Source organism: Erpetoichthys calabaricus, chromosome 5 (assembly GCF_900747795.2).
Source record: "Erpetoichthys calabaricus chromosome 5, fErpCal1.3, whole genome shotgun sequence".
Taxonomy (NCBI): Eukaryota; Metazoa; Chordata; class Cladistia; order Polypteriformes; family Polypteridae; genus Erpetoichthys; species Erpetoichthys calabaricus.
Window position 1 is genome coordinate 251,703,259 of NC_041398.2, and position 141,345 is coordinate 251,844,603.

A 141,345-nucleotide genomic window follows, 5' to 3' on the forward strand; every position below is an offset into this window, starting at 1 on the left:
AACCTGCATGTCTTTGGACTGTGGGAGGAAATAATAATAATAATAATAATAATAATAATAATAATTTGAATGACGTTCTTCGTCGTCTTCTTCGCACTTATCGGTCTGGAGGGGGTCAGGTGGTCCCTGTCGCTGCGCGCCCCGCCACATTTGCTCGCGTTTCCCCAGCCAGGCGCGGCTCTCCGATGGGCCACATAGCTGAGCGCTGACGCGCGGCCACGGCCGGCCTGCTTAGCGATAAAAACGAAAGCCGACCGGCAAGACGACAGCGAAAACAGCTGTTACCAGAAAGGACGTGGAGCCAACAGGCAAACGCCAGGCCGGGGGAGGGGGTCTGCCAGGGTCCGTCGCGCTTTGATAGCCGTGATGTATGGCCGAGGAAGGAGGCCAAGGCAAACAGCGATGGCGTCTCGGAGTGGCTGGCCCGTGTAGAGGTGGATTAGCCAAAGGAGTGCAGACGGTAGTTGTTGGGGGATTTCAGGAAACAATTAAACAAACAGAGGCGCCCCCCCCCCCCCCAGCGAGTGTTTCTGGATTACATAGCAGATTATGAATGGAGACACCGCGAGTGACAGCGCAGTCTAAACAGCGGCCGCGCGCCCCGCCCGCTCGCGCACACAACGCGCATTGTTCACTCCCCGCCCCCCCGTAGACCCCGCCCACTCTGGTCACCCGGCTGCAGCACGCGCGTCCGCGACGCCAACATCACGAGCACCAACCCGGCGGCCGTTTTAAGTTCACTTCAGGCGCGCCCGCCATCTGCCCATGGGTGTCACCTGACGGTTTAATGTTTGCCATTTTATAAGCCATTTAAAGGGCACTTTGATGTGCTGCCCGAGATGAGGCTTCTCTGCTCCTTCTTTATGTTCTTTCTTGAAGCTTTCTAATCACGTCGGCCTCGCGAGGAAATTAAAATGGGAGTCGTGGGGGGGGAGCCTTCGGAAAGAAATAAGTCCGTCAATCAATCAATCAATCAATCAATCAGAAGGAGCGGCGCATCGCCCGGGCTTACCTGCGACGGCCTTTATAGCGCCCCGCACCTCAAAGTTCGGGATTTGGGGGAGGACAGAAGTCAAATCAGCACAAGCGGCCATCATGTCACACCATGATATTATACAGTATTATATTATATTATGTTTTATTATACTGCGGTGGGCTGGCGCCCTGCGCGGGGTTTGTTTCCTGCCTTGCGCCCTGTGTTGGCTGGGATTGGCTCCAGCAGACCCCCGTGACCCTGTAGTCAGGATATAGCGGGTTGGATGATAGATGGATGAATATGATATTATTATATTATATTATATTAAATCTCGCATCATCCTTTTAGTGAAGCCACTTCCTCCAATCGCGGATTAAAATGGTTCTTAACAAGAAAGGCTCCAGAGTGGCACCTGAGTGGGCTGTGTGGCCCCTCGCTTGACAGACGACACGCATTTCATTCCCGGACGGGCCCTAAAGCCCCCCCAATATGAGGACAGACTGGACATTTGTAATGTGCAGTAAGCGACACACCAGAAAACGCGAACTGAGCCCGTGGTGTGGTGGGCTGCGCGAGGAGTCAATTAAAAAAGAAAGAAAACGGCATCAGGGTGAAGGGCCCGCTTTGTTCTCAGAGTGTGTGTGTGTGTGTGTGTGTGTGAAGAGAAAGGTAGTCGTTTCCAGGGCGATGAAAAGAAAAGAAGGCGGAGTGGTGGCTCTGAGGCTAGGGATCTGCACTAGCAATCGGAAGGTTGCCGGTTCGAATCCCGTAAATGCCAATAGGGACTCTGCTCTGTTGGGCCCTTCCGCAAGGTCCTTAACCTGCAATTACTGAGCGCTTTGAGTAGTGAGAAAAGCGCTATATAAATGCAAAGAATTATTATTAAGAAGGTTGAGGACCCCGCGTGACGTTTCGTCTTCATCGGGTGTGCAAATGAAAAAGAAAAGCAGGTGACATAAACACGGAGGGGAAAGGGGGGCTTCACAACAGGAGATGAAGGGAGACCCCCGAGGAGCGGAGCGCCTTTTGCGTTTCTGCCCGCCGTTACCCGAAGACTCGGACAGCTTTACGTTTTTGTTTGTTTCCCTTAGAAACTTTAATGATAAAAGAGTAACGCGAACGTTAAACGTTCTTCAAACGTGTGGACCCCTGAAACGGTCATCAGTGGGTTAAAAACCAACAAAAACTGAAAACAGAAAGACGTAGAAGAAAAAAAATGTAACTAAACGAAAGTGCGCGTGTATCTCAATTAAAAAGAGCAAACAAACAAATAAATACATAAATAAATAAATACATAAATAAATAAATAAATAAATACATAAATAAGTGTCCTCGGACGTCTTCATTGACAAAACACCGGAGCCTCGTAAAGCGCCATCCGGACGGACACTTGGCGGACTAACAACCGCGCCTCTCAGTCCGAAAAAAAGAAAGAAAAGCGGGGGTCCCGTATGACGTGACACGCACAATAAAAAGCAGTTCGTTATATGGCGCCTTCCACTCTCTCTATTTCTTTCTCTCTCTCTCTATCATATAGCGCCTTTCACATCTCTGTCTGTCCCTCTGTCACTTGATCAGAGTCGCCCACCCGTCTACACCTTCATCTCTCTACCTGTTATATGGCGCCTTTCACAGATGTCCACCAATTCCTCCTTCACTTCCTACTTTTTCAAGTATGGCGCCTTTCACGTACCCAGCGCCTTTCGCGGCTGCCCCTCTATGCCATAGCCACCCCCTACTTCTCTATAGTGCCTTTCACATATCTGTTTATCTATCACTCCGCCCCTCGAGTCGCTCGAGTGCCCTATCTGGCGCTTGTCACGTGGTGGGCGGTGCCGTACCCGTCAATCAATGCTGCGTGACTGCGCCTGCGCGGAGCTCCCCCTGCTGGCCTGCCCCGGTGCTGCACAGCGGCCACCTGTCGCTTCTCCTCGGTCACCACCCCTGCCGTGACCCAAAAGAGGGGCTCGTGGTCATCCTTCAAGGTGCCCCCCCTCCCCAGTTGGCACGATGCACTTCATTAAAGGTTCACCTTCTCTTTCAGTCATTCGAGCTCTCAGAAGGTTCAGAAGCCCCCTGACATCCCCCAATGCCAGCTTTATGACATTGATGAGTGCGAGGTGACCATCGGGCGCACCAACACGTGGATCACAGTGTCCCACCCTTTTATCATCTTGACTGGACAATGACCATGTGACAGAGGAGGCCAGCACATTCACCTGGTCCTCCCATGAGTGTTGGTGATGCCAGTGCCTCATGCCAGCCACACATTCTCACGTAACACTGTCTGGGGTGGCACAGCATGACATATCTCATAGTGTGCCATGCTGCGAGGGTGTGTGCCCTGCAGGGGCCTGGCACAACATACAGAGCCTTGCTCCTAATACTTCTGAAAACAGATAGGTGGCTCAAACTCACGTCATGCCATACTGACGATGATGGCACAGGTCACGGACTCTTCAGACCACTCCCATCTGCCCCAAGTTGTGCTGCTCCTTGGTGCCCACTGGCACTGGCTGCTTCCATCCACTGGCCTGTGTTGGGATTGCCCATTCCCAGGACACGTGGGTCATTGTCCCCACAGGTGGCTTGTCTTGAGTGGGGCGCCCCCTGATGGCCACCCCTCTTAATGCTCCAAAGTGATTTATGAAATCCCCAAACACGATCAAAAATCATCAGCATGAAGACTGGCATCCATTAGGCAGTGGTGTGGTGGACAAACGGCAGGGGACCAACTCCGCGGGCCACGGTCACTCCAGGAGGTGAGCAGGACGACAGCCACCGCTCACTGGTGGGCATGGCAGTGTGACAAGTCAGCTTGGGGACTCCAGTGTTGTCTTCACACTCACATTGTGCTCAAGCAGCTGGCATGCCAGGGCACTGGGGGCACCGAGACTCGCATTTAAGATAAGCAATTTCTGGGGGGCTCAGCCAACACTCGGGGAGACCATCAAGACTTGAACGCGGACCCCCCCCTGGAGTTAAAGCAGCCCTGCCCCTTACCTCGTAGATACAATCACAAGGAGCCACTTTGGGGGGGGCACATGACGCCCCTCTCAGGCCGGACTCCCCCATTGCACCCTGAATGACAGAAGGGCCTGCCTGCCCCCTTTAAATCAAGTTGAATGCAGAGCACAGTAGAGGGCAGCCCACCAGGCCAGAGATGGGCACTGGCCTCAAGACCGGGCAGCAGGTACCCACACAACTGCAGCCCATTGAGGCAGAAGTCCTGGGGGTCCTTGGGCAGTCGCCCACCTGGTGTCGCCTTCTCAGGGAGCTCTGGAGTCGACTGGATAGGCACTGACCTTTGACCCCCGAGTCACACCTGATAAGGGGCATCCCATCAATCCCATCTCTGACTTACATGGAGTAGCTGTTGCCAAGCCACGGACTCAACGGGCACAACGCTTGGACTCGGCCCCCTGCACCCTGCCACTCATGCGCACAGGGGGCCACAGAGATGAGATGCCCGTGTGGTCAGCTCAGTAAAGGTGGCCAGTTCCGGTCTGAGCCCAGACAGTCACTCACCATGGGCATGGTAATGCCAGCCACTGTGCCACCCACGAGGGGACAGGCGGAGGTCTTCATGTTTGGGTTCTGTTGACCTTTCCAGAACTTCCTCCAGCTTTTCTGCTTGCTGCCCATTGGAATGGATGGCATGTCAGTCACACATTGAACCAGGGGGAGATGGGGTGCCAGGCCAGGGTACACGGGCAATTTCAACTCCATAATGAATGTGGCCCTCGGGTGTCAGGCATGTTGGTGAGTTGCCAGGACTGGCAGGACGACTCCATGCCCATCTGGGAAATGCTGAAGCTTCCCTGCTAAGGTCGGGCAGAGCGACGGCGGGCGATTGAGAGGGCAGAGGCGGTGTGAGAATAGCAAAGCTTTAGTTAAAATCCTTCACAATAAAATCACTATTTACATGGCCTGTGCCCTCCTCACCCGCCTCTACGCGGCCACATGGCCGACCAGGTAGATGTTGTCGTACAGGTGGCCCACGAAGTCCTCGCTGATGTTGTGGGCAGCGCGCCGCGTGTTGCGGATGAACTCCCTCTTGGACATTTTGTTCTTGACGTGCGGGCTGGAGAGGTCGATGGACAGCAGGATCAGCGAGTAGCAAAGCACGTAGACGGCATCTGCAGGGTGGGCACAGACAGACAGACAGACAGGCGTTAATGGCGAAGAGCGCACTCTAAATGCCAAGGTTAGGAAAGGCAGAAGTGAACTTGGCGCCCGCCAGGGTCAAAGGGTCCACAGCCACAGGTGCCACCCTACTTGAGACAAACTCGACACCTATGGTCCAAAAACTGAGCAGAGTCAGACCTGCAACGGTGCCAGCCTGCCAGGTGAGTGCCCCCCAGATTGTTAAACAGACTGTGGAGCCCCCTAGCGGGGGGCCAGTGGAACTAAAACACCGCCGTGGCAAGCAGGCCTCACGGGGGCTCTGAATCAAGTGGGCCAAATGGGTGCCATCCTGGTGGCAAGATGTGATGGGCCGAGCAGCCCAGGTGCAAATGCCAGTCCTCAGGGTCCACACAGGGCTAAAGTAAAGCTGCTGATCGGCCCCCGTGGCACAAGAGGAAGAGCACAGGTGGCACCTGAGGGTGGGAGACAGCAATGCCAACCACTGTTGCACACCACAAGCAAACTCCCGCGTGCCAAGCGCTGGCTTACCTGGGCTCAGGTGGAGCTCCCTCACCAGCGTCGGGTTGCAGATGCAGAACCTGTGTGAGAATTTGGTGATGAGCGTCTCGAGGTACTCGCCACGCTCCTCGGGGGCATGGATGTGGCGGAAAAACTCGCGTAGAGCATTGGGCAGGAACTGGTCGCTGAAGTTGTGAAGGGTCACCAGCTCGTCCAGCACGTCCCTCCTGGACAAAAGGACAAGAGAGATGAGGTCACACGACGCTACCTGAGTGCAGCCCCGATGCCAGGTAACCACCCACCGCTGCTGCCCGGACGGCCCATTCTGTCAACATGTCACTCACCTGGGTGATCAGCCACTCCCAAGGTGGTCTTACCGACATGGGGAGGCCAATGAGATTGGAGGGTGGCAGTCGCCATCGTCCAAACCCTGTCATTCAGATGACCACTGGCCAGGCCAGGGAGAGGGGGGAGGCCCCCCCGCATTGGGGCACAGATGGCTGGACAGCCACAAGAAGTGGGCGATCTGGCAGATGGCCCATCACAATTGCCAAGGCTGGCATGGCCTGGGTTCACTAGTGTCCAAGAGCCCTGGCAGACACTGCCCAGAGACACGCTGGCACCTGCTGTAAGAACCCCAATGAACCAGGTGACCAAGCAGAATTGGCATCACCGCTATGGCACAGCCAGTCCTCCTCACCTGTCCCTGCCCTGATGTGGATGTGAGGGCATCCACTGCTGTGGGCACCTCGATCCCCTTGTCAATTTCCTCAACCTTCGTGGTGGCTTCCACAGATCTTGGCAACTGTGGGCAGCAACGCTGTGATGAAAGGGTGGCACATGGCAGGCACAAGGCCTAGCATTGCTGGGAAAGAAGAGATAATGCTCGAGTGGCACTAGGAGTGTTGATTCTGATGCCAGCACAAGATGAGGGCACTGCTAGGGGGCAGGGTTTACCCACGTATGTGGGAGGTACATTAGAAGGACAACTTGAAATGTTCCCCAAGGCCACCTGCTGATGCCAGGGATCCCCAGCCCCTTACAGTGAAATCAAGGGGCATCATTTAAAGTTGGCAGTGCTCTATAGGCCAGTACAGGGTGCCAGGTGAATGCAGGAATTGCTTTGCCCTTTTAGAGGTGTGCACTGGCAGGATGCCATGCATCTCCTAGCAACTCCCGAATGGTAGGGGCTTGAAGGATGGCACTGAAGGGTTATTGAAGCATCTGTGTGGAGCCAACAGGGGGCACTGGAGCTGGCAGCGCGAGTGGTACGGGAGACCCTCACAATAACAAAAGTCCCTCGACACCCCCATACTGCAGACCTGGACGGCTGCCACGTGCCAGCAGGGGGCTCTTGTTCCCAGCGTGCACTGGTGGCACTCATTAAGGTGCTTTACCGGTCATCCAGATAAATGCGCAGCATCTTCCAGTGTAGTGTCCTGGTGTAGAAAATGAACTTGGCCATCTCCTTAGGGTGGTCCATCAGGATGCCCCTCGACACCAAGTAGTCCATTCCCTGGAAGAGCAACGAGAAGTCAGACTCAGGTGGGCACTCACGTTCAGGCAGAGAGCCGCGGTGGGTGAGGTGGCACTTGCCTCGTGTGGGTTGGCATTAAAGGTCAAGCTGCCTTCATCGAGCTGCATGTAGAGCCTCCTGTAGGAGAAGCCCGGTGGAGACCACCTGTTGTAGATGGAGCAGTGGCCCCAGGTGGACTTGCACAAGCTGAAAACACAAAAGGCAAAGACGTGGGGCACAGCGCTGGCACAGGGCACGAGGCAGGCGCTTACAAATTTAAAGGGTGGGTCTCTAAAAGCCCCTCCGTGGTGGTCTGCCTGAAGAGCAGTGGGCACTGTCGGGCAGCTGTGCCCAGGCGACTGCCTGCTTGGTCATCCCCACCAGACCCCCTTTCTGTCCCTCTGCTTCATCAACTACTGACACGTCTCGCTTACCCTTGCCAGAGGTATTCGTCATTGCCCAGGTCCTGCCACACACATGATGCCAGGCAAAGATCGGTGGCATTCAGGTAGGACAAGATGGTGATGCTCAGCTCGGGTGGCAGCCTCTCCAAGTCGATGAAGCTTTGCTCCTCCTTGGCCTTCCTGGCCTTTAGCAGCTGGTAGAGGTCGATCCCGACGGGTGCAGGCCTGCGGGGGTGCATGGCATCGGCCTGGCAGGTGCTCCTCCTGCCATGCTCCCGCACCAAGTAGCCCTGCTCGGCAAACTCCTGCTGCAGCTGCTGGTTCCTGGCCACCCGCCACAGTAGCTGACCCATCTGAAGACCTGCGATAGAAAAAGAAAGAAAGAAAGAAAGAAAGAGAGAAAGAAAGAGAGGACAAGTTGAGGGGCAGGTGCCAGGCTGAGACCCTCTGCCCTTCTCAGAAGGGGTTACAGATATGTCATGCCAGGTGGGCACACGGCAGGAAAGGCAAAGCCGGACAGGAGATGTGAAGAGCACAACCGCCAATTACGCAGGGAGAGACCACCTTTACACGGCCACCCAGGCACCCACAAAGGGCCCATGCCAGGCGCTCTTCTAAAGGGCACTCACCATATGAGGCAGTGAGCCACACAGTACGAGAACCACATAGACCCAGCAGGGCATGATGGGCAGCCAGCAGATTGTCCTTCTAGTGAAGTGCCAAGCCAGAAAAGCTTGTCACCTGGGGGACGCGAGGGGACATTCCGGTCCTGGCGGTCACCACAACACAAAGACGCAGGGGCAGCAGTTCAAGGTTTGTGTCGTGGCCACACTGTCCCACCCTGAGGACACTTCTGAGATTTGGCTGCGTTTTGCATTTTTATTTGAAGTCGTCACCTGCTCAGGGCTTGACACGTCACTGAAACAGCGGCGTCCCCTTAGCGCTCGGTGCCCGCGTCCTCCCCTTGCCATTTGGAGTTCAGGCTCTAAAATGGAAAACAGACCACTGTTTGTGGAGGAGAAAGTGTCACTTAAGGAACACGAGGGCAAGAAACAGGGCAGCTTAGTTCAAAATAAATGAGCCCACCTGGAGGACCACCACAACAGCACACCAAATCAAGACGGGGGTCCAAAGGACATCAAGAGCTGGTTGGAACACAAATATAAAGCCACTGGCCAGCCTACTCGGACCCTCCACATGGTGGCGTGCCAAGCCCCCCTGCTGTGCCCCCTCTTCACCCGACACAGCTTCAAATCCGCTATGGGTGACAAGAGGCCTACCTGCTGGCATTGGCGGTACCATAGAGTGCCATGTCTTTACAGATGATGATGATGATTTCCCAGAGCTATCTGTCACCTTGGCGCTGTGTGCTGAACTGGCGCCAGCTCTCCAAAGGCAGACTTTGAGGACTTGTGCCCCACCTGCTCCTCTGCCAGTTCTGTGCCCTCTCAAACATCTCAACATCAACTGGCTACCCAAGTGGGTATTTCTCAGTCAGTCCTCACCAAGTTGCAGCTTGCCAACTGTATAGGATGGCATTACCCGCTTGTCATCCAGACTTCCTTACCCTGCGGTTGAACAGGCAATCATCAAATACCAATTCGCAGCGCCGTCCGCTTCGCCAAATGTGATGTGAGCACTCGACTGGCATCTTCAGAGACTGTGCTGCTCTGTGTGCCACACTGTGCCAGCAGGCAGCGTATTTACTCTGCCACCCAATTGTGGCTGGCCCACTCCTGAAGGGACCCCGACCCGCCAAATCAGGCAGTGTCACCACTGGGCTTGAATGAACAAACAGGTCAGCAGACGTCGTTGTGACATTTAAACAAATCCGTGTCATTTGTGCTCAGTGCCACACGGCAGGGCACTGGCCACGTCTCTCACAACATTGCCGATGGCCAGACACTCAGCCAGTGGTTCTTTTATCGGAGGTGACTACGACGTTCACATGTGGCCCAAATACTTCCACACATTCTCACAGCTGAAGCACAGACCTGGCATGGGAGCTGCTTGGCACCGCATGGCGTGGCAGCACTCCACACTCCCAGTGCCCAGAGGTGACCACACTGCTCCTCTCTCTTACCTGTGTGTAGGACAGTTGAGCCCCAACAGCTAGTTAAAGGGAGCAGAGCAGCGGGCACAAAGCATATAAGGAACGCAGGGTCCAGAGAAGCCACAGAGGCGATGCCAAGAAGAAGTTGGTGCAGTCAGGCAGGCAGGCACCATGCTCCACCGTGTGCCAGTCCTCAGGGTTGTACACAATGTAGTATGGCTGTAGCGGCCAGTGCCATGTGAAGCCATCACAGGTGTCAAATCCAGCACGGGGGGACAATGAGCACAGAAAGCCAACTGATGTACCCACCTGTGTGACTGAACAAGTGCCCGTCTGTGTGTGTGCTCTGCTTTAGGTTGGCACCCTGTAACTACACGCAGACAGGTGCCCAGCTGTGCATAAAAGCTGCAGCTCCACATCTCGATATTGGCCTTGGGCAGCAAGTTGGCGCAATAAATTTACCAGCCTACAAATCCTGAATCTTAGTTTAAAACTCAACACGCTCAATAAAGGCCGTTCAAATATGTGCCACTCCATGGCTGGTCACCTGAATTATGACGACAATGGGGGCAGCGGACGGCCTTGACCGGCACACCTGTTCAGTGAGCTCATCTTCTTCGAAGATGCGTCCTGCACTCCGCCTAACAGAGGGGGCAGCTTGGCCGTGAGAGCCCCCCAGCCTCTAACGGGATGTCATAGGGCACTGCCACCATTCCAGACACCCTGAGATAACAGGAGAGCTGAAGACGTCGAGCCTTCAATCAAACTCGGGGCTCGGGCAGCTCCAGACAACAGTGACCACCTCTCGCCTCACCTCACCTCTGAAAGCGCCAGCCTGGCCAACACCCCGAGTGCCAAGCAACTCGACACTCTGTCAGGGTGCTTGGCAGAACCGCACTTTTAATGGCAGGTCTGCTCAGAACACGGACGAGAACAACGACGGGACGGCACAAAAATCAAAATTAGAAAACACACACCTAGAAGGCTGAAATCTGACGGCACCTGTGCTTTATCAGGGGGGTCCCAGGGTGCCACTTGGCACTCGTGTGCACAGTCATTTGCCATGGTGGCTTCAGGCCTCCTGTGGAACGTTTTTAGTGACCGCACCTGCACTTTAGTCCACCCTGTGCCCCTCAGCTGGCTTATTAGAAGTGTGTGTGTGTGTCCCCAAATCAAGCAGTGCCAGTGTCAGCGCTCCTGTGCCCCCTGGTAACAAAGTGACGGTGCAGGATGGCCGAGCTCTGTCATCATCCTGTGGAGGCGTGTGGTTCGTGTCCCAAACACAGAACTGCAAGGTGCCAGTCATATTCTGTGCCACCTTTTGCCAGTGCTTTTCCGTCTTGAGCCGAGCAGGTGCCACACCAGGACGTCACAGCTTTGTTCAGGTGAGCCTTCTTGACCAGCGACACGACGTCTTCTGCCCGCTCCAGTCCATCAGTGACGGGGACCACAGGAGCTGCTCATCCTCTCCACAGCATCACTGATGTGGACTTGGCGTTTCTGTTCACCTCCTTTGTATGTCGCTTTGGATAAAAGTGTCAGCTAACCAAATACACGTAAATGTAAAGCTGCATCTCCTCTCAAGTCAATGGCAGGGAGGTCCGAGTTTTGCCTCCTCAAGTTTCGGCGGGCACTGCGGTCAGACTGCTGTCCTGGCACCACAGGGTAAGCAGGAAGGGAACTTGACATTTCCGTTTGCTCGGCCAATAAAATCGTCCTCTTGATGGGAATACCACTGGTGTCCCCCGGGGCCGCTGCCATTGTTCGTTCAACTTTAAGCCGAACAGATGCCCTTCACAATAAGAACGCAAATTAATGCCAAGCACTGCCGAGTTATCACTGAGGGAGCCTGCTTACTCCGTCTTTACATTCAGCCCCAAACTTGTGTCACTGGAGACCATGAACAAACTGTCACCGAGGACAGTCCCGGAGTGAAAAGCGACACTTGGGACAATCCTCCCTCCGCTCCACCACGAACAAACCCAAACTTCCGGCCTTCATTCGCTCCCCAAACCGGACTGGCCTACGCCGCTGCCGGCTAGCAGCGATAGGCCCGCACGGAGTGACAATCAGGCCGGTTCTCGTTTCGCACCACCTACCGCTTCAGCGCTGTAGTTCTTTCACCGCCGCCGCGACGATTCAGTGTCGGGTGTTAACAAAAAGCTCCTCGCACGAAGGTCTCTCGCCGGCTCGGCCACTTCTCGTAGCGCTCACATCAAAGCTGACAGCCGCCCGCCACTTTGGTCAGCAACAGTGGAGCAAAACTAGCAGGTGGGCGGGGCAGTAAACAAAGCGCGTTTAACGCCCCTAGCCCCGCCCTCTCCCGTCACTTCCTCTGCCACCCGCCGAGCAGAGCGTCTCATTCTCGAACGTCTTAAGAGATGACGTTGTCGCCACCAGCTTCGCGCGCATGCGTGCGCAGATCGGGTAACTAAACAGGCACGACCCGCAATTGAAGGATATAGAATTCGTTCCCCCGTTTTCTTCTTAGATAACTCATCCAGCTAGTAATACTCACTAAAAAAATTCAAATAATATTTGGTCGGATTCAGTTATGATACTGAATTGAATTTCATAAATACATTGCAACCTAAACTGAGTTTTTTTTTCTTCAGCCGTGTCGAATGTGCGGAAGGCGAAACCCGCGCCATTTCTAACGCCCACTTCACCAATTAGCGGCAACCGAGCAGTTAAGCCGGCAAAAACAAACCGAAAAAGCAAAGCTCGAGGGACGAGAAGCCCGAAGAAGGAGTCCGACTGCAGCAAGGCGCGGGTATGTAGGCTGGGGCTTTACTAGGACTACGAGACAGTTATCTGCAACAGAGTTTGTGTGTATGTTGTTGTTTCGGTAATGTTTAACTCTTTAATGTCGTCACTTGGACAGAAACCGTGCGGTTTGAACTTCACGACCTGTTTTTACTAATCCGCCAAAAACTTCGTAGGCTTTAAGTGTTGACTGTCAGGAAGAATGTCGGTGACTGAGAGCCAGCGGTGTAATTCGTCACATTGCATCCCGTCTGCCCTCTTTGTCTTTTAATGTACCGTGGATACAAACCGTTAGCCCGACCGTTCGTTCTGCTCGTCAGCTGGGCTATTAACCCCACTGACTCGGGACCCCAGGCAGGGCATTGGCCCCGGGAGGAGTCTGCCGAGTCCTGCCTCTGTGCTGCGGGTGTGTGTGAGAAGTTAACGGGGTGTCTTTAAACAAGACGTTGGTATGGATGGTTCATACGGCACTGCAGGGATACTGCGGGAAATCCTCCAAAAACAAGTTCACAGTACAGCCGACCGTACTTCACAATGATGTACATTCAAGTAGAGTAACACATATAAGTAAGTAAATAAATGGGGAGTTGAATCTAGTGAGCATATTGAATTGAATTTGAAACTAAACACATTGGGCCTAATGAAGTACACAAACTGCACAGACTGACTGCTTTGGGGGGACTGAGCGCCTCCGCTAATGTCGTCCTTTACAAGTCTCCGTGTGCGTCTTCCATTTTTCTTTTTGTCATTCAGAAGGGCATACATGCTGTCAGTTATGTTTGTGTCTAAGTGTATGTTGGAAATAAATAAATGATGTATTTCAAAACGAGACTCCCAGTTCAGTTTAACCATTTCTAGGCCTGTTATTGTTGGACATGTGTGTCCAGTGCTTTTTGAAGGCTATTTAGATAAGGACTGGAGGCCTGTAACAAGACCCACATTGTGCAGCTTGTTTGTTTGTTAAAGAGCGGTCAGTTTTTCAGACGTTCTGTTTGAACTTACTTCTTCACAGACACCCAACCAAAATCCTCTCCTTTTGCTATTTTGGTCACCTTAACATCACCTGATAGTCTGGCGATGGGGTCAGCACTTTTCTATCAATCACATGGAAGCAAATGAAAACTGAGCTGGTGTGGTAAGATGGGCGCTTTTCTGCTCGTCAGTCGTAGTTTGTTTGACTCTGCGGGTATTCAGGTGGAGCTTCTTGTGTCCAGCATTCTGTATTTTGTATAGCGCCTTGTTGCTAGACCGTCAAGACGATACGGCTGACACCAAAGGCTGTTTTTCCTTCCTTTCTGTTCCTACGTTTACTGAACAGAATGAATCCATTGGGCATGGGGTGCCAGTTTACAACTTGTATACTCACACTTGCCAGTTTAGAGCTGCGAGGTAATCCAGTGCTTGTGAGACAGAAACACAAGTACTTGAACTGGATTACTGTGCAGCAGACGGTGATAATCTTCAGGAGGTGGGTGCCGATACCTCACTGTGGTTTGTGTACTTGGTAGTGGTGTGCCTAGTTAAGGCTGGTATATTTAATACATGAAGGTTTATTCAAACCTGTACAATGGCCTCTGCTTGAGGATCACATGCAGTATGTTTGCCAGCTGTTGTATTTGCGTGTTTTCTTTTGACAGATCGCAGGCCCACTTGGCACCTTTCCTGGCTGACCCACTGGTTGTACCGATGGCTACAGGGGACCTGAAAGGCTGTCTGCGCAAACTCGATCAGCTGCTGCGCTCCATTAACTATTCTAGAGAGGTGGACTACCCTGGGTAAGAGAGAACACACTTGAACTGTTTGGTGGTGGTGTCGCTGATTACGGAGGAACGTATTTTAATCGGGGCGCATGACTGAAGGATGACAAGGTACAAAGGTGGGAGAATCATTTCCATCATCACCACTGGTTTAATGGTCATTTTCCCAGTTTGCCCTGGTTAGCCATTTGTCCTCCACTCTGTGCAGCCCCAGGTATTGTCTGAGGTGAGGCCTGCTCTCTTCATATCATTTGATATGCCCTCCACCTGCGTTGTCATTGGCATCCTCTTCACCTCCTCCATCTTGGTGTACCTTTTCATCTGATCATCCTCTGCCTTTCTGGCTGCACCTCCATCACTTTTTCTCCTCCCCACAAAGACTTTCTCGTCATTTCTCCTTCTCTCCCACTTTGTGACACACACACACACACTCAACTTCTGTTCTTTGTAGATTTGCTTCGTGTGCCCTTTTCATCAGTGAGCTCTCATTCCCTTACTACTCCTCACACAGAGAATGGGTGGCAGCCCCCTGAAATTCCCACCATACCCCTCTGACTTTTGCTAACAGTTCTGGGCCTGCAGCTCGGTTTGCACTCAGCATGTCACCCAAGTAGCAGAACTTTCCTGCTTTCCTCAAAACAAATCTGCTGCCAGCATCTTAATTTCCTCCTCCTCCTCCTCCTCCAGCGTTCTGCTCCCCTTTCACACACTTTGTAGACTCCATCGTTGAACTTGCTTCCTGCAGACTCGTTTTTCCCATCACCTCCTCTCTTATGCACACAGACTACGTGTTGGATTGATTTCCCCGCATCATGACCTTTAACACCCAACACACGGCCAGGCACCTTTCTCTTCCACACCTACTACCCCGTCACCTCGCCTTGGTCCTTCCTGAATTCACCTTTTACTTTTTAATCTCCATACTAGTTTGCCCATTTCCATGACCTTCTGCCTTAATTCACTTCACTTTTTGGAATGAAAACAAGTCATCGGCCTACGAGAACTCCTGACCGTGACGATGGCGTCTGTTATTCATGAACTTCATTTCACGGACGTTCACTTGACCCCTGGTTCTTCACCACCTTAGTGTTCTGTTTACCCCAAGACAAACGAGCCAGAAACTGAAAACCTTGTGTGGCAGAGGCTTGTAAAAGAACACCATACCATAATCACAGTAGGGCCAGCATGGCAAGCATCCTCTGCCGCACTGATGCCGTTTTAGTACTTGAGCTTTGTGTGTGCGTTTTAAAACTCTCGCCAACTTCCATAGTCGCTCTTCAAGCAGATGTGGAAAGATTTTTTTTTTTTCCCCCCTGTTCCTTGCCCATGACGGGTTAGAAATTCAGTGCCTGAGCCCCACAGTTGTATTTTCTGTACTTGGCATCCCACTTGGTCCCCCTACTGTAGGATATCGAGCTCTAGATGTACCAGAGGCTGCGTCACACAGCATATAGAAAACCTGATACTGAAGTGGACCCCTTTGGATGTGATGGACGTATCGATGCCAGCCTTCTCTTGTAAGCCCCGAGACTTTCGCCACTACTTATATCACGATTGGGAACATGCAGTCGTGGCCCAGAGTTTGAAGAATGACCCAAGTGTTGGTGTTCACCAAGTCTGCTGCCTCAGTGTTCTTAGGTCTTTGTGTCAGATGTTTCTGTGGTCCACTGAAGTAGAATGACAAGCAGTTCAGAAGTTTCAAAGACTTTCATGGACAATGACATGACGTTTATGTGGCGCAGAGTCCGTATTTGCAGTGTTGGCCCTTCCTTCTTTTTCAAGACCTCTTTAATCCGCCCTGGCATGCTATCTGGCAATCAACTTCTGGGCCCAATCCTGACTGATGGCAGCCACCCATTCTTACATAATCAGAACTGGTGGGTTTTTGTTTGTCCCCCCGCGTTCTCAATGGCATTAAGGTCTGGGGAGTTTCCTGGCCGTGGACCCCAAATGTTGATGTTTTGTTCCCCAAGCCTCGTAGTTCTCACTTTTGCCTTATGGCCCGGTGCTCCGTCATTTGGGTCACCAAACTGTTCTTGGGTGGTTGGCAGATGTTGCTCTCGGAGGATGTTCTGAAAAGAATGATACAAAACATATATGTAGGTTTTACACTCCCAAAATTTTACTAAATCTTAATTAGGAGTTGTATGTTTGCAATGCTGATGGACAGGCTGACAGACGAGATCAGACAGGAGTCACCGTGGACTGTGATGTCTGCTGATGACATTGTGATCTGCAGGTGGTGGAGATATGAGAGGAGAGGAATGAAGGTCAGTAGGACCACCAAGACAGAATACATGTGTGTGAATGAGAGGGAGGTCAGTAGAATGGGGAGGAGAGCTGGTGATGGTGGAGGAGTTTAAATACTTGGGATCAACAGTACAGAGTAATGGGGAGTGTGGAAGAGAAGTGAAGAAGAGAGTGCAGGCAGGGTGGAGTGGGTGGAGAAGAGTGTCAGGAGTGATTTGTGACAGACAGGTATCAGCAAGAGTGACAGGGAAGGTCTACAGGACAGTAGTGAGACCAGCTGTGTTATATGGGTTGGAGATGGTGGCACAGGAGACAGAGCTGGAGGTGACAGAGTTAAAGATGCTAAGATCTGCACCGAGTGTGACGAGGATGGACAGGATTAGAAATGAGGACATTAGAGGGTCCGCTCAAGTTGATCGGTTGGGAGACAAAGTCAGAGAGGTGAGATGGTGTTGGTTTGGACCTGTGCAGAGGAGAGATGAGGGGTATATTGGGAAAAAGATGCTAAGGATAGAGCTGCCAGGGAAGAGGAAGGCCTAAGAGAAGGTTTATGGATGTGGTGAGAGAGGACATGCAGGTGATGGGTGTGACAGAACAAGATGATGAGGACAGAACGATATTTCAGAGGATGATCCGCTGTGGTGACCCCTAACAGGAGCAGCCGAAAGAAGAAGAGCTATATAGATAGATAGAGATATATAGGTATATAGAGATGTAGATATAAATGTTTAGTCACTGCCAAGGCCATTAACCCATCGTGTACTTTGGTGGGATGTCCTCTCCTTTTAGGTTCGTTCTTTATTCACAACCCATAAACTTGAGTTCATCAGTACTGCAGGTTAAGATGGGCGGCCAAAATAAAAAGCGTTTGGGATGAAAAACTTGTTGTGCAGGGCACCTCAGAAGAAGTGTCAGATTTATGGTGGGGTTGTCACAGCCCATAAGGCGCATCATGGAGTCAGCATGTTGAGGACATTACACTGGCTGAGTGCTTGTCAATCAAGTTGAACCTTAATTTGTCCAAAGTTCCGTTTCCCTTTATCTGTATCTTAATTCTTTGTGTTTTGCCCATAAAGGGCAGACCTGCCCAGATAGGTCGACAGAAACCTGGCAGTAAGTCGGATGCCCGGTGAGCTCAGAGCTGCACTCGTATTCCTTCCCAGAGGCTCCGGTGATGTCCTGTCGACCAGTCCTAGTGTGTACTTGAGCCAGCAGTGCAGTAACCAGGAGGTCAGTTATGCCACTCATGTCAATACGCCAAAGCACCCACTCGCATAGTCGTTTGTTTCCTAAATATGCTAGAAGTTGAAAGTTGTTTCTGTGACGCCATACAGCTTTTATTGCGAGTGTCTGTCGGCTAAAGTCCAGCATTTGGTGTGTAATTTGATGCTGTTGGGTTATCACAGTAGGCTGGCAAACACAAGTTCTGAGGCCAAGGCTGCTAGACTTGTTAATGATGGCACCAGAGAACGGTGACGTGTGACATTTGCACTTGCATATCAGACTTTGAATGTACTCTGTGCATGGCACAATGTGCAGCCTGTAAACGTATTTTACTGAGGCAGAGGAAAGGTGCATGCTGGGAATTGGAGTCCTGACTACTGCACTCTTGGTGTGAATGAGTGTCCAGCAGGCAGTGCAAGGCCCACCACGTGACAAGCGACTTCATGAAATTTGGAGTTCCACGTTAAATGTCAATGTAGAATTTCTTTAGCTGTTTGTTTCAGTTTCATGGGAGTGCCTTTTCTTTTTTTGTATATACATCCGGTTTTTATTATCTGATTTTACTTCTGATTCGTGCCTCCTGGTTCACCGTTCATAAATGCTGTTGGTCTAATTTGTTTTGCAGGTTGGCAAGAGGAGATCCGGTGTCCGTTCTGCCCATCATCAGCTATGCTTTCAATTCCTTTTCTTTGCTCTTGGCTGAGCATTTTGTGGCGTGTGGAGTCGAACTCACCGGAAAAAATGACCTGCGCTTGCTTGAGGGCGTCTATAAGGTAAGCCGCTGTGATTTGTTTTACAGAACGTGAGCGCCACTTCCTTGTGATGTCACACACGTGTGCAGTCTCGTTGTTGTTGGACTGCTTATGCGGGTTTTCTTGCAGTTAAAATATGAAATCCGTGCAAGATAAGCATAAAGCAGAGAGAAATGGCTGATCACAGCAGTCTTCTTGCAATGTTAGCTTCCCTAAATATGTGGAAAACCATTGAGTTATTGCTGTTTATGAGGTGAACGTAAGCTTTTATACTTCACGGGGATGGCGTCCTTTGAGTAGTACATCATCAGACTCCAGTTTAGGCCGTCGCTCTAAGCCTGCCTGGCAGGTTAAACGGGGTGACTGGCACCTCACGTTGAATGAACAGGAGGAGGAGCACAGGGTGAAGTGCGAGGGCTCATTCACAGAAGTCCAGCGTGCAGCACGAAAGCTGAAAGGCCGTCTCTCTGACTGTTTGTTGTGGACGTGCTCAGAATCGGCCGCACCCCAGTCAGTTGAACTCTGAGGCTCTGCAGGAGGAGCGATTGCCCTCGAGATACGTTGGAGTTTTTCTTGGTGAGGTATGAAGTGCGGGATTTCTGACCGTTGGGCATTTTCTTTTACAAGTGCAGTGGTATGGCAGTTTGAAGGAAGACCAATCTGCAAATAAATGAATTGTGTTCATTTGAGCACAAAGGTAGAGTAGAACTGTTTACACACATACAGTACCTCGACAGGCTCAGAGTGGCACCGTGAGTCCGTGGTGGGCATTGAACCCAACAAGCTTGTCATGTGCAGCCCATGGCTGGGCACTGCAGTGTTTGACAGCTGAAGAAAAATAAATAAATGTGAAGACGAGAGAATGCAAGTTGGGGATGAAGAGCGGGCTAAGCGTCTCATTTATTAAAGGGGCTTCTCGGCAGTCAATGGCCAAGGGTGTCATGTGGGCACATGGAGGGCGTTATTTGTCAGCTGAGAAGACAGACGGCCTTCACCGTTTAGATTTGTCCGTGACATTGCGATAAAGTGCAACTTCTAATGAACTCCTGCAATCACAAATATGACGGCCTGGTAACGTCTGCCTTTGAATTCCCTTTAATTAAAAATGTCAACCAAAGCCTCCTCGCAGGTCGACTGTCACGAGTGTCTACTTGTGCTGGACAAACATTAAGGAGTTTGTGTTTGACACCCGAGTGTTCACCTGGACCTTGGGCGTCTTTAGTGTGACCCTCGGTGCGTCTTAACGCCTGGGCACACTGGGCACCTGCTAATCTATGCATGTTGTGTAGGGTAGGGGCCCAGGAGCCTATAGTGCTGTTAAGACGGCCCTGCTTATCAGGTGATGATCAGTGAAGGACGCCGATGTGAAACTTCAAACTGGAGGATTGTGGGTGCGTTTTATAACCACTGCAGTGGTGGGTTTGTGTAGTTGTCATGGGGCTCATGCCATCTGCGGTCTCCTTCCTTGGCCACCCTACAAAGCTGCTGCTCCTTTCATGCGTCTCTTCATCTGCGTTGTTCACTTCCTGGACATTTCACGTCACCGGCTGCACCCCACACCTCACTACCCCAAGTTCTGTGAGCTGATTGGAGACTCGCCAATGACCGCACTGCCAGGCTGATGGGCCTCCGCACAGGAGACGCGCCTCTGAAGTGCTTGCAGGTAACTGTTGTCTGTCCGCCCGCTCTCACTGCCTTCACCCAAGTGCCAACCCCAATGATTCTGCTGCAGGCCTTTTCTTTTCTCACACTCCTACCATCTTTGTAATGAACAATGTTAGTTTATTACGGTATTGCTTTACATTTTTGTGGCCCACTGGATGTTTTATAAACCAGTTTTAGTATAATTCCAGTACACATGTGATAAGGTCCCGTCTAAGGAGCGCACAGCCGGCGAGTGCCCTGTGTGAGGATGTTGGCCGATGACATTTGTGGCTGCGCATATCGCTGTGTGTGGTTCTGCTCTTTTCATGGTGCGCCCACCTGAACACACACTAGTGCAGGTGTAATCTGGGGCACACGTGGAGTGTCAGCTTTAATACACAATTGCACTTTGTTACACTTTTAGTGTTTCCTTAACGTCCTCTTTTCTCGAAATTCACTTGGGCTGAGCCTCACTTCGGTTTACTACACGTAGTGCTCGGCTCCTAAATAGGCTCTGATCGTCCATCTTTCTCTCCGCCACATCACATTCCTGCCACTGCTCACTTGGGGTCAGAGACGTCACTGTCTGCACTCGTCTGTATGACCGATGCCATCCTCTGCCCAGTTCATGATCAGTGGTAGCTGGGCTCTGTCTCAACACCGTCAGTTCACCTCCTCAACTGAAGCAGAATTGAACCTTGAACACTGCTGTGCCAGTTCGTGGGTACCAGTTCATGGCGGTCGTAAAGTTAGTTTGGGTTTACATGCAGCTTTTGACATGGCTTATCGTGGGACATCTGATTGATTATTTGGAAATCAAGCAGATAATAACAGTGCCATGTAGAGATTTGTTTGAAGGTGGGCATGGCGTCCCCCAGGACTCATTGCTGAAACCAGTTCTGTTTTCTCTGGATGTCCTACAAGATGTAGGGGGACAGTCGGATTTATTTATTTATTTTTCATTTTATTTTGTTTTGCGTGATGCCACGTGAGATGGGCACTTAGGAATGAGTGGTTATGGAGTTTGGGTTCTGCCTTGGATTTGTAAATACAAAAGGATTTGACCATGCACTTGTCACGCCTAATGGTTCACTGAATTGTGACTTTTTTTCTCTTCAGGTGCTACGGGACCACTTTCACTATAAACCAGTTTTATCAAAGCAGCAGTTTCTCCAGAGCGGATACGCAGAAAGGAAAATCACGATAACCTGTGACATCATCACCTACCTGATCAATAAGCACAAGGAATTAGTAAGTGTGAACGTAGAGTCCTGCATTAAGCGATGTGACACTGAGCTGGAAATCCACATAAAGATGCCAGCAGCTGCTGCCCTGCTGTCTGGAGGTGGCAGGTTGGTAGGTAGGGTTGCCATACCCAAAGGTCACAGTATGACGTGCACCTCACTGTACCGTTTGTTTTCCTGTCGTTGTTCCCAAACAGAATATGAGCCCAGTTTTGATCTGGATTACTCTGTCTTGGGCCTCATCTGTCCTCTTGACATTTCTGACTGTTTTACTAGGCAGTGAAGCCTGCAATCGGCCTTAAAGAAAAGGCATCAGGTATGACCTGATGGCCTCGGAGTACAAAGAGCAGGAACTCTAAAGAGGAGTTGCACACAAAACGTAAATCGGTGTGTCTGGTGAAGGTGGGTACTGAGTGAGCGCAAAGAATGGTCAGCCCGCCTAACTGGACGTTTGTATACTGATCAGCAGAAGTGACCGTAATCCTCTCGTCATTAAAGGCAGGGAAGGGAGATCATCAGGAAGACCAAAGATCGAACACCAAAACGCTTCTCAAATTCAAGAAACCGACACGTAAAGGTTTGTCTTTATTCGGTAAATGAGACTAGCAGCACACAAGTCATTTTAGTGACAGTCCAGAATCTTGGAATCGTTGCCTTTACTGCGTCGCCCGTCACCTTGATGATGTCATCTGACATGACGTCTGGTAACTGGCACTCCATAATGTCGGAGCCTGTAGCAAAAGTAACATGGCATCATGGGTGAACTTTAACAGTCAGTAGTTACATTTAAACTTCATATTAAATTATGTCACAGTAAATGAAAGTTCTACAATTTAATGAAATGTGTGGCGTAGGCAAAAATTAATGATTTATGTGGGGGTGGGGGAGTTGTTCCTAATTTCAGTTTGTGCCAGTTTGATAATATCGAGAAGGTGGGACCATTAATCAGATTGTATTTGTGTTAGTGAAATCTGCCGTTTCTCCAGTAGCTCATTTTCGAGGTTTGTGATTGGCTCGAGTGCAGTGCCATTCCTCCTCGCTTGTCCTAATCGGGTGCTATGAACAGCCCAGCAGGTGCAGTTGGCCAGTGCACACAATGCAAGGAACTCGGACACTTGGACGGGCCTTGCCTTCCTCTGACTGTCTAAATTAAAACGAGTCCTCCTTCTCCTCCACTGAACACTCCAGCCAAACTAACATCACCGTGGACCTGATGTCCGTGTCCATTCATTTATTAGCAGAGGGTAGGGATGTGCAGAAGTCCGCTCCTCGAGTCTGTGGAGGTCACATGCCTGTGCCACACAGAACAGATTCAGTTGGGTGCCCGAGTGCCGATTACTCCCAGCACGTGTGACTTTGTCTTCAGTCCTCTGCACCACTGCCTGAGGTAACCGAACCAAAGAGGTTTCATCGCGTCATCCTGCTGGGTTCTTGCCTGCCAGTGCTCCTCACCAGTCGAGCCCCAGTCCGTGAGTAATTCCACTCCAGCTGCAGACCTCTCGCCCCTGTCTGAAGTCGTCGTCTTTCATTAACCCTTTGCTGTCCATGGTGATTTCTTGCCACCCTTGTATTTTGTAAGACTTCACAGTGCATGCATGGCCTATTAGGTAACACTTTAGACCAGGGGTGCCCACACTTTTTCGTCTTGCTTTTAAAATGACCAGGTCGAAATGATCTACCTACATTAAAAATTAGTTTATAAAATGTTTTTGAATGCAACACGATCTACGTACCTGCACTACCTTTCCGATCAACCGGTGGATCACGATTGACGTATTGGACACCCCTGCTTTAGACAGATGAGACCTTCTTCCACATCTCAACTCAATAAAGTACTAAGCTCAATCTCTCGTATGCCTGTTGAGCACCAATGTGGCGAGTAACGTGCAGATAAACTTGGGGGGGGGGGGGGGGGGTGGGGACTCCATTGATGCTTGGTGTAATGGATTCTGGGGAGCTCCGTGCGTTTGAGACCCTACGAATACCCGCCGCACCCCTTGAGTAGGCTGCAGATCAGAAGACACTGGTCTAAATGATTTGTGTGTATGTGTACTTTACTTTTCAGAGTGACACTTTACACAAATGTGCTGTGCCTCCCATCCACCAAACCGCTGGCTGATGCTCCGCTTCTCCAAGGTGCTCGACAGCACGATTTCACCTCTCCATCTTCTACGTCAGCCGCGCACACCACCGCTGAGCGAAGGGCACAAGAAACTCGGCTCTTCCTGCCCTCCTGTTCTTTGAAATCGGCAACTTTAGACCTGCACATGTTATCTGCTGCAGTGAGTCATGGGGTGGGAGCCAGCGTCGAGTCGTCCATGATGTCGGTGAGCCTCACAGCCTCTGGGTAATACGAGGCATCCTCGCTTATTGCACACAATTGACCTGCCAGTCCATACGCAGACATTCACTTCAAGAAAAACATAAGCAGAAAATCACACTGCGGGTTTCCTTTTGCTGGCGCAGGTTTGCTTTTTTGATGGCACTTGTTTCATGTTGGCGTATGTCAGTAAGTGTTGGTGCTGATTTTTAGCATGTGGGTGAAACGTCCTTTACACCTGATCAACTGGTTTATTACCCAGCCCTAATATCTGAATTGTGTGTCTGTGCGTAGAAGTGCCAGTCCTACAGGGTCAGAAACACAAAATGGGAAAAAAGACCCCACGGTGACAAGTGGAGAAGTCCTTCATTGAAGTGGGTGTGCCAGTAAAGCAGAGCTGGTGGTCTTGTGCAGCGTGGACAGAGTAGCCCTTTAGATGCCTGGCCTGCGATATTCTCATTTTAGGCTGAGTTTGTAACATATGGTGCCCTCAGGGCCTTCTGATGACACTCTGACCCCAGATTTGATTTAAGTCGCGTCTTTTTGATGTGTATCTGTTTGAAAGTATGTTGAAGACCCCCGGGGTGACAGGTAATTGAGTTATTAAATGGTGAGAGCAGTTGCTCAAAGCCTCTGCTAAATGATAACATCATCCTGTCGTGTTACTTGCGCAGGACCCAATTTTCTATAAATAGAGAATCATCATCATCAAGATCTGCTGAAGGTGGCTGGATGGACCGACACAAGATGATTGGCTAACGTCAGTCGAGCGCGAGTCAAGCGGTCACAATTCTGACCCCAAAATGTGAGCCTAGCTGGAAGAACACGGGGCTGCTCTCCTGTGCGGTGCATTTAGTTGGGAGATTTGAGGTTTTTCTCATTTTGTTTTTGGTTCAGAAGTGGGTTCTCGTTGTCCCAGTCAGGTTAACACTAAGGGTCTCGCTGAGCTACATTAAGAGGGGAGCAACCTCGAGGTGTCTGTTCTGCTACTACCGGCCGGCCTGAGGGTTGACATAGTGGCTGAACGAGGGGCAGGAACTCGTCAAACACACAAGTGACGAGGTGCTACCTTTAGAGTTCGTGACGGTGAGCATACGTTACAGCACTGACCGATGAAGAGGAGCTACATGACCGCTCTGTGTCTCTGCTGTCATTTAGATGTAATGAGCCCAACCTCTTATTTAACAGATGTGGCCATGGAGGGCCTGGTCTGTTTGGAGCTGGACTGGCACGCTCTGTTTAATGGCCTGCTCTCGTCTTTATCCCTAACTTGTGTGTTCTACCATTCTGGACCTTGGGAGTGAGGCTGACGCAAAACTCCTTTACATGTGGAAAAAGGGCATTCTGTGCTCTGATTTTATAGCACCTTTAAGTAATATGGTGGGGGGGGTTCGTCTGAGTCCGAGCCAAGGCAGCCCTACCTGCATGTAGTTGTAGTTTTCAGGCCTTCACCTGCTGCTCTGGCTGCCTGACTGGAGGACATGTTCTTGTTGGGCCGTTGGCTGAAGTGTCATCCTGTCACCTGAAACGTTGAGCTGCCTGCCCTGGTGACTGAGGCGTGCTCTCTTCTCGTTACGTGTTTTATGTGATCGGTACTGGTGACCAGCAACACAGGAGGCGTCCACCCAGTTACTAACACAAATCGTCCATCTTTGTCTGTGGTGTGTGTAACGCTTGGCCATCTCAGGCCACACTTGCTTGTTAACTGAATTTGCTTATCTTTAGGGGTATCTGGAGTCCCTGATGCAGACGTCCAAACTCTGGACTACAAAAATATGAAGCCTCGACTCGGGGGGGCTGAGGCAGCCCCTTCAAAATCACCTGCAGTTTATCCTGTTAGGAATCTCCTCTTCATTAAAATAGTGTGGCTAAGTCTCATCAAGAGGTGTCAGGCTGTGTGCCAGTCAAGGGAGCATCATCATCACAGAGGAGACTCTCTTAGCCATAAGCGACTTTCTACTTTTTCAAAAACACTTTCCTTCTTTGAAACGCAGTCCCGTTCATCTGTGACACCCTTTACATTTCAACACAGACTTGTTAAATTCGTCTTGTCGGACTGTCTTGACGCTTGTGGTGTTAAACCTGCGCTCTCTGCACACTGTGCACCGTGACGTCCACCGTCAGTGGTGGGGCAGGAATTGTAATGGGAGTCAAAGGCCTTCCTCTACCTGCTGTGTCTCTCAAACTCCAGTGTATTCATATAGCGACACCTACTGGTGTGTAATGGAACTGCAAAAAAACTCGAGCTGACATTCCAATGGAGAAGAAAAGAGATAGATAGATAGATGAAAGGCACTATATAACAGATAGATACTTTATTAATCCCAAGGGGAAATTCACATACTCCAGCAGCAGCATACTGATAAAGAACAATATTAAATTAAAGAGTGATAACAATGCAGGTATACAGACAGACAATAACTTTGTATAATGTTAATGTTTACCCCCCTGGTGGAATTGAAGTGTCGCATAGTGTGGGGGAGGAACGATCTCCTCAGAAAGCCATGAAAGCTGGCAGTTCAGGGCCTGCTCTTCACCGCCAATGTCACAGAGCTGTATTTTATTAATGGCCCCTCATTGACCGATCTCGGGGGTCTGTAGTGTTTTTGTTTTGCACTTTGCAGGTCTCTTCATAAACCGTTTAGCTTATTAATGGCATTTGGCACCCAATTAGCTGCTGATTTCTGAAACAAAAGCAGTTATTTAAATGATTGTGCGTCAAGCAATGAGAACGGGCAGTCAGCAGGGATTTTAAATGGGGACCCTATGTTTGACTTGAATGGTGGAACTGTGTTTGGAAGAAACAAAAGCAGATCATCAGGAGGCGCAGATGAGATTATGGTTGAATTTTCAGAAAGCTTTGGCTAAGGCCCAGCGTGAGAGGCTTGTGATCAAACTAGAAGTTCAGGTGGGTGCAAATGTTGCTTAAGCACTGCGAGCAAAGGATTATGGGAGGAATGTGGTCGGAATTCCATCAGGGCCAGTGCTGGGGCCGCAAACACATAATTTAAAAAAAAAAAAAAATGAGCTGGCCACGTGAGGTAGAATGGCAAATGATAAAGAATAGGAGGCTCCTGGATGGAATAAGGCCTTGGGTGGGCTAGTGGATGATGAAATATGAAGTGTTAATGTAGGAAATGTGAATGTGAGACGTCAAAATACAACTTCTGAAAAGCAGCTGAGAGTCCTAATGGACATCCAGAGAGTGCGCAGGAGCCATTGCTGTCTAGCACCCCTGATGTATGGAGCACACGTCACTTGTGGAGGTCCTCCTTAAGCTGGTGAGCACCTACAGTGAGGCCTCCTCTGGAGTTGTGTGTGCAGTTTGGGGCTCGCATTACGAAAAGGACATAACAGCACTAGAGGAGAAGGTCTGGGGTTGAACGAGTGGGCCGAGTCCAGGACTACTGGGGGTGCTATGATGAAAGTCTGAAGGAGATGAGCTTTTAAGAGGTCACCTGACTGAAGTGTGTGACATTAGGAAGGGAATTAAGATGGTGGGTCGAAGCTGTCACTTTACAATGAAATCTTCATCCAAAACACAAGGACACCGCCAGGAAGACCTTAAGGGCAGGTTTGGCTTCAATGGGAGAAGATCTCCTTTTATAACACACACACACAGAGTGAGTGACCAAGTAGTGTGATGGACAGCAGGACTTTGGAGACCATTAAACTCGAGTTGGTGTAGACAAGCGAGGTAAGTAGGACTGGTAGGCTAGTTGGACTCCATGGCCTGCTCTCACCTGACTGCTCTTCAGCAGGGGCCGCACACACACACAGATTATGTCTTCCTAAGCTCTTGTATCGTCTTTGTTCAACAATCCAGCACAAGTCACTTTGTGAGGTCTCCTGTTCGGGAGTCCGTCATTTCATTACAGCTCATTTTGAAAGGGCCCTTGGATTCCAAGTCGTTTTGCTCACTCACTGGATCCCACCCTAACCCTAACCCTCTCACTGATATCCATGGATGTTCTAGTAGCTTTTGTCTGTCATTAAGGCTCTTGCACTTTTTTTTAAGGAAATTTTAGTATTTGTTGTGTAGGAAGACAATTTGATGTTAGGGTCGCTAAACTTTAACAGATGGCGTTCAGCTTAAGGTGTGTGTGTGCGTGTGTGTGTGTGCTGCACGTTCTGAATCTCCTTTTAACGTTTGTTTTTTTTTTTTTTTTTTTTTTTTTTTAAATGTATTTTACAGTCCAAATCCCAGCCGAAGAAGAGACTTCCAAGTGTGCCCAGCAGTGCCCCATCACAAGGTGGGCATGAGAGGCTCTTCCCTGACCTCCCTTACAAGGTAATCGCCATCTTTATTCCTTCTCCTCACGTGTTGTGCTGCTGTTTGAACCACCAAAGTGTAATCTTTGTGATCTTACTGATTTAAACTTCACAGAGCCCCTGATGATTTGAGCGTCGGGGTCGCGTGCGGCTCCTTGTCATTCGCTCTTTTAGACTTTGTGAGTTGGCATGTCAAGTCCTTCACGGCCGCATTGCCCCCTCACCCCGTGGCTGGTTGTGTCTCAAACTAAAGCCCTGGCTGTCTGCTACCTTTGCCGCCTTTTGTTTTTCATTTGCAGGCCAAACCTTTAGTGGAAAAACATGTGGTTGGTTTTGTAGACAGTCGCCCCTGTTCACCTTCATCACATTCTGACAGCGAGTTTATAGAAGACGACGACGATGATGATTCCTTACAGCCGAAACAGACTAAAGCTCCGTGCGTCCAGGATGTAAGTGTGTGCCACCCTGTGCTGCGATCTCGGCCTCCGGGGACCGATGGCATTGAACGCCCTGCTGGATGCTTTACCTCATCGGTTGGATCTTCACACCCGACTCTACCTCAGCCCTGTGTTGGTGAAGTGAACGTGAGTTAGTTTTTAAAATATTCTTGTAATACAAACCTTCTCTTATTGATATCCTGAACTAAGGGCTCCTGTAAATCAGTGCAGTGTTCCTCCAGCCTCAGCTCTGCTCAGATCCCAGTCCATAGTTGTGACAAGCCAAAGACTTTGCTGTGTGCCCATCATGGGTGGGCTACTGGGCCCCTGGGCTAATGCTAGGAGCAGGACGGGGGGAGGGGTGGGGCACTCCTCCCTAAAGTCACCGGAGCCGCAAATCCCAGTCTGTGGATGGCCGCCGCGGTGTTTAGTAAAACAGCCAGGCCTGGAGCTGGAGAAGCAAACGTAAGGCGGCTCTCCCCATTGTGCACGTCTCTCAATCCGACAGTCCCCAGGTACCGCGGGCCTGCCTGGATATTAGCGCCGTCTGCCCTGCCATTAAAGTGATATACAGCTGTCATTGCGACTTCACAGAGCTGATTGTGTTTGACAGGCGATGGCTGAAGATACGCAGCTCCGGGATTTGCGACAGCAGCTCTCTGAGTGTCAAGAGAAGATACAGAAGTTGTCTGTGATGGAGGAAAGGCTACGAGTCGTCGAGGAAGAGATGAAAGGAAAAGTGATAATAGACAGGCTGGAGTGGGACAACCTGGTGAGCCGACTTGTGCTCCTGGAAACCGAGTGGATTCTCAGCTCCACCAAGGTACATCTGCCCAGCTGGGACTTTGGGGGGGGGGGGGGGGGGTGCAAGTGTGTATGTGTGTATATGTATATATACTGTATAATATATAAAAAAATATGTGTCTGCTGTGAAAGACTAAGTAAACTGAAGAGTGAATGTGTCATTTTGAAACCTGAAGCCTGAGCTCACCATTTGTTGAGAGAATTATATATTAAAAAAAAAAAAAAGGGACGCCCACCTACCAAACTAGCCCCCCTAGTTGGTGCTCTGTTCAGGTACCACTTGGACCCCCCCAGCCCAAACACACACACTTGTCACTTTTTCCACAAACAGATTTGCTATATTTTTTTTACTTCCTTTCATTTACAGAACGATTCGTCCCTAAACAGAGTGACAGGAAGTCCCACCTTACCTCCTGAAGATGAACTGGACCAGGCCACTTTGGGTACGTCTTTCTTCAGGGGGCAGCTTGAGCCTGCTTGACATTTCTGTACAAGCTAATGACTTTGTTCTCTGCAGTTCTTTGAATGGCTGTTGTAGTTTTAGTAATTCAGGTTCCCCAGTTGTGGAGTTACGCCTGACAGACACCGACGTGTCACCACTGTGAGGTCCCTTATCAAGGTGCATTGGAGAGCAGCTGTGTCCCTGTCTGGTGCTCTGTGGTGAATTGGTGTTGCTCAGTTTAGAGAACAGATTGATGGAACAATTCAAACAGAAAAGCCAAGTCGTCATACCCGAGGTTCTGTTCAGCTCCTTCCTTCACCTGTGTGTGTGTGTGTGTGTGTGTGTATATTCATATTCACATGAGCTCTGACACTTGTAGTGCCCTTATCTGTATCCTGCATATTAGAATCCGGCTGACGTCGGGTACGTTGGTATTGTAGCCTGGCAGACCATGGCATTTACTTCAGTGGCATACCCAGTGTGTGGCTTAAAGTGCTTTACAAACAGATGATCAAGTGACAAAAAATACTCCTCCTAATATGCATACAAACAAACATCAATACACAGTAAAGATTTTTCTAAATAATCAAAGTAGAAGAGGCCTTTGCTCGTATTTACTGAAGTTCCTGTCTCTGAGTCCAGCGCTCTGCTCAGACGAGAATCAAACCTGCGAGGGCTCAGACACCAAAAGAGCAGCTGACCAAACAGAAATGTGCCAAGGGTGTCCGCCACTACTGCTGCACTGCCATGGTTAGCACCACAGACTTTCTTGACCCTTCTGTTGTGCTGACTGACTGACTGTAGGTGGCACTGCGCTTCTTCAGCATCTCCAAAAGGTCCGCCGTGCCCGCGCATTTGTTTGTAAACTTTTAGCAAAAGTCAAAGGAAAAACATTTTACACAAAATGAACCGAAACATCATCTTCTGACGCTTCTCATCGCTTTGTGCGTTTGTCTGCCATGGTGGGTGCTGTGTTTCTGCGCTTAGATGCCTGTGCACCTCCATAGCTTCTCGTTTGTAGGCAGATCACCTCTTTATGTCTGAGCTTATTCCATAGAATGTCCTGAATGTTCCACTGACATGTTGGCTCCCATTATCGGTGTCATTGTGTTCTAAACAAAGGCTTATTTGAATTTAGCGTTCACTTTATAGGCCTGGCTGTTCCACCAGTGCTATTCGATTAGACACAGTAAGTGTGATTAATGCTAAGGAGATCTTCACATGCGTCCAGCAGCAGAAAAACCTAAAAACGAGGACAGGACAAATAACTTTGCCAACACATCAATCGATATGGAAATATAAATGAATTAATGTGTAAGCGCTATATAAATGTAATGAATTATTATTATTATTGTTCAGATATTACAAAGTAAACTTGAGTGCCCTGAGAGGAAGCATTGAAATGCCTGACAGCAACAGGCAGCAAAGACCCCCAGAGGCACTCCTTAGCCCACTGTGGCTGAAAGTGCTTCACGAGAGCGCCCCCTGGAGGGGATTTTCCATAATGGCATCGATTTTTTTTTTTTTTGCCGCCATCCTCTCTTCTACCACAGCTTCGTGTGCCCAGGGTTTGTCCTGTGAGGTTGCAGTCTTCCCCAGGAGACCACACCGCAGAGCACCACACTGGCTACTATGGACTGGTAGAACTCTCATCACGAGGGCTGAGTCTCCTTGGCAAGTACGGCCTACAAGCGCTCTGTGATAAAGGTGTGTGTGTGGTATTAAAAAGTAACTTCTTGGCGCCAATTCTCCCACTCGGCCTCATCCTGTTTTTTAATGTAAGAAACTGCATCCTCTTGACTTACAAGAAGCAGGCCTCACACTGCCAGCCAAGCTGCCATGGAGGCTCGAATGTTGGCCTTTACAGCCCAGCCCAGTCCTGCACCTGTGCTCCAGGTCTTTACTGGTAATCCCGTGGCATTGGTGGGTTACAAGCAGGGCACCATACCCTACTGCACGGGTCCACACACTCTACAGGCCTTCTCGTCAGTACGAGTCCCACAGATGAAGCAGCATTTGGCAACCAGGTGGGCACATCGTGATGGCTGCTGTACTGTGTGGTCATTGCTGTTTAGTCCTGGTGATCCCCAGTGGCTGAGGGTGTTTGTTTCCCTCTCCTTATTCATTTTAATTGACCTTGTGCTTTAGTGCGCTGCCCCCTTTAATGCGTTGACGTCCTTATTCTGAGACACAGATTTGCATTTTCTCCCGTTCTTTAAGTTTTTCTTGAAAACACAAAAAGGTAAGCGTTTAAAACTCGGGCAAAGAAAACAAGAATTGGTGTGCAGGCCAAGATGACCAGACAATGGAAGGAGGAAATGTTTGGAATAAAAACCTTAGGGGTCCTCGGCCACTCCAGGCTCCTCCTTTTGGGGACACCAAAGGCGCCTCACGAAGGCAGTTGAGTCGGATGAATCCGTCTGACTTTATATAGCGCCTTTCAGTGAGCACATCGTGTGCGTGAGTTTATATTTAATGTGATTTTCCTCACTGCCATGAAGTGAAGGCCAAAGACGAATGTACAGTACGGGGGCACAGAGACACAGTAGGGCACCTGAGTAGTGGGTATAAGGTGGTGCTGCCACTGAGGAGAAGGTGGCACTAGGATGCCAATGTTCACAGAACAGAGTGCCTAAGCTGCTTTCATTTTTCTATTTGGGGTAAAAGCGAGTGATCGGACGTCTCGGTGCCCCAGGTTGGCCGTATTCCAGGGGCAGGTGCAGCCTTGCTGACTGACGTGTCCTCCGTTAAAGCACAAAGTCGTGGCGTCGGCCTAAACGCGAATCCCTGAATTGTGTGTCAGTGCCGTTGCAGGCAATAAGAAGATGTCAATAACTCGATAGAGGCGATGGCTCTTATTTCTTCTTTTATTTTCTCTCTCCCTCTCCCCAATTCAGACTCGAGATCCAAGACGCCAGAGAGCCGTCTTCATAACTCAAGTGGATACGACTCAATCCTCTCCACAGACGCATCTCCGAGCGCGGCTGACATCAATTCTCTTGTTTTGACAGAAGTTTCAAAGGTGAGTGTAACTGGCAGCCGCAGAGCTACATTCCAGCGCGGGGTCAAAGGAACAAGCTGCCATGTCTGATATACACCGCCGGGCAGGCGGGCGCGCGGCTCCCACTGATTTGCCGTCGTCTTCCGCAGGCCTGGGCCAAAGAGCCGCTTTCTCACAGCTCTTCACGTGGAGCCTCGGCCTCCCTGTCTCTGGTGCAGAGCCACGCCAGGGAGCGGCTACAGAGGATCGGACATCTGTGAGTACAGAGGAGAGTTGGGGGGGGGGGGAGACCAGGGGGTCTTGGGGAAGGGCACCAGGGCCGGCTCTTTTAAAGTGGGCTTCTCATTTCAGGATGAAGGAGACTGCAGAGCTGCTGAAGTGTGCCGAGGAGCCGTCTTAGGGAGCGCAAGGATCAAACAAACGGCTGTCCTCCTCAGTTTGTGCAATTAAAATACTCGCTGGTGCAAAGTGCCCGCTGGTCCTGTGTGCCAGTGTCCATATTCAGGGTCCTGATGCTCACCATGTGGATTGGACTGCTGTAGTTTTCAGGCAGTGGTCGCCGTGTGGTACAGATGCACAGGGCATTTCATTTCTCACCAGCTCGGGGGTCTACCAGGTTGGCACGGAGTGAATTTTTATTGAGACACCAAAGCCATCTCCTCGGAGAGCCTGCTGTTGCATACTGAACCAGTGCCAAGTGGGGGGCAGCAGAGGGCACCTTACAGGTATCTGGACCCTCAGCACAGTCCATTTGAGCCCATAGGCCTCTTGCCATAATGGGGAGTCAAAGACCTGAAAGCACAAGAGAGCGACTGGCGCAGGAAGTCACATTTGGGATTGAGGTTTGGGGGCTCGTTTTCTGTGGTTGAAGTGTAGCAGCAGCTCAGATACGGGATGGCCGTGTCACCTTCAGTGTGTCACAGATATGGGGAGGTTTTCAGGGGACTTTATTGATGACCTCATTGAACTTGAAAGGAAATCTCAAGCAGATGGAGACACAGGACAGTAGGTCTGCCCACCAGCTTGTGTGTCCCATCTGAGTACCCTGGATGCGTGTGTTCTGTGTCTCCGTCCAGATGCTCTTTCATTCCAACAGATGGCGCATCACAGCTGTTCACCCTCCTTTAGGAATCTCTCAGCCCATGGTGTGTAACGGAGAGTCGCGCGCTGCCCCCTTAGACTTCACCGTTTGTGACTGCGCTCCCTGTTTGCGTTTTATTTCTGTGTGACGAGAAGCCGAAGGGTGGTGGGTTCAGTGCTCAAGTGGTCCGCTCTTCCCAGGTGTTCTTGAATGACTTCTGCCAGTTCACCTCCTTGGTGGTCAGTGGTCATGTAGCGGCCACACGGGAGGGTCATATGACACTCTGTTTTTCCAGCTTAACTTGTCCCACCGTAGGCTCATGGTGGGTGCTGCATTGGGTGCAAGGGAGGGACAAACCCTGAACATGGTGCAAGTCCTTCACCGGGTAACCAAACACGCACTTGGGCCGATTTTAGTGCCATAGTTCACCTGCCCTGTCCGTCTGTGGATGGTGGGAGATAGCCAAGGGTGGGTTTGTGCAAGAAAACCGGAGACCCTCAGGTCTCCACCCACTCCCAAGTCTCCAGATGCCTCCCTGTTGTCACGTGTTGTGGTGTGGCCTTCTGCTAAAGCGGCTTCATTTGACAATGACAGAATTGCAAACTGAACTGTCTCATTGGCACAAGGATTCGGACCCTTTACTCAGTCCTGTGTGGTGGCTGGGGTCTTGGTAGGTTTGATGTGACGTGGAGTGGGGGTCTTGTGCAGATCCACCCTAGGTGGGCCGCTGCTGTCGTGTCTCCCACTCAAGGACACCCCCAGCGTTCCCCGTGTTGTCTTTGCTTTGTGACCCTTTGGCCCAGTGGGTGGTCCAGAGCGCACCAAGCAGATTTTCATTAAGGGTGGCTCTGGTTCAGCATTAGCCTTGAGCCCACCACCGTCCAGCTTTCGTCAGACCACTGAACTAGTTTCTCACAGTCCGAAGGTCCTTTAGGTGCCTGTCTGCCCACTCCAAGTGGGGGGTCATCCAGCCTCGCTGCTCTGGCGTCTCCCCCTGATGATTGTCTCATTTTTCCCAATCAGGTTCCCTGGAGCACAGCCAGATTGTTGGTTGCTTCTCTTCCTAAAGCCCTGAGGGTCCGCTCAGCTCTTGGGGGGTCCACAGCTGTTGGATTTAAGATTTAGGGAGAACCTCCAATTCTGTGCCCTGCCTCAATGCCATCTCTGAGCTCAGCAGGGTGGTCGGCTGGCCCACCTGCTGCAGATGGCTCTGTGCCCCTCGTTATTTCACGTTAAGCCACCGCTGTGCCCGTGGCAGTGGGATCTTTCAATTTGTTATTTTAATAAATTGTCAAAGATCCCTAAACTCCTGGAGGTCCTTTGTCATTCTGGGGGCTCGGGTGTCACCTGGCGTCGGTTCAAGGCTGGAGCCCAACGATGTGAAGTACTGAGGACCCCCAGCCACCCACGGGAGTGAAGCTTCTTCAGATGAAGCTCTGGCGCCCTCTGATGGCTCATCTGGACATCTCTGGTGCTGCCTTCAAATTGGAGGCCTGCTGAGATGGGTGAAGGTTTTGGATGGCATTTTGGAAATTCTTGGTGTGGCACTTTTAGATGCCACTTTAATGACCATTAGCCTTACCCGTTCTCTGAAGATGATTTTGGTCAAGTGCCACGTGCTCTCAGCCCCGGGTCAGTCACTCCATTTGGTGCCATAGGTGGCCACCCGATGGCTGCTGTTATGGAGGTTAAGGGACACACAGGAAAGTGAGGGGGTGCCATTTCTGTGCCCTAGACTTACACCTCCTCATCCCAAAGTACCACTCCATGCCATGGACACCAAGAGGTGCTCTTTTGGTAACTCAACTTCAGACGCATAGGGATAGGGGGTCCAGCCCTCCATGTGGTGCTGGAAGTAAACAAAGCGAGACACCTGACGCAGCAGCGGGTGTGTGGGGCGGCCCACGGCTGGTGCTGCTCCACGATGTTGGCAGGAGGTCTGTGCCTCTGGCAGGTTGGTGGTGGTATCTTGCTATGTGGGGACAGGTCACTAGCTGTCCTGCCCACTGCAGCCCCTGTCTTGACTGAGTACTGGTGCAGTACCAGAGACATCCACAGGGTGGCACCTCCTGTCACTTTGTTTTTTTATATAGTGCCTTTCACATCAAGTGTAATTTCCAAGCACTTTACAATGTGACCCAATTTAAATCCACAACATGTGGGGGGTTTGAAATAATCTGCTGTGCCAGTCGTCGGGGTTTGACGCCAAATAGAAAAGGGGGCTGCAGCCGGACTAATTAATGAAAAAAATACAAGGGCAAACGAAACTTATGCCAATTTCAGGTGGGCAGAGGTGAAAATGGGGGAGGCTGTGCCCGTAGATGGCTGGTGCCACACAATTTATGTAAAATGAGAACCAACACTCAACCCTTCCATGCTGGGCACAGGGCCTGGAGTTAGCCTGGCATTTGAACCCCTGCCTCTCTCTTAGCACCTCATTACCTGTAGACGTTGGTGGGTTCACAATCCAGGCTGCTCAAGGAGATGGGCTGGTGTAGTTGGCAGGATTGAAGGATAAGATCATCTCAGGCTTGTGGCTGTGTAGAAGAAACAAGGGTGGGCAGCCACCAAATATGGGCGTCATTACCACAGATGGTGAACTTGTGTGTGACCGCTGACTGGCTAGGGTGGTGGTAGCTCAAGGAATGCAATCTGTGACAATGGGATGGGGCACTTTGGGTGTCCTGGGTGGTCTGTCTGAGGTGGTCAGCAGGGTCAAAGCCCCAGGTGAGCTCCAAATCCACAGAGAATGGAGATGGGATTGTGCCGTCGTGTTTGGCTGTTAAAGGGTCCGAGTGGTCCAAGCCCGGCTCTACGGCTGAAGGTCCACCTTAGTCGCCTTGGCAGCTGGAGTGGTGGAAATGGAGTCTGTGTGGATGGTGAGAGCAGGTGCCCATCACCACGTTGGGTGAGTAAAGCTGGGCAAGTGGGCAGCCTGGCCTCTGCAATATGCCTGGAAAAAATGAACAACAAGCATATGAGTTGTGTGCCACTGGGGCGTCCTTATTAAATCTGAGCAATGGGCCCTCGGTGAAAGGTGCCATATATGCCATGACGTGAATGCCACTGTAGCTGATAATCGCTGATCAGTTTCAAAGATCCTTTAGTAGGAAGGTAAGCTAATAAGACAGCTGGCTCAGATGTTGAAGTGTTAAGGCGCTATATCGTATGAAAGAACAATGCAATCCTGAAGCAGGGCAGCCTTGTAAAGCACCCCGTGATGACGCGTGGCCTAAAAGGCGCTATATAAAGTAACGGCCCACCAGATCCCAGTGCTAAGCGTCCTTTCCAGCCTCAGCCATCGTTTTATTCCCATCATCTGAAGTGTAAGGTGCCATATAAAACCAACACTTGACTGGCAGACTGCCTTGTGTTGGTGTGCACCATGAAGGGCACAATATAAAGTAAAGCCAAGTCACCCCCTCTGCTTCTCTCAGCGGCGTCACTGGGTGGCCACCTGCTCTGGTGGCAGCTCCTCGTCACAATCTGGCATCTGCTTCTCCCACAGCAATCATCTGGCAGAGGCCAGGACTGCCAAGGAGCACCATGTTGGTGCCTGACCAAAGCGATGACACCCAGTGCCCCCCGCATCTTCAGCCCTGTCCCTGGCCGCTGCACACCACTCAGCCTTCACCAACTCTGCCAATCGGTCCCCACCCTGCAGGCTATAAAGACGCACAGTGCCAGCAGCATTTGAGACTGTGCTGCCCAAGCTGGCATCTTCACTGTGCTATTCAGCCTAAAAAAGGTTGAGCTCAGCTGTGTTAATATGCCTGGCCAGACAGCGCCACCTTCTGGGCACCAGAGCCTACACAAGAGCAATTTCAATTTGTGTAAAGGGAGTGCATGTGAAGTGAGCAGTGCCATGGTGGGCATAGCAGCTCGATGTGAATACAGCGCCCCCCGGTGTTGAGGCAGATCTGCACACCTTCACATGTCCTAAATGAACTGAGCCCACCAGAAGAGTGTGGCAGGCAGGAAACGGAGCCCCTTTAGTGAGTGACTCTAAACCGGCACTGCCAGGCTGCCATATTCAGACCCTTACTTGTGCCCAGTATTCTCTCATTTCTCAGGGGGGGGCACTGTCAGTTGGAGGGACTCCAGCTGGCCCTGGTCAAGAGGGGCTTCATCGAGGATCACACCCATCCACCTGTACTGCCTACTTCACAGAGCAGTGGCACCACTCATGAAGGTGCTGCCCACTGCAGTTGGGTTGGGTATGGTGACATTACTTTAAATGTGGAGGAGTTTGTCACAGATTTGGTGTGGGGAGGGGGGGGGTAGCGCCCAAATCCAGTGGTCTTTGACGTAATCACTGCCAAACCAGCGTGGGTTGAGCTGGGGGTTTCGTGGGGACAGTGACAGAGCAGAGGAGCAGGGGGCCGCTCTACAGCCAATCAGAATAAGAATCCCTCTGTTCTGTCCAATCAGAGCACACGGCTTAATGTGTCGACCAGCAGGACCTAACTTTGTGAAACTGAGTGCCATCCAGTAGGGGGCGCTCTTCTGCTGTGCTGTTGGTGGTCTACACAGCACTGAGCAAGCCCACCACAGCCCCTCTTGGCCTTTTATATTCCTGGCATGGTATGAAAGACGACGTGGGCCGCGCCATTAGGCTCACCAGCCGAGCTTTTTGAAGTCGGGCACAAGTGCTGCGTCTGCCGCCTTTTAGCTTTGGCTGCTCGCCGTTTTTTATTTTCTCCTTAAGTGGAAATTAATGAAAAATTCCAAAGTGAGTCTCTGAAGGACCTCCAAGCGGCGTAATGAAAAGCAGCAGCGGGTGCGCCACACGGGCATAGCAGCCCTCCACGCAGGGTGACAACTCCCAAAATACAAACTGACAAAGGTGGCATGCTGAGATCTCAGAGCGCTGTTAACACAAGCAAATCGCTGTGCCACAGCCAAGTGCCCTGACAACGAGAATCACGAGTGCCCCAGCAGAATATGCCACCAAATCGCTGATGAGTTGCACTCCCACCATGACAGTCCAGTCAGAGTCCTGAGGACCACTCTGTACCAAGCTAGTGGGCCCCCAGGGGTGGGCACATGAGTGGCAGGAGGAGGGACCTGCCCACCTGAACATGACTGGGTCACCTGGGGCTCAGTGGGCGTGTCTTGTGGACAGTGACTCAGAAATGCTTAGTGATCAGAGGGGTGGGGCTTACTAGGTGGCGCCGGGACCAAGGCTGATGTGAAGGCTTACTGGGCGTGGCGCATGGACTGGGATTGGTTGGAGGGTCTGAGGGGGCGGGGCTCGCTGTCCATCTTGTAATCTCGTGCTCGGCTCAATCATCTAAGGTGGTCCACGTGTGCCCATCATGCTGGGTTTGTTTCTTTTAGTGCCATCTCTTACATTACTGTGTGTTGAGGTGAGGGTGTCGGGTATCCTGGCAGTACCACTCCTACTGTAGATTTCCACTCAGGATGACTTGCCTGCCCAGTGTGACCACAGTGGCACTGATTGGCTTTCTTCCTCTGTTTTGCCATCACAGCTCCTTGAAGTGGGGCATCAGTAGGGTGGCACAGCATGCAGGGTTTTGGGCACATTGTTTTGTGTTCATTTGGGCCCCGCCACAGAGACACAGCTGAGGTGAGGGTGTGTGTGGGCAGCCAGTGCCCCCTACAGGTGGACAATCCCACAGGGGTCTTTTAGTGAAGAAATAATGGACAGACCACCAGCATGTGGAATATGAAGGCACCTGAAAGGACAGACTGGCGCCCCCTGCAGGGTCACCAAAAAACCTTGGTGTGGCCTTTGACACAACAATAAAGCTCAGGTGGGCTTAGAAGGGCATCAGGGGGGTCCGAGGAGATGTTGGAGGTCGCCAGTCCTGCCTGGCCCCCAGGGCTCCTGATGGGCACCTCTGTTGTTTGATCTCTTGGACATGAAGATTGTGGGCCATCATTGGACAGGATGTGACCTGGACAACCGCCACCAGTGTGCCAATGCCCATCAGAGTGATTGCCACCCTTCTCCCTTTGCCAGTCACACACATTCTGTACCAATCTGCCCACTGCTGAACCCACTTAGTCCACTTCACTGGCTGAAGCCTGCCAATCAGTGGGCACAGTTAAAAGTTCACAACTGCACACTGCCAATGGGCACATGGGCAACAGAACCAATGTGACAGTGACTGGGGTCTAGTGCACCTGTATAAGACTGCCAGGGGGTGAGGGCCTGGCACAGCAGCATCAGATACGTGGGATGAGGTGCCCACTTGTTGAAGTGCCCAGGCCTAATGGTGTGTATAGCGCCTTTCTACTGTGTCAAGTACAAGTGGAGGACCTATGGGGCAGAGAAAGCTCAGAGGAGAGCAAGTGACCAAGCAGGGGACCAGGGAGAATGCAGCGGGCACCAGAGAGATGTCTAGCGTGGCTTTAAAATGAGGGACTCTGAGGAGGGCACTGGAGCCCCCGGTCACTGGGGGTCTCGGCCGCTGTCCACTTTGCTCCAGGCCTGCATTGCCACTGCTGCCCTCTGGCAGTCACTGGTGGAATGACATGGCTGTCCCGACGTCCCTCCACTCCTTCCAGATTGTGATTTATCTGAGTTACTGTCCACTAGGCTGCAAGGCGCTATACTTCAGTCTGCACAGACACACAAAGAAGCAAACACTAGAGATGTGGGCAACGTCGGGGTCACCTCTGGCCAGGCGTTTAGCTGTGACAAATAGCAGGGGGCGCCAACAGGTGGGCGAGGAGCTTCACAAAGCCCTAAGGGAGATCAGGCAGGGTGGCACCACCTGGAGCTCAGCAGCAGTGGGCAGTGGGGCCACCAGAGGGCTCCCCATGTCCATCTGGTTAAGGAAAGGCGAAGCGCGAGAGTGAAGGCAGACGGTGGGCACGTGGAGCTGCCACCCGCTCATTCGCGCTTCTTTTCTTCTTTCTCTTTTGTCATCAGGGTTTGGAGACGACTCTTGAGCGCCCCCCTCAGTCCACACCAGCCTTTATTTTTTTGGTCTGCAGACCTCATTTATGTATGTTTATAAGAAGGGGTGATGCCAACTGCCTCTCAGCAGTGATGGGAAGGTTGCTGGTGCCCACACAGTTGCTGCCCATCTCGCCTCTTCAGATGGGCACCCATCACTTTACAGTTCCAGAATGGTGTCTCCTTTCCCGACCCGTGGTGATCTGGACTAAACTGAGACCACTCACTACGGGTTAGTCTGAGCCCCCAGATCCAGGCGTTACTGTGACATGGCAGAGGATGGGGAATGGGCACTTGTTAACCCTGCCCACTGCCATGTGAGAGAATGCCGATTGGCTGTCACCCTCTTGTCCTCAGTCAGCCCTCAGGTGGGTCACTTTGTGCTTTTGGTCTGCTGACCACGCCCACCATGCGCCATTAGGCCACACCCACACCCTGCTCCTTTCCTGATTGGCTTCTAAGCTGTTTGCACTGACGTTGGATGTGTGGGACCCTCGTGCCCACTTTCTGGCTCTGTCTGAGGCTTGAGGGGGTGCCAGTTTGAACCCCGTAAATGCCAGCAATGTCCTTGTCCTGGGTATGACGTTAACCTGCATCCAACTTAAGGGGGGGGACTTGGGGGTTGGTGGCAGGACTGGCATGCCAGCCACTATAAAGAAGCTCACACTGTCCCTCCCAGTGTGGTGCTGAGGTGTCACCCGCTGCACTCGGGTGCCAATCAAGGTGGTTCGTGGTGTAATCGGCACCTTCTCCCAAATCCCCTCTCTTACAGGGTGGGCCCGTGGTGACACTGTGTTCTCACTTTGTGACTCTTGAGCCCCTTCACCCTTACCACTATGTTCCTCGATGTGTGCCCACCTCTTGATGTTCTTTGGTGCCCAATGTGTTTTTTTCTAACCGATGTTGTTTCTGTGCCCCCTTCTGTCACTGTAGTCCCATTAGGATTACTCCACCTGGCAGTGCCAGCTCTAGTGGTTGCATGAAGAGTTGCAGCTGGTGGTGATGCCACCATTGTGAAGTGGCACCTGCTCCGGGGTCATCGTAGTGGTGCCCTTTCTCCAGTCTTGCCACCGATTGTCATTTTTCAGCCCCCTCACACATTTGGCTTTAAGACAAACTCCCCTCAACCAGCAGGTCACAGTGGGCACAGCCCTGAAGGGGGCACCAGTGCACAACTGCTCACTCCTAACAGCCATCAGCTCAATGCCAACCAACTGGGCAAACAACAGAGAGAAACGCCAGTGTAGCAGGTGCCCATCAGATGCCCCTTTTATTCAAATCCAAAAGTGAACACAATAAGTTAACAAAATCCGAGTTTAAATATGAAAAATCACAAATTGGCACAGGCGGGCATCAAGCTGACATGGGCTCATCATTCTGGAAGTGAATCCCCTTGGATGCCGTGATTTTCATGACTGCGCCATTCAGGCTGCCATCCTTGATGATCATCATCATACCATCAGCGATGAGCGAGGGGCTGCGAGGAGACAAAGACAAGATGTGAGGAAGAGGCACGGGTGCCAGTCAGTCACCGGGCATGGTTGCCCCCAACAATCGCCTGTTAGAATGTGGATAGTATGAGGGGCTAGGGGGCCATGGCAGTTTTCTGTGCCTGTCCAGTTCAGGATGGTTGGAGCTAATGGTGCCAGGCATGAGCCCACCCTGGATGTGGCACCATTGGGGGGGCACTCACTCCGTGGGTAGACTCCACACAGGCAGTGATGAGGCTGACTTTTGAATTGAGGATGGACTCTGCAGTGGCACCATCTAGCAGTCAGGGCATTACAAACCACTAAATTCAGTCATGCCAGTCAAGCTGGCTGATGGTACCCAGGATGCCACACACCTTTAGTGCCACCTAAACCCCAGTGTAACTCTGGGCCATCAATTGGCTTGACTGGAGAACCCTTACCAACCTTGAATGGCATACGTATTGCCATCTTTACCTGCTGCACCACCATGCCACTTCATCTGGGTGACCCCCAGCCCTTTATGACCAGATTTGTGTCTCTGCCAAAGGAAGGCTGAAAAGCCCCCGATGGACTCGACGGTGCAAGTGGTGGCACGAGCGGCTCGCCAATGCCTCCTAAGCAGCCCCAGGAGTGTCTCAGCGCTGGCACAGCCTGGCAGGTGCCCCTTGCCCCAGACTTACTCCAAGATGCCGTAGGTGTGCATGCTCTGCCTCAGCTCCTCCTTGTACTTGAAGTAGCGCCCCATTTTGTCCTCTTCATCGATGGTCTGCAGGAGTGGCGTGTCCACATACGCCGGGCACAGCACGTTGATCCTTACACCGAAGTTGCCAACCGCAGAAGCCTCCTGGAACACAAAGGTCAGCAAGTTGAGCTTCAGCACTCACTGCCTGGCATGGAAAGTGGCGCCACACATCTCAGCTGACCAACTCAACTTACTGACTGGCACACTGTGCAAATATTCACAGCATCATGCAAGATGGCATAATGGGCCACACCTGACTAATCAACTTACTGCCTGGCATAGCAAAAGATCCTTTATCACAACTCACCACCGTGGCACAGTGGTGGCAACATTTAATGTCTCAGCATGTCAACTGGCACAGCAGCCTGCTCCTGACACCTCGACTCAGGGCACAGTGGGAGACGTCTCTTATGTCAAGAGGTCAACTGGCACAACAGGTCCCTTTCATGCCCATTAACTGGCACCGTGGGCCATTTCTCACCACTTGACTCACTAACCAGCACAGCGGGCACTCTTGAGAGCTCAGCTCATTGACTGGCACACTGCATGACTTCTCATACCTCAACAAGCCCACTGGTACAGTGGACCACACCTGACACCATGCTGGGTGCCCTCTCACATCTCAACTTGTTAAAGGGCAGAGGCTTCAACTGACCAATGGGCACAGCAGGCCACATCAACACGTGACAAGTCTGCGCACTTGTGCCAGCAGCCCGTAGCACCTCCAGCAGGCTATGGACGCTCATGGCATCTCATAAAAGTGGCTCCTCGGGTGGCACTGATTTCTGTAAAGTCTCTGGCCGCCAGTCATGGTCAGAAGGCCCGCCTTCACTGTCAGACAGCCAATCGCACATCTCTGTGGCGCTCGTTCAGGTGACACGACTTCCTGATGTGCGTCCAGTCCTGTGGTCACCAGTCTGGAGCTTCCCTCGGTGCCCAGTTTAAATGGCTCTCTGACGGGGTTCACCCAGCTGAGGGCACCAGCTCTTGACAGCTCACCCTGCATGTTCCTCGAGGTGAGCGCCCACACACACACACACATATAATGACGCACATTGTGACATGCCACTTACCGCCATGGCTTTGGTGAATCCCAGCACGCCATACTTGGTGGCCGTGTAGACTGGCATGTGAGGGGAATGCATGAAGGCTGAAAGGGAAGAAGACAAGAAACGGAGGCTTACACGGCAACCCAGCACCTCCAGAGAACCAGTGCTGAACAGGGCACTGGGGGTGGCACGTTGGCATTTTGCATAAACAAAGAAGCGACAAAAAAAGAGACGCCTGTCGTGTCAGTACCACCGCTCACCAGCAGATGGCAGTGCAGCCCAAGGCTCAGCTGCAGGTGAACGCGCGGTGTGGCTGCGGACGCGCGGCCGAGGAGCTCAACGGCCGTCTCGTGCGCTGACGAACCGCTCATGCGTGCAGCAAGCCGGCGACACGGGGTGGCCGTTTGTGACTGTCGCCTTATTGTTATTATTATTATTATTGTTTTTTAACAGGAAATCCATGAAACTCGGAAAGCCGGGAGCTTCAGCCGCTAACACAGGCGGGACGCCGGACTGGTCAGTTCCGGTCAGTTTGCTTCCTTTAAGTCTGCCATGGGACTGTAAGGTAGGGGGCGCTGTCGCTCCCACTCCTCTCACAGCAGTTTAATCTAAGTCAGGGTCTCCAGCAGCATCGGGCACAAGCCGGGCAGCAGTCACACTGGCCAGTGGGCACACTGCTACTGGGCCACCAACTCACCATGAATTAACAAGGGGGCAGCTGGCTGTACCAACATCGTGCTCCATTTGGTGCTCAGTTTGTGTAGTGCCAGTCTAGAGCTTCAATGAGAGGTCAGCTGGCCGGGCACTGGGGCTGCACGAGTGGACAGCAGTGACCAGGTGTCCTGATTGGCCTATCTGAAGTCATGTAGACTTACATGTGGCACCGCACCCATGTCCACTCCTGACCCCGTACATTCAGACCTAGGCCTAAAGTTGTGCCCGCTGCTCCATTCTGACTTCCTCACATCTCATTGCCCCCTACGTGATCTCAGACACAGCCAATCAAGGGAGGGCACCCTGGGTGCCACTGCCACTGCTGTGCACATCGTGCCAGTCCCTGGCCAGCTGGCATCTCTTGAAAGCTCATCCTGGAGAAGAGAAATGCCAACCTGAGCACAGAGTGTATGCCATGGCTGCTTTGCTGACCGTCTGCTGCTCCTCTGCTTTCGCTGGATGCCCATTTTCTGACGTTTGTTGTTCTCCTCACCATCTTGTGCTTCGTCCAGGCTGGCAGAGTAGCCTTGCAGAGGATTTTGCTTTGGTCTTGCAATGCCAAGGATGCCAGCTCAGCCCTTACCTGTGGGTATGCTGTAGAAACGAGCTAATGGTGACCAGCAGGGGCTCAGGAGTGAGTGAAATGACCACGGCAGGAGCGGGCAGTAAAGCACAATCAGCTGACAGGGCAGGACAGTCATAGTGGACGCATGGCGGCCCACAGCCACTCAGCTGGAATACTGAGGGTCTCCTCTCCTGGCCTCCCCCAGACCCTCAGCAGTGGTCAGCTCAACTGAGTGACCAAAGTCACAGCCACGTCACTCACCATTCGGCAGCTGGTCACTATGAGGAATGGTCAAAAGTGCTGGACATGAGGACCAGAACTGGACAGCCTCCTCAGTGGTCACTGTGCCTGCTAAAATACCCACCTTTGAAAAGACAAGTATGAGGAGGAGGTGGCACCCATACCTGCCATGGAGGACACGTTGATGATGACGCCGCCGTCTTTGCCGTTCTCTCTGCTCATGTGCTCCAGTGCCAGGTACGTCCCTTTGATCAGTGAGGTCTGCCAAAGTAGAAAAGACAAAGTGTCACAGCCTGCGCCAGGAGGCATCCATCAGTCCAATCCACAGCAAGAGTCACCAGCCTGGCATTGTGCCCGCTGTACATAGCCTGGTCAACCCCACATTTCTGCTCCCTGTTGGCACCCCTGCTATCCATCAAGGGAGTTGTAGACCAGGTGCATATAGCGCCATGCTCTGAGCAAACCAAGCGCTGCCCACTAGGCCTTAACAGAGGGTGGCCACCAAATGCCCACCAGCCTCAGAATGAAGCACAGCAGTGACAGAAAGTGACCTGCAGGGGGTGCCAGTCCATCACTCTGTCGATGCTGAGCCTCAAATCGTTCATTTCACGCAGGTCATGTTGTACAGGTGGGCTCATGTCGGGCACCATGGGCGCTATACTAAGTCTGTCACCTCCATGTGTATACCAGAGGTACAGATGGCATTGCCAGGGCACTGAGCCATCTGATTAGAGTGTAACTAGGTGTGAGTGTTCAGGTGGCTGATGCTGGGCACACACATTTAGAAGCATAAAAGAGTACAGTAGGCATGAAAGGGCATGGGGCAGCAGAAAGGAATTAGGTGGGCAGGGCTCAGAAGACCAGTTAAGTGTCCCTGGGCACTTGCTTTGCCTCTAATTATTCATTCCTTTCTTAGTGCCAGTCCCTATGAAGGTTGTGTGCCAGGACTGCACCAGTGGCGGGCAGTGAGGTCCTTGCCACCCAGTAAGTAAACAGTGGGTTGGGCACCATAGAGGCAGCTGCCCAGGCCTGCCCTGCCCTTTACTCTTGACCCCACCTCAATGCATCTGTTGCTAGGCAATGCAGTTACATGGGCCCACCCAGAGCTCTGCTTGGCCACAGCATGGCATCAAGTGATGTGTATTCTACAAGTGTCTGCCATTTTATTTGTGCTGCCCACTGCGGGTGCCTGGGCATCGATCCACTGCATCCACAGCAGATAACATTGTATTTCCTTTTCCTTTCCTTTGATTCTCTGAACTTTGTGCCCATTTCTCTTTGGGCGAGGGTGGCATGCAGAGATTCCTACTGCTACATAAGATCACAGTTCCTGCTGGTCATTTTAAGTTTGGACAACCATTCCCTGTGTCCATCTGCCCTATCCTAGTGTGGCATCCCCAGCTGCTGACCTCAAGTGCCAAGACGAGGAAGTCTGGGTAAATGACTAACATAAGGCAGCACAGAAGCCACGGGCGGGCACTGCCACTCACTATCGGACATTGTCACTGTGGAATGGAAATTTTCAGTTTACAGATAACTGTCCTTTTTATATTTTAAAAAGAAAAAATGTGTACTTGACAGTTTTCAGAAACTGCGTATGTGACCTTTAACATATATTACTGATGCTGACCTGTGTGAGCAGTTCAAAAGAATCTGACCTCACCAGAAAGCTGCCTTGACCAGAACTGTATTTTTATAAACTGTTCTTCCAGTTTTACGAATAAGCTACTCTATGTACTCATCTGTACCCGCCGTCTATTTTAAGCCCTAAAAGGCTCCTGCATTAATCTGCCTTTATACGAACTTGTGAAGTGTGCACACAATCAGCTGATATAAAGGAGCTACTGACACTCCAGTCTAGGTATGCAACAATAAAAGAAAGCTTATGAACATTTCTTCTGGTGGGAGACTCTGACTCCTTCCATTTTACGGGTCAACAATTCTTTCTTCCACATCACTCTTCTCAAACATGGAGGATGTGTGTCTCTTACCAAATTGACATTGATAGTCTTTTGCCAGTCCTTCTCATTGTTGATGCCCGCGTTATTAATCGCGATGTCCAGGTGCCCAAAGTGCTTGACGGTCTTCCTAAACACCTCTGTGGAATGAAAAAAACAAAAGTGAGACCATCAGAAACCTGGACGGTGCACAGTGTGCCCATGATGCCACCCTGCGATTCCAGCAATACATTTTAAAGACAATGGCATGACTGTTACCATCACCGTCACCCGCCAGCTTGTCCACAGCCCTCCACTTTTCAGTTTGAGGTTCAAACCGAGACCTGCGGGCCATCTGGTGGGCTCTTCACTCACAAAGGGGCAGGATACATGGTGACCAATGGACAGTAAGTGCGTCCGACTCACGATGCCCACCGATGTGCCTGAACCGATGCTGGTGTTTAGTTGAATGTTGTGATGAAGTCAAGCAATAGCAGTAGATGAAAGACTGGGCAGACCACTTAATGTGCCATCTTTACCAAGGTGCCCATGGTTTGCCATCCATTCAATGAGTCCTAACGCCAGGCTGCATGCCCATCTAACTTTTAACCAAGATGTGGTTCAGCATTTCAGCTTGCTGCCCCTCTAGGACACCTGCTCTTGCACAACACTTGGTACACTGGTACTGGCATGATGTGCACAGGGTGCCCATGAGTCCAGACTGGCAAGTCAAACCAATGCATTTCCTCTGCTTAGACTGCATGGCACCAGCGGCCTATGCCATCCACTCCATTCAGGAGCCGGGCAGCGCCTCAGCCAGACGACGGGTCCAGTGGACGAGGGCAAGTTCCCCCCAATTAGGAAACACAGGTCTGAAGGTGGATGGATTAGGCAGAGTCGACCACCTCACTTAGCAGAGCGGGCACTATGCCAGCTGAGAGAAAAGTTAAGCCGTCGGCAGACTGACCTTTGGGGTGGGCACCCCTGACCCCCCTACGAGGGGACAAAGGCGCTATATAAACCACGCCTACCTTGCAGCTTCGCCCAGTCCGTCACGTCGCACTCGAAGAACAAACTGCTGCCCACCCCGAACGCCTCCTCCAGGCGGCCGCGACACTCCCTGGCCACCTCCGGGTTTGAGTCCACGAGCGCGACCTGCGGGGAACGAGAGCCGACAGTCAGGGGTGGCACGAAGGGGGGGGGGGTGGTGGCGGCGGCCAATCCGCTGCTCCGTCGGCCCCTACCTTGGCCCCCTCCCGCAGCAGCGCCTCCGAGATGGCCCTGCCGATGCCCTGGGCTCCCCCGGTGACGAGCGCGATCCTCCCCGTCAGGGCCATGTCGCCGATGTGCGCGCGCTCGCCGCCCCGCACTAAATGCGTCCTCCGGGGGGCGGAACCCAGACGCGCGGGGTCACCTGCCGGTCAGCTCGGCCCCGTCGTCCGCTCGTGCCGCCCGCTCTTATAGCGCCTTGCGGAGCGCCGGCCTCCATGTCCTTCCATGGGTCGAGCAGGTGGGAACACCTGAGCAGCCGCGCAGGCTCCGCCTAAGTGATCGGTGGGCTCTGTCCGCGCAGGCGCGTTTATAGGAGGCGTCTGCATGGCGGGGGGGTTGGGATTGGGGGCCGGGGGGGGCGGGAGATGGCGCTGTCCTCTCTAAAAGGTCGAGCAGGTAAACGATTTGGGAGCCCCCCCGGGGGTCGTTCTCGGGAAGGGGGCTCTTCCTTTATCGCCATGAGGCGTCCACTCGTCGGCACCCCCGTTGAACTTTTACTTCGCGCGGCCAACTGCCCCCAAGCTGTGGTGTCACCATCTGAGTCTTGGCATCACGACACATGCCAGCTGCTGGGCACTGGAGCTGCCCGCTCCCCGATCCGATATATTAAGGGGGGGCTTGTGAGTAAAGTCCCGAAAATCCAGTATACCCGAGAGCCTGGCCCTGGGGTTGGGGGTGGGGGGGCTTGGCGTGCCATCTGGAGGGTCACGTGGCTTCAGTTCTGAGCCGTCCAGCCCGGCAGCTCCGCTCCCATAGCCCCCCCCCCATGCCCCGCCCCCCTTGACCTGACAGGTAAAGGTGTTTCGTGTTTTTTTTTTTTCCCTGCCGCGCTATAAATCTCCGTGAAGAATGCGAGCAAACACAAAGACAAGCGAAAACTCAGCAGCGAGGCGGCAATTAGGCTTAAAGGGGCCATTAGCGCCCCCCGCGGACCCCCCCAGCCCGGACGCGCACGCTCGCACACGCCTATCTAAAGTTTATTCAAGGCGCTGTGCGCGGAGGCGAAGCCGGGATTAGCGGCGGCGGCGGCGGCGCTCGTTGTCTTCCGGACGCCCCCCGTGTCGCTCATTCGTTCGCCTTTCTTCTCAATCCTTCTTTTGTTCGCGCACTTCAGCGCCCGGGGGGCACTCCGGGGGTCTGGCCCAGGCAGGCGCTGCGCTGTCGGTTTCGTCTCCGTAGCTGCAGTTTAATGGCAGGCACGGGCAGGAAGGACCCTGACACAGGAGACCCTGTCCCTTATTATTATCGCCTTTATCTGAAGTGACAATCGAGGCACAACTGGTGACATCTCTTTTGTTCTTTCGGCTGAGGCTCAGACAGGTGACGTGAGCTGCTTGGTGTCACACGGTGGTGTCAGTAGTGGGATTTGAACCCTTAAAGCCTTAACCTCTACGCCACACTGCCTTCCAGAACTACATTAGACGTGAAGACCCCCGGACCCTCGCGTCAGTGAACTCGAGGTCCTTTCAGTGCGATAACAAAAAGCCGTAGAAGTTCATTTGCAGAGAAACCACTAGAAGGTGAAGTGGGTGAAGTCAACAGCTCAGCGGCATCTCAGATTAGTGTGCCAGGGTCAGTGTGGTCCAGGGGGGCAGAACGAGAAGAAGAAGAAGAGGAGGAGCCTGAGATGCCCTCAGATGGTCTCTTAATATAGCGCCTTGACGATTGCGCACGTTAGATTTAAAAAGTCAAACCAAAGTTGTGTTTGCTGAAGAAGTGACAACTCGTCAGCATCGTGGTGACCCCTGAGGGTCTCCATACACTCCTGGTGGCACTGTACTGCCAGTAATACCCAGTCTCTGCCCTCCCCATGCCAGGCCCCTGAGCTGAACTAAGGAGGTTGACTGTGCTTGGTGCCCACCAGGACTCCACCTCCCTGACATCACAGCGGTCTGCCTCTGGGGGTCTCCGTCTAGGCTGTGCCCAAAGTGCCCGGAAATTCACCCTGAAAGTTGCTCAGAAATCCTGAATCAGTTCAGCAGGTGGGCTTTGGTCTGAACTGTGATGTTGCTCAGGGGTCTTCAGATGGCTGGCCTTGACTAAATCCCCCACACACCCCCTACCCCCCCCCGTCACAGTCTATCTAAGACACGTCATGTAGCTCGGGCTGTTAGTGCCCGGCTCAGCTGAAGTCCTCCGAGCAGCCTGGGTATAAATATTTATAAAATCGGAGCTGTCGAGCAGCGCGCTGTGCCAGGAGATTTACACTGGAGGGATATTTATAGCATTGGGCTGGGGGTGGTGGGGCACAAGTGGAGGGGGGGGGCAAGGAGTGAATGGGGGGGCAGCAAGGGGGCACTACGGTGGCACAACTGTCCTGGCTTTGTGCCCGTGCCTACTGACCAGTTGTCTGTGTGGCGTCATCCTTGGCCCACAGTTGTCTAAGGTGGCAGCGCAAATTTAAGATAGATAGATAGATAGATAGATAGATAGATAGATAGATAGATAGATAGATAGATAGATAGATAGATAGATAGATGAAAGGCACTATATGATAGATAGATAGATAGATAGATAGATAGATAGATAGATAGATAGATAGATAGATAGATAGATAGATAGATAGGCACTATATAAAAGATTTGAAAGGCACTATATGATAGATAGATAGATAGATGAAAGGCACTATATGATAGATAGATAGATAGATGAAAGGCACTATATAACAGATAGATAGATAGATAGATAGATAGATAGATAGATAGATAGATAGATAGATAGATAGATAGATAGATAGATACTTTATTAATCCCAAGGGGAAATTCCCCTACTCCAGCAGCACCTTACTGATACAAAAACAATATTAAATTAAAGATTGATAATAATGCAGGTAAAAATAGACAATAACTTTATATAATGTATAAGTGCCACAATACCACAGGATGGCAGTACCAAGGAGGACAACAATGCGATAGCACTAGATTTCCACGAAGTCCCCAGCGGTGTCTTCTTCTCTCTTTTCTTTTATAATTCATGCCAGCCTCTAATCGTGTAACCCTGTGAGTCACACTGGCATTACTGGCTGCTGACCAGTGCCACACCCATGCCTGGGCTGAGGTGACACTTTGATGCCCACCTGTCCAATGGACACTGTACCCAGCTTTGTCTGTCGTCTACACTCAGAGCATCCAATGACACTGTTGGTGGTGACACCCACTTCAAGGAAGTCACCAGTCTGTGTGGCCAGTGACGTTCTGTGAAAAGTGTGCCTGGAGACAGGGGTCCTCATTCAGACAAGGCCAATTTCCATATGTCACCCCGGCACTGAGGGCAGTACCTGTGCTGGACAGCAGGGGTCAGTCGTCCCTTCAGAAGACCTCAGCACTGCACCAGCCGGCAGCTCCTCACCTGTGACTGCTCACCAAGCCCAGTGGATGGCACCCGTGGAGCGGTGCCCCTAAAGTGCCATCCAGCTAATGGCGTGAACTTCACCATTTGTTCTATGAAGATTAACCGCGGATTCCATTTTGTGCAAATCGTTTCTCTCGCCACCAGGCACAGCGCCAGTATCAGCAGCCGTATTGTCCTGTGCCCAGGGGTGTGACGAGAGTCCAGTCAGGACAGCAGACGGGGTGATGACCTCCAGACAGACAGACAGACCCCTAAAGCGGGTTAGGACCTTCACTAGCCTGTCTGCAGTAGGCCTCACCCTGAGCAGCCCTCAAAGTCCCAAAGGGGGGAGTCTGCCTTGAAATGTCCCAGGATACACGGCGGTGCTCCAGACAAACCCTGAAGCATGTGACTTGAGAGAGAAGTCCACACACGCAGTCTTCACAAATGGAATCCCACGAGAAGCAAAGACGTAAGTAAGAAGACCCCCCGACACGAAACGAGTCCAACACTCAAGAAGGGGGAGTCCGGAAAGCAGAAGATCGATGCTCACAATGAAGTGACAATGACGAAGCCCCCGAGGATCCAAACTTAACGTGTGCCGCTGCATTGTAGTGGTCTGAGGAGGGGAGTGACGTGTGCCCACCTTAGCATGCTGCTGCAATTCAAATTACCTGCGGTGGCTTGGTGGCACATGCCAGTCCTCCTGCCAGTAGAGAGCTGCAACAGTAGAGAGGACCAAGGACTGGACCAGGAGTTGTGCTGCAGGCTCCTTCAGATACGGCCGAGAGGACGTAGCAAGAGGTCCATGAAGGACTGCTGGTCAGCCACCACCCCAAGGCTGGGTACCCACCCAGTGCAGGGAGATGGGATGGCATCCAGACCACAGAGACTCAGGGTGATGCTGTGAGGTCCTCTGAGATACCCGGGGGCTGGATGATGGCACCTAGTGAGGAAGAGGAGGAGTACAGGGAGAAGAGCAGAGGACCCAGCACCAATCCTTAGGGTACCGCTCTGCTTGCCTGGTGCACCATTGACGTCGCTCCATGGCAGGACACATGGCAGGATCTGCCCAGGAAGTGGCCCTCAAATCAGTGATGCCCGCCGTGTTGAAGGCAGAGGAGAGACCTAGCAGGATGAAGACCAGTGACGTGTTGGTTCCTCCAGATGGTCATCAAGTAGAGCCGTGACAAGGACACCACAGGAGTGGACTGAATGAGCGAGCGGCTGCAGGTGACATCAAGCCCGTGCCTTTGGGTCACTGCAGATGTGTCACACGCCTTATGGGTACCCTGGCAACACGCATCATCTTTAACCTGCCCGTGGCTCGGAGGGAGCTGGGGGGCACTCAGAGGGGCACAGAACCCACTCCAAGTGGAGTTTAGAAGTCGACATCAGGTAAGACCCTCAGTCTGTCCAAAGCCATGGGATTTCTGACCCAGCAATCTGAGCAGGGATGGGCAGAGGGCACAATCTGTGACACGTACAGGAGGGGCTGTGTGCATTGTCTGGGGGTCCTTGTGCTCCCTCTGTTTGGCTTTACCTGTCGCTGCACGGGTGGTGGGCTGCTAACCCTCAGGAGGGCCTCACTTCATTCGGGGGTCTCTGCAGTGCCAGTCACAGGTCTCGGCGTGAGCACAGCGACCCATCAGCTCAGTGGACCCCCATGCCAGGACTGGTGAAGTGAGCTCTTAGGTGTGTGATGCCAAGACAGCGTGGTGACATCAAACTAAAGCAGGCAGACGTCACTTACGACTCCTGATAGAGAAGGTAGGCCACTCGGTGATGACAGGCTGGCACCGCTCTGGCACTCTCACTTTATGTTAATGGTTCATTTCCTTCCAGCCACGTGGTGCCCGGTGATGAATTATAAATCGTTGCTGTGACTTTCCTCAAATTCATTAGCCGGGAGTCGTTCTGCTGTGCTGCTCTTCATTTATCAAGCGGGCATCACGGCCCAGGCAGCTCTCGTGCTGTCAGCTTTACGAGCACACAAGTCAATTAGCCGTTCGGTGGCAGTGATGGATGCCAAGCCGGCCCTCACTGTTCAGAAATGTGCCTTTCAGCCTCCACTCTCTGCACTTCAGACCTGAAGCTCCAAAAAGATGAAACTGCAAAGTGCCAAGTCAGGTGGGTAAGCAGCAGGTGAGCTGGCAGAGAGAAAATGCTGGCATGAGGGAAGGCTGTGGGCAACACAAATGGCATCCCAGTCGTCTCCATGTGGGCTGTGGCCACCCAAACACACAAGTGCCCATCGGGGGGGTCCACGAGTACACAGACGAGGCACTGAAGGAGCCCACCAGGTTGTCAGCAGAAGAATTCTCGAAATGCCTCACATGTTGGACAGATGTGTCGGCACATGTCTGGGCACGAGGCCTGGGGGGCAGTCTGTGAGGTCATGTGGAGGCATGAAGGGTCACCTCAGTATGACGCTGGTCAACAGTAGCAGCCCCCCAAATGCAGGAGGAGAGGTGTGGCAGCCAACCTCCACTCTGGCACCGAGTGGGCATTGTGCCAGTGGCTGACCCAGCATGCCACCATGAAGCCATTTAGTTTGATCTTATATAGCGCCTCATACAAAGAGAACAGACCCACCGACTGCCTTGAAGCGCTGGACCAGTGAAGACCTCCACTTCTCTTCTGCCTCTCCAGCCATAAACCATCAGCCGGGCACTCAACGGGCATCAAGGGCTCAGATGATCGGGACCGGTGGTCCGCAGCACAGAGGCTGGCATGAGTGACAACAGACAGAGAGAGCATGTGACACATACACAGAGCGCGAGACACACCAAGCGCTGGCTTCAAATTGGAATTTGGTGTCTTGTGGACCTGCAGGGGGCGCTCAGGAGCAGTAAGTGAACAAAATCAAATCGAGACCCCCAAAGGAGTACAAAGGTAGGCAATAAATGCAGGGAGGACACAAGGTGCCCCCCATCCCGAATGCCACTGCCGGAGTCTAAAGCGTTTATGGAAGAGCTGAAGAAAGCCAGAGACCAGGGGCAAAGAGGGAGAGACCACCGAAAGCCAAAATGAGACACACGAGTGTCGAGATGCCAGCCAGAGCTCGAAAGGCAAACTGGAAAAGCGGCTCACGTGGCAGCATCGGGGGCTCAAATTTGAAAAGAACAGAAGGGGGCGCCCCCTACCTTGGGTCTAATGCTGTCCCACATGGCACCTTCATTTCACCGCTCAGGACCTCGTCCAGCACGATGACACTGTCATGGATGAGTTGCCATCAAGGGTGACTGACGTGCCAACATCGGGGACCACAGCTTCTCCTGGCCGTCCGACATCCCAGTCGATAACTGAGGAGCTGAGGCATCATGGGACTGTGGCACTTCTGAAATCCAATAGGTCCCCTTAAAGGAGCTCAGGTTGGGGTCTCAGCCGTTTTCACGCTTGTCAGTACAACAGGCAGCCACCCACTGCGGCCATCACTGCGTCAATGAAACACTAGGTGGCGTACCTCACATGGGGGCGCTGGTGTGACTTTCAGAAAAGGGCGAGTCATATGACCCGTCAATGACATCACGTGGTCATTATGAGAAGACGTGTCCCCACGAGCCCCCTATGTGACAAACTCAAGCAAAGGAGCCATACCACCAGGGCATTGTGCCATCTGCAGGGGAGACAACAGAGCAGAGTGCCACCTGCTGGTCACCCAGCGCATCTTGATTTGGCAGCTGAAATTTGGGGTCACCACCAGATGTTGTGCCCCTAAAATGAGGAACTTGTGAAAGGCCCTGCCATGAGATACTGGCAGAGACAAACTGAGACAAGAGATCTGACCCTGGCACTCCGTGGTGCCCTCTGCCTCTTGGTGCCATTTTGGACCCGACTTTATCATCTTACTCAAGAATGGGACAGAGGATTAGGGTTAGTGACGGAGATGAGCGCCCGAAGGCAAAAGCTCTGGTGCCCTCGTCCTGAATATCGATATCTACTGATAGTAAAGACGGATCTCTAACGACTAACAATCAGACTTCATACTTTACTCAATAAAATTCGTCTTCATGCCATTCAGTCCAAATTCTGTATGTTCAAGAATAAAGACTGCCCCCTACTGACCAAAGTATAACATTGCATTTAAAAACAGAAAGATCGTACATTTTGTAATGACGCTAAAATCGGACCTAAAACTGGATAAATTTATGAAATGTATAAAAGCTCAAATAAGTATTTAATGTAGGTATCTAAAAATAAGGGGCGGCACGGTGGCGCAGTGGGTAGCGCTGCTGCCTCGCAGTAAGGAGACCCGTCTGGGTTCGCTTCCCGGGTCCTCCCCGTGTCTGCGTGGGTTTCCTCCCACAGTCCAAAGGTGCATCGGCCATCCTACATTGTGCTTGGTGTGTTGGTGTGCCCTGCGGTGGGCTGGCACCCTGCCCGGGGTTTGTTTCCTGCCTTGTGCCCTGTGTTGGCAGACCCCCGTGACCCTGTAGTTAGGACATAGTGGGTTGGAAGATGGATGGATTTAAAAATAAAACTATCAGGGTTAACATTAGGGCACCAAAGCAAAGGGCTTAAGAGAAGGGGGGGTGGGGGGCGGGTTGGGGTTTGTCCTCACGAATTCCTAAAGTGATGCCACGCGATGACAGGTCCTTGCCAGGGTTGTTGATTTACTTGGCACTGCACTGGGCAATCGCTCGACTGTGCCAGGGACCTTTACTGTGTCGTACAAGGTGCCATGAAGGGGGCAGGGATGGCATTATAGACGTCCTAATAATGCCAAGGACGGGTGACAGACAGGTTTCAGGGCAGCCTGGCATGCACGTGTCTTTGCTGTGTTTTTTTTTTACTCCTTACCCGAGTGGCCAACTGAGCCTCCTGTGTGCTGCTTCACGGCCCCCCGAGGACATTTTAATGGACCACCGCTTCTGTTTGGGAAGGGCAAGGAGGAAACTCAAAATGAGGGCACCTCGATCGAGTCCGACTTCTCGTAGAAACGTCATGTGCTTCAGGTGGCACCAGAAATGACCCACCAACATCCGAGTTGAAGACCATGCTTTTATTTTAAATACAAAAATACACAAAGGGGCACCTGCTGAAAGAAGAAGGTGACAAACAGAGCACAGCAGGAAAGGAGAACATCGGGGCGTTTCAGATGTCAGGGTTACAAGCGCTGGACCTGAAGACCACTCGCCACGGACTTGGCACGGGCAGACGCTCTCACATCAAATGGTGTGGACGCCGCACTTACGCTCGGGCAGGCTTTGGGGTACAAAAGGGACGCGTCTGCTAAACAAAAGGACCCCCGAACACCAAGACGTACCATGAAAATGTCTGATATGTGACACCGGTGGTCTTGGACCCCACGTGGAGGGACTCGCTCAGGGCACAACAAAGCAAACTGCAGCCTTGGTCGAAGGCCCACAGCGCCAGGCCAGTCGAGACCCTCAGAGCAAATCCTGACGCCGAACACGTGCTGCTGTCCTGGTGGTCCCAGGTGGGCACCTGCACACCTGCCACACTCATGCGTCGTCTCCTTTAGCGGCTCGGACGTTCAGAGTGCAGACTGGCGAGTGACGGCTGGCGGCCCCCCAAACTCACGCATATCGCCTCTTAATGACCATCTGACCAAATGGGATTTACTGCGCATAAAAGACAAAGGAGGTGTCATGGCATTGGTCAGATGGCTTGGTGGGGTTTGGGGGTCTTGGGCCTCAGACTTTCAGAGTGAAGGACCAACACCTCGTCGTTTGTGTTCTAGCAGGCAGAACTTGTGCCAGGACAGACACTGGGCATGGGGTGCTAAGGATGTGCCCCTGACACAACCCCCCTGCGTGTGCTCTCTCGTTCAGGCTGGCGCCCGCAATAACACACTGAGTGGCGGACCCTCACCCTCAGCCTGTGAGCTCCTCTTCAAATGTGCCACTGTGGCCTTGGCAGCTAAAGGGGTGTGAGGAGGCCCGATGGGCGATCACTGATCAAGGACACGATGGCAGTCAGTTAAGGAAGCAGACGTCACTGTACGTCCCATCTACATGTGGCACTGATGCCCAAAGGCTCTGTGACCCAGCAGCGGGCCAGTCTGCCAATTCTATGCCCACCTCTGACTCGCAGTGTGACCCGCCAGTGATGAGCCAAATTCCTTCAGTTTGCTGGAGTAACCTGCTTAATCTAATTGGGGGCTCCACTACTGGTGGTAGCCAGAGAAACTGGGGGACCCTGCTAGACACGAAGAAAGCTGTCACTTAGGGTATGCCAACGTTGGGCAGACAACAGGTGTGCACTCTGCAAACCCACAGCTGTGCCACCTTGTGCTCCTGACCAGCATCACGCTGCACTGATCAAGACCCCCTGCCGTCGGCCCACACCAGCGGACGACCTCTCAACTGCGTCATGCCACGGGTTCATCCCAAAAACAGGTGGCAGCGCCATCAGGGCCTATCGAGAGCCTCAGGACGTGGCAGGCCTCACCCCATACCCCGCCAGACCACCGTCACACTCCGTTTTAGTGTCCCCCCCTGCTTTCTTGAATCCCCCAACTTACAGGACGCTCTCCTCCTTCCCAGCTGGTGGGCTGCTGCCAGTCTCACCCCGTCCAGTCTGCCTACCACCATCCCCAAAATCAAGTGAGGGCCAGCAGACAGGATGGAGCCAAAGAGCGAAGTGGGGGTCAAAACCAAAAGTCAGATGGCCAGTAATCGAAGGGACAGTCAGCGACCTGGCAGGATCGGCCCAGTGCCACATGCTGGTCCACTACAGACCAGGGACTCGATGATGGCACGAGACGCACAGCATCATGGGAAAATCTCCCTGGAAACGGAGGACACAAAAGCCTCAAGGTGGCGACCCCATTGCCAAAACAAAAGGAAACCCCAGTAGAAAGCCAAACGGCAAATTAAATTCTGAGTGGGCGTCAAATGCCCAAAATGATACCAAGGGAACCTCAAATCATACGAGTAATGGACTCTGGAGGATCTGCAACATCAGAACGCGTTTTCAGAGGGTCCATGGAGTTAACTGGGGGTCCCAGACCCCCCCAGTATTTCACACTTTGCCCCAGTCCATTGCAGGGCTCCTTCACAACAGATGCCCCGCACCCTTGGCACTTGGTAATGGCAGCAGGCGTACGTTTGTTTTTTACTTTATTTCTGATGTCCCCATTAAAGGACACAATGAGCTTTTAAAGGTGACAGGCTGCCTCCAATACCGCCGTGTGCCCAACTGCCCACAAGAACCTCAGGGGACATCCCAAGGAAGAGAACAGCAGCCGCAAACAGACCCCACTGCCCCCCGTGGCATGGCACAGCGTCACTGATGTTTTTATTCAGTGCCTCGGGGTGAGCGGGGCGGGCCGTCCGGTTTGCTGGGTTCACTGGTGACCTCGTTTGCCGACCTTTTCCCTGAAAACTTGCTGTCTGGTCGGCGTTGCCCAAGTTTCCTTTCCCGGAAGCCCATGATGCTTTGTGAGGCCAGGGTGACATCACAGAGGAGCAGCAGCCAACGCCACTCAGTTGTGCCCTCACCAGGAAGCTCCTCTCCTCATGCCCATCAGAGGGCCGTGGGCAGCAGCAGTCTGATGGACAGGCTGAAGGACTTGGGTGGCAGAAGCACCTCATGGACAGCGTGGTGAGTGACCACCTGATGACCCCTGGAGTTCTGCGTTTCCAGGTCGCGTTTCAGCTGCGGGCTCACAGTTCTGGGCACAGCTGGCAGACTTCTGAGACCCCTGAACAGCCACTTGTCCTCATCACATCATCGTCCACTTCTCCTTCAGAAGTTCTATGAAATTCCAGAAACTTTCTTTCACCGAACTCAGCGAGCAAGAAGATGAAGAGGCTGCCCGCCTGCCCGCCTGCCCTCAGTGGTTTAGCGCGGGTCACCAATGTCCCAAAGAAGCGGTCCCACTTCACGCCAGCTCCCACCGGCCATTTGTGCTGAGAGGTCACAAACTGAAGAGCTCACCGAACATTTCCAGAAGTAACAGAGTGCTTTTGATGCCCTGGATGCCCCCCCTGCCATCGCTGGCACTCTAGAATCTCGATGTTAGGATGGGCAGCCACTTAACACGATGATCTTCAAACAGCAATAAAAAAAGGCAAAGACTCGTCGTCGGCGGTCAGGACTGTACAGACGTCGGAGTTCAAAGGTCAGGTTTCACCGTCCATCGCACCAGAAAGGCGATGCCAGCAGGAGCGAAGACGCCACGCGCAGCACTGCAGCCACGAACGCTGACTCTCGACGTCACGACTCTTCCGTGCAGCCCATCTGCGCAGACGTGGCCTCTTCATCTGCCCGTGGCCGTGCAAAGCGCGCAGGCGCATGAAATCATCCCGCCAAATAATCAGCGCGCGCGAAATGAAACACTGCGAGGAGAGGACGAGCGGCCTGACGAACTTTACGAGACAAGTTTTAGGAGGGCGGTGACGAAGGGGCTGCTGGGCATAACGGGACGCCACAACGAGAAGCGCCTCGTTCTTTGGCCTCTAAGAACTTCGACACGCGTGTGGCTCACAATGTTTGTCCCGTCTGTTTGCAGGGCAGCCCGTAGTTTAAGGGTCCGGTCCGTGAGAGAAAACAAGTGGACTTTGGCGTTCAGACGAGTGTGGCACGGAGGTGTGCAGTGGCAGGTGCCCCGGTACGATCGACCAGAGACTGGCAGTAAAGCTGTGCTGACGGATTTTGGTCGCCAACGGTTCCGTCGCCATTTGCATAGTTGGCTGGAAGTCCTCCTGTCAGTCCTTTCCGTGTCCCTCTTCCCAAGGCCGGCGGGCGGGTTATTGCTGGTGGATATCTTCGTGCCGCAGGATTTTGTATACAACCCAGTAGAAGATGTTAAAGAAGAGGAATGCTAACGGGAAGCCAGCGCGAGAAATGGTGTCGATCTTCTTGGCCCTGTCGACGAATATCTTCTTCATTTCCTCGGGAGTTTTGGGAGCGCTGTGGGGTGAGTTGCTGGCTGCTTTGGGGGCAACGCCATCTTTGCCTTGGGCACAGGGCGCAACTCCGTAGGCAGTGAAACTCTGCCGGCTGTCCCTGACGTCTTCCTCCTGCAGCAAATGAAAAACAGAAAGAAAGGAGAGCAGCTTTACTGTTGAAGACTTCTGGACAGAAAACACCACCATTAAAACCAGTTGGTCGTTCTGCTCACAGGCAGGCCGGTGCCGGGTTCAAATCTCACCGCAGCTCAACTCAACGGCGTGAAGACAAACGAGGCGCTTAGCGTGGCAGTGCTGGAGCCGCGACATCGAGCTGGACGGGAGCCGCTGGGCTCTCTAAAGGACTGCACGGGGGACACGAAGGTGACTTCATGGTGAGCGAAGTGACCGTCTTAGGACGCGGCATCCCTTTAAAGAGTCAGCGCCACCAGCGCCGGGTTCGGTAAGTAAAACGACTTAAATGAAACCTGCGAGTCGCACGGCGACCTCGGGATTAGCGCACTCGTTTTATAGACTCGTTCAGCGGAGCGTAGGAGGGAAAGGAAAGGGACATTGGGGTCGTTGAAACATCAACTCGATGTCGAGATTGGAATGAATGTCGTCGTTTATGACCCCCTGAGTCTGAAAATACCATTTGTGGCATCGTGTCTGTGTGTGTGTCCGTCTGTGTAATCGGACAACTCGGGGTCGACCACAGTGTTTGCTACTAAACGTACATTTCTATCCACTTTTCCCGAAGTGTTTATTACGGACGTGTTCTTCAGCTCACGTCACATCATCACATTCTCAGCATTTTCTGTCCCTTTGTATTTTTTTTTCTTCACAAAACGGCCGCTTTTCCAGATGATCTCATTTTCCGTTTGACGTTCATATTTGTAATACCTACAAGTTGAAGAGCGTCTTGCTTTACGTCAACGCCATTCCCGGTCCCAGTATCACAGCCCACACTTCACTGACGTCTCTTTCAAGTCTTGCGCGCCGTTCACCTGAATTGCTGGCCAAAATAAAACGATCAGAGCAGAAGTTTAATTCATGCAGAGTCCGATTTATTGCACTTTACTTTTGAGGAATTGTTCAGTATGTTATTGATTTGATTTGATTTGATTGTTGGGTTCTTTAATATAATAATCCTTGTCTTGTGTTTTACTGCTCGCGTGCCCCTCTTGCCATATCTGAGTATACCGGAGACAGAGAGTCGCGGGCAGCACTCGCCATTCTTTGTGTGTGGCAGACGTCCGACAAAGTTGATTCCCAAAATGATAAGCGATCTCTTTTAAATATTTTTAATATTCAGCATACAGATGGACGGCTCTTCTATTTTTTGAAGTGTTATAAAATATCGTTTGACGTGCTGCTGACATTGACTTCCATTCCCAGTCATTCTGTGTCTTTAAATGGTCCCAGTGGGTGAACATTGATGGCTGTATGTTGATACATCGATTCCCATAATGACAGATCTATTGATTGACTTAACATGTTTTCTGTAAGGTCATGTGTGCCATGCACGTCCCATGTGCTGGTTGTGCCACTCAAAGGTGTATTTGTGACGATGTTGCTGGTGAGTCCTGTTTGTGGCACTCGCTCCACGGGTGTCCTGTGTGACGTGTCATACTGCTGGGAGGACATCGGGGGGGGGGGGGTGTGTGAATCGGGCTTGTGTCAGTGGGCTTTGCACCATCAGAACCAAGTGACCCGAACTGTTGTGTGACATTCAGCTCTGATGCTCGTCTGCCAGATCATAACGTGGGTCATCACGACGGCAGCTGACGTGAAGAACTCCAAGTTAATGGCAGGTGTCTGAGGGTCCCTCTTGAGTGTCGCAAACGAATCTGCACATCGTCCCCTCAGTACAGGCTGAAGTGTCGAGTTTCCATCCAGGTGAGAGTCCCCAAGAAGCTGTGACACACAGACAGACAGACAGACGCACACCCGTCCTCGAGAGAGTGAGGTTTTATGTATCGGAGACCTGAAAACGTCGATCTGTCAAAAACCACAAATTGAAATTGTCGACTAATCTAAAGCTTTCACTCCTCCTCCTCAGTGCCAGTACAGTATTTACGACACCACACTGGATCCTCACCCGCTTCAAAGTATGGCCGTTACCCCATGCCAAGCGCCGATTATAATGATCACCAAGCTGTGGGACACAAGCAATGGAAGACCCCCACAGGATGATGATGATGATGATGATGTCTCGTAGCTGTTATCATTTGATTTGGGCATCTGGGGGCTTGGTTATGGCACAGAGCAAAGCACAGACCCCTCAGTCTCCATTATGACCCCTCGTCTACGCTAACCTGATGTTTTTCTCCCCGCTTTTTAAAAACACAATCCAGACTTGTGTACTTCTGAAGATGCTGGCACAGCATGGCATTTGCCCTCTGATTGGTTGGTGCTGATTAGGTAGCCTTGCCTGATTGGTCCCGCTGTGTGCTGCCTACCTGCACTCAGTCTGAACTCTGCATATGTGGGCAAAAGGCAAATGGCCAACTGCTCACTTCCTTTGTGTGATATGTGTCTTGGCTGGTGGCCTTCTCCACTGGCACACGCCTGCCCAGAGTAGGCAAACGTCTGTTCGTCATTTTAGAGTGGCGTGAAAGTGCCAGTGTGGACGACATTTGCTTTTGTTTAAAGATGCGGTTTTAGTGTGGGCGCGTTCTGGGGTTCAGAGCTGGGGCCTGTGCCAGGGGTATGGCGGAGAAAGGTGGGCATTAAATCCTGGCCAGGGCCCCAGACCTCCAGAGGACACTTCTGTTTCTATTATTATGAACTTTAAAAGTCTACAAAACAAAATGTTAGTTAATATGCGTGTAGGTGCCTGAGGCAACAGACTGGCACCTTGACTGGTTGTTTCCCTGCTTGTGCCCAGTGCTGCTGAGCCAGATTAGGCTCATCAGACAATGTGACTGACGTGTGTGTGTGTGGACGGATTTAGTAAAATAAAGTGAGTTTGTATGGCGGAATGCAGCCTTTCACCATAACTGGCATTAAAGCAGTGCCCAGTGCTGTGACTGTGAATACGCGACGTTCTTCTTCTTAAAGACAAAAGCCCGCGTCGTAGCTGCTGGCAGAGACCTTCTCCGAAGTTCAGGCACAGAGCTGCACGTGTGGCCACACAGCGGTGACGTCTTCATTTCACTTCCGCTTTGCTGGGGGGCTTTGGGTCCAGAAGGTTCTGGAAGGAGCGCATCTGCACAAGTCTGTGTGACCAACATACGCAGGGGTCCAAATACACGAATGTGAGCAGCGGCGGGCCCACCACCCCGGCCTGTCTGAATATCCATCTTCTGAGCCCCCTTGGAGAGGCAGATCACCCAACTGGCAGCAGCAGCAGTGAGCGGAACGTGTGGTGACATTCACGGGGTCAAAGGTTAGCTCCCACTGTGGGGGTCTGGCTTGTTTTTAATCAATGAAATTAAACGATTTCAGTTTGCATGTAAAATCTCATCCTCATCGATCCAATTGATCTCCGACTCGGGACCCTCATCCAGCGCTGAAGGTCACAGAGTGGCGAGAAGAGGACATCGAGTGAGCGGACCTCGCTGAGTGCGGATCTCGGGGGTCCTAACAGCTTTATCGTTTATCAACAGCCTGACTGATGGCGCCATCGGCTTACTGGATGAAAGCCCCCCGGTGGTCCTCTAATGTCTCCAAGTCTTTTCTCACAAGCATCTCTGCCCCTTCTCTGTTGTGTCCCCAAACTCAGGTGGTACCTGCTGTTCCTGCCAGTATTTGTGACAGCCCACTGGGTCCTCGCCCGCTTCAAAGTACAGCAGTTACCCCCGTGCCAGAGGCCGATTATAATGATCACCAAGTGGTGGGACACAAGCAATGGATGACTCCCTGGAGGAGGAGGAGGATGATGATGATGTCTTCCCTGTGATCATTTGCTTTGGGCATCTGGGTGCTTGTCTGAGGGCACTTAGTTTAATTTATTTGCCTCGTGTTTGCTACATGATTGTGCTGATGGCATTGCAGTGCCAGTTTGTGGCGGACTTTCCTTGTGCCCATCGTGTTTTTCAGGAGCTGTCACCGTGGAATCTCTAACAGCAGGCACTGGCATTAAAAGGGATGGCATGACATGTATGCTATTTAAGGTGGCAGCACACATTTTTGTACTGCCCATTAGGGTCTTGTAGGTGCCATGTCTGTGTTTGCTCATTTAGTTTTACGTTTTATTGCTCCATCAGTTTGGTTTCCTATGTGTGGTGATATTGAGGAGTTTGGTGGCAGTGTGGGGACATCTGAAAGTGTGTGACGCTTGATATTTCTGTCCCCACGTGTCCAGGTGCTGGACTTGCTGGTTGTTCTCAGAACTCTGTTAGTGGTCTGCCTTCATGTTTGCTCCTGACTTGGCACCTTTTCATTCTCGATGTCTCAGTAATTTTGATCTCTTGGTCCCGTGGTTGGCCGCGTTAACGTTACCGCTGCTCCCTTTGTCAGTCCTCGGGTGTCACATGGGGTTTGAAGATTTCACATCTCTCTGTTATAATAAAACAATCCTGCGGCGAGACGAGACTTTGTGCCAAGGGATTTAAACACGAAAATAAAAGACAAAGAGTGGACGACAAAGTAGAACGTCGCAAAGAATTCAAAAACGTTGGCGCGATAAACGTGAGAGCAGCTTAGAGACAACGGAAGGACGAAAATTCCAAAGTCTCAAAAACTGATAGCAAAGATCACATGAGCGCAAAATGACGGAAATTATTACTCGGTGAAATAACGAAACAGCGAAAAGAGAGCGAAGATCTGGACAGACGTCATGTGACAGACGTGTGGAGAGACCTGCAGATCCTCGAATTCGGGGACGAGGAGGCGAATCCACGAGAATCCACACACGTGAGCGGCAGAGACGAGAAGGGGCTGGTGGTGTGTGGCGCAGGCGGGGGGGTTGGTGGGCACAGCGAGGGGGGGTGGCTAGTAAACCTCAATAAATGAAACGCCAGTCAGGAATGATGTGAGTGACGTTTGGAGATTTGAGTGACGGCTCATTTTGATTTCTTCCCTCTTGATTTACTCCTAAACGCTCTTCTGGTGGCCCTTTTTTCCCCCCCACCGGTGACAATTCCCTCCTGTCCTGCCTGTGCAGTATAATCTGCTTACATCCGAGTCCTTCTTCTAGACCACAGCTCAGGACTTCATGGATGACCATCAGGCTCCCCGACTTGGGACTTTGTGCCATCCTCTACTCTCAGACCTGGCAGACTCCTTAGTATCATTTTGTCCCCACAGGTGCCACAGAAGCTGGCTATGACCGTGTGGCCAGACCCTGCTCCATCACGAAGTGTGCAGAGGACACTGCCATTGTAGGTTTGATCCAAGACGATGAGGAGGCCACCTACAGAGAAGAGGTGGTGCCAGCACAGCAGTCTCTCTGCAACCCCACTAGCAGCATTACTGCACCACTCTCCTGGGCGCTCCTCCAGATGTGGCGCTGACTGGTTTCCACTGGCCTGCCAATCCGTTCGTTTGTTCCTCTTTTCCCAAACTGCTTGTGTTTGCTCGTCCTGCCATCACCACTCAGAAGCTGCATTTCATCCCTGGCACTGAGCCGTTTGTCTTCCAGGACCCCTTTGAATGGAGTGAAGAGGCCTTGGCATTTTTAAAAATGAACAGCTGACCTGTGCTGTGCCCGAGTGATGCCAGTGAAGTGAGTGCAGGGTCAGCGGGGCACTCGCACGTGGTTTGTGTTGTGCTTGTCACATGTATCTGTCGAGATGCTGCTAATGTGGCCCAGCTCCATGTCACTTGTCACCTGCGGTAACTGGGAAGGCTTTGAGCAGACACTCCGCACCGCAGCCACTCGTTACCCGCCTGCGTTCCTCTTTACTGCTCGGCTCTTTGTGCTGGCGAAGGGCCCAGGAGGGTAGCTGCTGGTTTGGAGACTCCAGGAGACCCTCGAGCGTAATAAAGCTTCAGAAAGGCGCTATATAAATAAAATGTATTATTATTAGAGTCTAGACCTAAAGCCGTCATTGCAGGAAGGGGACATCTAAAAGTGGCTGCTGTTACACAACTGAGATTTTCTGTACTCTCCCTGGTGTGCCAGCGGAGCAGCGGGCATCGCAAAGTCCAGCCGCCCCTCTGTTTCCCAACACGCTTATCCAGTTCAGCGATAAGCAGAGTAAATATTTAAATATTATATTTATGGAGTTAAAGCTGCAGGAGCTGCGGTGCCACTGGACGTTAAACCAAATCTCGTATCTCAGCTGGCAAACTTCCAGATGGGCAGGGCGGGGCGGGGGTGGCAGTGGGACTCTTGAAATCTTTTAATACAAAAAACAAAAACAACATTTTATACAATCAGTGTTAGTGGGATATTATAGTGGGCTTTGTTGGGCTCTAATGCCCATCTCTGTGGAGTGCCAGTCTTCCCAGCCAGTGACAGAGGCCGCTGTGCCCCTCAGTCTGTGAACGTTTCATACGTCGGCTGTTCACAATGGCCGTGGGGTTGACATCTGGGGGACTCGAGACTGAATTGTTAGAGCAGATGCCTCTGTTGCAACTTTTTGTCATCCTTGTTTAGTTCAAAATGACTTCCATCTTGAGTGTCACTAACCACACGGGCACAGCTTCCTGCCCTCCATATAACGCTTGGCACAAACTGGCCAGCGGCTGCTCAGGAGAACTTTGTCTGCTGAGGCTCACGTGTGGACCTCTGGAAAAGCTTGAGGAGCCTTTGACTTGTTTGGGAGGTGTGTGTGTGTCTGTGTATGTGTGTAGGTCTGTGTGTGTGTAGGTGTGTGTGTGTGTCTGTAGGTGTGTGTCTGTGTATGTAGGTGTGTGTAGGTGTGTGTGTGTCTGTGTATGTGTGTAGGTCTGTGTGCCTGTAGGTGTGTGTGTGTGTGTGTGTGTGTGTGTGTCCCGCTTACTTTTGAACTGAACGCTCTTCCTGCTAGCGCTTTGTTACATTTTACCAATGCAGAGAAATCTGAGTAATTCATTCAAACTTTGCCATCCAATAAATAAACCTACCGCTGGTAAGACCGACTTTATGCCAACAAGGGATGAGTCACCATGGTGTGCCAGCTATCAATTTTCTTACGTGGCTCTGCTTGAAGATTTTGAAGACGGGACAGGAGAGAAGATGTCTGACTGTTTTAAACACACAAAGTGGATGAGCCCCCTGAATCCGTGTGCCAGCTCCTGATGCTAACGTGCCCCTCTACTGGCCCCCTGTCACGATGTTGTCAGCGTGTGGTTCTTCCCCTAATCTTAGCGTGGCTCTCTGAGGCCGTGTGCTCTTGTGATGCCAGTCGTCTAATGTGACATCCTCAACAATTCACCCCAGCTGGCCTGTGACTCGGCCTGATTTTGTCTTTAGTCGCATGGTGGGCAGGATGGGCTCGGTGTGCCCGAGAGGTGACGACCACTGAATGCTCCTCAGGGAGAACAAGACATCAAGGGCAGCGGTGAGGAGTAAGGAAGACGGGCGCTTTGGACCTCACAAATGCTGCCTTGTGGTTTGCACCCTAAGATAGAAGAGAAAGAAATGAAAGAAATGCGCTGAGACTGGCGCTCAACTAGCTGGTACCGTTAACCCTTCGTACAACCCATCAGGCAGAATGCTATTGGCTGTCAGAAAAAGGGGCGAGCACAGCTGTGCTGGCAGATTGGCACTCCGTCGGTAACCGTGACCTGGGCAGCAAGTCGTTTGAATTGTCGTGGTCTGGTGCCCCGCGACTAGAAGTCACAACTGTTTTTTTTGATGTGACAATGTTTGGACCCTCAACTAGACAAACACGAAGTGCCATCATCTGTTAAAAGCAAAAGTGAAAACGTCAAGAAATCCTCCACCCTAACATCTCAACTTTATCATCTGCAACTTCCTCCAGTGGTGTTTGTGCTATTGGGCAACGCAGACAAGTGACTTCCTGCTATGGTGGACTTTAATGTGACACACTGAATGGTGGCACACTGTCCACGAAGGACACCTCAAGCTCCTGTTCTGCACTTCCATTCCGTATGTCAGACATGCGTGTATTCTTGTTAAAATAGTCTGAAGCTCTGGACAATCCAAAGTTTGTCGGAGGACCCGAGTGTTGGTGTTCACCAAGTCTGCTGCCTCATATCTGCTTGTCAGATGTTGCTGTGGTCCACTGAAGTAGAATGACAAGCAGTTCAGATGTTTCCAAGGCTTTCATGGACAATGACATGACGTTATGTGGCACAGAGTCCGTATTTGCAGGGATGGCCCTTCCTCCTCCTTCAAGACCTCTGCAATCCGCCCTGGCAGACTGTCTGCCAGTCAACTTCTGGGCCCAATCCTGACTGATGGCAGCCCCCCATACTTACATAATCTGAACTGGTGGGTTTTTGTTTGTCCCCCTGCCTTCTCAATGACATTAAGGTCTGGGGAGTTTTCTGGCCGTGGACCCCAAATGTTGAAGTTTTGCTCCCCCGAGCCACTTGTCATTTTTGCCTTATGGCCCGGTGCTCCATCATGTTGGTCACCAAGCTGTTCTTGGGTGGTTGGCAGAAGTTGCTCTCAGAGGGCCAACACTGCAGATGTTGACTCTCTGCATGAACTTCATGTCATTGTCAATAAAGACTTCTGGACTGCTTGTCATTCTACTTCAGTGGACCACAGAAACATCTGACAAGAAGATCTGAAGCAGCAGACTTGGTGAACACCAACACTCGGGTCATTCTCAGAACTTTGGGCCACGACTGTAGTGTACAAAAGAGAAGACAGAGCTCCTGACCAATGAATGGGGGAGGAGGCGTGTCTCCAAAGTGTTTAACAATGCTAGTTTGTTCTGTAAAGCTGTTCATGCAGAGCTCATCACTCGTAGGTCACCTCACAAAATTAAACCACACTGCTAACCCGGTGTGATGCCTTCGTAACTTATCAGCATTCGAATGAAGGACTTTCTTTTTTGCGGGCCAGGTGTGCCAGGCCCTTTCTTTGTATTCCTGCTTTGTCGATGCCATCAAGGACATCGGTTCTCCCGCCCCTGGAAAAGGCCCCAGACTCTGGGAGTCTGTGAATCGAAGGGTGGAGAGATGGTATCGTCGGATTAGACTGCCAATGCGGACCTGCTGTAGAGTGGCCAGCAGGGGGCGAGTGGATGGGCACTTGACCGAGGTCTCCAGGTCTCTGTCCACAGAGTGGAATCTAAAATCATGGAGACGAGGCCTGCTCTGTGCTCAGTGACGCTTCTTATTAGCTGTGGTGGGATTAAGGGACTCCTGTGGAGTCACAGATTACGTCTTCAGATGGCCTGGCACAGGTCTATGGGGTAGAGTGGCCAGCAGGGGGCGCCCGTCGAGTTGGTCTCCAGGACTGGCTCTTCTTCTCACTGGCTGCAGTTTTTGTGTTGCTCCCCTCTGTTGCCTCAGCTGTAACGTTAATGGACGACGCGCCCCTTAGATGTGCTTTGCTCTGACCAGTCTGTAAAGCTGGCACTCCCTCCGTGAAAGGCGCTTTACAAAAATAAATGCAGGGTTAGGGGGAAACAGTGACGCACTTAAATGTAAAGTGTATTCAACGTTATTATCCTAACTACAGGGTCACGGGGGTCTGCTGGAGCCAATCCCAGCCAGCACAGGGTGGCAAGGCAGGAAACAAACCCCCGGGCAGAGCACCAGCCCACCGCAGGGCACACACACCCACACCAGGGACAATTTCGGATGGCCAATGCGCCTTTGGACTGTGGGAGGAAACCCACGCAGACACGGGGAGGACCCGGGAGGTGAACCCAGACGGGTCTCCTTACTGCGAGGCAGCAGTGCCACCCACTGCGCCACCGTGCCACATTATTTTATCTGTTTGATTTTTCTTTAATATTGAGTTTTAATTTTGTATTAAATAAAATAGAAATAGATGGATGAAGATGTTAATGGAGCTTCTTCTAAACGTGTGCTTCTCCTGATTTTAACGTTCATCCCGACAGCTTCTCCTTCAGAACTGTAATATCTGCCGTCATGACGGATTCTCCAAATGGCTGCTGCGGTGCGTTCATCTATAAAGTCGGCCTTTCCATTAATGAAGATATCCCAGAGTGGGCTCAAGCCGAAGGTCAGTGAGCTAATGTGCCAGCTGACCAGCAGAGACCAGCAGTCAGACCCCAGAGGTCACTGAGGGAGCTGCCAAGCGTCACCGAGTTTCTTCACACGAATGGCGTCTATCGACATTCTACAGCGAGTGGCCTGCCGAGTTTAACAGCTGGCATCTTTCACTCACCTTGTTCTTCTTTCGCTTTCGGCGAAATCTCAGGAGCTCCTTGTGCTGCCTGGATACAAAGTTCACCGCCGCGTACTCCAGGAGAGCCGAGAAGACGAAGAGCAGGCAGACGGCCATCCAGATGTCAATGGCTTTAACGTAGGAGACCTGCAAAGTGAGAGGAGAGAAACGGGGCACGTTTAACTGGGTCGTGTGACTGATGCCAGGGCCGCCGTTGTGATTGAGGAGCTGCTGACTGGCCGCATGCCCGCCATTACCCTGGCAATCGTTCAACACGTGGAGTGAAAAAATGAACTCTGTGCTCCGGGGAGGTCTCGGCCTCTTGACATTAGAGGTCAGCTCACTAGGAGTGGTGTGGTATGACCGAAGGGGGTAGGGGGCGGGCAGGCGGGTATCCAGGCTGGTCTTTAATGCAGAGCCCTCTCCCGCCTGTGTCCTCGCTACGTCAAGTCTTTTCTGTTAATGTGCTCACAAGGCCTTTGACCTCAAGCTGTGTTGTTTAATGGCGTTGGCACTCAGGTCGGCCTGCTGGGACGGGCAGCGGCGCTGAAGCCCAGGGATGGACTCTCCTTACCTTTGGCAGCGAGGTTCGGGAGCCCGAGCTCTGCGTGGTCATGGTCAGCACGGTGGTGATCCCCAGAGCCACTCTAGCCGGGGCGGCGTCCATGTTAATCCAAAAGGAGACCCAGGAGAGGATGACGATGAGCAGACTGGGGATGTACATCTGGATGAGGTAGTAGCCCATCTGTCGTTCGAGATGAAAGCGGACTTCAATGCAGGTGAACTTTCCTGTGTAAAGAGAGAGAGAGCGCACACACACACACACACGTGAGACAGTTTGCATCAGCAGGGCTAACCTGAGTGAATTGTGTGGCATTTGCAGTCGTTTGCCACCTGACAGGAACTCCTGACTGCTTTCTGCTCTCATCAGAGAACTTGCCTTCTGGCTACAACAAATAATGGGCTCCTTTCAAATCAAGGAGACGGGCGTGCGAGTTCAAACCTGCCACATCTACTCTTCCTTCAGCCTGTCCCACCCAGAGGAAGAGAGGAAGCCGCAGTCTGTCCTGACCGAGACCCCCTGGCAGGAGCGAAGAGCATCCCAGCCCAGCCCAGCCCAGCCAGGGCCTGATCTTTAGGCCTCCATTCAAAAATTCACCTGGTCAGGGTGCTAGGAACGTGGAGTCTGCCATCGAGTTTACCTCCTTGCAGTGGTCAGGGGCCTGTAGCCTGAGGGGCACAACGTGCACCATTTATGGAGACATTTGGGAGCCACCAGCTGAGGCCTGGCCGATCAAGTGCCAGCTAGTGACGCCACCAAAGTCCCAGCGCTCCAAAGCAGGACCTCAGACTTGGTCTTTGCGCCCCCTTGTGGCTGCAGGCTTTGTTCCAGTCGTTTTCTCCCAAACTGATTTGATTGAATTCACTCGTCTTCGGTGATTTGTGACGTTAATAAGATGTTTAGAATCCCTTTGTGTTTCTGCTGTAGCTTTACACTCCTGCCTCGTTTTTATTATTTCTCTACGAGTTTGTCCTTTAATTCTGTGCTCTGTAATTGAATCTTAATAATGACAATCGACAATAAGCCGAGCAGACAGGCGGTGACCGGCAAGTGACACGGAATGATGAAAGGCTGGCACAGCTTCAGTGTCCGAGCTGCACTTTAGCAAAAAACTGAAAAAGGAAAATGCAAATCACGATGATGATGATGAAGAAGATGAAGATGTGAATTGTGGGGCTTTTTAACTTTATCTCTGAAAACACTCAAGTGCTTGTGAATTCAAATCCAAAAGTGCCAGTCGTTTGGGTTTTGGGCTCCATGTAGAAATTTACAAAGTGCCTAATGTGAGTGTGGGGTCACGGGGGCAGTTGGGCAGGACTCATTTTGAGAGCCCCCCAAACGCTGAATGCACTTCCCCTTCTGTCCAGCAGGTGTCTCTTTTTACTTATTAGGACCCCCCCATCCACCCCAGTCCTCGCTGAGACTTGTATGCTGTCAGGAGGGTTGGTGGGCTTCGGACCCTCTAGATGTGCCCACCTGAGGTACTGGTGACGTCGTCTGCACAGCACCTTATGGGCTCGGACAGCTCTATGGGTTCAAGTATTGATAACAGAAATCTCTATTCGCCATATATAAATAAATACAATCTATTATTATTATTATTGTTGTTGTTATTACAGGTCTTCCTGTTGCTGCCAGTCATTTTAATGTTTTTGATGTGCCCGGGGGTCCTTGGCAGCACAGCATCGTCCGCGGAGGAGCCGTACAGGTAGGAGTGTCCTTGGACTGAAGAGTCCGAGACTGGCTGGGCATCAGCTGCACCCTGTCCTTGTGTCTGTGTGGCTTTTCCTCCAGGTACCCCCCCCCCTCCCCTTGGGATGATTGACAGTCCCAGATTGGCTCATTGTGACGGTGGGGGTGTGTGTGTGGGGGGTCTTTGTCCTGAGATTAGTCAGATTTGGGATTGTCGTAGTGGAGGCTGAGGGGGCCAAGCGTCGCTTTATCATAAAGGGGCCGCGGCCGTCTACCTGAGGTGGTTGACTTGAGATGACCTTGATGTTCACCGCAAAGTGGCTTGTGGGCTGAGTGTCGTCACAGTAGGCCTTTCCTGAATATTCATGCCAGGCCAAGGCTCAAATAATGTGACGTCGCTGGTGAGAACAACTGCCTGCTCGGCGTCTTAGAGGTGCACCGCACCATTGGGTGACTTCAGGACTTGGGGGGGGTTTGGATTTGAAAAATGTGGGATTGGTCCAAACAACGACAACGTGGTAATAGAGTGACCGCTGTCCTCTGTAATGCCATGTTTTTGTTGTGCCAGCCGTTTTACCACCCATGCCAGCCAGCACTACTAGAGAAGCGCATTACAGAATTACATACTGGGAAATCTCAAACGAGTGCTAATCCATCTGGGATCAAGTGGTCGTGTGAAGACTCTTTGAAAACAGCGATGAAGATGGCCATGGAACAGACGCACAGCTGATGGCTTCATAAACGGCGCTTTTACCCTTCGGCCGCCCGCCACTCGTTAACTGTACAGGCTTTCATATTCATCTTGATGTCTTGTGACGGGTGTCAGCCTGGTGCCCACCTTTAACTTGGATGTCTGAAGATCGCTGGAAGGCCAGCATTATGTCATAAATCGGAGGCAGCGCCAGTCCTCCCAGTTGGGGCCACCCTGGGAGATCTTATGTTCAGGACCTAAATGATAAAACAGAGTGGACTAGCACTGCACAAGTCTGGTGGGAGACTGTGTGTGTGTGTGTGTGTGTGTGTGTGTGTGTGTGTGAGAGTGCGCGCAGGCAGCAGGGTGCACGGCGAAGCGTGATTGGTGCAGAGAGCGGGGGTCAGTAGTGACGCGTAATGCACTGGGGGTCTCGGCCACTGGCCTACCCCCCCCAAGCACGTCGGTGGCTCTGCTGGCTTCTCCGTGATTGAGGTCTTTAGTTCGTTGCTCAGAAGACGATGTGCTCCTGTGATGTCCGCCGCTGGTCTTTTTCATGTCTTTCACTTTATTGTACTTTTCTTCTTTCTCTACAGACTTTGCTCCATTAATTGTCCTCGGTCGCTGAGCCTTAGTGACACGCTGTGCAGACACGGGTGCAAATGAAGCTGAATGTTAAAAGGGAAGCCACAACTGCCATGAAAAACGCACTTCGCGTGTGCTGATTGGTAAGGAAAGACTTAGATTAGTAAAACATGAAAGAGAGCAAAACCCTGAGGGAAGCGTCCAGATGAGGGTCTCCTACCCATAATGCACCTGCCGCTCCCATCCTGTCCTTCGGAGCACTTGGAAGGCCCCAGTAAAGCGGCCGTTGCTCTCCTGCCGTGTGGCTTCATTTCTCATGTTGGGTGTTGAAGATTCACTTCCTTGTTCGCCCTTTTTAGTTTGCTGCTTTTCAAGTCTGTCATCCTGCATATTAAGTCGAAATCTCGCTGAGCTGCGCTTCTCAAATAAGTGGCACCTACAGAGCACGCTGCACGTGTCCCTTTTGACTGCAGTTGTGCCCTCATTGCCAGTCCTGAGTTGTCCTCCTCAAGCAGACGCTGATGTTGGCATGGAACGGCCGTGTTTTCACCCCTCAGTCTCCGTCTCTTTTTGCCACCTTCGTCTGGTACTATCTGTGCCACTTCTGCCAGGTACTCCACAGGTTCTCTGAGCTTGGCGCTGCCCCTAGTGGTGAACGTATATGCAGCACATTTGTTTCTACTGTTCGTTAGTCCTTTCTTTCTTACTGTCAATCTGAAATGTGAACTGCCATTCACTTACCTCATTCTCAATATTGAACTATTGTTCTCTTCTTTACCCATCATGCCCTTGGCCTGTGTTAATGGGTTGTGTCACACTGCACTGTCCAGTTATTTGGTGCCACCACTGCGTATGGCACAATGGTGTCTAGACTGGATTAAAACAAAGCCACTGGACTTGCCACCCAAACATTTTGTGCCCACATCAGCTCTCTGTGAAGACCACGTTGAAGGCTGTAGCCCCCCGCCTGTGACAGAAGGCCCTCTGCATTAGAAACTGAAGCCATGATGATGCTGGATACTGAAGTAAAGCTTCTGTCAAAAGTGAACGTGTCGGTGACTTTGAGGCGTTCGTTTTAGGGACGGGACTCCGGTGTCTTACGTCTGAGTTCTGCTGGTTTGTGACTTCTTGTTATCATTGATCTGCTTGTCGCTTACGTCTGTTTTATTATATTTATTTATTTATTACTTGATTATGGCCTTTCTGTGGGGGCGGGGCCTTCTGCTGAGGTCACGGTTGTCCCGCCCACTCCTGTAAAGGCCAGCTGGCTGAACGAGCGACTTCCTGGCGGCTCACTTTGGAGGAGACTTTGGCGAGGACCGCTTGTCTGTTTCTCGGCTCGTTTCCAGATTTAGGACCACCCTCGCTTTGCTCGCATTGCCGTCTCTTTTGCTCCTTTTTTTGATTTTATTTTCTTGCTTTTTGTATTTAAATGTCTTTGTAGCCAGAGTGGCACCTGCTGAGGGAGGTGTGTGCCAAAGCCAGCGGGTTACTTGTTAGGAGAGCCTCCAGAGCTGTGCCAATGGTGGTGGCACCGAGTCGTCACACCTTCGTCTTCTTCATGTTAAAGCACAGAAGCAGGCTGTTCAGTTTGGTCTAAAACGCCGTGTGCTCGGCGAGTAGAGACGGTGACTGGAAAGACCCCCGTCAGCCACCATAGTGACGTCGTGTTTGTAGGCCACTCCAGAGTGTCCTTTGTTCAGGTCTTCTTACCTACACACAGATGCATTGTGGGTAGGACCCCACTGAAAGAGTTCCGGCGATTCCCCGCAGTGTAAGACGCGGACTCTTAGCGCTTCCTGCATTCCCTGAAAAGCCCAGCAAGCCCATTGTGTGGATTTCCATATCACAAGCAGACGCCGGGCGACAGCAGCTGGCATAATGGAGGCTGGCATCCTGCCAAAGGTGAACAGCTGTAGACGCATGGGGCCACAGCACTGAGCTGGCTTTTGTCACTATATGCGTAGGGCGCAGAAGCAGGAGTGCCATGATCTGCACCCATGTCTTCACTGCTCATCACTGTCTGGGATGCCATCAAGTAAAGGAGGGCACAGAAAAGACAAAAGTGCGATTTTCTTCTAAATGTAAAAATGACATTAATGAGATGGACGCTAGCCAAAAAGGACTAACGGGCTGAAATAAAAAGCTGCAGCTGGGTGTGCCAGTCGAGCCAGCCTGAGGGCACCTGGCCGTTGTTATGATTTGCCCGGTCAGGTGAAACTGAATGAGATTTGTAGAGGTGGGCGGTTTAGGGGCATCTCAGATAAAGTTCATGTTCATTCCAAGGTACGGTGAATAGCATGTCTCCCACAGACTGGTGACCATCAGAAAACCAGTGAGAGATGCCAGCAGTAGTGGATATGTGGAACATTTTACCAAGCCTCCTGTGGGGGCAGAGTGCCCGCTCATCAGAAAAGCTGCCTTGAGCTCAGGCCATTCAGAACAACAAGCTCACCCACGGATGGGCAACAGCTGTCCTTCCATGTTGCTCGGACCCCTGGGTCTTCCAGAGGCCCTCCGAGGGTCCCGCACCACAAGACTTTGGTTCAGCGGCTCACGTGAAGCTCAGATCTGAGCAGTCAAGGAGCCGACATCTTCATGCTGGAGACGCTTGGATGGTCCTGCGATCATCACCCCCATTGGTGAAATTCTGTCTGTTTTGTAACCTAGGAATCGTAACGAGTGGCGGTCATCGGTTTTGTCCCCTTATCTGTCACACTTGTCCCCAGACTGATATTTCCTCCATGATGTTGAACTTTTTTGTAAGTTGGGTTGGATGCTAAGCAGATATTTGTGAATGCGATTGAAAGTCGAGATTTAAAGGTCCCAGGAGGCCTGCTGTGCGCCACACCACTTCGTCACTCATTTCACGAAACCTCCAGACGTTTGTGCCAACCTTCCCATAAATGAAGCGGCGGTCACTCCCTACAAGATAAAAGTGTGCCAGTTTGTGCCAACGCTTGCTGCACACCTTCCTATAAATGAAGCGGCGGTCACTCCCTACAAGATAATAGTGTGCCAGTTTGTGCCAATGCATGCTGCACACTTTCCCATAAATAAAGCGGCGGTCACTCTCTACAAGGTAATAGTGTGCCAGTTTGTGCCAATGCATGCTGCACACTTTCCCATAAATGAAGCGGCAGTCACTCCCTACAAGATAAAAGGGTGCCAGTTTGGGTCATGCTGTGGTTCTTCTAGAAGCTGCTCAGTTGAAGTTGCTGCATTGCCAACATTTATCGGCCGGGCATCACCCTGGGCATGGGTGCACTTCTTTATATTTCTCTCCACTCATTCCAGCTTGGTTAAGTGTCTTTAGCCAAGCCTCCCAAGTGCTTATGACCGGACTGCAGTGGTGGGCTCTGGTTTGCCTCTTTCTCCAACCCGCCCTGCAGCATTGGTACTGATGGGTGCTGTGTGACAGAGGGTGCCCGAAGCTGCCAACTGACTCACGCTCTTGTGCAGCCCGTGACTCATTTCTAGGATGTGAATTCCACTTGCTGACGCCGAGAGGCAAGAGCACGTAAGGCAGCCTGCTAGACGCCGCCAGCTTCTGTGTGGCACAATTCATCTCTGCTGAGTTTGATCCTGATCTGCACTGGCACACAGGGCGCCGCTTACATAAGCTCATAGGTGAGTGAGGGTGGACGTGCCATTGGAAAGGCTTCAGATGCCGCAGTGGCTATAGTTAGATATGAGCTGCTGTCCCTGATGCTGTATGACTGGGATGGCAGTGCCCTTAAAACAGGCATGCATGGCAGGAGAGAGTTTTATGGGATACTTAGCCTGTGCTCTGTGCCCCGACTGAAGCTTCGACATGTGAGTGTAAATGAAGAGAAGCCAGCGGCCTACAGACTGGCGCTCTCCTGGTGGCATTCATTTAGTGCCCCCATGCTTTGTAACGCCTCGTCACTCCATTCAGCCCTACCTGCCATGGCCGTCCTCCCAGCATGCCTCACTCACCTGTGTTGTAATGCTTGGTGCAGTAGCGCAGGTCCGACTCCTCCTTCAGGATGAACTGTGGTAGCGTCAGGCCTTCTGCCACCTGCACCGGGCCATTTTCTTGCCACTCAAAAATCAAGTCGTTCATTGTGTATCCAACTGCAGGAAATAACAAGAAGGGAGACTTAAAGTGGGCATCCGCCATGTTGGGCCATGTTGGGGTTCGAGAAGGCACACTGTCTGTGGAATCCCTAAAATTGATGGCAGACATTAGGACGGCCATTTTGTGTTTTCATCTGAATGTTCCAGAAGTCGACAGTTCAGGGTTTTAGTGCACCGCCGGGCCGACTCCGCAGAAGAAGCTCTTGGCCTGCAGAACACGTTGGACACCACAGAGTCGTTCTGCTCCTTTACTGGGAAGTTCTGGATGTGGCCATCTTGTACTGCCGCCCCATACACCAACAGATGAAGATGATGGGACTACAACCTGAAGGTGAGGTGCCACGTCCAGCCGCTCTGCCACCCATCTCAAGCTCAGATTGGGATGAACCATATTACGTTTGCTAAAGCACAAGCTGTCCATCTACACCCATAACAAAGGGACCTGAACGTGACGCCATCAGAAATAATAAGACGGCAGCACAATGTGACATCGCCACCCAGTGAGGTGCCACCAAACCAATTCAGATGGCTGGAACTCTGGCTGATGTGCTTACGTGTGAATACAAACAGACCCCACAAAGTGTGGACTCAGGTGGTCCGGTCATACGAGGCTGAGAGGATTCTGCATTCTTAGGTTTCTGGGGTCCTTATTGTCCTCTGTAGAAGTTCACCGTACAGCAGTCTACCTCAGATGTTGGAGTTGGAGGTTACAGATTGAGTTCTGAGATTTGAAGACCCCTCATGTCTCGGAAGACGTCACCCACATTTGTTGGGTTGAGGAGCCTGTCCTAGATATCATTGGCACAGGGCTGGAGGGGTGCCAGTCCATCACAGGGTGACACCGCGCTGCCCTCTGCTCAGTCATTAGGAGACGTGACGTCTCCTGTATGTGTGGACGATACTGGGGGGGCTTCATGAGTGCGTCACCCTGCTTGATTTCAGGCCCTTCCCTTAAGTGGCGTCCAACCCCTGGGTGCTGTGCTTGAAGATGGAGAAGCAAATGTAGACGTCTGCAACGGCGTGAAGTGGGGTTTGTTATTCAGGATTAGAGAAAGTGTCTTGGAGCAGGAGGGTCCCCAGTGTCCTGCAGGAGTGGTCAGGATGTGGTCAGCAGGTAATCTCCGTATGCCAGAGAGAGTCACGCTGGCACAAGTTCATGTGTGTTTGCCATCTTCGCTGTCAGATGTTTGCACACAGTAAGTGCAGTGAAGTTCTTGTATGTCCCACATGGCCTGGTGACAGGCGTGTCACACACACAATGAATGAGACACTCGAACACTGCGAGTAGCTGACGATTGACCATCTAATTGAAGGTCACCGAATACAATGTGACGTTCTCCAGCTCCCTTCATGTAGTTTGGTGTGACATCTGATCCCATCTTGGCAACATGAGGCACGAGGCAGGAAGCACAGCTGGAGGTGGCCTATTGACACACACACACACACACACAGTTCCAGTTTACTTTGGCACATGTCAGGAAAGTCCACCCAAACACAGAGAGAGCATGAGGACTGCGCAGGGGGCAATGAGTGGGCAAAGGGATTCAAACACCTGAGTGCTAACTGACCACTGTGCCACCCTCCCTCTTCTTTTATTCCCTTCCTCAGGTCTGTGGCATGAAGGGAGTCCCCTGGTGAATTGTGGACTAGCACTGGGAACGACGTCTTTGTCATTGGACTGCCGCTCATAAGCCCCCACATCATGGATGGAGCTGGGACAGCAGAGATCAGAGGTGCCCCGGGCTGATGTTCAGGTTCAGGTGTGTGTGACTGCCTGCTGTGTCTCCATGATGCCCACCATGAACCTGCCAAGTTCAGGTCGTCCAATGAGCCCACCCCACAATGTAGATGACCGTGTTTTTAGTTGCCGTGGCCACTAGAGGGAGGTCTAGGCGGTGAGTAGGACCTCCATTACTGGCCTTGTACAGACACAGAGAAGCAGGGGCTCGACTCGAAGGAGGATGAGGGGCCAGTGGAAGGATCAAACAGTGGGCACCATGACGGTCCTGCTGGTCACAAAGGAAACAACATTGACCTGGGAACTTGCTGGACCACCCAAATTTGTGATCAAACCAAACCTGAGGTAGTAGAGGTGGGCTTTGTATGTGAGAACAAGCCTTTACATTGAAAATGGCCTTTGATGAAGCCATGCCATTTAAAGGTGGGAGGGACGTGTGCCCATGTCACTTCTCCACCCCCGCCTCTCAGCCCCCCAGTTCAGGTCACCCCCTTACTAAGAAGAGACGGTAGTTCTAACGAGCACCACAGACTGACCAGATACTCACAGCTCTCCAGCTGCATGATGCACGTCTGCACGTCCATTGGAAAGTTTTTGAGGTCCATAGGGCAAGAAAGGATTAATGTCAACCTGAAAGAAAGCATGAAGGGGTTAACATGTGCCACCTTTGGGCAATGTGTTTCACCGAGCGCACACGCTGTCTGCCCAGGCCCGTCCCGACTTGGAGAGGTGATGTGGGGGGGCAGGCAGGCATGGTGGAGATGTGGTATTTGGGTTTGTGGGCCAGTGCTGTGCCACCCAGGTTTAGGGTGGAAGTCCCCTCTACAGACCACCATGTGAAATTAGCAGGGAATGCCACAAGTGCATGTCTGTTAAAGGCAGAGGAGTGGTATCATCATCATCATCATCCTAAAAAGATGAAGAGGCCGGCCTGTTTAAAGTGGGAGACATGGAGCGGACTCTGTGGATGTTGAGTGCCAGCCTGAGACCCCCTGCTGTGTTTCTCTCCTTCTGTCTGTCCATGAGATTGCGATTTTGGTGTCTTTGATGTTGATTTGATTTTCAAACTGTGGGGTGGTGGGGGGGGGCAATGCTGGCTGGGAGGTGGCATTGATCAGGGGGCTCACACTGCAGCTGAAAGGAACTCAATCCTGATTTCAAATTTGTAGCTGATGCTTATTCTCAATGTGCGTGTGAACAGATCGCCAATGCCAATGTGCCCCGCATGGTCAAACGGAGTAAAAGCCAACGTGTCAGGCCAATGTGACCCGAAGGACCACGATGGATACCAAGAGCATGATGGCTGCTGCTGTTCAGTGTGAATTCGTCAGCTCACGGTGGCATGAAGTGAAAAAGAAAAGTCGGCACCACAGGTGTACAGGCCATTTGACAAGAGAGACTGCGGGCAGTGGGCAGTCTGGATGCCAAACGAGTAGCTGGACATTCTTGGACTGTTGAGGGAGACGTCGGGTGGCCTGTGCCAGCGTCCATTCGCAGGACTCTCTGAAATGCAGGCGTGTCAGAAAATGCTTTGTAATTGGGCAACATTGGCTGGCAGCAATCGCGCCAAGTCCTTTTTTCTCCGCTATGGTGTGCCAATTCAGCCCTTGAGTCACATAAGTCACATAAACAGTAAAAGCTACTGGACATCTCAGAGTCAGTCCAGTGGTCCCGAGACTTTGAGGAGACCACTTGGTGGCCAGCCAGGCTCGATGCTGGAGGTCCTCTGATAGAGCCACGTGAGCCTGGGGTCCGGTGTGGGGGAGAGGCGATGGGTCACCTGGGCCAGGAGAAGACTCCATGGCTCCCATTCTGCTGTACCAGTTGGTGTGACCCTTCATGACCTCGAGACGTGGCCCGGTGCTGCTCACCACCCCCTTCATCTTTCTGTGGTGGTCTTCTTATTGCTCAGAGTGAACGTCTTCATGTGGTGGGGGGGCTCCATTAGGGGTGCCCCCCAACATTTGTGTTCTGTTAAGCCTCACAGTGCAGGTGAAGTCCCCAAACCTTAATAGGAAGGTCAAAGCTGCCCATCACACTGGCATGTCGCCTATTTGTGCCACCAGGGTGTTCCCCCTGACCCTTGAGATACTCACCTAATGGAGTAAAGGACGTTTCCATTGTTGAAAATGCGTAGCAGCTTGTTGTCTGTGGTAACTTCATGAAAATGAGCCCCCTTCTCGTTTGCAAAAAACAAGTCGGGTTTCCATATGGAATCCAGCATTGAGGGGTCGAGATCGAGGGAGTCGTCGGGGTATTCACTGTATGCCAGGCGAGGGTCATTCCACTGCTGCCGTAAGAAGATGTTCACTCGGTAATCCTGTGGAGACAAACAGAGAATCGTCAGTCGCCCGCGTTTGTCCCGACGCCCCTTATACCAACCGTGTGAGGTGATCAGGCCGATTATGGGGCTGTAGGACCACGGTGGGGGGGGACATGCCAGCTTACGCTAATGCTCTACCAAATGCCACTCCCACATATCTCATGGGGCACAAATCCATGTCTCCACCTGAGCTTTGGTGCCCACATTGTCTGCAGCTGCGGTTTTTAGACTTGTATGGACCCCACCTTTGTGATCTCCTGCCAGATGACGGCCCTAAAGTCCTCATGTGGCCACATCACTACATGATGTTCCCTGCAGTAGGCTTCATCTCCAGAGTGAAGGACATGTGGGGGTGACTCCTAAATAGAGCAGACCATAAACATGGCATTGATGGCTCAAACCACAGACCCTCCACACAACAAACTGCTCCAAATGCTCCAGCTGGAGATGCCCACATCCACAGTTGAGGCACACCAAAGGATGGCAGACACAAGCAGACACAAAGTCGAGGCTCTGTAGAGGGTGCCAGCCCGGAGAGGTGAACTGCATCTGTAGGTGCGCCCACCATCTGCTTTGAGCCACCTTCTGCTGACACCAGTGACCGAGAGGCCTTCATGCCCGTTTGGTGAGGTGTCCTCTGGACTCGCCAATGCCTGGGGCTCTGGGCTCATTCCTTCACGTATCTCAAGCTCTTGACTCCTCTTCAGTCTAATGTCACTTGCTCTGTAGTGATTGTCCCCATTGTCATTCACTGGAGCAGGGGGCTGACTAACTGCGTTTGTGTGGCCGTCGCCACAGGCCTGTCCTGGTGGTTGCTCCTCATTCCCTTGTCCCTCAGCTTTATCTTCACTACACTCGTCATGACTTGCTGCTGCCCTTTTTATTATCTTGTTTTGCCCACATGGTCTAATTGTGATACACTGGTGCCCCATTGCCAGTCTGGCTGGGCCAGCTCATCAATGGATTTGTCTTCAGAGTTGATGGGTCGTGGTGCCCATAGTGCCCTATGCCTGGGTCCCCAAGTCACCCTCGCTCACTGGCTCTAAAACATGTGAGGTGGGGTGTGTCCTGAAGAACTGGGGCCTTCATTATGGTGGTGCCCACCTGTGTATCCTCATTCTCGCACTGACGATTTGCTTTCTCACTCCGTCTCGTTGATTGGCCCATCGTGTTTAAAGACCCCTTGTTACTGCCACACGAGTCTAAAGAGCACTTGGTTAGACCTGATATGGCCAGAGTCGAGAAGAAGAAATCGGTGTGGTGCCAGTGGTCTGTGCACAGCATCAGATAGGGTGCCCCCAAAGAGTGGGCCACAGCATGCTGATCTGATGTGACACCCGCCATGTGCCCAGAGGAGGCTCCGGCGCTCTTCACAGATGGCCTGCTGCCTCACCTTCCCATCGGCTCGAAGGCTTTCTTCTTCCTAACGCTGTCTGTAGTCATTAATTCATCGTCCTTTTGAAGCCGTCACCCCTGGTGCTGCCATGTCTCCGCTGGATTTAATGCGATGGCGCACGTCCTGAAGTGGAGACGAGCCTCGCGGATGAATAATTCGTGTTGATGGCCGGCCGGTGCGGCTGAGCAGTTACCGCTGAACTTTTGCCAAGAGCTTAACGACCACAGTGGCTTCCCAGCCTAGAAGTGACCCACCTTACCAAAGATTTGCCCACCTCTCCGACTGGACCGGGCCTCGTGTGATCTGATTTTTCACAAACCCAGCTAAATCCATCCGTCAAGTGGACACCATGATGGAACAAGACCAGGACCAGTGACTGTGGGCAGTATGATGCCATGAGGTGACAATGGGACACCAGAATGTGTGGTGCCCGTCTTATTTCACACATGGCAGCAGACTGGAGCTCAGGGGTACTGGTGAGCAGGGTCCGTCAGGGGGCACTTCATCCTCCTGTCTCCTTGAACGGGCTGAGCTAGCAGTTAGGATGTGTGAAGATGTTCTGTGGGCCATTTTGGTTTTCTTTGTTTCTCCTCTGTGCTGAGCCATTGAGCCGCTCCTATGTTGTTGGCGCTGCCTTGGGCTTTGCCAGTGTGTTGGCACTTGGACTTGTTGCAGTGTTGCGGTTTCAGATTTGGTTGGATTGCCATTGTGCTTCTCTTGATCTCCTCCTCAGATGTTGGACTTTGTTTCTCTGTTGTTTTCTTATTCCGTTGCTGTTGTTGTTCATATAACCAGCCTGCGTTACGAATGCTTGGGAGGATATGAAGCCGCTTGCTGCCATGATCATCATCATCATCATCGCACACTTTTATGTTATTTTTGATTGTCTTTTGTTTTTGGTCTGACGTGACTCGTCCTGAGGGGCCGGCGACACAGCAGTTGACACGGTGGCTTTGCTTTACACTCCGGTGTTCCTTGGATGTCCATCTTGTGTCAAATCCTCTGAGAACATTTTGCCCCTTTTTTGTGTGACGGGTGAATCAGGGCTTCATAGGAGACGTCATGGCTCACTTGGTGAGGTCGAGACCCGAGATAAACCCGAGTCCTTGCACCAGATATGTGAAAAGTTAAAGGGTGGGCTTCAGTGTAAAGTCAGAATATTCTCCATGGTGTCAGAATTGTGCCCTTTTCACTCTTAAATGGGGGTCCATCGGGGGCTAGTGAAGGGTCAGAGCTACAAAATAACACCCAATTCACTTAAAGTGACCCCAACGTGTTATGTGTGACATTTTGGGGGGGGGTCAGATGTTAAAAAATCATCCAATTGGCCCTCACCAACCTTAAAGAAGCAGAACATGACCCTCCACATGCCTTTATTAGCCACTCCCCTTTTGGGACTTTGACCCCTCGTACCCCATTAGGGGGGTCCGTTGATGCTCAGCTCCAAGCCCGCCTGACTCCGATTGGTTTACTCTTTTATCATAAGGGTGGCATTTCCCACACAAAAGTGAGTGTTGTTTGGGTCTAGAGGGCTACAAATAAGGGGACCCCCCAAAAAGGTTTTCTTGCATAGTGACACATCAAGCCACGTGGACTGGCATACTGTGTAAGATATGGGGGTCTCCTGTGCCGGTCAGACAAAGCATTCAGAAGTCAATCTGGAGGAACATTGGCGTGTTACGGTGGGCTGGGGGTGTTTGAGATTAACAAACCTTTACCTCTTCTTGTTTTGGGGGTAAGGCTGGCGTGGATTTTAGGGGTGACGGGGTCTTAAGGCCTGGAGTTCTGGGGGGCACTCCTGTAGTGACGCTTGCCTCATGTGTTTGGGCCTCCCCAGTTCCTTTATCAGCGTTGTGTCTGCAGAGCAGGCGACGATTGGAGTGACCAGGAAATGGACGTGAAATCCGTGGAACGCGCAGAAGTGGACTGGCAGCTGGCATCGGGAGGAGCTTCTCATGCCATTGTGTTGTAACATGCCAGTCAAGACACCAGGAATGGGCCTGTCCTAGGAATGGGCAGATGGGGGCAGGACAGGCCAAAAATCATTGGGGGCTCTGTAAGCCCCCAAATGCACAAGTGCGTGTAAAAAGAAATAAAAGAGCAATAATTCCCACCGCGGGGTCTTAGTAAGTCAGAAGCGCAGGAAGTGTTGGGTGTTGTGAGTGCCATGGAGGTGCGCTCTTCTAAACGGAAAGAGGAGAAGGTGGGATAACCAGTGGACCCCCCCCCCTGCTGGCCCTTCACCGCCATTACACCTCCTGCTCGCCGCTGCCTTCATCCTGGGCCTGGGACGTCCGGGAGGTCTTTTATGGTTTCGTTTCTATCAGATAAGTCAAAAGCAGAGAGCCCTCCTTCAGAGACCTACGCAGACCCTTAGTTCGTACACGCGGTGGTCTTCCTGGCAGAGCCTCTTGGGCACAAATCGACTGGCTGAGATGCGTCTGTAAACGGCAGGTCAGTTCTGAGCTTTGGCAGTGCCAGCCAGACACGTCATTGTGTTGGCCGCATACTTGAGGTCCTTGAACCATCAGCCAGGTTTTCTTCAAAGACCCCCTCTGTATTTGGTGATCTTCATCTTCCCCCAGTTCTGACCAGCATGACGCTGCTGTCCCCACCAGTTTGGTTTTTGTCTCCTCTGCCCACAGACTCTTTTTCCTCGTCTTCTCTGAGTGCTTTAATTGTAAAGGCTGGCGAGTCCACCATCAATGCCAGAGGGCCACACTCCTCCTCCTCCTCCTCCTCCTCCTCCCATCTCCACAGCTCTGTCAGAGTGACTCTTGGATTCGGGGTCACCTCTCTGGCCGGCTGGCCAACTCCCAGAAGAGATTTAAACTTGCAAAGATGCTTTGGTGGTCCTCCCCTACTTGTCACAGTTTGACCGCAGAGGTCTGCAGAGTCCCCTGGGGTTCATAGTTCAGTTTGCAGTGTGAATGGTGGGCCTTTCTGGACGTTTCCAGTTGTACGCGTCTCGAGGATCACTGAAGCTAATGGAGGAGGCACTTGAGTGTCAAGTGAGGGGTTTTAGTTTGTGAGTTTTAGTGAAGCCTTCGTGAAGACAGTTTGTCACCATGTCATTATGAGCCATTGTGTGTAGAGTGATGGGCACAAATGAGGGGATCATTTATAATGAAGGGGACTGAAGACTTTATGAACCGCCCACTCTGTCATGTCTGTCTGCCTCCTCGGGGTCCTGCTACACATATTCTGCCCGCCCGTCTACCTCTAATGCCAAGTCTGTGACAGATGCCACCCGAGGGGCTCCTTCGGTGCAATTTTTTGCATCTTAATGCCAGAGATGAGGCCATCAGATTCACGTCAGGCAGCCCCCTAATTTGACTCGTATAAATGAGGAGTGGTGGTCCGCTTCACAGCCTGGCGCTGGTAGTAAGCGGCTTAGCCCTCTCGTTGGCAGCAGGCGTCTGGGTGTCAAACCGATGGGAGGGTCGTGTGTGGATTTGTAACTGCTGCTCTGAGTGTGTGTGGCGTGACACTCTGATGTCCTGGTCGTCTTGTGTCCCTGCTGTCATTACTCTCTGTCCTCACATTGCCAAAGGTCCTCCAGATGTTCTTGGCACCCCAGTGCCATGTTACTGACTCATGCAGTGGTCGCTCGTTCCTTCACGTGGACGCTCCTTGTGGTTCATTTGAATGCATTGGCGAGGCGCTGAGCGGTTGGTTGGCATTCCATCTGAGCTTTTGGTGTTTGTTTGTTTGTTTGTTTGTTTGTTTGTTTGTTTGTTTCCATCTTTTGCTCTGTCCTTTGACTTTGATGTTGGTTTACTGCCCTGGACTCGGCTTGTCTTTGCTGGGCACTCCATTTTTGCCCTTTTGTACTCCATGGAGCTTCAGACTAAATCTTTTATTTTATGAAGATTCTGTTTTATTGATTGATTTATTGATTTATTATTGACGGTGCTTTTTCCCCCTCTAGTGGCCATTTTGTGATATTTTAGTTCTGGGACCTCTGGATTTCTTTGTCTTTATAACATTATTGTTATTTCCTGCCCCTCTCATTGTCTGTCTGTTCCTTCCTTGTCCTTTGTGGGTGGAGCCCAGGACGGCGTGTCATTGTGATGTCACAGCTCCTAAGCCCTCCCTCTGATGGCAGAGAATGCAAATTAAGAAGGCGGCAGGGCATATGGACTGGCACTAAAGACAATGAAGGCCAAAGCAGCGAGTCTGTTAAACGACAGCACAAGTACGCGAGACGTCGGCCAAAGGATGGAAACGTGAAGAAGACGTAACGACATGGAGAAGACGGCCAAAGAAAGGAGGATTCAAACTCAATTGGGAAAAACGAAACTTCTGGGCAAAAATACAACAGAAGAATTCCACAAATAAGCCGGAAAAGCCGAGAAACGGAGAGGCAGAGCAGAAGGGTGCAGGGCGCATGACGAAGGGTCTGACTGGAAGGACCAGAGAGGCGAGCGGCAAAGGTGACCCAAGTAGACCTGGAGAGCTAGAGACGAGTTCAAGATGGGAAACGGCGACGGTCACCGCTCTGCCACGGGACGACGCCTGACGATGGTGACAATAATGATGTTGATGATGACGATGGACCTGTTTGAGCTTGAGGGCCGGGCAGGACCCTAACACTCCGATTCAGGGAATGAATGGCGGCTCCTGGGGGTTGAAGAGGAATTTTAAAGCCTGCACGGAGGTGACGGCGACTCGCTCAAGGAACACAAACAAACCCAACTTGCCCTTTTGCCCTGTGGACCCCCTTATTCAATTCGAGGTGCAGCAGGGCCGTGATGGGACCCTTCAGCTGGACTTGTTATGATTTGAACATGAAGGTGGCAGCTCAATGGAGCAGTTGTGCCTGCTTCTCATCCATCCTCTGACTATAATGGCGGTCGGGGGGCTACAGCAGTCATCCCGCCATTCGTCCATTTTGAGACACCTGTGGCCTCCCTCCCGAGGTGCCACACCAAGTTACATTTCTTCAGCTGGCACTTTGGAGCGGCCACACTGGGCAGTCATGTGTGTGGCTAAGCCATGAGAAAGAGCCCAAACTGTAACTGTGCCATGATGTAAGTTTGAGGGGGTCCGGACCTGAAGGCCACCCCTCCACCTGGGCTCGGCTCATAATGCTCTCACGCACTTGGATGGTGGGATCTCAAACACGTAGCACAGGACCACCAAGTTAGCAGGGCTTCACTCGGCCAGACTTGTGTGTGCGTTGGTGCGGAGGCACAGATGTGACAACTCTGGCATGTCGTGACGAGTAATGGTGACAGTGAAGGGCCACCTAAGATGACACGACGACACACAGTTTGACTGCAGAAAGGGGCCATTTGGGTTCACTCAGACCACGATAATGGAGGTGAGGAGGAGGAGCCGCAGTTGGTGGCATTGGAAAGTGGAACTGCCGTGACAAGTGTCCCCTTTGTATTAAGTGACAGCAGTGAGCGCCACAAACCTCTGATAAAAGACTAAAAGAAAACCTCCCGATGTCCACTTGAGTTCAGGTGACACAGAAGTGGTGCGGACCTTAAGCCCTTTTCAGAGTTGAGCCCATGCCCGGGGTGAGGGGACGCCATGATAATCACGTCACCCTTTATCAACCAAGTCCCCCATCTGACGTTACACTGGGATGAAGTCTCTGCTGCCAAGTTCAGCCTCTGGTGGCACAACGGAGAGGTGGGAGGCCAGCAGCGGTGTGGACAGACTGGTGGGCTTCGCTGTCCCCTCTGCTCTCACTTTGGGATTTTTATGCTTTTCTGTAAAGGACCACCCACATCCCATACCCCCCCGGTGGGCTCGGTTTACAAGATCTCTGTAAAAGGTGCCAGGCAGAATACAGAAAGGGGCTCTACTTACCATGGTGGTCTCAGCAATGGACCCAAAGCTGTTGATGAAGATGTTGCAGGTGACGTTCACAGGAGGACCTGAAAAGAGAAGCACAGCTGAAGAGTCGGCCGTTTCTCTGCCATCTGACACGGATTTACAGACGCAAAGCAGGAACGTTAAAGCGGGACACGCCGACGGCCCACCCGTGGAGAGCATCCGGTGGTTGGGAGCCGTTTATGGGGCTCCTCAGGTGCACTCAGACCCACCCACTCATGAAAGGCCTGTGGCTCGGAGAGGCACCATGGCATTGCTGGGGGTCCTCCTGACAATGCCCACCTTCTACGTGTTCTGCCAAGCCGAGCCTCTTGGCAAAGCTTCTGGTGGGTCCTTTTATAATCGCCTGATATGGAGGGAGAGCAGGCGCCCCTGTCCTGACTGTCACTGCTTTCCTGGGCCCTTCCACCTTCTCTTAGGCTACTGGGCACACCTGCCAGGGGGCACTTGTGGGGGCATCTCAGCTAAAAGAACGTCTCCGAGCTGTCTCTTCATTTCGTTCTCACCAGCCTGGCTGCCATGTGGACGTTCTACAAGTGAGACGAGTTGTGTTGCATGTGACTTTCTGTGGTTTTGTGTCACGGAGGGTCCGAGATGCCACTAGTTTGCTTGTCCCTGACCGCCCCTCCATGTTGTTGCCACGTCTGATAACATGTGTGGGGTTCAGAAGTGGTGACGTCACTTGTTCTGTATTTATGACACTTGCCCACTTTTAGGTGTAGCCGCTCTTTTGATACAAAGGGGTGGTCCTCACCTCAGGCCTGACTACTCTTGACATCTGCATGGGGGACACTGAGGCCAACCCTCACCCTCACCCTGGGTCTCATCATCTGCTGATGCCCTGAACGTCAGCCCCATGGCTCTCAAGTCATTCAAAACCTCTTCTAGCCCCCTAACAGCTTTTCCAGGGTCGTGTCTGGCACAGGTGGCCTCTGTCACTCGGTCCTCGCCCGACTCGGTGCTCTACAGTCTATTCTGCCCATGAAGCTTTTGTGGTGGCACCTGCAGGTGGTCTACTGTAGAAAGAAGCTGCGCCGCAGGACCAACGATCATGAACTGAAAGAAGGTCCTCATCACGGCATATGGCACCTGTGCCAGTCCTGCGCATGAAGCCCCCACAGCGGAAGGACATGGCACGGCTTACCCTTGAAGTTGGGCCTGATCCTGGCATCGTATCCCGACGTCTTCCCCATCAGCTTGTCCAGGAAGTCCGAGGGTGACATGGGCATGCTGCGGCTGCGCACTCCTTCATGCTCCTTAGCAGCCACTAAGCTGAAACAGAAGAGAAAGCTTTAATGTCGAGAAGCCACAAGCCGTGGTGGTGGTGGTGGTGATGCCAGCGGCCCCGGTGACTTCATGTGTGTGGTTGGGCACTGCCCTGCCCTGCCCTCTGAGGCGCTCGTGAGCTCAGGCCTGCTTGCTTGCCTTGTGATTCGTGGGCTCGGCTGGCAGAAAAGCTGAGAAAGTCAAAGATGATGAAGAAACTTCTGGAGGAGGTGAGCTGAGGCTCTCACTTAGACTCGGATTGTGCTGAAACAGCTGGACACTGCAGCTGCAGAACACCCCCGAGACCCCCATCATGGAATTAACATTAGGGGTCTCAGTCCGGCTCCTCTCTTAGACCCCCAGAAGAGCCAGCACCCCCCTGCCGGACCACTGTTTGAGATTTCAGTGTGTTGAGTTGTGTGCCTGTCCCCTTAACGTAGAGTTTATGGGGGTGGATCCAGCATGACATCACCAGAGAGAGACACACCCACCCAAGGCTTTTATCAAAGTCCAGTGGAGGAGTCGAGTCTCTCAGGTGGGAGGATTGTTCTGGAAATTCCAGTCTTTGTGATTTTTTATTTTTATTTAATGTTATTTAGAAAGAAGTGCAGCAGGTTAGGGTGATGAAGGATAAAGATGGGAACAAGTGAGGAGAGGATAGTGAGAAGATGGAAAGAGGCTGATGAATGAACAGAACGAGAGAGAGAGAGAGAGAGAGAGAAGGTTGAATGATGTGGAGATCAGGAAGTGCAACAGGTTAGCAAGGAGGAAGCAAGGACAGCGAGGAAGAGGATGAAGAATGAAAAGGCTATTGGTCCAGATGACATACCTGTGGGAGCGTGGAGGTGTTTAGGAGAGATGGCAGTGGAGTTTGTAATGGAATCTTGGAAAGTTAGAGGATGTCTGAGGAGCAGAGAAGAAGTGGACTGGTGGGCCGATATTTAAGAATAAGGGGGATGTGCAGAGAGGGGGATGAAACTGATGAGCCACAGCATGAAGTTATGGGAAAGAGTAGTGGAAGGTCAGTGAAGATGTGAGGTGATGATTAGTGAGCAGCAGGATGGAGTCATGTCAGGAAAGACCACCACAGATGAGATGTTTGAGGGTCTTGATGGAGAAGTAGAGAAAAGGCCAGGAAGAGTTGCTTTGCGTCTTAGTGGACCTGAAGAAAGAATATGACAGGGTGACAAGAGAGGAGCTGTGGTATTGTATGAGGACGTCGGCAGTGGCAGAGAAGTACATGAGAGTGGCACAGGATGTGAACGAGGGAAGTGTGACCGCGGAGAGGTCTGCGGTGGGATGACATCAGGGATCAGCTCTGAGTCCTTTCTTATTGGCAATGCTGATGGACAGGCTGACAGACAAGATTAGACAGGAGTCACCATGGACTGTGATGTCTGCTGATGACATTGTGATCTGCAGGTGGAGGAGACCCTGGAGAGGTGGAGATATGAGAGGAGAGGAGTGAAGGTCAGTAGGACCACCAAGACAGAATCCATGTGTGTGAATGAGAGGGAGGTCAGCGGAGTGGTGAGGATGAGGGGAGGAGAGCTGGTGAAGGTGGAGGAGTTTAAATACTTGGGATCAACAGTACAGGGTGGTCCAGATCTAATTATGCAATTTTCATTACACTATAACTTATTATTCCATAGAGAATTCACAGCACCTGCCCTGCATTCTAAAATGTTGGGGAGACGGTGGTCAGTTGAACAGTTGCATAATTAGATGTGGACCACCCTGTACAGAGTAATGGCGAGTGTGAAAGAGAAGTGAAAAAGAGAGTGCAGGCAGGGTGGAGTGGGTGAAGAAGAGTGTCAGGAGTGACTTGTGACATCAGCAAGAGTGACAGTGAAGGTCTACAGGACGGTAGTGAGACCAGCTATGTGATATGGGCTGGAGACGGTGGCACAGGAGACAGAGCTGGAGGTGGCGGAGTTACAGATGCTAAGAGTGGCATTGGGCGTGACGAGGATAGACAGGACTAGATACGAGGACATTAGAGGGTCAGTTTGGTGACAAAGTCAGAGAGGCAAGATGGCATTGGTTTGGACATGTACAGAGGAGAGATGAGGGGTATATTGGGAGAAGGGTGCCAAGAATGGAGATGCCAGGGAAGAGGAGAAGAGAAAGGCCTAAGAGAAGGTTTATGGATGTGGTGAGAGAGGACATGCAGATGACGGGTGTGACAGAACAAGATGACGAGGACAGGAAGATATGGAAGAAGATGATCCGCTGTGGCGACCCCTAACAGGTCCGGTGCTCAGATAGGAGAGTCGAAGCCTATGAGGGCACAGAGAGAAGAAAACCAAAGGCTGAAATGTCGACTTCCGTCTCGTAGTTTATCTCGTCATTAAAGCAGAACGGCGTGAACGTCACCTGATAGTCGATGGTTCATTTACTGGAGTTTCTCAGAACCCGTCGTAATTAAATGTATTCTGTGGGTCCTGTGTGTGTGAATCGCTGTGTGATTCTTATGCCAACAGGAGCGCCCGGGCACTGATCACCACCCAGAACATCATGTGACTTTCATGATGTCACAGCTCTCTGAACATTTGAAATACTAAGACGTACGCGTGAAGTTATTTGCATGATGAGATGAATTAAACATGGGGGGGCACGGTGGTAGAGACGAGCTGGCACCCCGTCTAGGGGTCGTTCCTGCTGCGCGACCCTCGACTGTAGTGCGTCGGTCAAACATACCAAACTCCTGCCACGTGACAATTGCCACCCAATAATTAACGTCAGGCCAGATGTGCGATTCGCCAAAACGTATTCGGAGCCTTGGAAACTCTTCATAAAGGGTCGCGCCAGTCCCAGCAGGACCAGTACCTGGACGGTGCACCAGCTCATCGCTGCCACTGTGCCACCGCATGTTTAACTATGGACACTGTACGTTATTTAAATGACGTTAACAACAGCGAGATCATGTGATCCATCCCAGCATTCTAACAGCACATGGCGCTTGGGAATCGAAATGGACTTGGAAGGCAGTCACCATCATCATCATCATCATCGGTAAATATGAAGAATTGAATTGACTTCCTTTATTGTCATTGGGTGGTATAATGAGATTCAATATGCAAATCCTCCAGAAGCTCATCTTCCTCTAAAATGATAAAATAATAATAATACGATAAAAAGCAACAAACAAAATCCCATCTGAATGCGCCAGTTCAGTCTTCATGCCCACGCAGTGCCAGTGGCTCAGGGTGTGCAGTCTGACAGCTGCAGTGCACGTTCACTGCGAGGTCACCGTGTCCCATTTCAGTCCTCCTGTAAATGCCACCCTTGGTGCCCATTCTCCCCAGAAGGCTGCTCTGCTTGCCACCCACCTTCAGAGGAGAGCGCTGTCAGTCTGCATTGCTGACTGGGCCAGATGAGGTCATGTGCCCCACACCCTGTGCCAGCTTCAGCCTGCCACCTATGACCCCCCCCCCCCCCCAACTGGGTATCTCCACACATCGTCCTTGTGAGTGCAGGGCACGGCTGAGACTGGCAGGGCATGAAGTGCAACAGGACAGGCGGCAGGAGTGGACGGCCAAGTGAGATTAATACAAAGCAGCAGCGGCAGCACAGGAACGGCTGGGCAGACACAACGGGCACAGACACAGAGAGTGCCTTGGGCACCATAATAAAACTGCCTCGCCACATAAAATCACCAGAGCAAGCGGCGGGTAGGAGCGAAAGCACACGGCAGAAGGAATTAAAACACAAGCGTATGGGCAGGAAGAGTGCGAGAGGCAGGGGCAAGCGGGGTCAGCAGTGGGCATCATGCCTCATAACCCCTCCCCCACATCCACAAGTCTTCTCCCAGGATTCCTCACCTGCGCATCTCCATCTTAAAGCCAAATGCCATCCTGCTGGGCACACATGCATAATTCATTGAAAAGGGCATCTAAGTGCCACTCTCTGAGTTCGCCACACTGTGCCAGGCATCCATGTTGGGAAAAAATGTAAGAAAAGCTTTGCACTTGTGCCCCATCACTGAGCACCATGGGCTCGGGTACAAAGATGCGGCTCAGCCCCACGAGCTCTCATGCTGAGTGGTTTCAACTTGATGCCAGTGGAGAGGAGCAGTTGGGGATTGGCACTGTCATCTCATGTCAAGTCATCCACAGATCTCAGTTTTATTCATCTGCACTGCCGATAGGACCCCCGTCACCAGACCCCTGCCACTGAGGGGCCCAAGTGGGTGGGTGTGCCAGTCCGAGCTTATGTCCCACCTATCTGAATGGCCGGTGAGTTTGAGGATGCCAGGCCTGTGCCCTAAACTGAATGCACGGAGCCACTTGACATCATGTCAGCCTGTCCTTGGGTAAAGTGGCAGTTCTGGCAGTCTGGGTGACACCTGGACACCAGCCGACTGTCCTGCTTGCCTAATTTCACGTGAAAAGTGAAAACATTTGGGTAACACCTCAGGGGTGAGGGCGCCACTGAAATGAGGAGGCTTAGGTGCCCACCACCAAAGTGAGACCAGAGCAAGTGGAATGACTGGGCATGGCTCTCACAAGGACAGGAAAAGACGAGCACCAGTGGCCTCGCGTCACTCAGCCCAACACCAAAATGTCACACCTCGGCATTTCATGTCCTGCTTCTTTTGTAGCGCCTTTCTGTTCTCGTCTCTGTCTCAGTCCCACCTGCCCCAGTAGGGGTTTACAGGAGGCGACATGGGAGCACTGGGACTGGTACTGGGGGGTGTGCGAGGGAGGGTAGACTGGGGGGTCCTATATATGGAGAGACAGAGGGGGGGCACAATGGGGGGGTGCTTTATAAACAGTGCTGAACTACGGGAGGTGCTGTATGTTCAGTTAGGGGCACCGCGGAGAGGCACTATATACTACAAGGTACAAGTCACCTGACAGTGCCCTGAACTGCCCCCATATTCCAGGGGAGTCATGTGACATGGGAGACCACTGTAACCCGTCGATTGTGAGACACCACGCTATGGCGCTCTCTTGTGGCTAAACCTCCATTAAAGTGCCGTCAACTAGTGGTCACCATGGAGGGCACTGCAGCCATCGTGGGTTCAGTGCCCACCCTCAGGTCTCAGTGGATGACCCTGACTGAATGGCAGAAGTTGTCAAGAGCCTTGATGTGCTGTGTTCTCTTTTAGTCCATGAAAGGCACTATATAGTGATGCATTGCTCTTGCTATTGATTTTGCGCCACCCTAGTGGCTGACATGCTAACTTGTCCATGCCCAGGACACACAGTGCCGCTTCACCCACGCAGGCTCACATCGTTCAAATCCAAGTGCCCATCCATTGTCTCTGATCACACCTGCCAATCCTAATAGGAGTCACGGGGAGCTGGAGCCCACCTGGTCACATATGGTATCTGAACCAACCCCTGCCCACCACACTGGCACATAAAACCAAATGGGACTGAACACAGCATGGCACTCGCAATCAAACCCAGCACATGGCAGAAAGCAGTTCTGGGAGGGATGCCACTCTGTCACTGGGCCAGTTAGCCTAACACAGGCGTCTGTGGGGACACAACAGGGAGACCACTCGGGCGCTGACCAAGCGTGGGCTGGTGGGTCTGTGAAGTGACAGCGCTAATCACATTGGCACCCACTGGCCAAACCAGCCATCTTTAAGTTGTAAAGCGTCTTTCTTTGCTGCCCCAGTCCCCCAGGGTGCTACACTGGAGCTGAGCCACAGTTCAGTGGTCTACACGTCTGCTTTCTCCAGGCTGGTGGACTTTCTGCTCAGGGTGACACCAGTGAGGTTTGGACTGGCAGCCTGAGGGGCAACATTCAGCCGCACTGCCTGATATGTCCACCCCAAGCACGGATTTGTGGAGTTCACGTGTCTTTGGCATCTGACACGGGGAGAGCACACCGGCTGCAGACAGGCAGAGACTTGCCACAATGCCACCCACACTCCAAGGACCGGGGACACGGTTATGCCCACTCAGCCTTGAATGGTAACGTTTTCATTTCGGCCTGCGCCCTTTTAAATTCCACCATCAAAGTGCAGCTCTCAGTGCTGAATGTTGTCAAGTGGCCAGCAGATGGCGCTGCTGTGCCCGTGTCCATGCTGGGTCATGTGGGGATCATGTGACTGATGGCTGTGCTCTCCCCCGCCCCGCCAAACGACATTACCAAGGGGTCAGCGTGAGGTCGAGGGCCCTAATGGGAGCTGGGGGGCAGCTTGATGGATCGGCTGCAGCGGCCATTGGCTTATTGGCAGGTGGCCTGATGTGCTGCAGTCACTCGGGAGTTGGCGTGAAGGGTCGGGGCACAGAAAGGGTTAACGGCGAAAGGGGGACAGAAGCGCAAGGTCAGCCAGGCAGAAGGAGGGTCCTAAGCACACCTCCCATTAGTGAGCCAGTGGTGTCCACCCTGGACAGGGCAGTGCCCACTCACCCACAGGGCGAGGGAAAAGTAGGGCTAGACGAGCAGACGCAGGTCAGGCTGAATTAAGACCCCACAGTGCCCCCGACACTCAAAGGGACAGCGCGCACGGGTGTCGTCTCCATTGTGGTGCACCCCCTAGTGGCTTAGGGATTGCACTGCAGTCCCCGCCGATGTCTGTGCCAGGTTGGTGTTTGCTATGCTACCCTTCAAATGAGACACGGGTTCAGATGATAAAGTGATGATGGCCTGACTGTGCCCCTGCAGGTGGCAGCAGTGAGTCAATGGTGGTGTTGAATGGCACACTTCACTCTGCGGTGCCCCCTGAGTCCACGATGCAGAAATCACGGGTGACTGGACGGGTCACTTCAGCTTTGGATCCTCTGAGCCTCCTCCACTGCCCTGCCAGCTTGCGTTCCCCTGGCATTTTTGGCACTCATTTCTGTATGGCACCTTCTGAGACCTGACTCTACTTGTGCAGGGTTCAGGATACAAAGGATGAAGAAATCTCCATGTTGGCATCTGAACTGGCATCTGAAGGGGAAGCAGGTGGGTGCTAAGGGTGGCCCCCATTTCTACATTTTCTAGGTTGGATGCTCTTCCTTCTGGTTTGGCGTCGTCTTGTTGCCATGTGCTGTGAAAGTCACTATAAAGGAAAGGACGACTGAGTGCTGATGCCATGGTGGCCAGTCGGGTCTCATTAAACCCCATGATGCTTGTCTACATGGCCTGCGCTCAGGCAGCCCCTCAAAGAAGAACAACATGACTGGCATTTGGCCATCTCACTACTGGGCTGTCCTGGTGGCATCACAAACGGTCAAGTACACATCTGTCTTTAAGTGCCAGCTGTAGTGCCAGTCCAAGTAAAGGCGCTATATGATGCTGGGCCTTGCTTTAGCTGAGATCAGGTGGCACAGGAGGTCTGACATAGTGACCCACATAGTGCCCAATCAGCGGCATTAGCCGAGAACTCAGACAGGGTGGCACGGGGGTTACGGTCAGTTAAAAGAGACAAAGTCAGATGTGGTCCCACTGGCACCATAACCCCCGCTGGCCTTCCAATCTGATTGGCAGAAGTACAGTTTTGGGGTAGAGAAGTGGCATTAAGTGGGCAAAGGAGGACAATAAGAAAATAAACAGAGCCGAGGAGTCTCACAAAATGGGTGGCTGCACTTTATTGGAGGGTCAGGAACCCGAGAGAGCCCTTGAGCTTCATGCCACACACATGGGGCATCGGCTTTTTGTCCTCGAGGGTCACTGTGTGCAAGGCAGATAGAGGGGGCTATCCCTGTTTGTCAGAGAGGCCCCCCCGCCTCATCACCAGGATGAAAGGCACTATACAGAGTAGTGCCCATGTCATCGGAGCTGAACTGGCATTAACGAGTGTGGCCTGAGAGGTCCTCAGTCGCTTGTGATTTGCAGGATGACTTCACTCACATAAACATTTGGGGCTGTGGGCACGCTGGACGAGTGGCGGGCACGTGACTTCACCTACTCAGGCCTCTCGGTGGCATCTCAGGCTGCCACGCTTGAATGGCCTGGGCTTTGTGCTGACATGAGTGTGAGACGGGGACAGGAGCGCCACAGGGGACAACGACCACATCTTTTGGTAAAGTGACATGGCACAGAAAATGTGAAGGATGCCATGAAGAGTGACCTGCCAGGCTTGGCCATTGATGTGGCCAAATGAAACGGGGCAGAGAGAAGGAAGGAGCTGAAAGGGGGCCGAATACGCCATGTAGGCCACATGAGACCCCATGACCCTGTGATGCTAGGGCTTGGGGTCAGCGGGCAGGACGTGGATGTACCAGGTGCCAGCCCGCCTTGACCCTGGTCCTTTGCTGCCAATCCCAGTAACTCTGCCGTGTTGGCAGGCTTGCCCCAGCTGTCCTGTCCCCCCCACTCTCCACGGGCCTGATGTGGCCTCCTTGTCCCCCTCTCGACATGCCCCCATGCCTCACCACGTGTTTGTCTGCCCTCTGCAGTTTAGAAATATAAAAGGTGGCATGGTGATTCAGTGCTTAGTGCCCCTGCCTCAGGCCTGCCCAGCTCAGTGTCCTTCACCCCATGTTTGTGTGGCCAGCTTCCTCTGTTAGGATGCCCATGTCAGGAGGTGCCCAAGTGTGTGGGCCCCTGCACTGCACCTGATAATGCGGAGACCCTGTAGATGGTAAAGTGTGCTGAGGGGACTGAGGGACGGCAAGTGATTGGTCAGACTTGGCCAGTACAGCTAAGAGGTGGACCACCGGTCACAGACTTCACATTTTCAATTCTCGTCCTTCTAAAGGGGCACATCACAAATATGGCCGCTGCAGTGCCAATGTAAGAAATGCCCACTCATGTGCCAGCCTCTTGGCTGCTCCACTCCATCTTGTAGTTCTGTCAGCGCTGCCAGCGGCTTTTCATGTCCCATTATCTTCTCTCGTCCTCGTTTTGTCTGGACAGGCTATGTGTGACACTTGGCACCGCTGCCACTTTCACCGAGTCTCATCTCAGCCTGCCAACTTCAGCGAGTGGCTTGTGGGCTTTTACTTAAACCCCGCTGGGGGGCCCGTTGCTCGTAGCTGGCTCGACTCGGTGGTCTCCGAGTGGCCATGAGCCTGTGGGGGGGGGCGCTGGTGTCACCCTTGTGACTCCTCTTACAACAGCACGTCCGTTCTCCTCTGCTCGACCCCCAAGCCCCCCATGGCCGCTGATTTCTTTCCACGGAGGCTGACGTCACACCTGGCGGACCCCTTGATTGATGTTCTCCTTCTCCTGCCACTGCTGTACAATTCGGGGACTCCTCCCGGTGACTGTGACGTTAAGTGGCCCGATGAAGCGGTGTCACCGTGACTCTGAGCACAGCAGGCAAGCCGAGAGCCCTGGGACGACGGCGACAGCGACGACAGTTCTTTCTTGGCGTGGCTCCATCATAAAGTTAGTTCCGCTTGACACGGCCGCTGTCCCCGAGCATCAAACGCGATGACAGGAGGTCACTGTCCCTCCGGGGACACCTCCGTCACCGCCGCACCATTAATTACACGATTTAATTAAATTTAAACGTATGGTCCTCGGCGGGGCGAGCCGCCCTCTCCATCGACCACCAAACGCCACGAAATCGCGGGGTCTTACAAGCCACAACAAAAGGGCCGGTGGCGACATCGAGCTACGCGCGGTTTATTCCCGGTGACAGGCGCTCGGCGGCCACTCCATATGCTGATGTGGGCTGATGGAAACCCCCCGCCAACCCCGGGACACGCGACCCTCGGAGGTGGACCACCCGGGGGGAGTCCTTCACTTGTGCCAGCAGAGACCACCGCCGCTGGTCTGTCCATCTGAGGGGGCTTAACGAGCGGCCAGTAAAAGTGACAACTTCTCAGTCGTCGATAACAGCGGGGGGGGTTTGACACGCGGCTTGAACGTGAATGAGTGTGGTGGGGGTCGGCAGGCTCGGAGAAGTGACACGCTGGGCGCTCTGTTGGGGCTTCGTTTGGTCGAGACAGACAGACAGAGAAAGAAAGAAAAGAAAGAAAGAGAAAGGCGCTATAAAATGGAGGTGCAAGACACTATGCACCCGAGTGATATCAAAGGCACCACATGATTGAGAAATACGACAGACAGACAGACAGACAGTAGTCGCCCGCGCGCCCCTGCCAGCCCCTTCTTCTTCCTAACGGCTCTTTTATTCTGCAATGGCTTCGCTCGTTTGTCTTCCTCGCAGCTGCCCCCGCGACCCTCGGCTCTTAGCAGCCTCATTAGACATCAGACCCCCATCGGACCAACATGCGACAGAAGGTAGACCTCCCACCCCCAAGGTCCCGCACACTTCACACCCAAATCCCACTGAACTTTGCCAGCTCTTTAAAGCTCCGCGCCATCGCGATGCCCGAGCCGCCGGGTCCATGCGTTGCGGGTCTCGGAGTGTCGCCGGTGTCCCCGTCTAAGATGTCTTTCGTTTTACTTCTGCCCGAACCCCCCACCCCCCGGTAGCGGGGCGCTATATCCCGGGTTCTTCCCAAGTGACAACTTTTCTCGCCCCGGAGATCGCCAAAGGTGAGAGCGGACGGACTGGCGGTGCCCTGCGCCCCGGTGCCGGTGCCCTACCTTATCCAGAGCAGCGCTCCCCACAGGCCGGCGCTCGCGGACTTTGTTCCTCTCCCCGTCATTTTCGCGACTTCTCACGGAGACATTTTTCTTTTTTATATCCCGAGCAGAAGGAGAAATCCCGGCAGTTCGGCGAGCAGCCGCCGTCAGCACCAAGAACAGTTCCGGCGTCCCGCGCCCCGACGGGTCCTGCAGCTCAGCACGACCACCAGACGAGCGGCTAGAGCGCGGGGGGCGCCTTTGAAAAGAGCGAAGAGAATGAGGAAAGCGCGGCCGGTGAAGCGCCACGGAGCGGCTGAGTGTCCCCTTTGACGAGCAGTCCGTGGAGTTGTGCGCCCGCCCCCGCAGAGGCAGAGCCACGAGGGGGTCTCCTGCGTGACGGAGGGGGGGGGGGGGGGGGGGGGGGTCAGGCATGCATTATTCTGACTCTTCATGCGTTGCCGTTACACGACTGGGTCGGGCTGAGGCTGCTGTCCATCTCGGGGCTGCCCGCCTTTCAAGCCCCCCAGCGAGTTCTTTTTTGTTTAATTTTGGATTTTATTATTAGACCCCCCCACCCCCAAGGTGTCTTTTTATTTTCATTTAATGGTTGAGCGTCCATGAACTGGAAGGCCAAGAAGAGCGGCTTCCGAATCCGTGTACCGCATTCCGTCACGTGAAGCTCGAGGACCCCCATATCAGGGGAGTTTCGAGGGGGCAGCCTTTACGTCGCCATAACATTAATGCCATCTGGGGGCTTCACACCTTCTGGGGCGCCTTGAATAAATCGTACAGGGCAGTGCCCGAACTTAGGGGTCTTCAGGAGACAGACTGAACGAAGACCCCAGAAAGCATCGGCGCTTCATCGACAGAGAGGCCCAATCAGCGATCTTCGCAGTATGTAGGAAAGGCGCCATAAGAGACCGAGAGATGGATCAAGAGAAGGCGCTGTGCCCTACACACAGATGGCACCTTGTCTACAGGGCAACATTTGGCATCAGAGGCGACTCCCTTAAAGAGACAAGAGTCTGTAGGTCCTGACGAGGAGACCCCCACCTTAGTCGGACCTCAGAGTCGACGACCCACCCAACCCCACGTCTACTTTAACAGAGCTGATTGTTGGGGAATACGGGGGTGGAACAGGAACATTGAATAATGAAGATGGGGGTCTTTAAGTGTCACAATGAGGGGCATAGAATAGTGGCAGCATGCCCACTTTATAAAGCGCCTTTCGTAACATGGCGCTCATTTTCAGCAGCTTTGTGGATGGCACTCGACAGACCCAAGCCCAACGAAAGACCCCAATACTGCTTACCTCGGCCCACTTATGGGTCCGAGGCCATCGAGTGGCTCTTTAATCTTGTGGGGTCTTTTCATTTTGAGGGTTAGGTCCCCTGGTGGTCTTCTGCTCCAGCGTTGTTTCAAGTGTCAGTAAATGTGAGTCTGACGCTGACGAGGTCCACCAATGGATAACAGAATGTCCTCCCAGGAATGTTCCACTTTTACACAGATACAGTGAACGGTGAAGAAGACCCCCAAGCCCACCAGTCACGGGGGGTTCCAAACGTCCAAACTCTTTTCTTGTCCATTGCAAAGACACCACCAGAGATACTGGGAGTCTCGGAATCCAAAGGTGAATCTCAAGAGGAAAGCAGGTGGTCCTGTTGGTGGGCTGCTAGACACAAACGTGTGGTGTTGAGTGACAAGCAGGGGTGACAGGGGCACAGTCACAGTTATGAAGTACACTACAATATGACACCGGTGACCAAGTGACCACAAGCACACAAATCAGTGGTGACACAAATGACAAGTCAGGAGTCTCCCGTCACACAAGCCGAGTAGCAGACCCTGTGAGGAGACCCCGATAAAAGCTGACAGATGACAGTGGGGCTCACTGAGGGGCTCTCAGTGCTCAGCCCTGTTTGGAGGGGGACGCCATGGAGGGTTGGAATTCAAAATCAAAGACCCCCAGAGTTGAACGACAATCCAGCTGTGGCAGGGTCTCAAATGCCAAGGGTGTGGTGGCACTTTGTGATTCAGTAAACCAGTGGGGGTTTAACCAGGACTCCCATACTAGTAAGGACCTCACCAGCAGGTAAGGTGAAGCCTCCAGAGAAATCCTCAGGTTCACAGCCCGAGTGCCCCCTGTGTGAAGTTTGCATGTTCTGCCAGGTTAGCATGGCATTCCTCCGTTGGCATTGGTTTCTTCCACAGTCCAAAAGACAAGCAGGTCAGGTGGGCTGGCGGTCACCCTGAGATGGACTGGGGTCCTGTCCAGGTGCTGTCCCTGCCTCGTGCCTGATGATTGCTGGCATGGCCTCCAGGTGCCCCACAACGATGCCCTAAATAAGCTGGTTAAAAAGATGGACAGAGAAGAAGAAGATGAGGAAGAGGAAGCAGTACGAGAAAGAATAAAATAGCAGCACGCTGAACATTCACTGAACTTCATGGCTGGTAGCTGAGGTCACCAGGACTGTCCCTGTGCCTGACTTTGTGGACCCCCAGGTTTATCTCCCCCACGTCCAGATGTTGTGCAAGTCCTCTCGGGGGGCTTCAGTTTCAAATTGCTTGGCTTTCAGTTCATTGAGGTGCCACACTGGTCACTGGTCACCGCTCATTGAGCCCGCGATGCTCAGGTGGACACCGCTCACCTCATCTATGCTCATCTCGACTCTTCTGACGTCACCTCCAGGCCCATCTGAGGTCGGCCACATCTCCTGTGACAGTCCTGTGACTTCAAGGACTCAGCGCTGTGCCCGGCCATCTGTGGGCCACATCCTCATCGCTTGTTGTGAAAGGCGCTATATGACATAATCTGGTGGGATGGATTCATAAGTGGCAGCTGCGCTTCATTGGCCTGACCTTGCAGCGGTGGCTCATTGTCCTCCTCCTGCGCTGTCCTTCAGGCTGGTGGCTCTCATCGATTTCTCGTCTTTTCCGCTCGAGTGCCTTTAGGAGATGCGCTTGGCCTGCCCCGCCATTAAGCAGACAGCAGCAGTGACCTCACCGTGTGACAACACCTCTGCTCCTGCTCATTTTCTGAAAGTGACACAGCTGACACCGAGAGCGCCACCTAGTGGCTGTCCTTGCCCACTGCCTCCTGAGGTCTCTAAGGTTCGTTGTGTTTGTTTCAGCTGCTTTTGAGGTGCACTGTGTTAAAACCTAAAGCTCTTTATGAAAGGCGCTATATAAAAGAAGTTGGTCCACCATGCTGACATCTCCAGTGCAGTTCACTATGGAAGGCGCTATACAAAATAATGGGAGCGTCAAGTCACTGAAGCTGCCTGTACAGATGGCGCTCGCGGTGCATTCTGCCAACTCTTTATAGCGCCCCCATGCCCTGCCACATTTCCATGCCAGTGCCATTAAACATGTAGTGAGGCAGGGCACTTGGTGTGGATGGCATTGGGTGTTCCTCTTGGGAAGGGGAGGTGCTGTCGTTAATTTGCTGCCTTTAGGGGGCGCACTTCCCTCTGCAGATCCCTTCATATTTAAGACAGCATTGTGAGCGCCACCTTGTGGGCAAAGGGGCCCTGTAGTGTTTCTTTCTCTCATTTGTGTCTTCGCTTTCTGTTCTACTTGTCCTCAGTGGGCCTGATGGGGGCTGGCAGTGGGCTGCAGTCCACCTGCACAGAGGTGGCACCATGCCAGTGGTGCCCATATGTGCATTCATCACTCCTGACTGATTTCTTCACCAGCACCTCATTCTGAAGCAGGGAAGGTGGGCCAAGGTGGTGAGGCAGGATGACACCAAACTAAGGGTGGGATGGCACGGAAAAAGCCTGCTGTGCCCTGGCACAGACAATTGCATGAAATGAACTGAAAGGAGGAGGTCAGGTTGCCTGCAGGTAAGTGGCACTATGAAGAGTTGGGGAGGGAGAACATGGGCACTGCACTTGTGCTGTGTGGCTCAGGTTGTGGAGCGTGAGAAAGCATATTTAGAATTAAGGTGCGCCAGTCTGTCCAAATAATAAAAGTACAAGAAGCGTGACACTTGTGGATTAAATAAGAATGCGTTACGCCAATCGAACAAAACGTAACCCAATACAGACGCTAAGCTCTGAGAGGGTATTCCTGTAAGACAAATGTGCCAAACTAACTCACCTTTAAGGTAGCTTGTGATATTATATTAATATTATAATCAATTATTATGTGCTGTGCAGTATAACATTAACCCTTTATAAGCTGAATCAAAGGTTCTTAAGTGGTATCTGCCACATAGCCGTCGAAGTGTTGTAACCCTGATGGTGCAGAAGAACAGAGAAGGACGTCTTCTACAAAGTGAATTCATAACCTGAGCTGAATGGGGAACCTGGGATTTTGGATATGCAGAGGGGTCCTCTTCTCTAGAGACCACCCTGTACTTCTCCTGTAGTATTTGATCTACTGGCTCATCTTAAGCTACTTGCAAACTCTGTGTGACCTCAAATTGAGCCGCCATGCTTCCTCTTTTTGTCCAGTAAACAAGCTGGTATAAAACTGAGCTAACTGCCATTTGTTGGGCAGGCTGGCAGGCTGGCAGGGTGACTGTCGGTGGCCTCCTCTCACCAAGAATAAAAGAAATTGCTTTTTATTTTAAATTGCTGTTTTTTGACTCCCGTTGTTTTTTCGACCTCAGCGTCCACAACCGCACACCATGAGGCCACGGGTTCAAATCCCACCCCTCAAGTGTCCTGGGCACTTTTTAGAATAACAGGGCTGGCACTTTGTGTTCGTGATAGAAAGGCGCTATATAAAGCCCGCTTGTTGGCTCATGTCACAGCTACGCATCCCCAAGCTGTCCAGACAGACGCTGTCTGTTTATCTGCTCAGTCAGGCCAGATAAGTGCCCATATAGTGCCCAGTCAGGCCAGATAAGCGAGAGAATTGGAGATCGGTGAGCAGCACAAAGACTTGGAAATCTGGGGGTCCGATGGCAGCTGAGACCCCCTGGACAGTAGCACCATAAAGGGTCTACAATATGGATGAAGAAAACTATGATTTATGTCCTGCCCTGTGGAGCGCTAGAGGGTGAAGGGCACTCTGCAACGTCAGCATGGCAGTTTCGGCTGGCTTCTCGTTGACGTTTTGTCACCTGTGTCACCCACGCAGCTTCAGGGCCTTGGGTGCCATTCCTGGCCTGGCCACTTTGCATGTCCTGCCCGTGTCCGTGGTGGAGCCTCACTGTCATCAGTCACATGAAGAACCGCGGGTGAGGGTGCACTGAAGTGGGCTGGCATCATGCCCTGGTCCCTGCCTTGTGCCCAGTGCAGCTGGGAGTGTTTTGGAAGTGAGTGAATTGAGGCCATGAAAGGCGCCATATAAAGCGGGGCACAAGGAGGACAAGGCAATGGTGTGTGGCTTCAGAGAGGCCACTGACCAGGCCACCAGTGAGTTCGGCCCATGATGGTGCCAGATGGCCATCATGCCCGTCACTGAATGGCCAGTTGGTAACACCTGGGCCAAGGTGGGCTCTGGTTTGAATTATTTATTTGCCTGCCAGCTTCCCTCATTTTTGCCTCAGCTGCTCTCTCATCCCACCTGTTCTCGGTCCCACCGTCCCCCCTGGGGTCCTACGAGGTCGCCAGCTGTGACACTTTACTTTTCCTCCTTGGTGCCGCGCTGCCCTTCTTTTGTAGTTTTGTCACTTGCAGAAGCTGAAATCCGATGACGAATGTCTGGGGTCCTTTTTGGTTTTTTTTTGGGCCTGTGGCCCCCTCTCACCCCTCAGGCCTGAACTGAGCAGGACAGTAAAACAAGCGCAGGTCACTCCTGCAAGGCACTCACCGGTGAGGTGACATGTGTGACGGTGACAGAGAAGAAGTGGCAGGAGCGTCACTGAAGTCAAAAGGTGGAAACCCAAATGTCCTCAGGACCACCACACCCAGTGGTCCGACTGCGCCATTCATCAGCAGTAAAAGCCGGGGATCAAGCTGGGTGGCACATTCAAGGTGGAAAGCTGGCAGCCCCCCTTCACAGGGGTCTTGGATGGGGTGGTCACATGACACGTCTCCGTGAATATCTGTGACACGGCATGGAAATGCCACTTGGCGTGAATGTGAGCGCCTCTGCAAGCCCCCCGATGTCACTATAAATTCAATTTACTGCCCGCTCTTCTTATTAAAGACATAAATCGCTGCTGTGCTGCGCGGCTCCTCTGGGATTCGCTGATCTTCTGACTTCATGGGGGGGCGGCTCTCGCTTTAATTGCCATCTTGATGTCACTACTGGTCACCCACCCTTGCAGACCCCCCTCATAGGTCACTGCATCCCTGACAGTTTCATGTCATTACCAGGTAGCCCTGTGCTGGGGGCGTGGCACAAGGATGAAGACCCCTGGGGTCTTGTTGTGGTGGGCTTGTATTCGTGTCCCATTTGTCACTTTGTTCCTCATGTTAAGTCACCACTGTGGCCCCGCCCCCACTCATCGCAGATCCTTCGTCTGTTTTTGGTTTTTCAGAGCCCTTTGTCGTTTGAGGGTCCTCTTTTTTGGGTTCCTCTTGGGGGGCTCACGATTGTTCTTGAATCAATTTCTCTGTTTGTTGTCTTCATACAGTAAATCTTTAATTATTACAGCGACTTGGTGTTGGCAGCTGTGGGCCAGAGGTGTTGTGCTTTTCCTCTCTCTCTTCACTGATTAGTGAAGTCTTCCTCCTCTTCGTTGGGCCCATGAAGGACAGAAGCCTGCCAGGCGGAGCCACCAAATCATCGCACTTGTGGCGTTGACATTCCAAACTTTACATCCTGCACGTCAGGTCCTGCCGACTACGCCACACGTCTTCTGCACTTCGTCATTTGTCAAACTGGGATCAAGAAGGCACCGCCCCCGTTCTTCATTTGATGATGAGCTGGTGACGTCACCCATCTCTATGTTTTGTTTTTCAGCTTTGGGACTTTGGCTGACAAGCACAGGTGACGGAGACTGAGGGTGAGAAACTGAGAGGAGCAGAAGATGAAACTCCATGAAGGAGCAAACAAGACCACCGGGGGGTCACGAGGACCTGCTCAGCTCGGACTTTGTTACGTGACTTGTTTTTTGTCACCGGCCCTCAGCTGTGACCCGATGGCCTCACTCTCTGGCCCCGTGGCTCTTTTCTCGCTCTTCATTTTCTGGAGTTGACCCCATCGCTCTTTTTGTTTGATTTGAATTCTCTTACATTTGTTGGCATTGTGCCACTTTTCTTTATTTAGTGAATTGATTTTTGATTGGTGCCAGGGCTTTTGGTGGCTCCCCGCTCCCTTCTTTAGCTCTCTCTGAACGTTTAGGCCCCTGGCCTTGTTGCAGTGTTTAGGTCGTGGCCCTCCTAAATCAACGATTGGCAGAGTCAAAGAGCAAAGACAAAGCTTCAGGTGCCACCTAATGGCCGCTTGCTCTTGGTGTCACTGCTCCGAGTTGTCATTCCAAACCTGCTGAGCCACCGTCATAAAGACGCCATGTGACTGGCAGCAGGCTCTATAACTGTAAAGAAGATGAATGGAGCCATCAAAGAAGGGAAGTGATGGTACCAGTCAGTCAGAAAGAACCACAGCGAAATGGCACCACCATGCCATTCCAGAGACAAAGAAACCCGCAATATGAGAGTCATGATGGCTGCCATTTTGAGTGTTATGATGCTGTGGGCTCAATGCACACATCAGACATGTGCCAGGTGACCGTGACATTACCAACTCCTGACCTTCCATGTTATCCACACCCAAAGCCCTTCTTGACAGCCTGGCTGTGCCCAGTTTGAGTGCCAGTTTGGGCAGCTGCCTAGCAGGGGCCGGGTTACTCCACAGATGGGACATGATGTCACCAGAGCAGGGCGGGACCACCCAAGAGGCAGAGACCACTGATGCTTGTCAAGAAATGACCTTCCACTTCACTAAATGGTGGCTGTCAAGGGCCAGGTGTCCCCCCAAGTGTGACAGTAACCCATCTAATGACCGTGACTTTAGACTACTGACCATTTCCTGGAAAGTTCTCCTGACTGTGTCCCCAAAGGCTGCTGACTGTGTGAAGCACAGAGTGGGCTGGCATGCCCAGTTGCCCCACTTCCTGCCACAGCTGCCCCTTTGCCCATCGCTGTTTACCATTTCATGGACAGAAGCTCGAAAGCTCACTTGGCATTCACAATGGCATTGTCCTCCATGTTGGTCTGATTCTTCTGGGCACGCCGTCCATGTGAAGGTGAGGTCCAGTGATTTGGTAAACTCCTAGGCTCGGGGTTACCCACCTGTCAGTGCCACACCAGGGACAAAGAGACACTTTGCACTCCCCATGTGGTCCAGGACCCATCTGGTTGGATGTGATGCCCCTTCGTCATGCAGAGCTAATGGAGGCAACTCAGTCGCTGCTGCAGGACACCATATTGGAAGGCAGTTTTACCCCAGCAGTCTGTGCCCAGGCTGCCACTCGTTGTGCCTTTGGCTTCTCTCCAGACTGCTAGATTTCTGCCCTGAGGACAATCATGTGGCGGTCCATCCTGGCAAGGACCCCAGGAGCTCCATCATGTGATGTGGATGACGGCACGCCTGAGACACGTGTGGGCCTACTGCTCCAGCTCACCTGTCTGTCCCCTCAGAACACACTCGTCCCATTTGGTCATTGTCCAAGTCACAAGGACATGGATGACAAAGTGAAAAGGGTGGTCCGACTTCATGGCAGGCATGGAGACCCCCACACTATAAGGGTGCTCTCCTGGCTGTCGGGACGTGCCATAGCGTTGGTCACAATGTGCCATAAGCACGTCCCCTCAGTCCCACTGACCACGGCCCACATTCCAGTTTTCAGACGTCATGCCTGCCCAGGGCTAATTGTGTTAATGGGCACCGCTAACAACAAACTAACAAGTGGTGCCCAAAAATGGCACCTCGGCCAACACTAGGCGTGAGCTGGCAAATCCTGATATATGAGGGCACCACAGAATTGTGCATCTGCCCATCTTCTGCATGGCATAACAGATGGGGACTTTTGTTTCAGAGCACCCCTGGCATCAGTGCAGTGAACAAGAGCTGTCAAAGGGCATTGTCAAAAATGAAAATAGAGCTTGATGGACAGCAGGTTTATGGGCACCTCTGCCTAAACAGAATGGAAGAACATCGATGGGCTGGATGTGATGCCAATGTAGGGCAGAGAGGATGCCACCTGCATCAACAGAATGAATAAACGTGCCAGCCATGGCATGAGGCTTTTTCAAAGTGAGTGGACAAAGTGACCACACAGAGTGCCACTTTGGGCATCCCTGTGCTCCTCCTTTCTGCTCAGTCCCTTTTGCTATTGTAGTGACAACAAGAACTCAGCAAACAAAAAGGACTTTATGTGACCTGCGGGTGAGGCGGCCCCTTGAACTGAGCTGTTGCTGCCAAGTAAGTCCCTGGCGTTACATTTGAGGAGTGCCCAATGAGGTCTGTGCCAATCCATCAGGGGAGCTTTCAGTCATCGTAGGCTTCCTGAGAGTCCTTCCCTGTCCCTGTCACTGTCACCTGCCCTTTGTTCCTCTTTGATAGTACCCCCCCCCCCCACCCCGAGGTTTCTGCCAAGGTGCCACGATGGGAGGGCTCAGCATTTGCACTTTTGGGTCCTTGGCCAGATGTGTGGATGGTTGGAGGTGATCCTGACTGGGCACATCACCCCCCGCCTCCACCTTGCTGCCCCAGCATCCCTTTCTGCCAGTTGACCCCTGAGGAGTCCCTCGCTGCCCAAATGTAACAGCTGGCATACCAGAATCAAATTCTAGAAACGACGCAGGGAGAGGGGGCTGCCATTTAAATTATTCAACGCACATTTAGCGTCCATTTGCAGGAGCGCCGGCGCAGTGGGGAGACCCGCTGAATGTTTATGGCAGCTCAGTAAACACCAATAACATGCCAGCCTGCTCGCCAGCTCGCCTGCCATCTTTAATTCATCAGGCAGTGGGGGAGGTGCAGGGTTGGCAGGCACTTGGAGGGCTCGCCTCTCCTGAATGCTGCCCTCCTTGAACCCAGGTACCCGTCCTGTGGCTGCACCCAGGCGCTTGGCACCAGGACCTCATGGAAGGGGATGGTGTCAGGGGTCTGAAATCACAAACAAGCTTTTAAGATGCCAAGCAGGGCCTGAAACCAAAGGTGGAATCTGTCATGAGCGTGAGTGGCACCTTGAACCTAAAAGGGTGTGTGCCAAGAGTGCCAGTCTGAGACCCGCTCATCTGAGCCAGTGGAGGTGACCTTCGTGGGACTGACAATCAAAGACCCCAATCGCTGCCTGCGTGGACTTGTGGTCTTGATGTGCAAGGCGCTATATGACATTAAGTGAGATCCGATGGGACGCCTCATCCCCCCACTGAATCCATCAAGCTTCAGTCAAGCGAGAAACGAAGACGGCAGAGACGTTTAATGAGGCTCTCGACGTGGAGCCGCTCACTTGGCGCAGGTCCGCACGCTGGCGGCTTGGGGGGCCGCATGACAGCCCAGCATCTCAGAGGCCATTAAGGACAGAGTGCGGCTTAATAGCGAGCTGTCACAGGCGTTCATGACACGAGTGCCGCTCAAGCAGACAGTCATGTGATGCTGCCATGTGTGCCACAAGATGTCAAAACCCCCAGGCGGATGGCGCACAGCGACGTCACACCACCTACGGGACGAGGCGAGGGGCCTGAGCCTGTCTGAGCGTCGGGGTCCTGACCTGCCCGATCCCACGCATGTTTCAATTTGCATCAATGGTCAGTGGTGTGGTCAGCATGGCGAGGAAGTCCACTGTCTGCTGGTTGAGCAAATTCAGCCTCAAGAGGGCAGATGAGGGAGTTCAGTGGGCTTCCTGCATGGATGGGCACAGTGGACCTCCAGAACATTCTGCACAAGAACAGGCAGGTGTAAAGAAACTCAGCCAAAGTCTCCCAAGTCCAAAGCTGGGCACAAGTCGCCAGAAGCCAGAAGAGGAGCCGTAAACAAAATGCCAGGCCTAGGATCAGACCGACTACGCCAGATGAAGACACGTCAAGATGGCATCGAGCAGACCAAAATCACCATGTGCTTGTCATTGAAGAAGTGAGCAACTGGGCGAGACACGGGTTCAAGGGCATCTGCATGGTGGATGCCCATCTCATTTGGTAAGCCAGTTCATGTGGAATGCCAGCTGTCTGCCTGTGCCACTCACTCATGTGATGATATCTGGGCTGCCACGCATAACACAAGGTGGCCCCCTAGTGGCCAAGCAGCAGGCTCCTTAACGAATCCCACCTTAAAGGTCCTTAAAGGAATACCACCAGTAAGGTTGGCACACCAGTTAGTGTTACTGCCTCCCACCTCCGGGGTCCTCTGTGTGACATGTGTGCAGGACTCTTAACATGGACAGGACTTGGAGATGCTGGACAGTGGTGGACTGGAGGTGCCACCTGGAGCTTCTGGGTTAGCCTCGGAAAATGGCTGAATGGAGAAAAAGCAGCCAGGGTGCCCCCTAGTGGGTACTCATTACTACTGCCAGCTGTGAAGGAGATCAGCAGAGCTTCCTCTTATTTAGCCTCTGCCCTGGCATGGCATGACTATCAAGCAAACAACAACATATCCTCCACCTTGTCACCACTCTTGTGACATTCAAGACATTTCAGTAAATTTCCATTCATTCACCCTCCCATCTTTCATCCATCTTATTAATCCAGCAATGCCACCTGAGGCCATCAGTCTGCTGTCACCAACACCTGGGTAGAGGGTGAGAGGACACAGAGGGCAGTAGTCTGCCATGTCTGCTAACATGAGAGCCATGGAAGAGAGGAAGAGGAGTGTAAAGCAGAGACAATGATGTCACACAGATGGGGACATCGCAGACTGACAATGCATATGACTGGTGACATTATTTGTGCCCTGATGACCCTCAGGAGCCCCCCATGAAGATTATTTCCAGGAAAAGGGTGAAAACCATGAAATGAGGTGGCATTGAGAAGGGCAGACGCTGAGTGTTAGGGGTGGCTTGGGGACCAATGGAGACATCTGTGTATTCGAGTGTCACCTGCCACTGGCTAACTGAGTTCTTAGCTTCAGCCTCCCGGTGGGCACTCAGATATCCTGGCAGTGCAAATGCATTTGTGGTAAGGCACTATATAACACCATCTCTTCACTCTCCAGACGCGGGAGGTGACAGCTTCCAAACCTGCTGACGGGTGAGCACACAAGAGTGTCACACAAGGACAGGACAGCAGCAACAGTGAAGTGACAAAACTGAGGTGACCTCAGCACTGCAGAGCCACCCGTGTCACCCTTGAAAAGCCGGCCGCCCTAGAGAGCACTTGTGGAGTGACATCAGTTCTTCAGGTCCCTCTGGTGTCCCCCATACATGGCGGGCTTTGGATCGGTGACGTTGCTCTCTATTGAAGTTCGCAGTGCGCGAAGCGCGTGAAGAAGAAAACCGTGCAAAGTGTCGAAGGCGCCCCCTTGTGGGCACAACTTTTAGTGCACGGGAGACGTGGCCTTCATCGCGGCGATTTCTCCTCGGGATTTTAGTGGTGACAGAGCTCGTTAGGCCCCCCGCCCCCATGTCCCTCGGGCATTCATTTTGGGCGTCTGAGGTGAGGTGGGACAGCTGGTAAGTGGTGGGCTTCACGACCCCCTGACTTCTGCTGTCAGCACGAGGGACGTGAGCAGAGGGGGCGCTGTGTATGGACACCCGCACCTCTTCTCTGCTCATGCCGCCCCACCCCTCGGACACCGGCGACAGTGGGGGGCACTGGGGGGGGGGTCTGCGGAGCTCATTGGTCTTCTTCTCTGATTAGGAAATACAAATTGGGGTGACAAAATGTCGCCATGTCATATTCGGGTCACCGAAATCAAATTAAAAGGGCGACGCGCAGAGGCGGTGGGAATGAGGAAGAAAGACTTGCAATAATAATAACAACCGGAAATGACTCTGGTCACCACCACGGCCACCATGGGCCAGTCCATAGGAGTGGACATGCCGGCCGACCGTCACCTGTCACTTACTTAGGCTGATCATTTAATAAAGTTATGGGAACGGCGCTATAGAAATACAACGTCGTCTTCTTCTTCTTCTTCTTCTTCTTCTTCTTCTTCTTCTTCTTCTTATTATTATTATTATGGAGGATGGAGGAAAAACTCCGGGTTGCAAATGTTTGAATCACAAGTTCACAAGTTGAGTGGGACAATGACACTCAGGCCAGCCTACCTGTCACCTGTGTCTCGTTCGGCTGGTCACTACGTTGACCGGTACACTCTGGTCAGACCCCTCCAGTGACTGTTGCACTTTCTGGGGTCTTTTTTGATGTCGCTTGTTCGGCAAGGCGTCCAGAATGCCAACTGCCTATCAGCCCCAAGTACCAACCTTGGCAGTGCCCATTCTCTGTCGGGCTAGGACTACGTCTCTCACACACACACACTCACACACACATTACCAGCATCCCTGGAAGAAGCCCAAGTGCACACGGGGAGACACACAAGCAGCAGACGGACAGTGACTTGAACCCGGGTCTCCAGTGCCGAGAGCCAGCGTCACAAATTGCCGTGCCACCCTCCCTGCTGGCCTGAATGTAACAGCAGCCCTAGAGGTGACCGCCAATGACAGTGTAGGATGCTCAGCTAGTAGTGGAGAGTTGGCACCATCTGGGCTAAGACAGACCCTCTGAGGTACCCTTCATGATGCCCATTGCAGTCCTCCCAGCAATTTCCACTCCCTGCCTCGGCCTCAGTGTCGCATAGTGGGATGGTCCCAAGGACTGTCCGTCATTTTCAGGGCGACTTCTCTGGTCCTCCGGACGCCCCCACGTTAGCCCACCATGCTTCTTCTTTACCGCAGATGGCACTCCAACTGGTGGCGTGGCCCCTGAGAAGGCTGGGTTGGCATTTTCATCTCCTTCTGTGCCCACAGTGGATAGGTAAAGCACCTGGGACAGCAAGTATTCGACATTGTTCAAAAGGCATGCAGGCTGATGACCAGGGAGAGCCGGGCCAGCCAGGGTGGGCTTCTGTGTCGCGCGCTTGTCACAAAGGAGTCGAGAGGCGCGTGAACAAGGACACGTGTGCTCTTTATTTGTGCAAGCAAGTCCAAAACTCCACCGTCAAGCAGTTGGCACGAGTATTTACAGAACAGAGCGATCGAGCAGCCGACTACGAAGCGGGAGAGAGAGAGAAAGTACAAAAGACGGGGGGCATCGCGGGGGTCCTAGCGAATACAAAACGGCGAGGGTCCACGGAAGACCGGGCACAAACACAAATCAAACACGAGAAGCGAGCCTGGAGCCCGACGAGCGCACCGATCAAAGTGTAAAAAAGGACGAGGAGGAGGAAGAGGAGGAGGAAGAGTCGTGAAACGATCACTGAGCACTGAACTGAGCGTCACCATGCCACATGGAACAACTACCGAAGATCGTCACCGTCATCGTCTTCACAGAATACAGGAGGTCGACAGCGAGATGGGGGCTTCACAACACTAGCGGGGGACACGGGGCCGGGTGGGTCCACGGACAGACGGACGGGGGGGAGGGGGGGGGCCGCCGAGGCTGAGGAAGTCGCCCGTCTGTCCGTCCGTCCGGTCACTCGAGCGCGTCGTTATATACAGTCGGGACCACAGAGGGAGCGCCATCGCGGGGTGTTTACGGGGGTCCGCCGCTCCGGGTGTCCGCGGGGAGCGAGCCGGTGGCCTGGCCGCCCGTTGACGTCCACGGTCTGTGTGGGGAGTTCCGTCCCGCCGGGACAGGTGGGGGTGGGGGGGGGGAAGAAAAAAGAAAAAAATCATAGGACGAGACACAGGAACGGAACGAGGGGAGCCCTCAAATACTGTACATCATCAGGGTGGCCCGCGTCGTGCCTCCGTGGCGACCCCCGGGCACAGGCAGCGAGGCCGGCCGGTCGGCGCTCTATGTGTACGCGTTGAGGCGCTCCTTGGAGCGGGTCGAGTGGATGTCGTGAAGCTCCTGCTCCTCCTTGGACTTGATGTCCTCGTACTTCTGCATCCTGCAGGCGTCCTTCACGTAAGCCCAGTTGGCGGAGAGCACCATTAGGTAGTGGACCTGTGGACAGACAGACAGACAGACAGTCAGAGAGGCAGACAGGCGGTGATCTGTATAGCGCCTTTCACAAACCAAGCCGTCAGCAGCGGGCGCCCAGCGCAGACAGACGAGGAGGACAGTCCCCTCTCATGGCTGTCTGTCACCTGCATTGGCTGTATAGTGCCTTTCACATACCCACTCAATACTTTATAGTGCCTTGCAACATCCGATTCAGCAGCCAATCAACTTTCAGAAACTATCATTGACCATTAAATAGCGTCTTTGTTTCTTTTAGATGGCACCTCTCGTGGTGCCCCTACAGGCAGGAGGCTGCTACACATGGGGGGCGCCAGTGGTCACTCTGAGCACCACAAGTGGCCACACAGGGTACTGCTGCCTTGCACCCGGGACACTTTCAAACATGCTGTCTTGCGCTTTTCTGCCAGCCGTCGGCCAATCCCTGTTTCATACTTCACCTTTCAGCAGGTGCCACCTGCCAAAAGACGCCATGGAGTGTGCCCGGCCAAGCGCGTTCAGAGGTGCCATCCCAGAACTCCTCAGACTGCTGGCCAAACCTTCTCGTAGCAGCTGTCTTCTAAGTGGCACAGCTGAAGGAGACAAAGCCAGGTGAGGGCATCAAACGGGGTTTCTTGGGCAACAGCTGGCTGAATGCCTGTGTTAAGGCACAGTCCACTAGGGGGCAGCAGACTCAAATTAAGCACACTGGTGCCCATTACTCATGTAGCGTCCCAAGTGCCAATGGATCTGGTTACCCGGTCGGTCAGCTGGACCAAATCTGGGCAGGCTTGACGTGCCATGATAGCAAGAAGAAGAAAATGTCAGCAAAGACGGCCGCCGTTCAAGGAGCGCGTACTGCCTGGCATTTCTTCATCCTGTTACCATGGCAACATGCAGCTCTCACCGTCTGTGCCTCTTCGTCGTCTCCAATGGGGAAAATTCAAATGAGAGAAGCCGTGCGGAATGGCAGAGACACAAATGGCAGACGGACGGATGGACAGACAGACAGACAGACAGACAGACAGACAGACAGACAGACAGACAGACAGACAGATAAAGTGACGGTGCTCACCATGGCGATGACGGCTGCTCCTGCACCCGCGAGGGCAACGATGAACAAATGGAACGTGAGGTCGAGCTGCAAGGCAAGACACAGCGTCAGTGCCACCAGTGCCAGAAGTAGAAGGCACCGGCCCTTCCCCAACCTTGCAGGCTGCTGCCCACTTGCCTGCTATCTGGTGCCTTCTGGGCACACAGCCAACTGCCTCGGGCACTGGCACACACACTCACCTCAGTGGACTCACACATCTTGTAGAAGTTGTCGGAGCCCACGCAGACTTTCTTCTCATCCCCAACAGGGACGATTCCTGCAAAAAGAGGGTACAGTGCCATGGGTGTGCAGCACATCAAGTGCCCCCACTGGACAAAAACAACTCAAGGAATGGCATGAGGCAGGTGACAAGTGCCCCAGGACACTCTGCCCTGGTACATCACGTCTGTGTCGCCTGGAAATCAATGACAACAAGAAGTCCATTGCCTGCCCCATGCCCACATAGCATTAGTGTGATGATGGCCGACCACGAAGAACTGGATGAAGAACAGGAGAGGAGCCCTTCACTCCATGACCACGGACACTGTGGGCATGAGCAGCCAGCCGAGGGACCACTTACCATACTGACGCAAGTCCAGACACAGGTTGGTGCCGCCCACTATGGTGGTGTTCTGACAGATGGTCCAGATGTTGAAGTACATGAAGACTGGCAGTGAGGTGAAGGCAGTGACCCCCAGCCAGGCCAGCATGAAGACGTAGGTCAGCATGATGAACTGCAAGCAAGAAGATGGACATGAGTATGGGCACTGAGCGCCAGTCCATGGCTTATAATGGCCAGTGCCACATGGAGCACTCACCTGAGTTAGAGCAATGCCAAGAACACCTGAGGGCACCATTAAGCTGCCATCCTTCAGCCTCTTCAGTTTCCCTCAAATACCACAGGTGGCACATTGTGTACCATGCCATCCAGCAGGCCCCTGGCAGCCAGACAGTGGTGCCCTCCTGCAAAGTGGTTGTACCCCACAGTGAGCCGGCCATACGTGGGTCACATCTGGAGTGCCTCACTGTCCACTCTGCTTCCCTGCTTATGGACTAAATGGCCAGTGCGGTGACACGGTGGCCCTCTATGTGCCATCAAGGAGTATTTACTCTGTGGCTGACCATGAGGTAAGCAAGCTGCAGCGCCATCCTCAATGCCAATGTGAGTCATGCTGGACATGGACAGAGTGGTGAGCTTCACCCCCCACTCACTGCTTGGCTTCAGCTGGTACGGTGGTCCAGTGGTTGGCAGTGCTGCTGCCCGGGCCCTGACAGTTAGGACTGAACAATTTGAGGTGGCTGCCGACACTAAAATGTCACTTCACAATGTCCTGGTGTCCCTTCTAGGTCAGGGTTCAACCTGGGGAGTTGGCAATGCCAGTTTGGGGGCTTCAGGGTCTGCACTTCAAGTAGCTACTAGGTGGACCCTCCTGCTGTGCCATTCAACCATTGAGACTCGTGCCCATCAGGTCAATGGGCGGCAGTGAGGAGGAACCCACTCTTTAGGGGGCGCCAGTGCACAGCATGATGTTGTCACATGTGGGCAGATGACTTAGAGCCACAATTTGATTTTCATACTCACAGGATTGGCATGTGGGTGACATTCATTCTGAATGGGCACACAAAGAGGCTTCCCTATGGTGACCCCTCATAAAGCCAGCTTTGTCCCTTTAGTCTGCCTGGAAGTCTGGGACATTCGCGGGCGCACACTTCCTTACTTACTTACCCAGGCACTGACACATCGGCCACACGTGGTGATCTTGAAGTCCCCGTATAGGTCCTTAATGGCGCCAGTTGTGAAGAAGCCCTCCACCATCAGCAGGATCCCATAGACGAAGAAAGCGGCGGCCACTCCGTAGATGACATATTTGAAAATGTCAATCCTGTGCCAGAAGAAGAAGAAGAAGAGCACGGCTCTGCCTTTATATGGTGCCTTTCATGGGACACTCTCCACAGCAATAATACAGAAATGGGGGGTCCCAAACAGAGACACTGCCAGTGAAGGCCATGGTCACCCTGCTGCCAGTCTCCTCAAACATGATTCTCACCTGGACAAGGGGCAGGCAGAGGGTATAAGAAATGTAAGGCAGAGACCTGCCAGCAAAGGGCACCGGCGTGTCTCCATGTGCTCCCGATGTCACAATGTCACTCACGCTCAGTGGCACATGCTCAGTCACGAGATGCCCTTTAATGCCCTGCACTACTCAGCTGTGCCCCTCGCTATCTGGACCCTCATCCATTTCAGATCTTTGGCTTCTTTTCCTAAACTTGTGGCATCGTGTGACCTCCTGGTGACAGATGACTCCCTCATTAAAGTCCCAGGACGTGTCCAGCAGGGGGCTGCTTTTGCAACCAGTGCTCAGGACGTCACACACGAGTCCACCCGTCACGTCCTGACCTGACGGAGGCTTCATAATGGATGGCACATATAGCGCCTTTCACAGTGGGCACCACCTCAAAGCTAGCAGCCTCTCTCTGTGCAGTCATCACAGAAATGCCAAAGAGAAAACCTCAAACCACAGGTGGATGCCAGCTGGCTGGACACAAGCTCAGCGTCCTCAGGCTGTAGGGATACAGTAGAGCAGGGACAGTTGGGACACAAGGCCAGGTGGTGGCTTTTCACTGGTGTCCCTGATCCAAATGCAGGATGTCATTGCAGGAAGGACTGTGAGTGATACAAATAAAGTCCCCTCAGGCTCGAAGCTTGACTGGCAGGGGAAAGCAGTGAGCATGAACAGAAGTGAAAGGCAAAAATGTAAATGTGTGATGTTAATGTTTGTGAAAGAAAGAAAGAAAGAAAGAAAGAAAGAAAGAAAGAAAGAAAGAAAGAAAGGCAGGTGCCGGGCGTGTTGGTGATAGGCCTGTGGGGCAGCGGGCATCAGCCTCCTCACTGGGCCCATTCAGCTGCTTCGCCATTTTCCCATCATCCTCTCCTCTTGCTCTTGTTTGGCAGTTGAGCTGGAGCGCCCTCTAGTGGTCAAAGTGCAGAACTGAGGTCCTTTAGGTGACATTTTCACATCCACTCTGACCATCTGCTCACAAATTCCAAGTCTTCTTGATGGTCTGGTGCCCCCCTCAGACCTGGCCCATGCTCCTGGTACGGGACGTGGCCTTCAGTGACCCCTAACTCAGATCTAGTGGCTTCAGAAGACCAATGGATGGATGTTTAGTCTTTTGTTAAGTCAGGCTTCATGAATGTGAGTGCCATGGAGGTGCAGGTCTGGGCATCACCATCAGATGGCAGCATTGTCCACTTCGGTAGCAGGCACAGTGCACCTCAGTAGGATGGCTCATCTGATCAAAGCTGGGAGCCTTTAATGTCACCTGCTTGGCCACCGACTGTATGTGACTAACACATGAGATTCAGCACACTGAAGCTCTAGGGGGCGCTAGACTTGGGGGCACCGAAGAGTGGACTACTAGCACACACAGTGACGGCTGACCAATCAGTGGTGTGTGTGTGTGTGTGTGTGTGTGTGTGTGCTCCATAGTGCCACCCACTCCACCAGTGAGGACTTGCACACTGAAACACCCAAGAATTACATGAATGAATGCGGGCACAGGACTTGAGCTGAAGTGAGATGATAAGGAGCAGATAGCACAGGAGAGCAGAATGGAAGGAGGAGAGTGATGATGCAGGTGAACCAGGCATTCTACCAGATAGGAGTGTTGGCACCTGGCACAGTGTCACCTATGCAGCCAGCATGTCATTTGCTATACATTCATTGTCTTCAATAAGCTTTACCAGGCAGTAAAGGGCACAAGCAAACAATGTGCCAATAGGGGGTAGCTGTCCGACACGGGCACAAGAGAAGAACCAGCCTGGGGGAGTGCCAGGTCAACACAGGGCACATGTTACATATGCCTATCAATGTGAAATCTTTAGGGTGTGGGAGGCACACTGGGAAACCTGCAGAAAACCCACATGAACACGGGAAGAACATGCCACATGCACACCAAGGGTCACTAGACTGGCATTTGAAACCAGGCACCAGTGCTGACAAGCATACCATCCTAAATACTCAGCTATCAGATTCTGGGTCACCAGATAAAGGCCAAGGCAGAGTTCTGCCTGTAGTGGGCGCCACATGCAGACACATGTGAGCTCAAGGAGGACAGTGCCAAATGAGACCTGAACCAAAGTCCGAGCAGCACCACTCGTTACGCTGCCATCTCAGTCAGCTGGAGTGATCAGATCACACTTTGGTGCTTTGATCACTGGGCACAGGTGCCACATTGGTCTATGGGCACAGTGGCATCAGCCACCAAAAGGCCACAATTGCCTTTCTTCTGTGGTTAGCTGGCAGAGCAGATGACCACTCCAAGTATGCCATCGGCTGTCTTAGAATTTATAGTGCCAGGGGCTCCCACTAACAACACCCACTGGGTAAGCAATGCCTGGCATGACTGAGCCCTCCAGTCTAGCAGGCCAGAAAGGCACTATACAGATACAGAGGTCACTAACAAACTCCAACTGGCATCACACGGCGGGCAGCTGCTCCTTTTGGTGCCCGCTTTGTCGCAGAGGGGCCCTACTGCTGCTCATTCACACACAGAGAGGCATGGGCCATTGCCAGCAGATCCTCCAGGGCTCACCCAGCCACAATCGATGGCACGCCAGCTCGTCATTTGGATTCAGGCGCACACACGGTTGTTGCTAGGAGACGACATCGGCTGCAATAGAAGAACGAGTCTTGGAAAGAAATCGACGAAAATCTGCAGCTCTTCTTCGTTACCGCAGCAACCGAGCATCTACCCATTCCACATTCATTTCAGGACAGAGTGGCATCATCTGCTGGCACGTCACTGTCACGGCGCTCTCCCGTGGCAACTCTGGTTTGAAAATCAACAACACGACGACTTATGAAAATGGCGCCCAGCATCACACCCAGAAGGGTGCCATCAAATATGGCTGAAAATGTCACAGGGTGATGGTCTTGCAGCCCTGGCAGTGCTTTCTGATGGTGCCCACAGAGTGCCAGAGTGTCACAGGACAGGAGCCGACAAGGTTTTACTAAAGAGTGAGAGACAGAAGCATGTGGTGGCACTGATGACGCACGTTGTCATGCTGTTGCAGAAGGAAGGGCACTGCCAGGTGGGCAGTAAGCCCTGTAAATGTACCAGATGGGCTACAGGCAGGGGCACACAAGAAAGAAAAAGCAGAGCGCCACCTGGGAGTAAAAGAAACAGACAATGATCTCCATCAACACTAGAGGGCAGCCAACTCGGCGGTTGCCATGGATACCCGAACCCCCTCTAGAGCTGGTGAGGCCATGGAGGGCAGGGTGTACAATCAGGCCAGTTGGCAGTACCAGGGTGGGAGTGTAGGGATGATAAAGAAGAGAGCAGTGAGATGCAATGCAGACGACATGCAGAAACACAAGGTGCCAGAGGGAGCTCTACTCTGGTGACACCTTAGGGCAGGAGGTGGCACCTCTCAGTGGCCAGTGATGAGCCATGGAAGGAAAGGTTTAGAGTGGGAGTGCCAAGGCAAGTGGCCTAAGGTGGTGACACCTGTGGGCCGTTGAGGTCCTGCTGTAGTAGGCTGCACTGCTTTTGGTCTCAAGAGGCTGGAAGAGCGCCCCCTTCTGTTTGCAGCGCCTTATAGGCTGATCACCTGAACTGGTAGTTAGTCATTGTGGTGCTGGTGAAAGGCGCTAGATGTGTCATGAGAATCGTCAAACACGTGACCACAGTATGGCCTCTCTGGGCCCGCCTGCACTGTTGAACCCGTGTCTCTGCCCACTGGAGTGGCGTGCCCACTCCTTCCCCTCTCACTCTTTGCTCCTTTTTTCTCCTGCCAGGTGAGCCAATTTTAGAGTCAATAATCTTCAGGAGATCAGGGGGCTTTGAACTCCAATCTGGACAGCACTCTAGGACCCCCCACTACTGCCCCCTGCTGTCCCTGCACGCCTCAGCGTTTAGTTGAACAAAGTGGGTGTGGACTCCATGGTGGCTCTCCAGCTGCTGGCTTTATGCAGGGTATCGCATTAGCCATCTTGTGCCCCCTAGTGACCAGGAGGTGATGCCACCTCTGATGTCTTAAGGGGCAGGTCATTTCTTGGTGGTTCTCTGCCCCCTAGCCCACTACTGAATGCTTACAGCCCCTAGTGGCCTTGGTTCCCCCATTTAGTCGCACCAGTGCCATCCTGCCAGTGACCAAGCCCCTGGCTCCTCCATGTCTTGGCGCTCTATGGTGGTCTTTAAAGTGAACATAAAAGCTTTACGCTTCAGGGGCTCAGATGCTAGTCTGGTGGGCCCTGATTCACACCCCTTGTTCACAGCTGACTCAAAGTGTTATATAGCGTCAGACAGAGAGAGTGTGAGCCCCTCGTGTGATCACACACACACACACACACAGCAGCCGGAATGAGGACTGAGGGATAACTCAGGCGCTAAGCAGGAGATCAATAAGAGCGAGCGCGGGCAGAAATGAATAGACTGTGTGCCCCGTGGGACCGAGCGCCACATCGATCTTCAGATCGTATATCAGAAATGAAAAGACTGCGGTGATGGGAGACGAGCTAAATGCCCATCAGGTGGGGGAGATCAGGGCAGCTCCACAGACTTCCAAATTTAGGTGCCCAGGGGCCATTTGACCTCCTGGCTTGTATCCGCGGGGCAAAGCACGAGACCAGATACCAGTGACCCTATGGCCATACAGTAGCTGTGAACCCCCCCCCGCCCCCACTGTGACAGGACCCCTTCCGCAGGATGTTTAGGCCTATTGACAGCAGGGGGCGCCATCCAGCCAAAAGTCTCAGACATCAAGTCCCCACTCATGCCAACATTGCACCCGTATGTTTGGGCTCCTCACTGATTACCCACCAAATGACCAGTCCACCTCCCGAGGTGTGCCCGCATGGCAACACAATCTCCAAAGCCCACCACAATCCCTGCTTCCCCACTTTGTCACAGTGAAGCGGATGACACACAGAAAGGCCACTCACATGGTAAAGACGTCTAAGGTGTCGCCAGCTGTTCTTTCGACCTCAAAATAGGCCTGCAGGATGTTCGCCGTCCCCGAGAGGGCCTCATGCCCGCAGCCACAGAAGAGGGCCACGCCGGCATACAGCAGGATGGTGGCGATCAGCGAGGCATAGGGGATGCCACCCAGGCATTTGATGCAGCATTCAAAGCATCCTGCAAAAGACAGAAGAGGCTTTTAAAAGAGCACATCCTGGCCAGAGACTGGGCACACATGCCAGGGCCACTACTCCAACTGTGGCTTGCTATCTCAGCGGCATCCTTGGCTTCTGTGCCGCTGTCTCCCTGGTTACCAAGAGGAACGGAAAACAAAAAGAGAGGAGATGTGGGAACAAAGAGGCTCTTCATGCGGTGCCGTCACGTGCCCGCCGATGCTAATTCTGGAGTTCTGTGACTCTCACACAAAAAGCCCTTGTGCCGCCAAAAGCAACTCGGGAGAAGTCAGGCCAGCGATCAGATGAGAACATCGGGCATCAGCAAGTGCCATCGACAGGGTGTAGAGATAAAGTACAGTCTGATTCCCTGATATCTTAATGGGGACCCCCAAATATAGAGAGCCTTTCATTACAAGCTACCCGGCTGTCCTCACACAGAGAGGCTCAAACAAGGCGTGACGTAGTCGGCAGGATCAGAGGCTTAACGTCTCCCGACTGCAGAAACAGAACCAGCGCTGGATGGAAGGCACCAGTCTGTCAGGCTCGATTTAGTGGTGCCACCTAAAAATCCACATACCCACGGGGAGAACATGCAGACGCAACTCAGAGAGCACCGGGTCATGGGACTTGAACCCGGGTCCTGGGGCCTACACTAAAACGAGGAGCAGTTACAGAATGAGGCAGCCCAGGGGACATGCGAGAGGGGCAAACAGGACCAGACTGATGGCAGGCCGGCACTGTCACCTCAGTCAGTGTCCCCTGGCCAGCATGCACCAGCACCAGGGACAATGCCACCCAGGCCATGCTGATGAAGCAGTGGCCGCCACGCTTTGGGATGGCAGCCTCGCCGCTTCAGAGTAATTGCCCTCATCTGGCCGTTATTAGATTGAGGCCGTTTAACGGCCGCCGCTAATTGCATTTGTGTTTCACGTTGCTGGCGCAGTGCCCGCCCGTCTCTCCCAGGCCTGCAGACTTTCACGTTCATCGTCTGAGGTCCACTAGGCATCTGGCAGACTTCTGTATGGCTAGGCTGTGACATCAGAAGTTAACAGGAACGACGACTAAGAAATGCCAATGGAACTGACCTGGCATTGGGCACAAGAACATAAGGAACAAGTGACGTTCACTGATAACAGGATCCCCTTGGGACAGACAGAGCCAGACAAGAGAGATGCCCTGCCAATGGGAGGCACCCTTTACTCCAACTTCAGTGTCCACTGCCCGCTTTCACTTGACCCCTGCAATGTTTTCGTCACAGGTAGTGACCCACACCAAGTCAAGATTTAGTGTGCCCCTGGCCACCCGATCCCCACAGCCGAATGCTCGGCCAGTAAAACTCCCCAAAGCTGCCACGATTCACAGGACAGAGGAGGTAAGATGGCCGCCTCAAGACCAGGTTGGCAGCTGCTTCTAAAGAGCCAGGGCAGCTCGTCCACCCTTGCTATTGTGCCTTTCATAGTCCTGCTGGCATTCACACAGAGGCATCCCTCCCATTGAGCAGACCTGTTGTAGTGTAGTGCCTTTCATGAGCTCATAATCTCATTGAGTGCCACGTCACACCTGGCACTGCCAGGGTGCCATGAAGGCTGGATGTGGCTGGTGATTGCTGGCCAGTGACATTGAGCAGTCTGCAGTCCATGAGAAGTTACACAAATGTTGACTTCTCTAGTGACAAAATTGCTGTTGGCATCAACTAAACTGGAAAGAGAGGTTGGGCATCAGACTAGAAGAAGTGGCAGATCAGGGCATAGCGTGCAGATGGGTGCAGAACTGGCTTAGATGCATGAAACAGAGGGTGATGTGTGTCACTTTGAAACAAGCTCAACAAGAACTCAGGGACACAGTTGGAAACTTTTTATGGGCACATTAGGGAGAACCCCATGGACATGGCATAGGTGACCAGATGGTGTGGTGGACAGCAGGGCTTTAGGGACTTTCAGAACTCGACATGATGTCAAGATGGGGGATTTAAGTGGGCGGGTTTTGTTGGACTGTGTGGCCTGTTCTCATCTAATGTCACAGATGCCCAGCATGGCTCTACTGACATGGCACTGCCAGGCCCTGCGAGGTCCTCAGCCAGGACTGGTGTGGTGGGGGGCTGCACTGAGTGGCACACCCATCAGTTGCAGGGTCATGTGATCAAAGTCCATTTTGACAGAAGGATGATCCCCCCACCTGGCACTTATGATGTGCCCACGTCCCATTTCCATACCCCGGAATTCCAAAGGAGGGCTTCAAGTGCCAGCAGAGGCATGTGGGCAGCATGCACAGCAGAGGGCACAATGTGGCCATTTGAGCTTCTGCCACCACACTTTGATTCATTTATTTTAAGGTGTTTCAAAATAGGCACCTGGGTTAGTGGGTGCCAGCTTTTCTGGCTTTTTTAATTATTAATTAGCATAGACACACCTCTTGATGTGCTTATTTGCATAAAGCACTGCCATGTTCAGTGGCCCCAGATTTCTTAAGGGCCCATGCCAACACCACTTATGGGGTCACGGCCCTCATGCACATCATATGTCCCCCGATGCCAGCTGTGCTCAGTGATGGGTTTTGCCAAGTTGATTAACGCGGCCCCTCTACATCACACCAGATGAGTGAAAGAAATGAAAAGCACTCTGATGTTGTCTCACCCCATATAGCGCCTTGTCATCAGCTTGTTCACGCCCTACAATGCCCCACAATGCCATTCTGCCCCAAATGTTTTGAACTGCACTGCCCTCTGAGGTCAGTGGAGCTGCCCAGCACAAGCTGGCAGTCAGAGGGTCCATCTGACACCTGTCAATGAGTGCAGCCAGTGGGCACGTCACCCATCCTTTGCCCACGAAGATGGGAGGACAGTCCATCACAGTCAGCGAGCAGATGCAAGAATGGCCAGGCTGGGACTTGAACCCGGTCTCCCGGACATGTGTTGCCAGGACCCTAACACCTGTGCCAGCCAACTGTGTTGCCCACTCTTTCTGTGATTCCTTGAGAGAAGGCACTGCATGGCACACAGAGGCTACCAAAGCCCAGATCTGCACATGAATGGCAAGCAGGGAGGGCTACAGGCTGGTATGAGGTGCCCTCGCCATCGAGGCAAGGCCTCTGTGTTTTGGACTTGAGCCCAAGGAGGGCTGCTCTGAACGGCTGTGCCACATGGATGTGTTATTGAGCCTGGGTACAGTGGGCACTTCTGAGCATGTGGTCCAAGGCCACTGCCATTTCTTATCTTGGGGAGGACCTCCTTCAGTTAGGACTTCTGTTATGGAGCCCCTCTCCATATCCATGTGCACTGCTTGTCACCGGGTTTGTACAGTGTAATGTGGCAGGTGAGGTGGCACATAAACTAAACCTTGTGATTGCTTTATAGCGCCTTTGTCAGTGGCTTGATGTCTGCCACCCTCCCTCTAATCCTGCATATCAGTGGCAATGCCAGTCTCAGACCCACTGCAGATGGCAAAGTGCAAACTTCAAAGGACACACTGCCCATCCTTGTGGACACCCAGGTTAGCTGACACAGCTGTCGACTCAGGGGCATCCCAGTCGCTGTCAACAGTTGTGTACAATATTTAATATAGCGCCTTTCACACAGAGCACCACATGAAACTGGAATACAAGACACATACTGGAAATGGAAAAACAATTTGGGTGAGTAGGCGAGTGTGCCCTGCAAAAGCCTGGAACCCACCTGGAGAATCCACTGGAAACCACTGGAAGAGACTGTTACCATGGCAACCATTCCTGTTGACTAGTTTGTCAGAAGGGCTTAGGAAGAGCCAGGACCCTGAAAATGGGCACCGCCAAAGCCAGCGCTGTGTCATTAATTGCATCATGGAGTGTGAGTGTGGGCAGTGCCACCTGGAGGTGCCCAGAGGTGCCCGGCCCAACATGGCTGCTTCTAATGGACTAACCCTCGAGTCCAAGCAAGGTTTCTTGGCTGCCCAGAGTGAACCACGAAGTGCGGAATGAGTCCTTCATCACCAGCCTCAAGTGCATCAGTGGCACCCCTGTCTGAACGAAACCATACGAGAGGCTCACATGCCAGTCATCTTCAGGCCTCCCCTGTGCATCGGGCAGCACCAGGCCCCGTAACAGCCATCCACATTCAGAAGTTGGCGGGCAAGTTTCTCCTGACGAACAGAAAGTCGCCGGTTGTCTTTGGGGACCGTCACTGGAATTCAAACCATCGACTGGACTTCATGCAGCACCAGTGGCACCAGCTGGATGGACGGCGTCCCTTTGGAGTGACCACTCCTTCTTCTTTCCTTTCAGCCTTTTCTGATTCCAAAGTTCTTCACCTTCCTTAACCTTTGAATCCCGGTCAGAATCTCCAGTTCCTTCCAGTCGGATTGTCCTTTCTGTCAAGATGCCAACTGTGGTAGGGTTAGGGTTAGACTGAACTCCATCCATCATGTAAGGCACTATAAAGCAAAAGTGAGTGGCTGCAGGTCCTGGCAAGGGCTGACCACGAGAGGCTCATTTGAGATCCTTGGCCTTGCCCCCTCCACGGTCTCAGTGCACCCACATTTGCTGGGCTGGGCAGCCTTCTCCTGTAAGTGGGTGAGCCTGCAGCGGATTGGCACCTCACCCAGGTGCCCTTTTCCACCTCCATCCCTCTTCACTTTTGCTTTGACAAGTGCCAATGACCAGCTTGTCACACATCAGGCCGGTTTTCAATAGTGACCGTCATGAGCTGTTGACACCATTATTGATCTCCCTTTAGGCCATGGCATTAGTGCCAGGCAGTGGGCAGAGCACACAGTCCAGATGGGTGAGTTGGTGTTTTCACTTTGTCAAGACCCACGATGGCAGCTCCATGCTGGCACTGTGGAACGGCAGCCCATTGTAGTGACTTTTAGCTCTGGACTGAAAGGTCACCTCACAGCTGTGGATGCCATTCACAGATGAAGACCACATGTCAGGGCACAACAGCCAAACCAAACCCACCCCAAGTGCTCTGGATGGATGCCCGTGTACTTCAGCCACTGACGTGGCTGGCAGCACACACTTATCTGCTTTTTACCTCAGCAGGAAGGGCACTAGAGGGTGGCACCAGTCCATCTGTGAACAGCTTAGAAGCAACACAAGATGGTGGCAAACTTGAAAAATCACCAAAATGCCCCAAAACTGACCAAAGACCAGAAAAAAAAACAACCAAAAGCTTAGGACACCTCCATCGTGTGCCACCGTGTATGGCATCATACTCTGAACATTCACTGTGCCGACATTGCCATTCAAGCAATGAGATGATAGGGCATCCCATCGCCAATGACCAACTAGTGCCAAACCCAATATTAACATGCAAAAGCCCACCAGGGTCTACAAGGTGCATGTTAAGGTGTTTCATCGTGACAGTGATGTCATCGTGTTCCCATTTTATGCTGCTCAATTCACACCACCATTGTGGATTTTGTGTGACATCAGTGTGACTGCACTATAAAGGTGGCATCTGACCTTCGTGACAGACATGGGCAACAAAACGCTGAATGGACATCAGGTGATGGGCAGTCTGTGCCTTTCACGTTGATGCCACACCACCAACCCCCTCCACCCATGGACACTCAGACATGTTACCATCTACATGACACGACATGCTACTGCCACCCTGCTGCTGCCATCCTTAGTCCGTCTACTTCATGCCCAGCAAGCATATAATCACTGCCAAAGCAGAGGGCCTGCAATCTTACTGTCCATGTGCCCAATGCACTGGCGATCAGGCTAACATAAACAGCTAGCTCAGTTGTCCACCTACTGTCTGGTGCTTCAACCCTTTAACGCCCTTCATGGGCACAACACCCATGGCCAGGGCTAAACTGGGCAAACACATCAGGTGGACCAGGGCGAGCCTAGAAGGGCTTTAGGAGTGCTGGCATGAGATGTCCCCATCAGTTGTTATTTTAGTGGTCACCAAGAATGTGGTCTGTATTTGCATATGTGTGGCCTTGGCACATCACTGCATTTGACCTAAACATGTGGCACTCAGAAATGTCACCACAGCTCTGGTTAAGGCCACGAGGTAGCCAAATGTGGGTGACCACAACCCCTACTAGGGAGTCTTTAGCCAACATGGGGCTGACCGAGGCCACAACGTCACACAAGATTTTGGTGACTAAAGCGGTCACTGTGAAAGGCGCTATATAGCTGAAACTAACGCGCCCTGCAAGTGCACTGCAGGCTTCCTTCAGGGGCCACCCTCTAAACAACAGCATGGGGTGCCCAGGGCAGCAGCAGGAGGGTCTCCATTGTATCCAAATTGGTACCAATGTAAACTGGGCAATGGCATCGCTCAGGATGTCTTGGCTGCAAACACTGGTCCCAGGTGGCATTACTGCCCACTACTGACAGGTGTGGGGCACTCAAATCAGTTCATTTGCACAGCTCCACCCCTCCACTGACTTTGCCAGGTGCCTCCTGGGAAGTCTACCATTTATAAAGTGCCTGTCATACTGGGCACTGCTAACCAAGACAGAGCAGCTGTGGTCCCGAGGTGGTCAGACATTTACTTGGAAGGTGGCCAGCTGTCCACAGTTCACTGGACTTTGACCGCATGCCCACCCTGCCGCCAGTTAATGTTTAAAGGCCGACACCTTTCTCACGCTGCCTCGTGATGACATGAGGGGCTCTGAGGCCCATGTGCATGGCGCTGTACAGCTGATAATGGGGGGCTCGGTGTGCCAAGTGACATGTGAGCCCCTCAGGCTCTCGATTCAAGTGAAGACGTGACAAGAGTGGCCACGAGATCCCTTCCCCCGCTGCTCCCATCTGTCACCTCAAGCTCCGAGAGATTAGCGGCCGCTAATCCACATTGGGCTGGGGGTCACCAGTGAAGGGCTAGCCCACCGCACAGGCCGAGGGACAAAGAAATGGCCCCGGGTCTCCGTGTTGAGTAGCGCCCGACAGGCTGTGATGAGGTCAGACTGGTGGCGGGCACTGGCACCAGAGGAATGTTCTCGGCGCTCACTCATATCGCGGGCTCCACGCTCCCGTGCGCATGTTTAATCGAGCGCTGCAGTTTCCATGGCAACAAACGGTGCAAATTGTGAGACTCGCCAGCGCTGACCCAATTACGGCTGTCAACAGACTTGGAGGGACAATACTGAATGAGGCACCTTGCAAAGCGAGTGACTCGGGGTGGTGGGTGGATACACTGGCATGCCCTCGCTGGCCTGGCAATGCAACACAGGCTTACATAACGGATATAGCGTCTTGCTTAGAGGGCCACAGCCCAACTTGTGCACCAGCCTAGCAGAGTCCACTTATCTCACCGACTGTTGTGGGCATCCTGCAATTACCTGTACGCCAAACGCCAGGGGGGAAATGACACCAATGCACCTGCACCAGATCTGCAGGCGGGGAGAGCCACAGGTCAGGGCATCAGCACCACCATCTTGTCATCAGTGCACCCAAATCCAGAGCCACTGTCACAAGGGACTAGCGCCCCCTAGCCACAACTCTGTTCAATGGCAGTTTCAAGCCACTGGCACAGCAGAATAAAAACAGTGCCCCCTAGCAGTTCTCACCCTACCATGCTGAGGAATGGTACAAACAGATGGGGCAGTGCCCTCTAGCAGGCACCCCTACTGCCCCAAGGGATTCCTAGTCACTTGGCAAAGGTTGCCCATTTGCTCAACCCGCAGTCGGCAAAGAAATTTGGTGAGAGGGTCTTTCAACAGCAGGTGGGCGTTTGACTTGAGATTCGCAGCAGGATGATCAGGGTGGGCAGTCAGGTGGCACTGCCACTTTGTCCAGGCTTAGTTTTGACCTCATTTTTCCTCCAATGTGGTGGCATTGATGCCCCCTTCACCTGCACCTTCTAGAACAGGTGCAACACAGAAGTTACTGACCTGACAGCGGGCCACCCGAGCTGAGCCCAGAATGCCTTTCTCCATCCCCACTGTCACCGTTACCATGGCAACAGGGCCATAACTTTGCTCAACCGTGGCTCGTCAGACTGTTCACATCTGACAGCCACTGCCCGGCTCTCTCTGCCCGACGCCCGCTCTGATAAATCACAAAGTCCTACCACAGCGGACCCTAATAAAAAGCTGCCTACAGGAATAAAGGCTGTGAAGGCGGGGCCGGTCAGATGGCACAAGGAATGCCCACTACTGGGCATGGGCACCACACCATGAGTAGCGAGGACTGAGAAAATAAACCTCAACAGTGGCGACTGTCAATCCAGCTCAGCCAAGACTGGCGCCCCCTGCTGAACACACGAGTTCACTCTTCAGGTGCCAGAACTGCAGGTGGCACACAGCTTAGTCAGCCTTGAGTTTATATTGCGCCTTTTCATCGTATGGTGCTTTGTGAGAGCAAACACATGGACACTCAGCAGTTCAGGGTGCGTGTGCCCAGGTGCCACTGAATCAGATGACACTTGTGGCATGGCCCTGGGCTCTGACTGACTGGCCTGAGTGATGTGGCTCGACCCAATTAAATGCCACAGAGTTAGGCCACACGTGAGGGGGACGAGTCTGCAGGTTGACTTCAGATGTAGGAATGGAAGCAAAAGCAAGAGCTTGTCACACTGCGCTAATGTGGGCAATGAAAGGCACTATATAATACAGGTGGGCCGGATAGCACAGTGGCACAGTGAGCTGCACGCCTACCTGATGCCAGTGGCACCCTGGTTCAGTTCTCTGTGGTATTTTTATAGAATCCCCCTCGGCTCATGCGAAATTCCTTTGGTGTCACCAGCCGCATGCCAGTGACTTGTGATATACCAGGGGCTGATGACCCATCTAGGTCTGTGCCCGATGGCCTAAGAGTTACTTTTCTGTGCAATATAAAGGGGTCCCTGCTAGGGTAGGCTGTTACCTGACCGCCAGTGCCCACTTTGCCCTGAGCCTACAAAACAGGGAAGTGGATACAGCAGACCACCGGTGGCAAGTCCTTCAGTTAGGCCCAGACAACGGCCAACAAGCTGCCTGCCTGGCTCTGAGGGGACAGTGGGTCAGCCTAACACTCACACGATGGGCACACACAGCCAAGCCACTGACCACCAGCCACACAAACTGGCATCCTTTTCATGAGATAACTTCATGCAGAGCTGAAAGAAACGTGTTTGACAGCAAACCACCCTGAAGGGCTGGCACAGAGAAACAGTTGGCATCAACACATCACTTCTGAGCAACAACACATCACTTCTGAGCAATAAACACTGACAGCACCACTCCTGGGGCAGAGTGGCAGCCCAGGATGCCCATTTAGTCCAGTGGGCCGAACAGCCCTGTGGTTTAGTAACCGGACTGGGCGCTATATAAAGTGAATGCCTAGAATGGCACATGGGGGTCTATAAAAAGGTCTGAGTGGCACTACAATGTTCCTGAGTGGTGGTCTCTACAGCGTCTGAACGTATGAGGGGCACAACGTCAAACGTCCCACTATAAAGCACCTGACACACAAGGTTCCATTATAAAGCATTCGGACCCCACAAAGGTGCCATATAAAGCATCACATTCGGCACCGTCTGGGTTTGACACTGAAGGCACACCTCTGGCATGGCTCACGTGTGGCTCACTGACTTCACACAGCAGCATGGCACAGATGCCAGCTCGCCAGCTTAGTTCCAGACGTTTTCGGTAACGAGAGGCGCTATATAAGCATCTTCACGGAGGCTTCTTCACAAAGCAAACAACGCCATGCGAATTGGACAGACCCCCGCGCACCGAAGACCCCCGCTCGACTCACGTGACTACAGCGGAGGGGAGGGGAGTCGGGGGGCTCACGCCTGCGTCACTCGCTCCCCCGTGGCTCTTTGTTTTGCTGCAAGTCGGCGGGAGAGCTGGACACGCGCAAGCCCCGCCCCGCCCCGCGGACACCGAGCGGCGCACCTGCCTGTCACTGAGCGCGGACCCCTGGCTGCCTGGGCGACATATGGCGCGCGGTCACTTGCTCCTTACTTCTCACTTGGCCAGGCAGAAGATTAAAGGAGCCCGGGAGGAGCTTAAGTGGGTCAGCGGGTAGGGCGAATCGCCCACGCTGGGCACCGTGCGAGTGAGGACAGGGCGACGCTGGGCACAAATCCCACCATCTCCTTTGGTCCAGCGCCCGAGCTGTGGCAGTCAGTGGGCAGCGGGTTGTCATTTACCGTTGGGCACTGCTGGCATCCCTCCCCGCGCTCGCCCGCTCGTGGGAAGGCGGCTCCGCTCGTCCGTCGACTCCTTGTGTGTCGCCAAGACAGCCGTGAAGACGAGAAACGAACAAAGAGAACAAAAGACGAGCGCAGCCAACTGCACGCCGCCCTTTCAGATGCCACTTGGGCTCAGTGTGTCACCGTGCCATCTCAGCGGATGCCACTGGACTGCACGCCCCCGCCTCCGGGTACCACAGGGTTGTCCCTCTCACCGCCTGCCCCCCCCCCCCCCCCCCACCCATGCCACTGTGCCACCACTCCCGGGTGCCACAGGTAGCAGCACGTGAACCCACTCCCGCGGCACGGCACACGCACCAGCCCAGGACGCGTACCTTTCGGCGCCTGCCCGTCTTCCATGTTCTCCTCCATGGCTCTCGGCGGCTGCTGGAGATGGATGGCACTCGACAAAGCCCGCGGTGGACGGACTGCACTGGCAGGCGTGACGGTTCGCTCGCTCGCTCGCTCGCTCGCTTTTCCTCGGTCTTCAGAGAAGGCGCTCAGTTCTTGCGGCCGGCGCTGTCCATGACGGCCCGCTGCGAGTGTGGACGGAGAAGAGGCGAGTAGCCCCGGGGGTTAACGGCGGCGGAAGGTGCGCTAAGCTAGCGGGGAGAGCGACAATCGCCGAGCTCTGCCTGCGTGAAGCACAGCGCCTTTCAGTCGGAGCGGCGGCGGAGGAGGAGGACGTCGAGGAGGGAGGAGGGAGGAGGGGGGAGGGATGGGGGGGCCACCAGCGGGACTCACTCCCCCCGCCTGACACAATGGGAACGCCCCTCGCCCTCCGGCTCGCTCCGCTCCGCATTATTTTGCGGCGTCTTCTTGGGGACCCGAAACCCGAAATTCGGGGGGTAGGATTGGGGCGGAAAGCGCGAGGGGTGGGGCGGGGGGGGAGAGGTGGTGTTGACGTCGGGCGGACACGCGCAACCGGACGGCACGCGGGCAAGAAGCGTGGGTTTGGGACTTCGCGTTGGGTTAGTGCAGCGCACACACAAGCGGCTGACGGACCACATGCACTGGCACACCACTGGCATGCACAAGTGTAGGACCCACCGCCTGTGCCTGCGCTCACACACACAGGTGTGAAGGTCTGCTGTGGTGACCCAGAGTGGCCCACCTGACTGAAGACGATCCGTACCCCCCCAAAATGTCCCATCCATGTCACCCACAGGTTACCTGTGCCCTACTACTCTTCTAACAGATAGCCTGTGCCACTCTGTGACTGAAAAGATGGGCACCAAAGACACCTTCGTACAAGAAAATCATCATAGGTGGTCAAGACAGGGGTCCCTTGATATGGATTGGTGTAACCGGGCACATCAGTGGTAAACAGTGAGAAGGCATAGCCCACTGCCCGGGTGCCACACTGATGTATTCTGCTTCACACTGACACACAGATGTCAGTCACCATGGTTCATTGTGTTCTGTGACACTGGTGACCGATGGAGGTTAAAGGGCTGATGTGACAAACATGTTCCTCCCTGCACACTCCTATGTTGGCATATGCCCAGCCCGAACCTAAGAGCACGCCAAAGTGACCTGTACTCTCCACAATCACTGGAAGCTGGCAGAAGTGTACAAGTGTTATTGGTGGGCATAAATCAAGGCATATGTGTAGGCATCCTGAGTGGTGCTGGTCTCGATGACTGGCAGCAAAGATGATGAGTGCCACTAGATGCGCACCTTCCTCTGCTACCACTTTCTATTTTTTGTTCCCAATCAACACTTTGGATGTGCGATGAGTCACGGCAAGAAGTGTGAAATGCAAATGAGAGCCGATCCGGCGCCCGCATCTCATTTCAGGAGAGCCCACTGTGCCAGCTGTTCGGGCCTCTGCCTCGGCTCACGAGTGTGGCATTTATTCCCATTGCAGGATGGCGACCTTGTGTGGGTATGAGCAGTGGCGGGCACACCATCTGCTTGTCGCTCAGGGGTAACACAGGTCTACTTACCTTCTGGTTTGCATCCCACTGCTCCCAGAACAATCCTACCCGCAGGCATCAGTGGCACGCCATGCCAGCCTGAGACGTTCACTCGGGCCAAGGTGCCACCTTTGAGCCATGACTGGCTGTGACCCCCTAAGCCCATTTTCTGGGCAGGAAATGAGAGGCAGAGTGGAGGTGCAGATCTGGAGAACGAAAAGATGCCAATGGCCGTGCCCAAGAGCCCCAAGGCTTCTCCTGCTGCTCAACAACCGACTCTACCATGAAGGGTCCAGTTGTGAACGGGGGGGCACTGCTGAAGCCAACGGGCCTTCCCAAGACCTTCATTGTGACTATCTTCACATCTTCAACTTCCCATCGGACTGATCAGATGAAGTCACCGGACCGGAGGTGACACACCAGGAAGGTCTTTGGCCATAGGAGCCCCCTGTTTCCATGACAACGTGTGTTGCAGGTTCGTATCGCTGGTTGATTTAAGTTGAGGGCCCAATGCCAGCTCAAGGATGCAGACATCAGGTGACCGGTGCCACTGCTCAGCTCATTTAAGACCACATGTGGACAGGCCAACAGTTCAAACCGAGGACAAAACCTTCAACTTGTCACAGCTCAAAATGACATTGACCTTCGTGGTGGTCCACACTTGCCCACTTCACGTCCCTTCATAAGGTGGCCGAATTTTCCAGGTGATCCTGTAGTCGCTATTTGCATTCCGTGCAGCGTTTTGGCTGCTGGTGGCTTTGTCCTCGTGTGGTCGTCTGCAGGGTTTGGATTGTGACACGTAATCTTGGGGGGTTTCAGGTGACGCGGCCTCTCTACTGAAATAAAACACAAGGCTGCCAACTCGCTGTGCCACACAGGAATAGCGAAGTGGTCCTTATGATGCCGGTGGCCTGCAAGTGTGACAACACAAAGTACGCCTGGTGCCAAACTCAAGAGGCCCGCACAGGCCATCAGCTCAGAAGGGAGAGGAGAACCAGTTAAAGCCCTGGCCGCCCGCTCGTTGACCACGACATGCGTTATGATTAATAATTACAACACAAGAACAGAACGCAACCAGAAACTCAAGTCAAGAAGCCAATGCCAACCAATCGCCAGTCAGAACTTAAACGCCAAAAGGGAAGAACGTCAGCTGAACACTAAGGGGGCTCCCCAATCTTATACTGGCAGATGGTGGTACAAAAGGAAAAAAAAATGAACACCAAAGCAAAACCAATGAGCAGAAGAGACCCCAATGGCCAGCACTGAGCCCTGGGCACATGGTGGCAGCGGTCAGGCAAAGTCCTCCCTTTCATCAGATGCCAGGAGACAGTGGTTCAAGTCGGATGACACAATCACAGTTCAGGCGTCTGTGCCACCAGTCACTCATGCCAAGTCAGTGGTCATCTTCAGGATATGGCAGGGAATCCCACATGCAGACTTCATGCCAGGCCAGAACTTCACCCAGTGCTCTTGAGCTGTGTGCTCTGTCACCGTTTAACTTGCTGTGGTGCCTGACTTGATGTGACACCCACTTGGACTGAGCTCTCTGGGCATTGGCACACAGATTCCTTTAGTGAAGTCCTGCATTTCATGGTTGGCGTGTTCAGGTTTATCACGATGGCTTGTTGCCACCTTCACGTCAAGTGACACTGCCCTGTCTGGAGATGTCATCGCCTTCTGGTTTCCGGCAGACCTTCACTTCTGTGATGGGCAGTGAGGTGACCTGCCTGAGCTGTGCCAAGGCACTTCTGCTTTTTTGGGCATGAGAAGAGCATATGGCTTCCCACGGATATGTGGGTCTTGGCATTGGGCATCTCAGGCAGGCAGTATCCCAGTGGAAGAGTGGCATGTGTTGGCACTCATAGAGGAGCCTCGACCTTTCATGAATGGCTGATTGGCATCCTCGACATGCAGTTAACGTCATCAGATCTGGAGTCATTGTGGTCATTCAAATCGTGGGCCACCAACACTTGGAGTTGTCATGGGGGTCCCCCAAGGCATGGCTTAGCAGGCCCTCTAAGTTTCTTCTTTGGCATTTTGGTCCTCTGGGTCTTGTGCCGTATAAACGTGTGCCAGGGGTGTCAGGCATTTAAGGACACTGAGATTAGCTGGGCTGTGATAGGACATCATGGACTGACATCTCAGAAGTGGACGGTGTGCTGGTCAGCACTGCGTCCTTGTGAATGTCCCCTTGGCATCCCTACACTGTGTGCCCATGCTTTCTCAAGTCCCTGGGCTCCCCATTCTCTGGTCAGTCACAGGACCTGCCTGTGTCCAACCGTGTTCAGTGCCCCTCAGCTGTCCAGTCTGTCTTTACAATGGACTTGCCACTCTTTACAACTGGGTATGAGGACATCCATTTAGACCAATGGACTGGGCAGGGTTGGCATGTGGGTCAGTTTCTGAGCAGCCCGCTTGTCTTGACCATCATCAGTATCATGCTGTCAGTGGTTTGGACCACCTCTGTGTCGTTCCAAGCAAGGCGCTATATTAAGTGCCAGTTCAACCCACTCACTGCTCAGTTACCTCCCTAAATTCTCCATCCCAGAGTGCCCGGCGAGCTTTGTTTACAGCCTGAGAACTTCAAACGAACCAATAGAAGAAGCCGCTGGCAGCAAATAGAAGAGAGCCGCTGGTAACCATGGCAACAGAGCAGCCGGCAGTGAGGGGCTGCTGGATTTGTGCGACGCGCCATTTTGACTTTACCTGAGAAAATGGAAATGGAAGGGAGGACATCAGATGGGCTTTTATCACCCATTGGGCTGTGCCAGTGAGCCCTCATGTAGCTGGCACACTTCTGGCACCTGTGTGTGCGTCGCAGCGTGGTCACTGGACCCTGAAGACACCAGAGCTGGCAAGGGGGCTTATAAGGCACAAGTGACAAGAAACACCAACTTATGACAGCCAGGCATCTAAATGTTGGTGCCACTGTGCTGGGCACTGCCTCCTGACTGGGAAGTAGGCATTTGACATGGGCACAGCCTGCACATACAGAGTGACAGCACAGTCAGGAATGTGCCATGAAAAGTCATGTAGGCCAGGCGGGCCCTGAGGGGCACACATTATGGTTTAGCGCTGTGACTTTTTTTGGCTTATTCATTTTTTGACAATGGACAGTGACGGAGGCGCGCCAGTTCACTGATGGCCAGCAGGACTTGGGTGACATCCTGCAAAGGCTTGAAGACAAGAAGGTTGGCCCTGCAAAAGCCACTTTATACTCTTAAAATGTGGCCTGCCCCTTACACCCACAGACACTTCAGGATGTGCCACTGGATGTGCCACTGGCGCTGCCTTGGCCTCGCCCCACTGAAGAGAGCCTCGTCACATTTACCAGTTGAAGTTGATCTCAAGTGAGGTGTTTGAAGCAAACGGGTAGTGAGGGTCATTTGCATGTTGGCACTGTGATACCCCACCCATCCTCCGTTTCTGAGACGTTTAATTGCAAGTGTTTCTTACTTCAACCACCAGGTGACACTATAGTAGCCAGACTATGGCACAACAGTTTGTTGTTGACCTCTGGATGGACACAAGACTGGACACGTCCATCTCTTAAATGCAGAGCCTTTGTTTTAGATTTTCCTGATGTTGTTCATTGATAAGGGCGCTATATACATAACCCATCATCCTCCACTACCCCACGTCCTCGAAGTGGTGGTGACAGTGGGGTATTTTATTCGTTCATCACAAGGCTCAGGGCATTAGATGGACCCCAAGATCTCGAGATTTCAAGGAGGGACTGCAGTCTTGTCACCTTTATTGAGTTACACAAAGATGGCACTTCTGCTGGTGCCATTTTAGATGAGGATGAAGTGACCTGAAGGATGGCCTGCCCTACAGTTTTATATGAGATGGCATCGACTGCTGTCCCGGAATGACAAGGACACAAAGTGGTGGCTTGAGTCGGGGCAGATGGACATTACTGAGGTGGACAACAGGTGTGCGGGTAGGATGGCATTGTCCTTCCTTCATTCCATTTCACTGCACACTACTCTCTCTGCCGCCTTGACCTTCATTTTGGTCACCTCAGACCGCCCGGATGCCATTTCAAGGTGGGCACGGACCTCATCCATGCTCTATGCCCTCAGCAACCCGAATTCCTCAAAGTCCTCTCTCAGTTCCTGTGGTGACCCCAGCTCAGAGAGTCACACTGGCAGACTGGCAAATCAGGGGATGCCTGTTATCCAGTTCAAGTTTTTATGACTTTGCCAACTGAGTGGATATCACGATGAATGGACGGGTGGACCGACAAGCACTTTTTGAGCATTGGCACTCAAGTAACAGACCCCAACTCATATATGGGTAGAAAATGGTCAGTGGGGGCTTGTCAGGTGACCTTGAGATTCAATATAGCGCCTTCCACATATGTGTTTTATGAGTACAGTGAAACCAGTTGCTTTACCACATTGCTCCATGCGAAGTACTAAGGGTTCCCAGAGAAGACCACCATGACAGGGGGCAGTAAACTCCAGAGGCCCCAACGCTTGTCCTTCTGGTTTTGCCTCAGGGGGGCACCAGAAGCAGAAGAAGGCAAAAGAGAAAAGAAGAGGTGCAGTCATGCCTGGGAGACCCACCTGCAAGGAACCCCACCTGAGAGGCTTA

The 141,345-nt window shown here is 52.6% G+C and overlaps 5 protein-coding genes across 5 annotated transcripts; 1 reads left to right on the forward strand and 4 right to left on the reverse strand.

The window, feature by feature from the left end:
- Window positions 1-4,849: 4,849 nt before the first annotated feature.
- Window positions 4,850-11,911, reverse strand: fbxo8 (F-box protein 8). Its single transcript, XM_028791141.2, has 6 exons — window positions 11,696-11,911; window positions 7,574-7,904; window positions 7,220-7,346; window positions 7,021-7,139; window positions 5,654-5,850; window positions 4,850-5,115 (listed from the first exon to the last, which is right to left on the reverse strand). The coding sequence occupies exons 2-6, from the start codon at window positions 7,894-7,896 to the stop codon at window positions 4,928-4,930; spliced, it is 954 nt and encodes a 317-aa protein (XP_028646974.1). The 5' UTR covers window positions 7,897-7,904; window positions 11,696-11,911; the 3' UTR covers window positions 4,850-4,927.
- Window positions 11,912-11,998: 87 nt separating this feature from the next.
- On the forward strand, window positions 11,999-32,980 carry cep44 (centrosomal protein 44). The gene is made up of 11 exons (XM_028791140.2): window positions 11,999-12,369; window positions 14,000-14,137; window positions 18,219-18,366; window positions 21,109-21,240; window positions 27,749-27,844; window positions 28,125-28,409; window positions 28,876-29,085; window positions 29,434-29,509; window positions 32,406-32,530; window positions 32,659-32,765; window positions 32,861-32,980. Exons 2-11 carry the CDS (start codon window positions 14,049-14,051, stop codon window positions 32,907-32,909), a joined length of 1,317 nt encoding a protein of 438 aa, XP_028646973.1. The 5' UTR covers window positions 11,999-12,369; window positions 14,000-14,048; the 3' UTR covers window positions 32,910-32,980.
- Window positions 32,981-41,762: 8,782 nt separating this feature from the next.
- On the reverse strand, window positions 41,763-48,744 carry hpgd (15-hydroxyprostaglandin dehydrogenase). The gene is made up of 7 exons (XM_028791154.2): window positions 48,482-48,744; window positions 48,269-48,392; window positions 47,292-47,398; window positions 45,465-45,561; window positions 43,806-43,882; window positions 42,671-42,834; window positions 41,763-41,995 (listed from the first exon to the last, which is right to left on the reverse strand). The coding sequence occupies exons 1-7, from the start codon at window positions 48,572-48,574 to the stop codon at window positions 41,872-41,874; spliced, it is 786 nt and encodes a 261-aa protein (XP_028646987.1). The 5' UTR covers window positions 48,575-48,744; the 3' UTR covers window positions 41,763-41,871.
- Window positions 48,745-56,783: 8,039 nt separating this feature from the next.
- Window positions 56,784-101,853, reverse strand: glra3 (glycine receptor, alpha 3). The gene is made up of 9 exons (XM_028791157.2): window positions 101,555-101,853; window positions 90,987-91,114; window positions 89,819-89,886; window positions 82,373-82,596; window positions 80,824-80,906; window positions 78,398-78,535; window positions 71,482-71,696; window positions 70,908-71,054; window positions 56,784-60,832 (listed from the first exon to the last, which is right to left on the reverse strand). The coding sequence occupies exons 1-9, from the start codon at window positions 101,614-101,616 to the stop codon at window positions 60,560-60,562; spliced, it is 1,338 nt and encodes a 445-aa protein (XP_028646990.1). The 5' UTR covers window positions 101,617-101,853; the 3' UTR covers window positions 56,784-60,559.
- Window positions 101,854-115,481: 13,628 nt separating this feature from the next.
- On the reverse strand, window positions 115,482-135,516 carry gpm6ab (glycoprotein M6Ab). Its single transcript, XM_028791156.2, has 7 exons — window positions 135,163-135,516; window positions 124,522-124,714; window positions 119,298-119,454; window positions 118,152-118,305; window positions 117,772-117,848; window positions 117,554-117,619; window positions 115,482-116,484 (listed from the first exon to the last, which is right to left on the reverse strand). The coding sequence occupies exons 1-7, from the start codon at window positions 135,197-135,199 to the stop codon at window positions 116,332-116,334; spliced, it is 837 nt and encodes a 278-aa protein (XP_028646989.1). The 5' UTR covers window positions 135,200-135,516; the 3' UTR covers window positions 115,482-116,331.
- Window positions 135,517-141,345: the final 5,829 nt, after the last annotated feature.

Excerpts from the sequence above, each read along its gene's own strand:
- hpgd (XM_028791154.2), bottom strand. The coding sequence starts at position 48,574 with ATGGCCCTGACGGGGAGGATCGCGCTCGTCACCGGGGGAGCCCAGGGC. Across the intron at positions 45,562-47,291 it reads AGACTATCAATGTCAATTTG|ACCTCACTGATCAAAGGGAC; the intron begins GTAAGAGACACA and ends CTACTTTGGCAG. Across the intron at positions 41,996-42,670 it reads CACACCTACGGCATCTTGGA|CCCCTCGCTCATCGCTGATG; the intron begins GTAAGTCTGGGG and ends GTCTCCTCGCAG.
- cep44 (XM_028791140.2), top strand. The coding sequence starts at position 14,049 with ATGGCTACAGGGGACCTGAAAGGCTGTCTGCGCAAACTCGATCAGCTG. Across the intron at positions 28,410-28,875 it reads CCTGTGTTGGTGAAGTGAAC|GCGATGGCTGAAGATACGCA; the intron begins GTGAGTTAGTTT and ends TGTGTTTGACAG. Across the intron at positions 32,766-32,860 it reads CTACAGAGGATCGGACATCT|GATGAAGGAGACTGCAGAGC; the intron begins GTGAGTACAGAG and ends TTCTCATTTCAG.
- fbxo8 (XM_028791141.2), bottom strand. The coding sequence starts at position 7,896 with ATGGGTCAGCTACTGTGGCGGGTGGCCAGGAACCAGCAGCTGCAGCAG. Across the intron at positions 7,347-7,573 it reads GACGAATACCTCTGGCAAGG|CTTGTGCAAGTCCACCTGGG; the intron begins GTAAGCGAGACG and ends TTGTGTTTTCAG. Across the intron at positions 5,116-5,653 it reads GGAGCTCCACCTGAGCCCAG|ATGCCGTCTACGTGCTTTGC; the intron begins GTAAGCCAGCGC and ends CCCACCCTGCAG.
- glra3 (XM_028791157.2), bottom strand. The coding sequence starts at position 101,616 with ATGACGGGGAGAGGAACAAAGTCCGCGAGCGCCGGCCTGTGGGGAGCG. Across the intron at positions 91,115-101,554 it reads GGAGCGCTGCTCTGGATAAG|CTTAGTGGCTGCTAAGGAGC; the intron begins GTAGGGCACCGG and ends CTTCTGTTTCAG. Across the intron at positions 71,697-78,397 it reads CACCAAGCATTACAACACAG|GAAAGTTCACCTGCATTGAA; the intron begins GTGAGTGAGGCA and ends CTCTTTACACAG.
- gpm6ab (XM_028791156.2), bottom strand. The coding sequence starts at position 135,199 with ATGGAGGAGAACATGGAAGACGGGCAGGCGCCGAAAG. Across the intron at positions 118,306-119,297 it reads GCCGATGTGTCAGTGCCTGG|TTCATCATGCTGACCTACGT; the intron begins GTAAGTAAGTAA and ends TCTTGCTTGCAG. Across the intron at positions 116,485-117,553 it reads GAGCAGCCGTCATCGCCATG|GTCCACTACCTAATGGTGCT; the intron begins GTGAGCACCGTC and ends GTCTGTCCACAG.